At 40.5% G+C, this 105,886-nt stretch overlaps 3 protein-coding genes across 3 annotated transcripts; 1 reads left to right on the forward strand and 2 right to left on the reverse strand.

The window, feature by feature from the left end:
• Window positions 1-19,227: 19,227 nt before the first annotated feature.
• BMX (BMX non-receptor tyrosine kinase) lies at window positions 19,228-44,835 on the forward strand (the record flags this gene model as incomplete). The annotated part of the gene is made up of 18 exons (XM_084286352.1): window positions 19,228-19,365; window positions 20,391-20,495; window positions 22,653-22,734; window positions 24,448-24,567; window positions 26,382-26,443; window positions 30,879-31,057; window positions 33,113-33,175; window positions 34,218-34,277; window positions 34,855-34,909; window positions 36,098-36,180; window positions 36,638-36,765; window positions 37,176-37,250; window positions 38,016-38,187; window positions 39,098-39,314; window positions 40,884-40,948; window positions 41,995-42,113; window positions 43,601-43,758; window positions 44,761-44,835. 18 exons carry the CDS (start codon window positions 19,228-19,230, stop codon window positions 44,833-44,835), a joined length of 1,956 nt encoding a protein of 651 aa, XP_084142478.1.
• Window positions 44,836-50,244: 5,409 nt separating this feature from the next.
• Window positions 50,245-73,362, reverse strand: ACE2 (angiotensin converting enzyme 2; the record flags this gene model as incomplete). The annotated part of the gene is made up of 18 exons (XM_084297149.1): window positions 50,245-50,362; window positions 51,020-51,214; window positions 52,457-52,573; window positions 53,563-53,660; window positions 57,655-57,713; window positions 58,121-58,293; window positions 58,751-58,873; window positions 59,522-59,620; window positions 61,236-61,380; window positions 62,204-62,430; window positions 63,458-63,627; window positions 65,139-65,236; window positions 65,946-66,054; window positions 66,556-66,668; window positions 67,736-67,879; window positions 68,473-68,566; window positions 70,408-70,566; window positions 73,180-73,362. The coding sequence occupies 18 exons, from the start codon at window positions 73,360-73,362 to the stop codon at window positions 50,245-50,247; spliced, it is 2,424 nt and encodes an 807-aa protein (XP_084153275.1).
• Window positions 73,363-83,194: 9,832 nt separating this feature from the next.
• CLTRN (collectrin, amino acid transport regulator) lies at window positions 83,195-103,099 on the reverse strand (the record flags this gene model as incomplete). The annotated part of the gene is made up of 6 exons (XM_084293506.1): window positions 83,195-83,351; window positions 88,106-88,300; window positions 91,103-91,219; window positions 97,378-97,463; window positions 102,584-102,642; window positions 103,033-103,099. 6 exons carry the CDS (start codon window positions 103,097-103,099, stop codon window positions 83,195-83,197), a joined length of 681 nt encoding a protein of 226 aa, XP_084149632.1.
• Window positions 103,100-105,886: the final 2,787 nt, after the last annotated feature.

The raw sequence follows: 105,886 nt of genomic DNA on the forward strand, positions 1-105,886 counted from the left end.
CAGCCTAAGCAGTTATAAATTAGTAGTCAGCATTCCAGAAATCATGCTGCTTTATAAATATATAGCAGTTTTTGAAGATTGCCTACTGTATCTGTGTTGTTATATTTTCTGTTCCTGTCCCCCCCTTCCCCCCAAGGAAGCTTCCTAAAATCAGGATGTGACAAAAGTATTCAACTTTAACAGTTATTATGAAAGATTCAACTTCAACAGTTACCATGAAAGGGAGGCAGCAAACAGCAGCCTCCTTTCCTCTGCATGAAGGAGGCTTGATCTGTTGCATCAAAGTCCACTGCACCAGGCAGATAGGTGTTTTAGCCACCCCTTCCTGTCACACCTAGTTTCTTCACAGAATCACAGAATTTCTAGGTTGGAAGAGACCTCAAGATCATCGAGTCCAACCTCTGACCTAACGCTAACAATCCCCACTAAACCATATCCCTAAGCTCTACGTCTAAACGTCTTTTAAAGACTTCCAGGGATGGTGACTCCACCACTTCCCTGGGCAGCCTGTTCCAATGCCTAACAACCCTTTCGGTAAAGTACAACCCTTTTGGTAAAGTAACAACCCTTTTGGTAAAGAACAACCCTTTCGGTAAAGGGTTGTTCTTCTGTATTACCTATCTCTTGGGCCTCTACCCAGGCCATCTTCTTTGTCTATGCACCCACATTACCCTTATCTCCCCCCATCCAGGCCCATTATATCTACACATAACAGATTTTATTTATTTATTTATTTAAGAAAACAGGTTACACTTGTCTTTAAACGAGTAATTAAGATGGAAGTAATTTTGCTCCCTTTTGACTCCACTGAAAGTGATGGGAAACTGCAGCTGTAGAAGTTAGGGGCTCACCTCAGTATCGCAAGAATAAATTCAGAGCTACATGAATTTATGGAGCTATTTCGAAATATTCAAAAAAAAAAATCCAGAATGTCTGCACAAAATATCAGCACCTCAACAAAAATATCTATATTGATTTGCAGCCATGGATCTCCTTACATGCTACAGTGAGGCAGAATCTTATAAAGTTATGACTTTATTTCACCGTTTGCATAAAAAGATTGCTGAAAATCAAATTTTAAGGACAGCTAATCCATCTCCAGAATTATACCTGCATTAATATTCTAACTCAACTCATGTATGAAGTTAAAGTAAAACCAGCTCCCCTTTTCATCAAAGAGCTTCAAACTGAGTTATTTCTAACATTTATTCTAGATATATAAGAAGTTACTTCAATGTATAACTCAATTACAGGGGCTTTGCTAATATTTTTAGCTTTTTATAGTTAGATTTTTTGTGGTTTATGATGTTTGCACTGCACTATGCATCAAGTGAAATGAAATCTCTGTAGGGTATTTGTTATTTTACGTAGAATCTGGTGATTTTCATTTAATCCTTCCACTGTTTTCGGTACAACCCGGTTATTCACCTTAAACTTCTGGAGTTACATAGTAAGACCTAACAATATTTCAAAACAAAAATCTGTGATTATAATTTTCCAGTTAAAACTTTTAATACTAATGACTTCTGATAGGAATTATAATCCACAGTGTTGCATCTTTATTCCATGCCACCCTAGTAATCCAAATGCAGCATTTCCCCACTGATTTTCCACTTCTTCATTCAGTAAACTTCGGGTGCCTTGTCTGCTCCTCTCTGTAAAAAACTTGTTTCTCTTAAAATTTGTGGCACTATAATTTAATATATTCTTCCTTTGACGTTGGATGGCTTAATCATCAGTAGTTAACTAAAATCTACACTTCATTATTTCTTTTAAAGTACAATAAGAACTATTCTTTTAAAAAGGAAGTTTAAACAAATACTGCCATACTTAGTTTTATGCCTCTTAAACTTCAGAAGGAGAAAAAGTCAGCAGTGTTACATTGCTACAAAACTATGTTGTATCAAGCCCTGAGATCTACAAAATAAAAGTTGTATGCATAAATACATGCTGAGTGCTTTTGTACAGATTACATTTCACCCTTTAATTCTGTTTTCTTCTGAAAAGGTCCAAAACAGTAAAAACTGCCTTAGACTGTGTTACACCACCTCTATACAGCCTCTATACACCTCTATACATTCCTCTAAAATATCTAGCTTGGATTTTGCTAAACCTAACTATCAATCTACAGATAATGTGTATAAATTCAAGAGAAAGCAACCACCAGATATTTGAGCTATGGGAAGAGGTAATACAGTTACCCTTCTGGTTACCTCATCTGGCTAAGGTGAGTTTCAAAGAGCTGCCATTGACAGAGAGACCTCTCATCTAATTATGAAAACCACCAAAGTACAGAAAAGAGGAAAGTATCGTGCCAACTATATCTAGGTGACTCTGGATCTCTTGCTGAAATGAAATGCTGCTGAGATAAAGCGCAGGTGAAGTCAACCAACAGTTAGAAGCAAGCACTATCTCTAACTTATTATCCACAGCAGCATTGCTACTGGCTGTGCTCAGGTAATTTAAAATGCAATGTACAAATAGAACAATTTACAGATGTATTAATCATCACTTAATCGTGTTAATGAAGTATGTGTGAAGCATCTTCCATCTTTAAGACAAGTGCCATGTAAAGTTCGTCACATAGAGTCAATTCTTCATCCAGAAAAAGTACTTGCTCTTAATTTTACCATTAACTGCAGTGAATGAAAGTTTTACCTCAAAAGAGAGCTTACCACTCAAGAAATAGCTGAAGAAAGTTTTACATACAAAATTTGTTTCATAATAGCCAAATCTGACACAAATAAGATAACAGTCTCTCCAGCAACTTGGATACTGAGCGGTCTGCCCACATCAATATTTGTAGATTTAACTGGGTCATCATTTTCAGTCTAGGAGATTCTGCCAGACTGAAAAAGGGGGAGAAGAGGGAACAAAAAACACTTTAACAGTAACCGAAGAATGAAGAGCGTTTTTGCCAATGGAACATATTTGTTTGGGGCAATGTTAGGGAAAAAAAAAAAAAAAAAAAAAAAAAGCCTTAAGTCTTTTAATATAATTTGAAACCAGATTCTCCTCAGGGGAATGGAAAGAAAAAAAAAGCTGTTGTCCTGAGGATAAGGATGAAGGCACACTGGGACATTTCTAGCTAAAGGTCACTGCCCCCAGGCCCACCCTCCTATAGACACACATACTGCTACACTGAAACAGCACAGGGCTCAGGCTACTAATGAAATGAGACTACTTTGTTATATTTATTTTTACATAGGGGAATCCAGTAAATGTGTCTAACACTCATGCTCCTTTGAAATTATTTTCCTTGAAAGGTGGAGGCAAAGAGAAGGAACTGACAGGATTAGAGAGACTGCTCTGATGAACTAAAGTCAGCAAGCAAAGTTTGGAAGCAGGATGTCTCTACCGCTTGAAGACAGAAGAGGTGGACGTGCAGCTCAGCTAAAAATGACTTACTAGCATAAATGCTTTCAAACTAATAGTTTAACAAAGTTGATAATTCAAAATAATCAAAACTTTCACTGAAAAGAGTAAGTTAAATCAGCAGTTGAACCCGAGCAATGAAGTTGGCCAGCACCTGGCAGAATTGGCTTTCTATCAGTCCAGTGCCTCAATTCCCAGTTTGCCCACCCCTTTAATCCCTATGTTTCCTAAAGGAGAAAGAAAGACAGGCAGGCAGCAACTATCTACAAAGGTCTGTTTCAGTTCCCTCCAAAATCTTTCTATCTTTAAATCTTTAGTGGGTGTAGTTGCATTATTTGTTTTCTTTTGTGGCAGTCCTGGCACTTGAAGATCCCATCTCATTTCCATCTCCTCCTTTCTCAGTTCCTTATCCCTGACCATGCGTCCCAATTCCCTGTACGCATAATGAAAATGCTCATTCTTTTTAGCACATATCAATGACTTTATAGCACAGACCACAAACAATTATGCTAGCACAACTGAGAGGGTTGCAGGAATAGGAAAGAGCAGCCAGGAGAACGGAAAGGGCAAGAACTTCTTGTCTCCAAAGAAAACAAGCTGTGGAACAGCCTCCCAAGAGCTCAGCTGGCTTCAGCCAGGCTTCTGGCTATCCAGAACTACTCCCCAGGCCTTGGCCCAGCACATCTGCTCCCTCTCAGTATCTGTTGCTTTTGCCACAGTAATGAGAATTTCACAATATTAGCTGTTTTCTGGTAGCCATTCTGCTCTGGAATCAAGATAATATTAATTATATTAAAATGACAACAACAACAAAAAAAAAGGCACTTTTTATTTGAAAGATAAATATGCTAATGTGAACCCCGATGACTCAACACATCTAGAAGGAAAATAGTTGCATGAAATTAGTAATTTGCTAATGCCTTGATTTCATGACTTCCTGATCTTCCTCATGAGTGTAAGGCTCAACACCTGCAACAGAGCATTCCCATATGCATTTGACAAAGTAGGACACAGGGTTGGTTTCACAGAATCACAGAATTTCTAGGTTGGAAGAGACCTCAAGATCATCGAGTCCAACCTCTGACCTAACGCTAACAGTCCTCCACTAAACCATATCCCTAAGCTCTACATCTAAACGTCTTTTAAAGACTTCCAGGGATGGTGACTCCACCACTTCCCTGGGCAGCCCGTTCCAATGTCTAACAACCCTTTCGGTAAAGAAGTTCTTCCTAACATCCAACCTAAAGCTCCCCTGGCACAACTTTAGCCCATTCCCCCTCATACTGTCACCAGGCACCTGGGAGAACAGACCAACCCCCTCAGTTTGTCCATGTTTCCTACAAAATCAACTTCCCAATGCCTGTATAATATGAATGCAACTAAAATCAGAAGTTTTTTTCTCTATACATAAACACAAATGCCCACAATATAGCCAAAGATTACAAAATTCAGAGAGAAGCCATTGGCTTTATCCATGTCCAGATGGAACAAACAAACTGTGGAAGGAAGGAAGGAAGGAAGGAAGGAAGGAAGGAAGGAAGGAAGGAAGGAAGGAAGGAAGGAAGGAAGGAAGGAAGGAAGGAAGGAAGGAAGGAAGGAAGGAAGGAAGGAAGGAAGGAAGGAAGAAAGGAAGGAAGGAAGGAAGGAAGGAAGGAAGGAAGGAAGGAAGGAAGGAAGGAAGGAAGGAAGGAAGGAAGGAAGGAAGGAAGGAAGGAAGGAAGGAAGGGAGGGAGGAAGGGAGGGAGGGAGGGAGGGAGGGAGGGAGGGAGGGAGGGAGGGAGGGAGGGAGGGAGGGAGGGAGGGAGGGAGGGAGGGAGGGAGGTCCTAAATCATATTTTGAAGTTTAAGCTGTTTTGGTAGATAAACCACTAACCAACTGCCTCATCCAAGAAGAAAGCATTGAGTGACCTTGATAATTTACTCCTTTACCTCAGCTTTCTTCCTGTAAAAGAGAGACATGCAGAAAAAGGTATGCAGAAAGGCATGCAGAAGAAGGAAATGGTGTTTATCTCCACAACAATCATGAACTTCATCCAGTTGTTTTGGCCAGACTTGTTTCTGTTTTCTGAGAGTTTGAGTTGTCCTGTAGTTAACCAGGAGCTAGTTATGTGGTAATTGGAGGATAAATAAACACAAAAATGTGTTTATCAGTCTCTTTCTAGCTGTGCATACACTGTTCTTAACTAGTAGTAAGCTACACCAGTATTCAGGGCTCTAGCTAGTATTGCATAGCCATGTGCTCTGGACACATTTCAGCCTCAGCACAGCTGGCTTCAGTTCTTCCAAGACAGAGCTATGCCTCTACTGTGAAAACACATAAAAGGTTTGGGCACATCATTGTTTCAGGAGGTAGGAAGCTGACAACCAGTTTGGCATCCTTCAGTAGTTCATATTCAAGACCTTGACCTAGATTTTGAATGTAAATAATTTTTGCTTTTAAGCTGCCATGTAAACAGACGTGTTGCCTACAGAACTAAGATCTTTTACAAAGATCTAAACTAGCATTCAGATCTTCGGTGATGGGATAGGTATAGGAGAGGTATCCAGTTTCTGGCCTTGCATTCTGCACCTTCTTGGGGTTCCCTTGCTTGAATTAAAAGCCTGATACATTGAGAAAATCCCCATTTGAAACAACCATTTCCTGAAAAATATAAAACCTTTCAGATTCTGGAAATTATTATCAAAGTCCTTGGTAGCTACAAACAAGGCTATTGCCTCCCTTCAGTGTTCCCACGAGGCATTGGCATCAGAAATTATTTAGATACACCTAGAATGAAGGCTTCTGTCTCCAAAGACTCTTGATTTCAACTCCAAAGTGGAAAAAAAAAATCCTTTTAAGTGAAATCTCTAAGTTTCAGATACAAAGGTATCAAGGAGCTACAATTTTTGTTCTGTAAGAAATGCAATTTGAAAACTTACTAATAAGCTAGTCTTGTGAAGAGACCACAAAAGTCCAATACAGTTTCTGCTAGTTAAAAATAAACCCAAGCAACCCTTTCCAGAATTTTTCTTGCTCTTATCTCTGAATCTTGACATTTAACATTTAACCTCACTGCAGCCCTTCTCATAAAGTAGACCTATTGGATAACAAAAGCTCTCTCATGTACAAAGAATGCAAGGCCTGAAACATTCATGGTTGGCCCCTCGCTCAGTATATCTACTCACAGTTTCACTGTTCTGTGTCCTCCAGGTTCAGATTTACAGCACACAATATGCCATAAAGGTCCTGATTATCTTAAGCACTAACTCTGTGCATTGAAGCATTTTGATTGGAACATCTGCAGCACGGAATATTCCAGGAGTCCTTTCAGAGGATGATTTTACAAATGCAAACAAAATTTTGGTTAGACAAAGCCATTATGTAACACAGTCTCAGTTCACAAACACAATTCAAGTTCAGCTAGAGGGATGTTGCACTTTCTTTTAAACCTCATCAACAACAATGCGCAGCACACTGTAATTTTAATTTGCATGAGATTCAGCACATTTTTTTGGTCTCAGATTTATATGGGTTTGTAACTAACAAGCCTCATTTGGAGTTTGAGCCTAGTGGCAGAATTGCTTCCTACATCAGCTGCACAGGCCACAAAAATTGAACCCCATATAATATACAAACACATAGTGAGGATCTGGGTGTGAGGCAGACTCATGAAACCATCAACACCAACAAATGTCTACAAATAAACAAGAAGACAGAAGTAAATCTTGTTCTTTTAAAACACTTATAAACCTCTGCTAAATATTTGGCACCATGATAGAGAAAGAACATTGACATAGTCCAGAGAAGTAAACAAGAATGATAAAATTTGATTGCTAACATGCACAGAAAGTCTGGAAAAACATGAATACAGTGAAATGAAATCTAAGCTTTTAAACTCTTGAAATGGTGTTTCATAAAGGAGTAGAGCAGAATCACCCAAGTAACAAGACAGTACATTTTATAGAGCAATGACAGAGTTCCTTAAATAGTATAAAACTGACTGTAGTTTTAGGAGAAAGAGCTGTTAGCCTGCCTCTGTCATTATACAATGTTTAGCATTTAAGGACTTCCAACACAACTCTGAGTTCCTTGGACATTTTTACTTAGAAAAAGTCAATGTTCCATCATTTATTGCAAATTATTATACAGATAATAATTGCGGTTATTATACAGATAAGACCAATATCCCAACCTCTCTAAGTTCAAATGCAAAGATCCTGTTCAGTAAACAGGGAGAACATCCAGGCTTGTCAACTAATTTGTTATTTTACACATTTTAAAGATCTAAAAACATAGGTAAGTGAAAGGACAGACGACAATTTTAGTTCTTCTTCTAGAAAGTGTGACTGCTTTGCACATGCATTTACATCTTTACACAAGGGTGAAAGGATAGACACTTATACCACAGGAAAAGTTTGTGTATCTACAGTAAGTGTGTTTTCTGTGTATTGCATCACATTTCTGAGTATGTATGCTATTTCCCCTCCTATTTTTATGTCCTCATGCTGGGAGTTATTTGATGGCACCATTTTTATATGAAAGGGAATTAGTCTGAAAATAACTGTATGTTATTCTGCACAACTGGGTGCTGGTGTCAGAGTGCTCACGTTATCAGACTGAGGACAAACATACATCCTGAAATTCCAACACTCCTGGGTCAAAGAGCTCCATAGCTCAGCATATGCTTGCGAGTGACCTGACAGACCCCAATTGCCTGATGAAGCTCTGCTGAAATGTTCTGTCTGTCTCTTTCTGGCCTTCTTTTCTGGCTGCTGCACCACCTCCACGGCTGTAGATTTCCACCAATACATTTGACCGACCACATTTTGAAACCCTACCTTGTCTGCCTACTTCAGAAAGTGCTCAACACTGAGAGGAAAGGGAGTAGTGTGTTTTGTTGTTTTGTTTTGTTTTGTTTTTTTCAAAGTGAAAGCATGAGTGCCACCTAAGGAAGAGATTAAGATGACTGAGGGCAACTTAACACTGTGCAGTGGATTATGGCACAAAGATCCCCAAACTACCCTGCAACAAATGAGATACAGAACAAGCAGCAACTTAATTACACCAGCACTGCTCCATGAACTATTTAATCTTGCCGAGAAGCACCCTACAAATATTGGTTTCCAAGACTCAAGATCCCTGGTTTTGTGGCTAAATTGAAATAAAAGCTCATTTGTTCTAATCCAAAGATGAAAAAATAACATTCAAAAGAAAACAACCTGTTTAAGCATCCATTGTGGGCATTTTTATAACATTCAAGACTAAACTTGTAAATGCAGAGAAACAGCCCCAAAATCCCTCTTCTGTCTTCCACAGCACAATCTTAGCACACTTGCAGAGAATGCAAGTTTTTTCTTCTTCTTTTTTTTTTCTTCTTTTTTCTTTTTTTTTTTTTTCTTTCTTCTTTTCTTTTTTTCTTCTCTGCTTCACTGTAAGCCAAAGTTTGATCTAAAGGTTTTGTGTCCTGCTCTAAGCAAGGGTGGAGACCCACTACATCTGTCCTTTTCTACTCGTTCCAATACCCCAAAATATGTAGATAACTACTGACTGCAGAGAAAGAGATTGACACTGTGATGGTGATTAAGGAGTTCTTTGGGGAAGTTTTGGTTTCATCTCTTAATCCAGTAAATATTTCAGAGTTTCAAAGACTAGAGCAAACCACCCTGAATCCCCTGCAGCCCACAGCAAAATAAATTCCCTTGGAAACAAAGGGCTATGGTTCAAATTCCTCTCCCAAATCTGGCAAAAAATACTGCTTGAGGAAAGGTGTTTTTTCTCCTTCTCCACTTCATAATGGACACTCACCTCTCTGCTGTAAGGGAAGGCTTCTGGGACTAGATCTAAGTCCTGCGAATATTGCTTCTGAGTCTATTTTAAACAAGTTTTATCAAATTCACCCACTATCACCAAGCAGTTAAATGCCCCATTCTGTCAGTTCAGTTTGTCCCTGCAAACATTTATAAAAATGTATTTCTAATACACCATATTAAGCATCTTCAAACTATTCAGTTTGGATCTACATGCTTGTTGTGTAATTAGGAGAGAAATGGCATTTCAGTGCTAAGTTAAAATTTCTAAACTGACAGTAATCACAAAGCTGTCAGGTACAGGGAGCCATCAGCTTATAAAAACTGTTTATATTGCATAGCCTCTCATTTCCTTGTGCTCCTCTCTAAGATTAAGGTAATGCACACGTACGAGGAAAACCTTTCAGCTGCACATTCACTTGTGCCAGATATACCTGAGCATAATACATTACAATTACTCACTTTCTCATCCGTATATGTTTACCAATGCAAATATTACCTAACCAGAAGCCTTTTGCAACAACAGAAATAGTATATTTTATATCTCTTTTGATATATTCAAGGCTTGTGTCAGAGTACAGTATCACCAACAGCAAAATAAATCAACAGTGGAATGAGACAGAGCCTAATCACCGCTAACAACCACTTCTGTTCACACAAAAGTGGTCACAAGCACAGTGCAGCCTGCTCCTGACACTGTGTTCCCCAAGGACTCAGATGCTCACCAGGAATGGTATACAGGCTAAAATGGTAAACAGCTAAACATGGCCTTGCTGCTGACTGGCAATGCATCTTCTGGGGGCTGAACTCTAATATCTTAGCTGTGTTGGAAGGCCCACGTCTGCCATTCATCCAATAAGTTTGTATATGAACTTGAGGTCATGAGACTGCCTACCTGCAAAGCACCTATAAAATGCTCCTTTGCAGGCCAATGTTTTTTTTCAGACAGAAAGGGACAGCCAGGGGAGACCATCATTAATCTACGAGAATTACTTTACTCCAGGAAAACATATTGGAGCAGGTTAGTGTTACCTGGTTTGGAAACTACACCTTTAATACAAAAGCAAACACAAAATAAACTTTGTTATTATTATTACTTACTATGTTGAAGACCTCTGCCTGAAGTAGCAGTGGTTCTTATTAAACCCTTTTTCCTAAATCGTCATGAATTTATCCCAGGAAGAAACACATTTTACTGCATTTTTTTCTTTTTTTTTCCACTGTTGAACCATGCCATCTACTGGCTATCCGGACAAAGACAGACTGATGAGAGCTCAAAACACAGGCTTCTTCAGAAGTTGAAAAGGACATCCAGAGATTATTCCATCCACTGTCCTGAGGGAAAGGATGGCCTCTGATTAGGTAACCCAAAGCCCTAAGTATGTCAGATCGAGTATCAATTATTTCCAGCAAAACAGATTCCATTATTTCAATATTTAACTGTTTTCTCAGTGAAGCATTTTTCCCTTCTATTCAGACAGAACTCCCCAGGGTGATTTGTCTGCTGCCTTTTGCCCTCTTATTGTGCGTGCCTGTGAAGTGTGCCTCCATCTGCTCTAGAAATACCTTGTAAGTATTTGAAGAATGTGACTAGTTCCCACCAAGCCTTTTCTTCCCTAGGCTCCACAAACCCAGCGCCTCAGTCTTTGTACATCGAGTTCTTCCACACTCTAACCATCCTGGTGGTCCTCTTCCAGTTCTCAATGTCTCTCACTGCCAGGGTCTGCTGCTGGTTCATGTTCATCACTGCCCACCAGGACCTCCAGGGAGCTCCTGGTCATGGAGCTGCTTCCCAGCCAGTCCACCCCCAGGCTGTTCTGCTGCCTGGGCTTGTTCTATCCCACACATAGCACTTCATGTCTGTCTGTGTTGAACATAATGCAATTCTTGTTGGCCCTGAGGTATGCTGACATCTCACTGTGTGGTGATTCTTCCTTCTTACTTATTTACTTTCCTCTTGTTTGGCTTCATACACCACTTTGCTGAGGGTACATTCAATCTTTTCACCTGGACTGTTACCTTAATATAAAAAATATACTATCAGACTCTGTATTAGCCCTAGTGGAATTCTACATGTGACCAGCTCTATAAGTTCAACTTTGAGCCCTTTGCACTCTATTGAACCCTCTTCCTACCAAATTTGTTGTCCATCTGCCCTGTCCATATCTTACCAGATCATCAGCAAGGCTGTTGGGAAGCACTATGTCAAACACCTTGCTATGCATCAAGTTTTGGCACCCAAAGGTCTCCCTGCCTCCACCCAAAGGGCCCCCCCCACCACAAACAGCCCCTTGCTTCCATTAAAACTCTACCACAGGAGGCAGTAAGGTTAGTTATTCACATGTAGGCAAATAGTTTCTGTGAGGACATGTGACATTTTTTTACAGTGTCTGCTGACTGGTCTACAGCTTCCTGGTTCTTTCTTTTTATAGACACAGATAATACTTGTCTTTTTCCTGTTGTCTGGGACCTTCCTCTGATCTCTGTGACCTCTCAAAGCTGATAGAGTAGCTTTGCAATGACAGAGCAGGTTCTCTTAGCACCCTCATCCCAGAAATCCGACAGACTTAAAAAATGTGTCTCTTATTTGTACAAATAGTCCCTACTTGACTTGATATTATTCTTGGTAGTGCACAGTTTCATTCTTTGATTTTGGTGCAGAACCAGTGCTGGTGGCTACACATGTATATGGGCCTATCATAAACACCTTATTTAAGAACTATGTAGAACAAACAATGCCAAGCTATTTGCTTAAGTCTTCAGCTACTGAAATAAAGCATACATGTGAAAATAATCACTTCTGACTGAAGATAAAACTAGCTTTCAAGCTTGTGGTAAAAAAAAAAGTGAGGAAGAGGTGAACCACCACCATTGCCTAAAAAAGACTTACAAAATACCTTTTTTTAAATCTCACAGTCATTTGGAACCTGACTGACACTTTTTGATTGCTTGGCAAAAATAAACTATAATCTGTATTATTTTATACTTGATACGTATATTACAAATGTATAAAATTTACATTTTTAGTGTTATTTGTCTAGGTAAGTGATCACTGCTAAGCCTCAGCTATCTACAAACATGTTGCTGGGCTAACAAACTATCCTCTTTACATATACTAACTCCATGCGTACTTACAGAGCAAGCTCACCTAAACAATAAAGTAGCGTTCATACTAATCTACTAGAGGACTTTCTTTAAGGGACACAATGCTAGTAAAGGTTCTGTAAACCACGTCTTGCCCTCAGCTACAGCTTTATGCCAATCGTGCTCTGAAATCTGCAAAGCACCAGTGCACACACTGGTGTGTGTGACCAGTGCACAAGGTTTATGAGAACTCTGCACTTATTCCTGCGAGATGTACTGTTTGCATAATATTAGCAACAATCAAAACCAGACACAGAATACTCCAGTTTGAAAGGGACCTTCAGGGGGTCCTACTCAAAGTATAGTTCAAGTATGACATCTGCATCATCATATGAACAATTAAAAACACTATTTGTCGTCCTATGGAACAATATTAGGTAAAGAAGATGTACCCTTGATGATCAGGAATTACTGAAGCAAACTGGTCACACAAGAGTCCATGGGTCCTGATGGGCTGCACCCATGAGTGCTGAGGGAGCTACCTGATGTCATTTGAGAGGCTACTCTCAAAAAATTGATCAGTGATGGTGACTGGGAGAAGTGCCCAACAACTGAAGGAAAGCAAATGTCACTCCTATCTTCAAGAGGGACAGGAAGAAGGACCCAGGGAACTACAGGCCAAAAAACATTGCCTTGAGTACTCTGCAGTACTGGATCCAGTGCAAGAGAGACATGGACATACTGGAGAGTCCAGCAAAGGGCTGTGAAAATGATGAAGGGTCTGTAGCAGCTTTCCTATGAAAAGAGGAGGAGAGAGCTGGGACTGTTCAACCTGGAGAAGAGGATTCTCAGGGGGGATCTCATCTATGTCTATAGACACCTGAAGAGAGGGTGCAGAATGAAGGCAGGCTGTCCTGGTTTCAGCTGGGATAGAGTTAATTTTCTTCCTAGTAACCGGTATGGTGCTGTGTTTTGGATTTAGGATGAGAATAATGCTGATAACACACTGACATTTTATTTGTTTCAGAGAAGCACTTATACAGAGCCAAGGACTTTTCAGCTCCTCACACTGCCCTGCCAGTGAGGAGGCTGAGGCTGCCCCAGGAGCTGGGGAGGACACAGCCAGGACAGCTGGCCCAAATATCATGCTGAACAATAAAACTGGGGGGAAGTTGGCCAGGGGGGGCAGCAGCTCCCGAGGGTCTGGCTGTGCATCAGTCAGCGGGTGCTGAGCAGTTGCATTGTGCATCACTTGTTTTGTATATTCCTTTATCATAATTATTACCATTATTTTCCATTCCTTTTATGTCCTACTAAGCTGTCTTTTTCTCAGCCCATGAGTTATACCTTTCTTTTTTTTTTTCCTGATTTTCTCCCTCATCCCACTGGTGGTGAGAGGGATGGAGCAAATGGCTGTGTGGTGCTTAGCTGCCTGCCAGGTGAAACCACAACACAGGCTCCTTTCAGTGCTGCCCAGTGCCAGGACAAGAGACAGTGGGCACAAACAGGCCCACAGAAGGTTCCCTCTAAGCACCAGGCAGCACTTCTGTGCTGTGTAGGTGAGGAGCCCTGGCACAGGCTGCCCAGAGAGCTGTGGGGTCTCCTCATGGGAGATCTCCAAAAGCCACCTGGAGATGGGCCTGGGCAGCCTGCGCTGGGTGTCCCTGCTTGGGCAGGGCTTGGAGCAGGTGAGCCCAGAGGGCCCTGCCAGCCTCAGCCACTATGTGAATCTGTGAATATATTATATTTAATACAAGTCACCTGTTAGGTTATAAACAGATAACTAATACTAAATAAATGAAATGCATATGTTTAAATATACATCTGTGATAATATTATAAGGGACTTGAGTCTTGACTAATATCCCTTTTAATAATGGACAATTGTGACATACCTCCCCAAAAGTAGCTTTGTTTGTATATCCTGCATACAAATTGTTCTGATCCTCAGTAATTTTCAACTACGCAGCAAAAGTATTCAGGGAACAAGAGGTCTCCTGGTTAGGGCAGATATGTTTGCTATACGTAGTGAAATTAGACTGCTGCATAACATACAAAAAGTAAATATAATATTGGAAATATTTTACATGTCCTGTAACGTGAGGAAAAATACACAAGACCAAACAGTTCACTTTCACTGAAAAGTGAATGATACATGAAGGATAATAAAACTACCATATTAAATTAAATTTTAAAATTAAAAGACAAGAAAGCTTAAGACTCGGGGCTATTTTCCATATGCACTTCAGTTGTCTCCTTCACCAGTTTTCATTACATCAGGATAAGGAAACAGCTCCATCCCTTACCCTAAATATGATTTACTAAAATGAGTGCCTAGAGGATGCATCTTAAATATCTATATTTAAATAGCATCATGTGTTAATTGAATTCTGTTCTGTTTTTATGTTTACATTCTTATCTTAATAAAACTAAATTGCTTGTCTCACTATAGACAGCTTTTTATTCACTGTTTGTGTTAGACTCACCTTAATCATAAGTTGTCAACACCAAGGTAGTGTTTTTCAACCAGTTTAATTAACTAGAATGTATTTCAAGTGTGGTGGATTAGAAAAAGTTCAGTTTATCGAAATATGCAAATATAAGAACTTGATGTTTCCCTAGCAAAGCTGACACAATTCATAACTAACTAGAGATGATTGTTTTTGTATGTCTTCCCAACTCTTTAAAGTTTTAGAATTAGTAGTTTTAGTCCTTTACGTCTACTTTATTTGGAAGAAGGGAATAAATTTTGTATTATTCCAAGCCCTTGGTTGTTTACTTGCTCACTTTGAATGAACAGCTTACTTAGCTGAAGTAGTTAACTTGAAATGAAGGAAAGGACTCCCTCTGAACCTGCAGGATGGAACACCTGCAAAAGGTCCAGTATTTCTATGAAGTGGAGTCATGCTTTTCCACTTTTTGTGTAGTAAACCTGCAAAGCCTGCTGCCCCGTGGTGGGGATGAGGAGTGGCTGCACAAGAAGAGCTCATCATGTGCAGACACCAGGTTCCTTAGTGACCCAGCACTCCGTGCAGTGGCTGTTCGTGTTCACAGAATCACAGACTCACAGCAAGGCTGAGGCTGGCAAGGCCCTCTGGGATCACCTGCTCCAAGCCCTGCCCAAGCAGGGACACCCAGAGCAGGCTGCATGTCCAGGAGGCTTTTGGAGATCTCCCATGAGGAGACCCCCACAGCGTCTCTGGGCAGCCTGTGCCAGTTTTCTGTCCTATTCTGTCAGAGAAGATTGGAAACCAGAACCTGGGAAAAACACAGAATTACTTGACTATTAAGCTTTCAAGTAAGTCTGCTTACTTCATCCAGGGAAAAGGACACATTTCTACTTGGCTGGGAGTCAGGAACTCCACTTTGCCGTCATTTCTGAGCCAGGAACCACACTTCCAACATGCCTGTTTCCCCAGCCAACGTAGCTTAGCCATTTTTTTCTTCGAACTTGTCCTGTCACAATTGCTATTCCTTTGCCTCTTAGTTTTCCAGCTGTTCACTCGTCTCTTCTGAAGTTAAAGAATACCAAGAAAAAGCAGCAGCAATGGATGAGCCTGAGTACTCTGTGGCTTGCATACTGCATTAAAGCCTACCATTAGAAAATGCTTGTCAGTGACCACCACTTCCAAAACACTTCACCAGGAAAGGAAACAGAAAAAAAAATGCTAGAGAACATCACTCCAGTATATCCTGGCCCCTTTTGCTTGATCGTTGCTGAGTCCAGTTCTTATAACATCTTATAATGTCTCAGGACAGCAGTCTTCTTTCTGAGAGAGTGTTGCTTCTAAGATTAAAAATACGTTGGTGAAACAAACCTGTTATGTTTGTCACCATGTAAAGCACAGAAAAGGCAAGTGCCCTCATGTGCAAATGCAACTATCTTGAACTTAAACCACAAATTTCATCATGAAAAAAAAACAACAAAAACACACACACACAAGGATCCCCAAATCCATCTCTTCAAACCACAGAGAACAAAACTTTACATCTAATTCCATACAGCTTTTTTATCTTCTTCCACAGTGAAATCAGATTTCACAGTTGGAGGATATGAGCTCCATCCACCAAAGCAGGAGGATGCCACACCTTGCAGCTCTCCAGGTAAGCAGACGTTTGTACACAGCACTGACCCCTCTGGGCACTTTCTGCACTGAAGCATCCTCCTTCAGCATGACAGGGTGGTTAGTGCAAGCGAGTTCTAACTCAGCACAAAAGAGTCTGTTAACAGAGGAGGGGCAGCCTGGAAAGGGAAAAGGCAGCACAACATAAACAAATTTTATTTCTCCAGCCATACTCTTGTTTAAAAAAAAAAAATATTGAATGTTTAATTTGGCATAATTTTAGCTATTGCAATTTGTCTTTGGTGAACATAAAGAAGAGCATTGTGCAGTGAATCTGGGCAAGAAGTTGTATAGCTGCCAAGACTTTCTGTTTAGAGCTTGAAATTGTTTTCTATTTCAAATTATAATGAGAAATCAGAATCTGGAAATATATATATATATATTATTATTGTTGTTATTATTATTATTATTATTTAAAAAGAGCCAATGCACTCCAATAAGGAAATGCCTTCCATATACTGCAATGTAAGGCTGAATACACACTGTTATTGTTTAGACAAACCAAGGGATATAATAACTTTATAGGCTTTTTCAGGTCTTACAAGTGTTTTGTTCAACATATACCTTTAAACTTTAATTGCATTCTTAGAACTATGTCATGGACTTGCTACAGGTCCACAGACAGCAAAGTGGAATTCATGGTATTGGATTACTAGGTGATCCATTGACTACGGGGACATATACAGAGCTACTGAATTCTTACATTTAACAGGTTGTTATTTTCAGGTAATTACTACAGAAATAAGGGTGCTTTTTCCCATATCAAGAAAACAAAAATACAACTATTGTAAATATTTTTGTTTAATCAATCTCTGTTTACTATTTATTTATTATATTTTATATATTTAATACATTATTTTTAACACTGCTTACAAATAAGTATAGCAAGGTACAGTTTACTGAACATAAACTTATAATATTTAAACCAAATTACATATGAGAAATCCTTTTGCTTCTTTTCATTTCTTGGTGTGCAGATATGGGACAGCTTTTTCAAAACCAGAGGTAGTTTTGTGTTTCATAGTAATATAGGTACTTAGGGTTTTTTTCTAAGCCACAGCAAGTCACTCCATGTGGCTACAGTTACCCTGTATAGTTTCAGGTGATAATCTTGGGGCTTTCAGTGGTCATAGTGTTAGAGCCAACCTGGGTTGGACTTGCCTTACATAAGCAATGTTATCAGTCCTCGTCGTTCAGGAAATTGTTCAGATTAATTCAAGCAGCAGTTACCTAAAAAATGTTGTAAAGACCACACAACAGCAATTCCAGAAAAAATAATCTGCAAATAGAGCTTTAAAAGAAAGTAGCTGAAATTGCATTTCACTGTTTTGTGGCCTCCAATATCCTGTGGCTCCCTGTGACTTCCATGAACTTCTGTGGGTCAGACTTGAATATCAGATATTTCCCAGCATAAGGAAACACGACCAACGTTTCCCAGCATAAGGAAAGATGACCAACATAGTGTTACAAAAAGCAGGAGTTATTACTACTCCACAATAGGAATTACAAGATTTTTAAGTCAAACCTAATATTTTCATTGCAAAGAGCTTGTCTAAGCTATGTTGAACTAATTTCTAACTTTGAACTATTTAGTCATTCAGTCAGGATAAGTGCCTACACTTTAACACTGACAAAATCCCTAAAGTGGGGTGGATGCTTTCCCTCTCCCCTGCATCAGAGCAGACATTTCTATCAGATCTTTTCAATAGAAAGATTTCAGCCCCAACTCCTCCTTTATCTACCCCAGCTCATATCTCCTTCCGATGTCACACGTCATGGCAAGATTGTCATTAAACTGACCTACCAGTAGCGCTAACATGCCCATCCAAAAGGGAGTTGATGAAGGTATTTTTAGTCCTCCTCCCCACAGGGGGGTAGCCAGATATACAGAGCAATGTCTAGTGAAGCTCCCCTTTTCCTCCTCAGAACACTCCTGCTAGATATATGTTGCATTCTGGGCTCAGTTAGGATTCAGTGGAAATATGTGGGTGTGATGAATATCATGCAAATATTCTCTTTCTGCTGATCTCTCTGTGGTGAACAGGAACATAGCAAAGTGCGTAGCTTAGCAGAACACTTTCCTTTTGAGCTCCAGAACACAGAGGGCAAAGGACATTCTCTCTTTACATCTGGGTAAGATAAGCTGAATCCATACTAAACTTGTAGAAATATTGTGGACCTCATTCTTCTTAGCATCTGCTACTGTATGATTATCAGGGCTAAGAGAAAAATACATTGATATATGTATTTATATGTGGTGCAAGAACATTTTTACTTTTTGATCTTCTATACATGCCATTGTTCCATAAATGTGTATTTGTTTCAGTTGAAAGAAAAATGGGAAATTTCCAGTTCAGGGAACACACTTGTTAACACTAGGTCTGTTTTTCTAGTCTGTAAATAGAGTTTTCTATTTTGCTGTTGTTGTTGTTCTCTTTGTTGCTGTAATGATTTCCATATTATGCTGCAGATGTGATACATTTGTGCATAAAGTAGACTGTGCTCTTTGCCAGAAAGTGTGCATGGCTTTAAAAGAAGAGATACTCCGACAGTAAAGTCACAGAGGTGTCTTGTTTAGAACTACAGTAGATCTGTATCTTAATTTTTCTGTAATGTGATCTTTTTCCCTGAATAAGTTAATCAACCTTATTTGCTCATGCAATATTAAATGCACACTTTGTAACCATGTATTTCATAAAATTAAAAGAAAAAAAATAAAAAAAAAAAGCCATGAAATTTCAAAACATACAGAAGACAATGACTCAATATATTCGTGATTACAGTTTTTATAGTTGGTGTTGTTATGTTTGTTCACAATAATAATAAAAGTTATTGTGGTATTCTTTTAGGGAAACAAAATGGAGAATAAAACAATTCTAGAAGAACTTCTTCTGAAGAAGTCACAACAGAAGAAAAAAATATCACCAGTTAATTATAAGAAAAGATTGTTTGTTCTGACAAAAGCAAGCCTTTCATATTATGAATATGACAAAGAGGTAAAAACTCATTTTCTAAAGTTAACTGTTCTGAGATATTCTGGTACCACCTCATTCTTCTGGTTTTCTTCTGTGAAACTTGATTAGATGCTATGAATTAGAACAACAGGTGTACTTTGTTTTGAGTAGATAAAAAAATTACGGAGTATCAAATTTTATTTTCATTTTGGGAAAGCACTTAGCCACAGGCTTAATAGTGTATCTGTTCACAACATCTCTTACAGTTATGCTTGCCATTGAGCATCTGTTTTTGTCCTTCCAAAGACAACAAAACTTAAGCAAGTAATTAACAGTGGCATATGTTTACACATTGTCTTGAATAGGGATGTTTTCCTTGTTCAGGCCTCCCTCTGAACTGACGTAAATAACTGGCTTCAGAAATTACTTGTATGAGGCATAATTAGTTCACAATCTTATTCTTCAACTGCACAAAGCAGATGGTTAAGCCATCATTTTCTAAAGACTGACTGTGCGTCACACAAGGGTAGCTTTTCACTCAGAAGATCTCCTATTGGGAATGCAAATATAGGTCCCAGGCAACTTATTTCAAAGTTTTTGCTCCTTTGGACCCCTCCTGTGAGTTACATTCCATTAGGACCCTGCGTGGAAACTCAGTGTGAACAAGCTCCACCTCAATATGAATGCTGCAGCTGGGCTTCTGTTTTGCACTTAAGGTGTTGTTGTTTTTTCCCCTCTTAATTCCTCCTTCTTCTTTTCCTCCTCTCCCCGCCTACAGCTGCATCAGATGTTTTCTCAGATATAGGGCTGTGTCCTGTAGCTCTTGCAACTGACTTAAAAAGACATTTGATGGATAAATTGGATGTGGATAGGGCACTGGGGAGGGTTGTTGTTTTTTAATACCTTTCTTTTAAACTTTAACAAACACAAAGCAATGGCTTATAAAGCTTGAAACATGAAATTGTGCAGAATAGTCAAACTGGAATAGTCCATACTGTGTTAAAAATAGATTTCAATCTGCTGTGGTTTTTTTTTGTTGTTGTTTGTTTGTTTGTTTTATCTCTTAGAAAAGAGGAAGAAAAAAGGGGTCTATTGAGATTGAGAAAATCCGATGTGTTGAGACAGTGAATCTTGAGGAATTAACACCCGTTGCAAGACAATATCCTTTTCAGGTTAGTCACAAAATCAGGTTAATGCACATTTCATCAGTCATTCTAGAGTTACACTGATCATTCCTGTCTCAAGTGCTGATACCTGCTATTGCTAAGTGTTACAGATATTTGCAAAAAGTAGAAAATCAGTCCCTGTAACTGATGCTGTGACTTTGCTAAAATGTTTTTACCTGACTGGGATAAAATTTGGGTCAAGTCTTGATTCCTTTATGTTTAAATTTCTATCAGATATTTGCTTTAATAGGGTCTGAAATATATAGATTAGTATGCTTATGTGATTGTCACTTTTTAAACGCAGAATTAAACACTTAAAAATTCTTGTTTAAATTCTCAGTATTTCTTTCCACTTTTTTTCTTTTTTTTTTTCTTTTTTTTTTTTTTTCCTCAATACCAAGTTCAGAATTTGACCCCAGATTGCCCGATTACCATTCAAATGTGCCACAGTCAGGGAAACCAAAGCTATGCATACAGCTGCACAATGCACAACACATGTTCAGGAATTAAATGGGATGAGAGAAACATAACTTCAAATTTTCTGCCTTTCATCTTTTTCAGTTTCCCAGCTCAGGTTCCTCCCTGAGCCTCCATCAATCCCAATTCTATGAGTAGTGGGGCATGCAGGTCATAGATCCCCCTTGGAATGCCACCTCCAAACAGCACGGGCTGCTCAAGGAAGTGACTAACAGCTGCTGAACAGCGTGTTAATCCATGACCCTGTAATAATTGCCATGGCCGAGGGCAACCTTATGTTTAGTATTTCACCACCAGACTAATCCTAGGTGTCATTCCTGTCTTCCTTTCCCTTCTCCCTCCCCAGCTTTGTGGCATTGAATGGCATGTTTATGTTAAATAGTTGTGTTTATCTCAGGAGTTCATAACTCAGTTAAGCGGAAAAAAAGAATGTTTGCTGCAGTGCCATGAAGGGGGACTGTATTCTGGGAAACAGTACCTCTAAAAAGGGCTTTAGGATAATGATAGCTGATTCCCATCAATTCCAGTGTGATGCTATGGCCAAAGTTGCTAATGGCATCCTTGGACTTGGAAGCAGGCACACATTCAGTAAAATCAGGAAGGCTGTGTTTGTTTTGACACTACTGTGATCAGCAGGAGAATATTGTCTCTAGTTCTGGTGGCTATAATTCAAGAAAGATGTTGTAAACTGAAGAGAGGTCAGAGGAGAGACTTGAGAGTACCTAATAGATTGGATAACATGCCTTAAAGAGAAAAGCTCTCAGAGCTCCATCATTTGACTAAATAAAGAGATGAGAAGCAGATTGATCAGTCACGTATGCATACCAGTGGGAGTACACATTTAATAACAAGGGCTCTTCAGTGTAACAAACAAGGCAATAAAGTGATACTTGAAATTCATTGCAGATGACTGAAAAGCAATGTACACAAGGGAAACGAAACCCTGACTTAACACACACACACAGTCAGCCCAGTATTAAGCATGATCCAAAAAGCAAAGCAGATGTTAGTAATTATTAGGTAGGCATCAAATGAAGCTTGCAGAAGATTGGTTGAAAACAAGAAAAAGAAGCTTGTTCACAATGTTTAATTTAGCTAAGCTGTAGGACTACTGACTGCAGGATGTTGTAGATATTAGTTTCTTGCTTTAAAAGGCAGCTGAACTAATTTGCAGAAAAATATCTATCCAAGGTGATGAGGTAAGAATGCATCACCTTTGGATCAGGATTCCCTGGTCACAGTACAGCTCCCCTGAGCTTACACTCTGCCTCAATATTTGTTACTGAACATTGTTGTAGAAGTGTTGTGGCCTGCATAACAACAGCAAAAAGCTGGAAGATGCATCTAGAAAAAAATGGAATGGAAAGAATGAGTTTACGTGTGGTCTATAAGGTCTTTTGTACCCAGAAGACAATTATATCTAGAAATATTCTATGCTGTCCTTTGTTTCTGCAACTGTTCTTTCAGACACAAACCACTGTGGTTAAGGTACTATATGCAAGGTTTGTTATAGACATCTTATATAACATGGCAGTGCTTACAGGTGACCTTGGCAAAACATTACTAAATTATAGGAGTTTGATGTCAGTAGGTCTGCAAAGCCTACTTTTTTCTAATTCCCAAGCTTTGGTATGAAACTTTTAGGCAGCACACTCTCACCATGCTGTCTTTCTCAACCTCTTTCAGATTGTGTACAAAGGTGGCCTACTTTATGTCTATGCAGATAATGAAGAGAGACGGAAGCAGTGGCTTGCAGCTTTGCATAAAGGTAACACTAGACCTTTATCTTTCAGTGTATTCAAATAACTTGAGGGGGGATAGGAAAATGCTCCTGCTCCCTCATTTTGTGCCATTCTTTGTCACTTGCTTTTAGTCTCACTCATACTTCATCTCTGACTCGTTGAAATGAATTTGAAAATGTAAAGGATGAAAAATGCGGTGAAAAATAAACCAAAATAAAACTTATTTTTCATGAGCATTTTCTAATCTTTGTCATATGTTCAGCCTTTACCAATGCAAGTTAATAGAGAACAATAATTTATGGTTCATCTAGTGTAACACTTACCTTCAAAAAGCTACTTTGGTAACCGATACTGATAGCTTTTGTCCCTATTTCCCCCTCTCTCTCTCTCCCCACCCCCACCCCTACCCGCCCCCCCCCCCCCCCTTTTTTTTTTCCAATGAACTTTCTGTTTTTTTTTCTATGAAGCAAATTCATAGATATGTAAATATTGAATTTTAGGCAGAAAATTTATTCTTCAGTGGAGGAAAAAAAAAATCGCATTGAATAGGGCAACTCTCACACATGCTGATCATTGTGGAAACAGTAGACAATCTATAGTTGGCTGTGAATAAATATCCTCTGCAATTTTACTTCTAAACCTGTGTATGAGATACCTCTCTGTTTGTGACTGTTCTCACATACAGAGTAAGAGTATGTCAATTACTTTAGCAGAGTTATGGAGAATGTTGACCAGGAGCAGAATAGGAAAGATTAACTGCATTGGATCTTTTAGAAAGAAAGATATTGTTATGAAATCATTAAGGAAAGATTTGGTGTACTGCAAAATGACATTCGTGAATAAAAAGATTGCATTAATGATATAGTTTGTAATGGTAATCAGGTAAACAATAGCGCAAATATTCTAGCTGCCTACAAGCCTCTTAAAAAGTGTATAAAAGTACTGGTCGCCAAGGGGTACACTGATCCTTTTGGCAGTCTCTTGCATGTTCAGGAGTCTTGGGCTTATAATGGGTCATCCCAGAAGGTCTGAAATCCTGTTCTGAAGTAGTCAGCTTTTAAAGTCTCACACTATGCATCCTACATTTCTTTTAGGTACTTTGTGAATCCAAAAGTGCTATTATGGTTTGCAGAACTAATATATCACTAGCACAGTAATAGTACTGGGACCACTCAAAGCAGTGCTTTGAGTACAAAATGTGTCTGTGATAGTGTTCCTCTTTGCTATGCTTAAATAACAAATTTATTTTAGTAGACAAACATTAGTTTGGATTTGCCATATGAGGTATTAGGTATCTGTTCTGGTATTGAGTATGAATTATTACCGTTTTCTTGAAATATATATTTGTAGGAAAATATTCAGCATATTTTGATATATAAAAATATTTTCTCTCAATTAGTTTCACTATTGCTTGTGAAATCTTTATAACATACATGATTTTAAATCATAACTGTTAGATTCCACTTTGTTTCTTGATTGATAGGTCTGTACCATGTCATTCTTGACACACAGTTTTCTTTCTCAAAGAAAGAGGTAACTGTTGGGTATGGAATTCAGACTTAGTTTGTATAGAGAAATAAAATATAGACAAAATGTTACCAAGATATTTGTCTAGATCTAGGAGTCAATAAACTATCTGGGGTTCCGCAGTTTATTGCAGCGACTATATTAATCATAAGGAACATTCCAGTTATGCAGTCTTTCATGTTCTTTTCTTTTTTCATATTTTTTTTCCCTAGAAATTAAAGACAATAACGATTTACTAAGCAAGTATCATAGAAGATTCTTCACCAATGGGAGGTTTCTCTGTTGCAACCAGACTTGTAAAGCGGCCCCTGGATGTACAGTTTGGGAGAAATGTAATATCTTCTTTCACTTCTATTTGCTTAATCTCAGTGATGCTTTTCACAATATTACCAAATCCACATGGACGTTTAATCCACATGGACAGTGTAATAAATATACAACCTGATCTACTAATACCTTTCTATGTATGTGCTAAGCTCCTTCTAACATCATAGCTCCTATACATTGTACCTTATAATATAGTTGAGGAGAATAATACCCCAAAATGATACCTGTTGAGTTTGAGCTAAAAGGACAGTGACATTTTTGAAATATTTTTCTCTTTAGAGAAATATTAAGAATATGAAGAAATACGAATATAGAAAAAATACGCTTAAGAACTCTAGCTAAATTGTGGCATTGTGCTCTAAGACCTTTTTAGTGATGAGGTCCCAATAGTTGGACAGGTAGGAACAAGAGAAGTTCAGCACAAGAGTGTGTATGAATGAGTGTAAAATAATCCAGCTTCATAACTGAACAAAAGTAAAACTATTATATTAATACACAATTATGTACATATATGATGAATATTTTTCTAAACAATGTGATTTAATTTGCAACATATATATTTTTTTCTTTTAACATGCTTTTCATATGCATTTTTGTTGAACTTAGTTGTATTTCTTATTTTTCAATCTATAAAGACTGAGAGAGGAAAATCTGTAAAATGGTACTCTCAGTTTTCACGTTTTCAGAAGGGAATTCCCTTATGTCTGTGTACACGCTTAAGAAATCCCACATTAAGGAAAGGGAATAGCAGATTAAGAGTATCTGGGTTTCTGCCTTTTAAAGCTTGATTATCAAGAAGTGTAGAGCACTGACAGAGATGTTAATTTCAATCATGATTGAAATTTGCTCTTGAGCATTTACTGTCACAGTCAAAAATCTAAGACCCCAAATTCAAAGACAAAATATGAAAAGTAGGTGTGAGTAGTTGGGAGCCTGATTTATATCTGTGACACTTATAACAATGAAGCATTTGCTTTTGATAACTGAAATTAATGACCTAGGCTTATCTGCTATTAATACAGGTTTCATGATTATAGAACACTGAATAATATAGAGAGTTGTCGACTGTTTTGTAACAGTAATTTGAATAGCTTCATATAGCTTCACAACATAAGCCATTAAGTCTGTAAAACCCCTGGCCATCTGCAAGGGCAAGGAAATACCTCATTGTCAGCCATGGATGACTTAGCTAAAAGAAGAACTGCAAAGAGAAATTTGGTATTTTGAATGCTTCATTTCTGCCTGATATAATAATGCATACATGCAAGATATTGTGCTTTGTCTACTCTACATTTGCTCCTAAATAAGTTCCTGAGGTGGCTAGTGGAGATACGTGGAGCACAGGGACACAGCCTGCATAGGGAAGACTCCAGACAGCCTCAGTCTTGTAGCCACTGGGTAATTGAAAACAGTATTTCTTAACTGACACTCCATAGAGCATAAGTGTCCATAAAACTATTAAAAAAAATAGAATAAAAATAAGTTCTCAGTCTCCCTTAGTGTGCAATCAAATAATCTAAAACAATCAGGAAAACTAAAGAGAAAAATACAACCTCAAATTTCCCTGAACTTTTATTTTGGCATAGATGAAAGCAGTGATTGATGGACTTTTAAAATATATTGATATGGTGCTTGAATTAAGAGAAGGTTGGGAAATACAGAGATAAACAGGTCTATACCACAGTGAGGTAAAATGTCAGCTGTCACAAATATTTGTTTGCTATGCTGTCACTGCCACTGTATAGAACTGCAAGTGAGAAAGCCTCAAGAAACACATCCTTACTTAATTCATGGTATGTTTTTAATCCCTCTCTTCCAGATGTGACTCTGTGTTGCACAACCTGGTCCGTGAAACCACTGCCTCCAGTTCCTCAAACACTGGTAGGTCAAAATTTCAAGTATCATCCTACAAAGAAAGACCCAGCATCCAGGTGATGGGAAGTGCTGTAGGGTGGGAGAGAGAATTGCAAACAGCATCTCACTGGAGCTGGTCTCAGCCTCTCACATGCAGTCAGACTACAGCATCCTTCTGTCCAGCAGCATGGTGAAGGGAAGGACATAGCTCCATCTTCAGTGTGCTGTAAATGGCAAACTGGGAAAGTCTCAGCCACTTTCAGTTCACTTAACAGGCTGGTGACAGTAGAAGCTACAGTCCTTGCAGTGACATCTTTTACTTTACAGACATTTCCAGGGAATGACATCAAAACGAGCTCTAGTGTGTAGGAGGTCCCCATTCCTAGAGATGCCCAAAACTCCCCTCTACCACAGTCACCAGAGAAAATGGTGCTTGCAGTACTTGGAGAAGACATAGCAACTGAAGACACAAACAAATATGCCACTGTTTGGGTGAGAAGTGGTGGATGGACTACACTTTTCTCACTCAAATCCCAAGTTATGCTGGTCTGAGGTTGGGTCAGGAGTACAGATGCCTCACTAGGAATGTCTGTTTAGCCCGCCTCTACAGAGACAACCTCTAAGTTAATGAATTTGGAAGAGCTTCTGAGCACTCCTGCCTTTATCTTGACTTTATATCAGACAGAAACCCAGGAATGTGTTATCCCACCAGCACCTTCAGGGCCTTTCTCTCCATCTGAGAAAGCTAGGCATACAGACCCAAAGGGCAAACAGGACAATAGAACACCAAAAAAAAAAAAAAAAAAAAAAAACAAACAAAAAAACACCTGCTTGCAGCAGTTTATCAAGGTGCTTGATGAAAAAGGGCTTTGAATCATGGAATTTTTAAAACTGTTTCCTGCCTTATTTTCATTTGTCTTCTATATCTTTAGGATACACTTTGGGTCCATTTCCTTGCTTTTCTTTGTTAATCAGAAAGTAATTTTAAAAAAGAATGGAATTCTGATGTATGCAATTGACACAGACAACCAGGGCTTTAAGAAACACATAAGAGTATCAAGACACAGAAGATAAAAACACAAGCTGTAAAATTAAGCTCTATAATAATAATAAAAATAATAACAACAACAACAACAACAACAAAGCCTTGAAAATATACTTTATCAAAGAAGCTTTTGACTTTTTTTTTCTAATAATGAGATCTGAAAACAATGGCATTGTGAACATGCAGCCATGTAACTTGTTTTGAATACTGTGGTCTGCTTTGCCTGGCTTCCATCAAAAGATGTTTTGTTTATCTGGAGAGAACATCAGCCATGCAAATCTCTTGCTGAACAGACTGGCTTCAGCTAGGCCTTTACGATTTATTTTCATTGTCTGCTCAATTTCAGAGATGATATTTTGAAAAGAAAATTTAAAAAGCAGGATCGTGACAATATTTAGATTGATTCTTCCAAAACAATTTCAGTAAATGCAGATAAAATAACTACCAGATCTGGTTACAACTTGACTTAATTTTCCCAAAATGTATCATATAGATCAGATTAAGAAGCTGACTTCTCATGGCAAGGAACAGTCTATATTTAGTTCCAGAGCTACTTCTATAAGTTTTTAGCACATTTTTGCTTTGCTGTCTCATCAACACAATTTAGTCATTCAAGGTCCCACTTGAACTTCCAGCCTTCCTTCCATCTACATCCCAGTTCATGTCCCTCACCTTTCCAACCCCTGCAAGTCTTGCTCCCTTGCTCTCACCTCAGTTGACCAGAGGCACTACTGTGTTTCCTTACATCTTTCACCTTTGATGTGTCTATCCCTTTCATCAGTTCAACATTGTACCACTAGTCTCCCACAGAGGAGCTGGTTCCTGAAGAGTGATGCCATTACAGAGAATAAAGGTCACAAACATGCCTTCATGGAGAGCACTGGGCACTTCCCCTGTGCTTTGATAACAGCAGGAGCTTCCTGTCTTAGAAATACTTTCATCTCTGTTCGCGCCTGGCAGCCACTCTCAGTGTAATGGCAAATGCTTCATGTAGGTCAGATAGAAATTCACTGAGTGCACACATGTATCTTCTCATGCTAATGCATTGGACAAGGTTTATGGAAGCTTAAATGATGCTGCACATGCCTCCAGTTGCACAGTGGCAGCACAGTTTTGCAGACAGTAGCCATACCTCTGTACCTGTCACACTTGAATCTCAGACTGTTACCTACAGCTTTCTCTAGATAGTGGTGGTGAAGTCCTCAATATGGAAATAACAATAATATCACAGACAGCATAAAGGAAATAAGAGAGTCCATTCAGTTACTACTAGAATGTTACATGCCCTGGGTCTTTCAGCCAGTTCTGGAAATGGAAAGCTGTATATAAGGACACAAACCAAGACATTAATCTGTACCAGGTTCCAGATGAAGTCCATCCAGAACATTGCAACAGACAAGTACACATCCAGCAGCAAAAAACAAAAGGATGCAAATCTGATGTGCTCATCTTTGGCTGGCTCTGTCCCCTGGCTGGTTGGACAAAACAAAGCTCCTTGCTGTGATCATAACTCTGCCACTTACTCTAGCCAATGCCCTGCTCTTTCTTGTGCTCACACAGCAAGATGAAATCTCCATCAAAGCATGACACCCTGATCATTCCATAAGCAAAACAGAGGAAGTGAAGAAATAAAAAATTTAATTTCTAAAGGTTACCAAGTCCAAATCTCAGAGTTGCACATGAGTTTATAAGTACTTTTACTTGCTCTAAGCATCAGCTTGCTCTAACATCGTTCCTTTTTTTTATGGGGAAAACAAACAAACAAACAAGCAAACAAACAGTTAAATCTCTGTATTTTAAACTTATCCATCTTTCTGACAGCTGCAGGCAATTCTAGTTCTGTCATTTTCCACAAAACCTACAAGAAGTCTAAGATTTGAGTCCTGCCTAACACAGGCCCTCAAGCTATAATCTTTGTTCCACTGAAATCAGATATGACAAACAGGAGCCAGCTTTCCTGGGTTCAAGTAGTAGCACTTGATGAGTAACATATCTAAGTCTAGGCAAATGAGGAGGGTTCTTCTGTTAGTGATTCCTCTTTAAAAAAAAAAAAAAAAAAAAAAAAAAAAAAGGATCATCTCCACAGGAACTTAGTGAGATGAGACTGAGGCTCGTTGTGTTTACAGGAAGAGATACTGTGTGTCTTCTTGCTTAGTGGACTCAGTCATGCATTCACTTGGCTCTTTGGTTTCTTCTTGCTTAAATAAAGAAATGTCAGTAAAGAGGAGACAAGCAAATATACAATGCCATGGTTTTTTTGGACTTAACTTCAAAGAATCACAGCCTGCTTCAAGACATTTGGCATTCTTCCCTAGTATTGTATTACAGAGCTTTTCAATTCTAAAATAATAATATAAAATAAATAGTTGGCATCTGGAGTCCCTTCTAACTCTTTGTTATTTTTCCCTATCCTTTTCTGTCAGTGTTCTGCATGTAGTTTTTCCTGCTCTTAAAGAGTTTTGATATCTGGATTTTCTCATTTATGACATTTCTCTGATCTCTAAATGCATTTCTGTACCTAAATTTTAGATGCCCCTTTGCCTATGGCTTTTTGATTGACATAACCTAACTTTAATGACAGACTTCAAATCCAAGTTATTTGTGTAGACCTCCTGATGATAGAGACTTCTGTAGGAAAACATATTTCACCTGAAGACCCAGGTCAAAGATGAATGAGTCCCAAAGTTACATACATACACTTGTTTAGTTTGCATAGGGAAAGTTAGCCACCAAGAACTGGAGTTCCTTATGTTGAATGTGCTTAGCAGAGAAACATCCAAGCTAGTCAATAATGACAATAAGAAAAGGCAACAATTTATAATTCATATAGCTTTTTGTATTCATTGAGTGGTAGTAACAATTGACTAATGCTTGTTGTGCTTCATGCTAAGATTACTATTGATCAACAGACATTAAAAAAAAAAAAAAAAAAAGTTGTTTTATAATACTATGATGGGATTTTCTGATTCAACAGGACATCATTTCACCTCGTTATAGGTAAACACAATTTAGTCACATGGTTCCTAGCACATGAACTGCAACTGTTCAATAAACATTATCAGCTTCAGGTAGGTGGTAAGTTTTTGGTAGAGTCCAGTCTATTATGTCATCATGTTAATTAGAGCTTTGTTAATTACAGCTGTGTCAGCTTCCACTTAATGTAATACTTCTGGTGACATGATAGAACTTGGCTATTTTCTCACCTGTCTCACAAATGTGGACAACAGTTTCTAAAATGTTCTTCTACACGAATGAAGGACAAGGTGCTCGCCTGTGCTGACATTATTAGCTTTGATTAATTTGCTTAATATCATTGTACATGTTGAAGATAGAAGTAATAGCATACACGCTGTGTGGTATTTCTTACTGTACCCTGTGATGCATCTGCTTGTCATTGTATTTCCTCTGTCTTCAAAGTTGAGACGCAGAAGCCTGCCTCAGGTACTATCACCAAGTAAGTCAGACCTGAATATGGCTGTGGCCCAATGCAACTACGAACCCTTAGGAGATTCAGCTATCCGGCTTGTCAAATGCAATAAATATCATGTATTGCAAGAGGAAGATTTTGCCTGGTGGAAAGTGAGAGATTTGGAAGGGTAAGTATGCACTGCAGAATACTTCTTTTTCATGATCGTGATATTCCACATACCTTATCTTCATTGGCAACACTTCAGGCAGTCCTGGTACCTTACAGGATCTTTAAAATTAGCCTTAGGTTTTAACTATGTTAGTAGCTATTAAACCTTTTTGGAGAAGCCTCATTTTCTCATGTGCAACTCCACTTTCATTAACATCCGTGGCTGCCAGACTGGGTGCAATTCACAGTAATCACTGCCTGTACACCAGCTAAAATAGTAGCCTTACTATACTGGCAGTAATTCTGATATGTGCCTGAAGAAGGGCTTGTGCACTCTGAAGCTGTCCATTTTAGTTTCAGTGAATAAAAGATAAAATCTCTGCTCACAACCTTTGCCTCTTGAGTATGCAGAAATCAACCTTAGACCAACACCGTCACTATTGTAATAGCAGTCAGAACACAGGAGACCAGTGGGAACTGCTGCAGCAGGAATAATTTCTCACTTCAGTCTCTCACCAGCTTTAGGAATACTTTCCCAAAGAGATAGAGCACCCCCATCCTGCAGAGGACAGAAGCATTAAATTATTCCCTTTGTGGTTCACAAGTGGAGGAATCCCCTTCAACTACTTAAAATAAGACATTTTTCATTAATATCCAGCTGGTATAGAAAAGAGAACCTCTTCCCAAGTCAATAAATAAGAAACAGCTTTCAGAGTACACTGGAGACAAAGGCAGTACAAAAAACAGAGGCTGCCTGGAAGAGATATGATTCCTTGTCTGTCTCATGATAGATACTAGCTGGGTTTGACTTTATGTACATGATAGAAATGTGGAAGAGAAGAATTTTTGAGCTAGGGGATTTCCAATCTGGTTTGGAAGAAAATGAAATGACTTGATCCACTCATAATTCATTGATTAAGTTTACATCTGCAAGTAAGCAAACAAATAAATCAACATTAAATTAAAATCACAGGACTGGCGTACTGCTCTGGGTGAAGAAAGCAGCACACAACTCTGGCAACTCTAAGGCAATAATAACTGAGTAATCTGAGACATGCTTTTAAAGGCCATCACTGGAATGGTGATGATGATGGCTATGTAAAAGTGTACAATACAGGCAGCTTTGCTTATGAAGGCTGAACAAAGTGTTCTGAGATGAGTGAAAGAGCAGAAAGAAATCAAGAGAAAGGAGGACATTTAAAGTTATAGACGTATATTTATAGACATACATTTTTCTTTGGCTTGAGAAACTGAGACTTTTGCAGTATTGATTCTGCAAGGACAAACCCTGTCCGTTTATATCATAACAAAACCTTAGAGTTCTGCTTGGAAATACTGACAATCTTGGTGTTTCAGATGTAGTAGAAACAAACAGATGGCAGTTACCTGTTTCAGATTCCATACCCTCTCAGATTTCTTCTTGTTCTATTGAGATCCGTGGTGGAGAAACCCTTCTCTTCTGTCTCCATCCATATTCAAATGTATGTTAATTCCCCTTATTTATTTTTCTGATGGGTGCAGCATACAGTCCACCTTCTTACCACTCTGTGGATGACTACAGGTCCCCATAACTTAGTTCAACATGTCATGCTGCCTGCTGCTTTAAGTGGTAGCTCAGCTGTCCATATTCCCTTAGCTTAGCTTCTCAATTGCATTTGACATTGTGTGGGGAAGAGTTCTAAGCCTACCTATTGACTGGCTGTGTTTGACCTTGGATACTCTGATGGCACCCATTAGTCACTGGCATCTTTCATCACAGCAACCAAGATGGCATGTAATGATATTGTTGAACAGTTGCTTCAATCTTCCATATGATGAAGCCAATCACTGAGGAAGAAGCCTTTTCAGTGACTAGCAAAAAGAATAACTCATTGAAATGTAGCCTCCTAAAGCAAAATTACCTCTGCATTTTCCTCCATATCATGTAAAAAGCATAAATGTTTTAACCATGAGCATTTCTGTTAGTGGCATTCTAGAAAGCGACTGTCTGATTAATCCCTTTTCCTATTTTAAGTGACCAATTTTAAGAAGCAATCATGTATGATAGCTGAACTGTGAACTGTTTATTTTGCAGGAATGAAGGTTTTGTACCGAGCACTTACCTGAGAAAGTTATCCCTGAATGATGATGAGCCAAGGTGAATCAATATGCAGCCATCCACTGCTTAAATGTTCTCCTCACCACTCTAGAAAAGATCAGGCAACATTTTTGGAATATTTTTCTTCTTAAGTAACTTTCTGAGTACTAACCATAACATTTACTTCAAGGTGTAGAATCAAGTACAATTTGTCTTCTTGACTCATAATGCAAAAAACATCAGTTGAAAATCCTGGTTTCATTTAAATCAGGAGGGTTTGGCCACTGTCTTCAATGTGCTGGGATTTCAGTCTTTGTAGTCTTATTTCAGCATTAAAATGTCACCCTTGCTAGCACTCTCATGCATCTCATGCAATAAGTGAGCATTCCAGTACAGGGTAAAGTGAGTCTTAGTCTGTCAAAGTGATATATCAGATCTGACTTTTTAGTAAGATTATATGACATTGTAAGTACTAAGTATATGCCAAAGTGTTTGAATGAAAATCTTAGAGAAGCTTAGAAGATTTTCTCATAGTAAACCATACTGGATAAGATTCAAAGGTTTCCTACTTTTAAAACAAACAAACAACAACAACAACAAAATGCAATCACTATAATAGTAACATGTAAAAATCCAGAATTAATTAGAATCACTATTATTTTTGCACAAAAGATTATTTTAGAGGTATCTTTTTCTGTCACATGAACTCTATCTATTGTCTGTCATAGAATATTTATTTGGGAAGTATATCACTGTACAGGTTTGGAAATCTTCCATGTAAATTTTGAAACGGTAGATGCAATCTCTTCATGAGGTCGGTGAAGGCATATATAGTCTCATTGCCTGCTACAACATGCACAGAGCAGATTTGTCTTTCCAATACATTGCATAGTGGAGAGGAAAGGCCATGTAAGTGTTTGCCAAGTCAGGAAAAAAAAAAAAAAAAAAAAAAAAGAATTAAATATGTCTCAACATTTTAAATGTTCACTATAGGCCATGGTGTAATAGCAGCAATTGCTCAAAAAATATATAGTATGACCTGAGGAAAGCAATTTCCATAACTAGTTTTTCACAATTTCAGTATATTATTTTGTCTTTTTAGGGAAAACTCAAGTGTCAATGAGCACACATCATCAGAAGAGCAGAGTATTGCACAGCACGAGTGAGTATGTAGGATATGTCTTTGTGAGTACTGAAATATTCTTTGGGCCACTCCACTTTATTCCACAGACATTCCACTTTATGCAACTTCCTAGAACAATGGAATTCTATACATTGATGTTATATTAATGGTAATAACTATATATATTGTCAGCAGCTTAGAGATCATCATCAGCATCACTACCAAAAGGCTTCCAAAAGAAGGAATGTATTTGGTTTTGAAAAAAAAAAAAAAAAAAAAAAAAAAAAAAAAAAGCTTTTGACATTTAGACAAATCAGTCTCCTACACTATTAAGGTGTCAGGAGTTATTCTCCAACCCTGTAAAAAGTTACTGTAAAAAGTTGAAGTCACAGAGTAGTCCCTGATATTTCAGAATGAAGAGACACGTCAGAAGCACATGGAAACTAGTGGTTTCCTTCTTATCATGGCCCAAAATCACAAATGCATAACAAGTCTAATTTCTGGCTTTTCAAAGCAGTTTTGAAAATATTTACAATGTATGGCATTTTTCATGAATCTGTTGTGCCTTGTCTAGAAATCAGCCTATCAATAACAAACCCCATATTTCTCCTTGCAGTTGGTATGCTGATGGTATCTCCCGTGCCCAGTCTGAGCAGCTGCTCCGTCAGAAGGTCCTGCATATCTTTTATTGCTTGTATATGAATAACTGTGTAAATGTTTGTGTGCCAGTTGTCTTTGCTATACTGTGTAGCTAGAGGATGCTGATGCTCTTCAAATAGCTGTCGTATTGCACAGTGCTGGAAACTCTTGTGCTAATTTGGTACCGATAAACAGATCTCTAAAAATGTCCAGATGTGTTGATGGCTGTTACACAGACAAACAAATGATACACTTCAAAAATAGGCCTGGAGCAAAGCCATAACATGTACATTTCCCCCCATGGCTCTGCGTATTGGTTTTAGCTCTAAGCCTCTGTTTGCTCCAGTGTGGCTCTTCCTGCAGGTCAGTCTAGACGAGTTTTTTGTGTTAGTTTTATAACATGTGGATATGAAGTAAAACGTCACCCAGAAAAGCAGGGAAACTTGAGCAAAACAGTGCTATGCCTGCAGATTGAGAGCAAAGACTAGAACTGCGGGGTGGCTCAGGTGTACCAGCCATCACAAAAGACAACTGCAGAAGGATTTATCTGTGCACCTTTCTGCAGGAGATCTAGCCTCAGCTGTGCTTTCGGCTTAGGTGTCCAGTGTAAACGAGTTATTGTCTTTTCCCTTGGCAGCTGGCTGCTTTCTCACAGCTTCAATAATTGGCACTCAGCCACTAACTACTTTGAGAAAACCCAACTCTTTGTGAGCCTTGTCTCAATGTCCTTTCCCTTAGGCCTGTGCCATGGGTTCAGGAATGAAATTCAAGTGTGGCAAATCAGAAAAGGGTCTATGTCTCAGTCTGAACTTCACAGCAATGAAGCTTGGCCTCTATATGAAGTTCTGGATGTCTTCTTTCACCCATGTACTAGCCATATCTAGCACATCAGAGGTGTAGCTGCTAAATCTCCCCTGCAATAAATCTGTATCTATGTACCACACAAAAATGGCACACTACTTGCTTCATGTCTGGACTGAGGCACAACTCACCTAGTTTTAAACATCTACAGTGGGATACCACAGCCAGTTACCTAGATACCCTTTTTAGTGAAGAGAAATGAGTATTTCTAAGACATAATTTATCTTGTCCTAATTTACTACTTAAAGGATGTCGTATGAGTCACGTCTCCTTCTCTCCTTTGATAGAAATCTAAAGTTCACTGGGGTGAATCCCAACTTCAGTGTTTCTTGTATTATTATTATTATTTTAATAATTAGGGAAAAGAAGGTGCTTTTTTGGTGCGGAAATCTTCTAGCCAGGCAGGAACATTTACTGTGTCTGTATTCAGCAAGTTTCAAGAGTGAGTATCCAAAGAATGTATATCATTTCTGTGAGCATGCTATGGACATGCTGCTTGGTGTGACTGGTCATGAACAAAATCTCTGCAGCAATGAAGGGAAGGGAAGGGAAGGGAAGGGAAGGGAAGGGAAGGGAAGGGAAGGGAAGGGAAGGGAAGGGAAGGGAAGGGAAGGGAAGGGAAGGGAAGGGAAGGGAAGGGAAGGGAAGGGAAGGGAAGGGAAGGGAAGGGAAGGGAAGGGAAGGGAAGGGAAGGGAAGGGAAGGGAAGGGAAGGGAAGGGAAGGGAAGGGAAGGGAAGGGAAGGGAAGGGAAGGGAAGGGAAGGGAAGGGAAGGGAAGGGAAGGGAAGGGAAGGGAAGGGAAGGGTGTTGCAGTTCATTCAGCAACTAAGTATTCGTCCATGGTCTGGAAGGCACTTTGTAACACTCAAACATACACAGCACTTTGTTGTGTTTTCCAGAAGTAAAAAAGGAACAGTCAAACATTACCATGTGCACAAAACCCCTCAGAACAAGTATTACCTCGCTGAAAATTACTGTTTTGAATCAATTCCCAAACTTATACACTATCACCAGCACAACTCAGCAGGTAATCCCGTGTGTTTTTTCTACTTGATTGGTTTTGGCTTAGGCTTCTGGGCTTCTCAGAGTTATCATGAATCACTTTCGATACTGAATCTTCTAAATATCAAAACATCTTTTGGGGGAATTTAGGTGGAACTTGATCTACCATGTTCACAATCAAAATAGTTGCTTTGCTTTTCTGTAGAGTGCTTTTGGGTATTGTACTACCTTTTCTTGCAATACCTCTGCTGGAATAGCACTTAAGCACAGAAAACACTCAGTCTTGTGAAGTGATGCATCTGCTAAACGTTGTCCTCTGTCATTACCTGGATGGTTGTAATATGGTGTGTGCGTGTGTCTGTTAATTCCCCTGTATTTTCTTTGATTCAGAGAAGTCATTTATGTATTGTCAACTTTAAGAGGTTTTCTTTGTAGGTATCGTGACAAGGCTACGGCATGCAGTATCTATGCAAGTAAATAAAGTCCCAGACACAGCTTCACTGGGAAATGGTAGGAAGATAACTTTCATTTTTGAATCTGGTGTCAGTCTTGGCCACCAAGAAATGAATAACCAGAAAATTGTGACCCTTACTGTGTTCAGGCTTGTAAGAGGTTGCAGAATCCTTGAGCTCATTGTTTGGTGTCCCTTTCAGTTTGTCCATGCAGACAATGCAGAGCCTCCTACCCTGTGAGAATTTGGGAAAGATGATCTTTCAGTCATCCAGCCCCTTCCATAGCTTCCTGTTGTCCAGAACAGCATTGAGACTCTATGGTTCTATGAAATAGGGTATCCCTTCCTTCATGTGTGTCTTGTTTATGTCCAGGACTAGGTGAATGCAAAGGTATTTTATGTCAACTTTTATGTTATGCCTTTTTAAGGGACCCTAAGTCAAATTTTGTATCAACCGTGAAAGGCTTTGTGTGCTTTCTTCCCCAGCACATCTGAGTCAATGCCATTTCTTCCCTCTGCCACATTGCCTGGCACAGTAATACTTGTTTTCTAATCACCTACATAAATATATATCGTCATTTGATACTTAAAACTTCCTCAAATCTGTTTATAAGGCAAAAATCCAGGTAGTAGCGAACAACACTTTCAGGAATTGTAGTGTCCTTCTATAACTCAAACACAAAGCTTAGATGAGAAAAAGGTATGTTGCCTCAGTGCAGGTTGTTCTGCAACCCTTCAGAGAAAACAAAGCCATTGCATGTGGTAGATGCCATGCCCTCATTTGCCCATTTTTTTGCTAAAGGGAATTTCTTTTGTCCCACTAGGAATATGGGAGCTGAAGCGAGAAGAAATTGTCCTGTTGAGAGAGCTAGGAAGTGGTCAGTTTGGAGAGGTGCATCTGGGAAAGTGGAAGGGACAATATGATGTGGCTGTAAAGATGGTTAAAGAGGGAGCAATGTCAGAAGATGAATTCACAGAAGAAGCTCAGACCATGATGTAAGCTGTGGCAGTGCTTAATTATTTGGAAGCAATGATCTCTCCATTCATTAATCAGTAATACATAGCAGACACAGGAAAAAATATTTTCTTCTTAAAAATATCATTAAATAGGGTTGGGTACATTAGGCACAGGCTAAATATGTAGCCATGTAATATTACCAAAAGAACAACACAGAGATTGATAGGGTCATCTACAAAAAAGTTTTCAATTAACATCTCTTCTACAAGTTAGAGGTTCCACATACATCACTTAAAACTATGCTTCATTAGCATTTTTACTGAAATGGTTAGAAAGATGTTCCTGCCATCTTGCAGGTAGGAATGAGATGAATAACAGGAAAATGCCATCAATATGAACATGTGACTTGCAGCTTTAGTCTGACTCCAAAGAGGCAATCATGTTAGAATGTCCAATGAAATTCCATGAAATGATAACCGAGGCACATGAATTCAAGAATATTTCTGTTATATTTTAAATGTATGTACTACATTTCAGGCAGTCAACTAGCTGATACAATCAGAATTCCAAGTCTGAAAATTTTGCAGCTTGATTTTAGTAGAAAATTTTAAGGTAAAAGACCCACCATACCTGCTCATTTCTATTTTCTTCCACTAATAAGGCTGCACATTTGCACTGCTTAATCTTATTTCAGATTTCGACTATGAAGTTGTCATTTCATCAATACTGAGTCTTTTTTTGGTTACCATCAATACTGAGTCTCCCAGTAATGAGCAGAAGCCGTCTCAGTACTTCTTAAAAAGGAATAATTTACAGCCTGTGATAGGATTGTATCCAGTCTCACGAATGTCTCAGAGTATGCTACATTAATATTTGAAGGACAAAACTTACAGAAATGAAAAATTGTAGCTATTTATTCTTTAACTATTTTATTTTTATTTGTTTCAGGAAACTTAATCATCCCAAACTTGTTAGACTGTATGGTGTATGCTCAAAACTGTATCCCATCTATATAGTGATGGAATATATGTCAAACGGCAGTTTGCTTAGCTACTTGCATAGTCATGGGAAGGAGCTGCAACCCCTTCAGCTTCTGGAAATATGTTATGACGTTTGTGATGCTATGGCATTTCTGGAGAGCTGTCAGTTCATACACAGAGACTTGGTAAGCTATCGCACAGGAGAACTGGAACAGGATAGGCAGAGGCAGTTCTGCCTTTAGGTTCAGCCACAGCTGCTCTGGCTCTGTAGGCCTTCACCCAAAAAAGCATCATAGTCTGCAGGTTAGAGACACACAGCTGGTGTACAAATCTGGCCTAGGGGCACTAAAGGCCCATGTAAACAAGCTGACTTGCTCTGTTTCAGAGCTGAGCTGGCAAGTCTACAGCGCTGCATACCGTGCTGCCCACATTTATGGGTGCTGGCCTCAGGGGTTTATGCACCACTTGGCAGCAGAGATATCCAATTATAATATTAATAAAGCAAAGAGGTCTGTCCAGTGATAATTTAGTCCTCCAGGAGAAAGAGGTGTAGCATTAAAGATGTGGGTCACATGTTAATGAGTTAAGGATTTGTTTAATTGGAAACTTTTTCTCTTATAAAATAAGTGTGACCACTACTAGGATAAATGGGAATTTACTCTGGTGCATTGCAAGCAGGAACAGAACCTGAAAGTCTGCAGTTGCCCTCTCCCTTAAATACATTTCTCTGCCACTGCCTTCAGTCAATTTTTTCAAGTTGCTGCAAAACTTAGCTGTCAAGAATGGTAGTATAAGTCTTTGGAGAAATAAGTGGTTATTTTATGGGCCTGTTAAAAGTGAGCCTTCCCAAATTTCTGGTATATTGTGCTTCAGAGTCAATAGCAATGTTTTACATTTTAATCCAGACAAAAATACGTTGGAATATTTGTGACAATATTTGTTATAGTCTTGCTTAACTTTCCAGTAGGGATGCCATCTCCTCAGGTAGCATTTTAAATGCTGCATTGCTGATGTTTTCAAAGATTTGTGTCTATTTGTAAACCAAGTTGTTAAATCTATAGCTTACTAGTTTTCACACCTGATTCAGAAATCAGGAATGTCAGACAGCTTAGGTAGCAGAACTCAAGTTATAAATACAAAATCAGATTCTGAAAACTGGCTTTACACCATGGGAAAACAGGAATAAATTTTGAGCTTGATTTCAGGTTGAGGACTGTAGATTCAAACTACATCACAAAAATTAATGAGCATGCAGGCAGAGAATACAGCCTCAGATAAGTGTTCTCTAGTGATCATTTGTAGAACTAGGTTCATGCTGAACTTTTCATAAAACAGACTGTTTATATCATCTTTTATTGTTCCACTCTGTTTATAATGCAATGTGAATAATCAAATCAATGTTTTCCTTCCTGCTTTTAATGCCTTGGTACATTCTGAGACTACACAAAAAGACCCTGGAGGATGATGCAATTCTAAAGACAGGGTTTAGTTTCTAGCTCTGTTGCTGTCTTTCCAAGCAAATGTGGGTTTCTCATCCCCCAATATCATTATTACAGCTGAGATAATGATAAGAGCTACTTACCACTATCTTACAGTTCCCAACTTCATTGTTTCAATCAAAGAATATAATTATTTCTTGAAATGCTAGTGGACAGAAATGATGATACATCATAAATGATAGCAAACTACCAAGATGTTATTTGCTCCTCTTTGGTCTTCTTCTACTCATCTATTTTCTCACCTTTCTACTAAAGGCTGCTAGAAACTGTTTGGTTGACAGCAATCTTACGGTGAAAGTATCTGACTTCGGGATGACAAGGTAAGTAAAAGAATTGGGATCTTTGTGAAGCTATGATGTTAGGGTAGCTATAATTTACTGGCATTGTTTAGCTAGCTCCTGGCTATTGGCAAGGTTAAGCCACAACGTGTTACAGCTCTTTGTGTCTTCTATCCATTAATGACCATAAACCATCATGAGGTTAGAATAAAGATAGTTTGCTGTCTCAAAAAGTTATTGCTTAAAGCCCAGATGTAGCTGAGTGATTTCACAACTAATGCTTGTTAAGGAAATCTCATAGCTTGCTTTGTGTAGAGGATATGCAACTAATTTGGGGGCTAAACATCTCCATCAGTGGCCTCAGTGGAGAGAAGTGGGAGAGGATGAGCATCCTGGAGTACACGTTCTCTGAGGATAGCTGAGGGAGCATGGGCTGCTTAGTCTGGTGAAGAGGGGGAGGCTAAGAGGAAACCTGAAAGCTGCTTATGGCTACTTACAGTTATAAAACTGATGGTGCCAAATTTGTCTCAGCAGTGCCAGGTAATATAACCATGAACACTGGTCACATAACACAGCTCAGGAAGTTCAGGTTTGGACAACAAGAAGCTTTTCACAAGGAGGTAGTGCAACAGGCAACTTAGTTTAACTTTGTTAGTTGGGGACACTGTGGAATTGCCATTTCTGGAGGCTTTTAAGACTTGGCTACATAGAGCCATAGCTGACCTGATTTGGTGTTGGGAATAATCACATTTGAGCAGGGGAATGGACAAGATGGCCTGACCACATTCATCTTTGATTCTGCATTATTTATCTAATAAGTTGATAACAAGGACCTGGTCTATCAATTATAGATACCAGGTATCCTTTGGAAATTTGGAATTCTGTCCAGGCTGTTCCTAGGAACCCTCTGATATGCAAGGAAGAAAGAGTAAGCAGTATTTTACTGCAACTGAGAAGCCTGGTCTCGCGGAAGGTGTCTCTGCCTATGGCAGGGGGTTGGAATTAGATGGTCTTTTCCAACCCGAACCATTCTGTGACTCTATGATTCTGTAACTCAGTCACAACCAAGTTTGTTTCTTGCACTGTAGGTATGTTCTGGATGATCTGTATGTAAGCTCATTAGGAACCAAGTTTCCAGTGAAGTGGTCAGCACCAGAAGTTTTTAATTACACCAAATTTAGCAGCAAGTCAGATGTATGGGCCTTCGGTAAGTATGGAATTTAACATATAAATATGTATGCATATATGCAATCATGTTTGGCTTTCCTTAGCATACCACATGAAAATACTAGACATTTGCACACTGAAAGAACGTAAAAAGAAGTTACAGCTTGTTTATTAATTATATGCATCAAAGCCTGTACTCTGGATTTTTAGCCCGACTGTTTTTCTTATAGTCACATAGAAACCTTGTCCACTCCCCAGTTGCTTTGTATGTGTTTAATAGGATGCAACAAAGGGAACTGTTGGCAGTGGAGATCAAACAGTATCTTTGGCTGTAGACCATAAATCTGCGCTGCCCAACTCAAAAGAGTTTTTCTATTAGTCACAGAGGTCAGAACAGACACTTTGCATGAGCCAGCTGTGGCAGAGAAACTGTGCTAATGGAGACTCTGCAAAGAATAAGATGCATTTGCAGACCACCTTCTACCCATGAATTTAAAACATTTGAACTTCTACTTCAGTGGTTCTCAAGCTATTATTTTAAAATCCCTGGAGCCTGTTCAGTGTTTCTAAAAGTCTTCAAAAGGTAGCAAAGAAAGGGCAGCCTCTTCTGAATAGACTTAAATTCCACTTACAGGGGTTTGCTCCTGCAGTAAGAAAATTTTAGCAGCTGTCAAATTGGTGAAAGATTGGCAACCCACTCTTCTTGACATTGAACAATGGTGAATAAAGCAGATGAAAGTGTTTCCAAATGCAGTGTTTCTCCTTATCTTTAACTTCAGCTAGTCTCCCAATATTGTTAATGACCTTTACAAGCTTTTTTATAACATATACATTTCAATCAGAAGTTGGATTTTCTGGTGATAAATTTTCTTTTTGTTCTGATTGATGAAATCCTGACTCCAGGCACTATTGTCATTAACTTCAATACCAGCATTAACTTCAATGGGAAACACTATTTTTCCTTAGAAGGTGTTTTCTCATTTTACCACTATCCATTGATGCAGTGGAAGCAAAGCCTGAATCCATCGGTTCTTGTTTAGTTGTTTTAAACTCATGTGTCTTTGAAGGGCTAAAGAACTGAACATTTGGCATTCATATCCCAAAAGTAGATGTCTGAGAACAAATAATATTGGCTACTTAATGCTTTCATCAGGGAAAGCTGGAATTCAGATACAATTTTATTCTGATCTCACTGTGACACTACAATGCTTAAGTCGTCAAGCTGGAGAGAAGTTGAAAATCCAATAAATTTCTCAGTGGAAAAAAAAATCTTTACCGTCAGTCTTAATAATAAATATTGTGAATAAAATAAAAATTTTACTTTTTTTTTTTTTACTTTACTGTTTGTATCACATGTTTAGTTACAACAAAATAGTTCTAACAAAGCTGGCTGTTTTTATGAATTAATTTATGAATTAATTAATATGAATAAGTGAAGTAGGTTACACATTCCATGTGCATCTTGTTCTGGGAAAGGATTCCCTTGCCTTTCATTTCTTGTCTTCCATTGCTGTGAATATTTCGCAGGTATCTTAATGTGGGAGGTGTTCACTTTGGGAAAGCAGCCCTACGAGCTGTATGATAACATGCAAGTGATTGAGAAAGTTTCTCAGGGATACAGACTTTATAGACCACAACTGGTTTCAGACATCACCTACCAGATAATGTACAACTGCTGGCATGAGGTATGTATAACTGCATATATTAACTGCAGAAAAAAAGATTAGTAGGAGTTACTGCGATTCACGGATGAATTAATGTTCAAAATGGTAAATTCTCTTATAAAAGCCTTGCTTTGTATGTAGTACATTGCATATAACAGTCTAATTCAGGACTTTGTTAACAATAAGAGGAGAAAGCACAAGAAATAGGACATAAAAGAAGATTCTCCTCAGAACCACAAATTTGAGTAAATAACATTAAAATATGCTTGATTGTCAACATAATATGCAGGGTGAGTTTATTTTCACCTAATTTTACTGTTCTAAAATTTGAGTCCTGATCCAAGGTAATTGTCTAAATCCTTTCCATGATTACAGGACCATTACTGCTATACCTCCCTATGGTCATTTGTCCTTTCTATCTTAGCCATTATAGAATTAACTTATCTCTATTCATATACATGTGCCTTAAATAATTTAGACAGATCTCTACATTTTTAGATCACTAAAGCTGTGCAACCCCACTGGGGTTATTTTTATGGGAAGGTTGTGTTATCCCATCTGTGATTCTTCTATGAGTTGTGAATCAAATGCTGAACACGCTCATATTATTTTTAAAGATTTGTGTCTGCTGTGCCAAGAATTAATCCTGATTTATTTTTCCTCCTCAACTAAATTTTAGTCTGTTCTCTATGAACCATGACTTGTTTATCACCAGCAAAAAAGGACCATTTGGCATATTGTTGGTGATACCACGAAATGACAGTGATGATAGTTTTTTAAATATAACTGACAGAAAAAAAAAAGAAAAAAAAACTTACTGTAGGACATGTTAATGCAAAGGAAGAATATTAACTACCACAATATAAGGAAAATATACAAAGTAACTTTAATTTTCTTTACCCTTTAAACATCATTGTCTCTCTGTTTTCTTCATGCTAAAGTCAAGGAAAAAAAAATGCAGACTGCAGTTCCTGAATGATTTCAAAAGTAAATAACTGTATCTATCATCTTTGCTTCATTCAGCTACCAGAAAAACGTCCTGCCTTTTTTCAGCTTCTATCATTTTTTGAGGCACTGAGAGAAGACAGCAGGGCTTGAAAAAGAAGATTCATAGACTGATGACTGTGCATACTGGTTTCATATCACCTGTCTTCTGTGAGAGAATTAAATATGAACTCTTCCTGACATTAACCATCTCTATTATTCTGTATATTAGTCTTTTTCTGACTTAATCAGGGAGCTGACCAAGAAGTGTATGGAGAAAGCTTTTATGATATGCTGCAGGTGATAGAATCTGGGAGGATGCTGTGGAAGAATATAATTCATTCTGTTAGCATTGTCTCAAAGGACTTCGCAGACACTGAGGCATACAGCAACTGTGTATACACCTTCCTTGCTTCCAAGCTGTCATTGTTTGGCCTTACTGGAAATGTAAATAGGGAAATTCATGCTTGTTAGGTTTTCTGATTATCATAACTCATCTGAATGTATTTTTTTCTTTGCAATCCCTTGAAGCTGATGCCTGAGGTCAAATTTAGAACTGCTGCAAGTAACAGTAACATAAGAAGTTATAGCCTCGCTTTCAATTACTTAGAAATTTCTATTATATCAGTTTGTTTACTAGTAGTATTGATTTTAATTTTGGCCTTCAGGGTATGTGTTTGATTTGGAATTTATTCTAAACTATGTATCTAAGATATCTGCAGCTTAGCTACATATGAGGAGTTTTTTTGGAGTGTTATTGCTTTCTGCTGCACTTAGAAAATGGAAAAAAAAAAGTTTTTGCAGAATTTTGTAGCCATTACAATAGTAGGTGGTAAATTATGCTGATCTCTATAAAACCTGAGAAGCCAAAATTTTAGAAGAACTGAAAATGTTATTAATATAATTGCTTAGCCAGATATTTTACTAGTGATGAGATGAAATTTGGTTCCTAATGTTAACACTGAGTTCTTAAATAAGAACTCCCAACTTTCAATTGCTCATAGCACTATGCTAATTAACACTAACTTCATTCTGTCTAGAGATACCAAATACGTCTGAAGTTACTTAACCATAACAGACTAGTCTAAACTTAGACACTGACATTTGTAAAATGCTGATCTAATGTATATGAAAAGAAGGGGTTATAAAATAAAGCAATTTCTGGAAGAAAAAAATAATAATAATAAAATAAAATATATATACATATATATCATCTCCTCTCTCCTTAGAGTTGAGCTAAGTCTTTGTGAGTCCCCTCTAGGAGCCGAAGTGATTGCTGCCTACCAGCTGCCCTGGTGGAGCTGTCCCAGCCTTAATGGGGACACCTCTGCAGCTCAAGTCTGAGCTGGGGCCAGCACCTGTCCAGAGGTGCTGAGCCTAAACTGAGCCTAAGGAGTAAGAAATGCAGGGTGCAGACATGTGAGGAGAGGGGAGAAAGAAATGAAGACCCGGGGCCAATCTGGGGCTCTGGTGCCTGTGCTTCTTGTTGTTGCCCAGTCCCTCCACTGGAAGCTCCCTTGCAGAGCACATGCCTGTCTACAATGGGAGCAGTGTGTCTTTCTGGGGAAATAGCATCTGGGACCATGAAAATAATTACGTGTGTGACTACACACAGCTTGGGGGGAGGGGGAGGGCATGGAAGGCTTGTATGGTCTGAGAGAGAGGCTGGGCATGGAATGACGTTGCCTGTGCCTCAAGGAAGAGGTGCAGACCCATTTAAAGGACAGCATATGAGTGAAGGGTGGGCCCCAAGGACAGGCAGGGTGAGGAAATGACATTGGGGCTGATGTATGGGGATGTTTTTTTAATATAAACGTCGTCTTTTTATTTCTGTCCTTCCAACATCCTGCTATATTTTTTAGTGGTTTTATATATTAACAATTCTGAATTGTGGTCTTTTGATTTATAGCACAGCTTTTAAGATTAATTGCTTTGAAATGAAAGCTTTGTCTTAATGGAAACGTTAATCTTAACAACAGATCCGAAGATGGCTGGTGTGTCTAATTACATTATTTAATTTTTTTCAGATTTGTCATTCCCCATTTCTGTTGCTGCACTCTAAGTGAGAAAACTACATATAGTTGAATTATTTATCTTAAAGTTCAGCTAAAGTACTAAGGTTTAGGGATATTATGGCAATGAGATATGTAGTATAGACAAATCAAAGAAAAAAAAAAATGTTTCCATTCCTTTACATTCCTGTGTAGTTTGCAGCTAACCAGTATCATTTGTCTACCATTTTGAATGGTCTTTAGTTGGTTCTTGTCTCTTAGATCAGTAGAGACCTACAAGGGACAGAATCGTGGAAATGTTGGCTGAAGGGACCTCTAGAGGTCATCCACCGAACTTCACACACAGACCGCGACTTTCCCAAGGACTGTGCCTGCATATCTTTATCTATCTGAACCCTGAACGCTTTCCAGGAAGGCGATCCCACAGGCTTTCATAGTGTGGGATAGGCAACCTGTCCCAGCGCTGTAGCGTTATACATATACACCCTGACTCTACAGAGGACTGAGCAAACAAGTAGCTGTAGGCAGTTACGAGGTTTCTCTGTAGCTTCTTCTTTGCCTTACTCAGCAAGGCCTGACACCTCAGCCTCTCTTCATCGGACATGTACTGTAGGCCCTTTATCCGTGGGAGCTCTCTATAAAAGCTCTCTGGTTTCTCCACATCCCTCTTGAACCAGGAGCCACCAAAAAGTTATTGCAGAGTTGTCTCACTGGTGGAAAACAGAGCGTCCTGGTTTCAGTTAGGACAAAGCTAATTTTCTTCCTAGTAGCTGGTGGAATGCTGTGTTTTGGCTTAGGATGAGAAGAGTGCTGATAACACCCCGATGTTTTAATTGTTGAAGAGCAGTGCTTACACCAAGCCAAGGATGTCTCAGCTTCTCACTCTGTCCTGCCAGTGGGCAGGCTGGGGGTGCAGCAGGAGCTGGGAGGGGACAGACCCAGGACAGGTAACCCGAACTGGCCAAAGGGGTATTCCATCCCATCTGGTGTCATGCTAAACAATATATAGGAGTGGTTAGCTGGGATGGGGGGGCCGAACTGCTCGGGGTTAGGCTGGGCGTCAGTCAGCAGGTGGTGAGCAATTGCATTGTGCATCACTTGTTTGTACACATTATTAGTAGTAGTACTATTATCATCATTGTTGTTGTTATTATTATTATTGTTATTATCATTTTTCCTGTCTTAATAAACTGTCTTATCTCAACCCACGGGCTTTACTTTCCCGTTTCTCTCCCCCATCCCAGAGAGGGAGGAGGGAGGGTGAGCAAACGGCTGTGTGGTGTTTAGCTGCCGGCTGGGTTAAACCACTACACGGAGGAAAATAACGACTTCCCTTGACAAGCTGGTCATGCTCCTCCTAATGAGTTCCAGTCTGCGATTTCCTTCATTCACAGCAGCCATGCGCTGTTGGCTCATGTTCAACCTGGTGTCGTTCACAGCTCTCGGATCCTTTTTTGGTAGGGCTGCTACTCAGTCACTCAGTTCCCAGCCTGCATCAATACATAGGGTTATTCCACAACAAGTGCAGAACTTTGCACTTCCACTTCTTCATTTTTATGAGCTTTCTGCTGGCCCAGTCACCGAGTGTATTCATATCCCTCTAGACAGAAGCTCTGCCACTTGTCGTCGTATCAACACACCTACTCCTTCTGCTGCCACTGCTCCAAGGGTGGCTGGATACAAGGCAGTTTACCTTAGAGCATCTAAAGTGGTACTAGCCATCTATCCCCAGGTTTCTAAACTCCACCCAGGTTTCCACTGAAAGTGCATAGCAGAGGAGGGAAGAATGGGTAGACTTTTTTTTTCAGGATCTCACCACATAACAGAAAAAGAGTCTGTATATAGGTTCTCAGAATTTTATGGTGTCATTTAATGTTGTACCTAGCTTTTCCACAATTTGGAGCTTTTATATTTAATGCTAATAACATTTATTTTATGTATGATTGCAGAGAGGTGCTGAGATAGCCTGTTTGCAATCTGCTGGTATTTAAAGTCACCACATTGTTTTGTGAAGTACATGCTACATGTCTAAGATTCTGAATAAAATATATCAGCTGATGAAAGTGAAGTCTAGAGACAGATACAGGACAACAGTACTGGGTACAAAGATATCAAAAGGAGAATCTAGGGCAACTGACAAGGTCATGATACACCACTTGATAAAATATTACAGGGGATTCATCTTATCAAGCTTTAAGCATACAGAAAACAGGGATTTTCCAAGTTCCCTATATAGTTAATAATGGCAAGGAGAAGATGTCCTATTTTATTGTTTTTTGTTATACATTTTGAGAGCTCTGAGCCTTGTAACAGTGGAAACTGCTGAAATGTAGAAACTCTTCCATGAAATGAAGTTCTTATCTTCTGCACAGCTCCTGGCCTGGTTTCTGTTACTTTCATACATGTTTACATACATGAATGCATGCCTGCAAATGCACACACACACAGGTTTAAGAAAATAAACTCCCAAAACTATGAAATAAAATTATGTCAGAAATGGACCTGCAAACTGCAATTTATACACCCATGCATATGCAGTGTAAATTCTTCTTGTGAGCTTAAGACCATATCTGTGAGATAATTATTTGTAATAACAATTACACAATGGTATGAATAATAGTATATTATAGAATATAATAAATATAGCATGCTTACTATAGTAAGTAATATTATTTAGGTAATAGTGCAATTTGTATTTGTAATATGCAGTATTTGCAACAGTGGAGGCAATGGCTGAAGTATTGATCATTTAGTATTAATGAAATGTATTTCATGTTCAGATGACAACATAACATGGATTTTTTATTTTTATTTTTTGTTTGTTTGTTTTTGAGGGGTCACATGCTAATTGTTCTCTACAATACATCCAACAACCAGTTAGAAAAATAACTTAACTTACAGCTTTCTAAGTTCCAGTGCGTGTTAGTTTTCATTCTGTAACCATTTTATAATGATACAGATTTCCTGTAGGTGCAAAAATTGCATTTATTTCATATCAAATTGAGTACTTCATCACAAACATTCTTGTGGTGGACAGTTGTTTTTTCTCATTGTCTATCAGATAGACTTTTGAGTTCTCCATCTGGAAAGATCAGGATGTTTCTTATGGGCATCACAAGAATATGAATTATTCTTGTCTGCCTTGTTCTGTATACAGCTCTATACTTCCAAGAGTTTATATCTCTTTAGAGAGGAAACAAAGACAAATTGGATGCAGCACACCTATGAAAAGCAGCAGAGACAGTGTGTAATATGATGCACACAATTTGTAGAAAAGCCACAGGACATACACATCTTGCATTTTTGCATATTTTTTTAGTTACCACATATATGGCAGAATTAGTTACTGTTGTCTAGGAACCAGTACATTCAGGGTGTACCAGAAGTCATGGTGTCTGATGACATCCATAGCATTTTGGTCCTTGCTAGGCATCACTGCTACAAGTGAAGAAAAAAGACACCAACCAAACTAACCAAATGAAAAACAGAAACCCTTATTGTGCCATGTCATCTAAAATGATGTTTGTGTCTCTTCAGATAGTTCAAATCCCTTGTTGCTTTTTCCATCATCATCATAAGGGTTCACTTCACAGTTTGATTCTGCTTCTCTCTCTCTTCCTTTCGCCTTCCTGTAATAGAAATTATTTTTATATTACAAGCCCCTGCTCTGTTCAAGTCCTTCTGGATCCTCAGAATAAGCAATTGCAAATAATATTGTTCTCAACTGGGAAAATTCGTGCCAGAAGGAATTTTTCACTGGCTTTAAAGGGAACAGCAGCAAGCCCACTACATTCTCAGAAATCCCATTATCGGAGAGACTTACAAGAACAACCCAACCATATTGGTGAAAATGCAATAATATTTAAGAGAAATGGCATTCCTGGACAACCCCCAACAAGACCACTGAAGACTGCAAGTGCTGATGAGTGCAGGCAAATTCTGCTGCTGAAGAAGGCAGCACGCAACACACAGGCTGCTCCACCAGCCCTGCTGCAGGGCTGGCAGAAGCCTGGCCGTGCCACAGCTCTTTGCAGCCACAGCACATCCAGCTGCCTTGGCTAAACTGCTGATGAAAATGAACATTCACTACACTGCCAAAGCTGCCATGCACTGAAAGGCAGGGAGCTGAACCGTTAGCCACTACTGTTGAAGGGAGGGAGATGATAAGTAGTAATTCCCTGATATGCTTCAGTTAGATTTGGTGGCCAATCTGTAAGCACCCTGATGAGTCAACCATTGGGACTTCTCCCACTAGTCATGATTACTGTGTCAAAAATATTACTTACTTTTTCCGATCTCTCTGTCCACTGATGATCAAGACAATAACTCCAATGACAACCAGGCTAATGACCACTCCAAATATAATTAACCAGATGGTGACTGGTGGTTCATAAGGTGCGGCCAGGGTTGGAACGATGCCCACAAACTCCAGCGTGTTATCATCCAGCCTGAAAGCCTCATTGATTCGTCCTCGAGACATGCTGCCATCAGGAGGAAATTAGAAGTTTCACATGTTTATTGGAAAGAAAGAAACATTTCTCAGTTGCTTTATAACTCTCCAGTAGGCCAAGTTCCCACTGAACTGTTCAGTTGAACAGGCTGCACAGGAGGTACTGCTAAACTTATATTCCTTCTTCCTTCAGTCACAGGGTGGCAGGTAACAAACATGATAACTTAAGCCCTTAACATGTTGCAGCTTAAATAACATGTTCAGACACTGACTAAGCTCTTAAACCCAGTCTTAAAAGCTTATCAAAATGCGGCAAGCAGCCTTATGATCTCATTCTCTATTTGTGCTTTGCCTCTTATTCTCTTTATCCATAATTTTCTTGGTTATATGACAAAAAACTTCAGCTTTGCCTTATTCTCTTTCCCTCCTACAGCCTTCCACTACCTTGATTTGTGCTCTTTACTGCCCTGAAAATACTTTCCCTGTTGTCTTTTCTGTGTCTTGTTTTCCCTGAACCTCTGCTTCTGTCAGTTTGATCTGGACAACAATTTTCATAGTCATACCTCTCCCTTGGTTCACTGCTTTCTCTAACTGCTTTTTCAGCCCCATCTTGTGTTGCTGCTACTTTTAGATTTGTGCCGTCTTCTTTTCCCAGTGTACATTATCCGTGACCATCTGCAGACTTGCAGTTTTACTTACCATTTTTACAGTAATAACTGACAGTGGTTTCATACTGTGCTATAAAAGAGCTGTTCATTGACCCATAAGTGGGAATTAGCTCCTGCTCTGACTCCTTTTCTCTACAGTCAAATACAACTGGCTTTCTTTCTAATGCATCATTCTGCAGTTGTCACTAACAATAATTCTCACACTGAATTTTCTCTAATGAGAGAAAGAAAACACATGTGCTCTTGTGCATGTACACACCATTACCGTGCCTCATATTTCAGAATATAGAATAGTTCCCGTTAAAGTTGAAGCAATGATATTTCCTGGCAAAGTATGATGCAATTAGGTGTGTTATGACAGTTTTACAAGCCCCCTGAAGCATTTTACATTGGCTGCTGTCCAAGACACCATCAGATAGATGGACTGTTTTCTTTCTATCATAACCGTTTCTCTCCTAGTATTTCCATTTTAACTGCAGAACTGACTTTCTTATTACCCTTCCTGTTTTAGCACGCTTAACCTCTGTTTTTCCTTTCATCCTTTCATATACTGTTTTGGTTTTTTTTTGTTAATTTGTTTTTTTTCCCAGAAAGCAAAATCTCACCTGATGGCACTTTCCACGTCAGCTTTGGGCACAATATTGCTGACATTACCTGGCATGCTGACAGTAATGTAGAAGGAGACCCTTTGCGTCTCTTCCCAAACATGCACGTCTGTAGCCCTGATCAAGAAACAGAAGAGAAAGTTTTTGTGGTTGTTGAGATGACATTAGCTTTAAATTCAAGTAAGAGAACGGTTGCATTGAATAGGTAATGCTAGTTTTTGCCAAGTGAAAGCTTCCTAGTGACCTCAACTTGGAAGTTAAACTTATCCTGTTAGAAATTCTTTTTGCAAGTGCTAAGGAATAACCTCAGATGGAGAAAGTCGATTCTATACCTGGGACAATCCTAATTTTCCAAAGCACATAATCAGCACACAGAACAAAGACTGCTCAGGCCCTCTAAGGTGTGTTTAGGGCAGGTCTCATGAGGGAAGTGATACATGAAATACCAAGTGGGAAAAAAAAATCCTTCTTATGCTCTGCAGAGAACAGGTCCTAGACATTACATGACTGATGTTCTATGAAGTAATATCAAATAGTTAAAATAGATAGCTTCTCAATTTTTTCCAAGAGACCTTAAAAAACTGTGTTTCTTCTTACCAAAATCAATCTCAAATGATAGATTCTGTTTGTAAGTAAATCCAGAGAAGATTAGTAAGTCTATATGGAATCTAAGTGCATTATTATGAACAAGTTTATCTTTCTTGGGCTCAAAACCTCTTGGATATTCAGTATCATACATGTATACAATTGGAAATTTTTATTTCTAACCAATGTGTCTTCTCTGATATTTTCACGGGGCAAAAAAATTCTCTGCTATTTTCACTGGGCAAAAATTCTCAAGGCTCACTTTCATCACCGATGGGCAGTGGGAGACAAAGCCTCTGCAGCCACTGAAGTTACCTATCTTAGCACACAACTCCTGAACTTCATGCTTCTTGGGGAAGAGAAAGAACTGCATGCAATGAAGCTGGCACCTCGCTTTTTACAACCAGCTGATGTTTAACATTGTTATCACCACAGAAATCACAATTAATTCCACCAACCCATACCACTAGTGAGCCAGAATCAATACAGGCATAGCCAACATAGTTAGGCAAGCCACTCACTTGAAGTCGATGAGTTGCTGCTTTTGTGCAAAGTATTTCCTCATGGCATAGGCGATGGATGACTTGAACAAGAAGAGCTCACTTTTATCCCACTCATACTGCAAAAACAGCACAAGAGAGATTCATCAGAGGTGACAGTTGTATGGCAAGTTAGCTGACACTAAGAAATCATTCTAAAAAGACATAGTAATTGTAATTCTTGGCATGCATTTCTGCTTTATTTATTTGCACCTTGATAGCACTTTGGGAACCTACTCAAACATTTTATCCCTGTTAATCTGAGCATTCTGCAGAAGAACAACCAAGCAGGCATCCCTATTGCCAAACAACTCTTCGTGCTATCCCTCTGCAATCATGTGGGGCTGCTGAAGATGTTGCAGTCCTGCCTTGCAGGAAGCAAAGGCAGCAGAATCAACATGTGCTCTGTCCCAGTTACTGTAATTCATAGTCTGTGCTTTAGAGAGAGGATAATAAAGTGACCATAATGATGACAGCACTTCATGATTCAGATCAGCAGGTTAAGCTAGTAGTAGCACCTGCCAGGGCCAAAAGGGCTGAGCTGGTGATGCTGATGCTTGTGGTACAGAAATACAGCCGGAGTGGGAGTTTCAAAAGCCCATGCTAGTTCCTGTGCCCACAGAGATGAAAAGCTCTTTGCATCAGCATTTCTACTGTTCTTCTTCCCTTAAGAACAAACAGGCAATATAAAAAATTCCTTGCCTGTGTGCAGGCTCCTCCCAGCCCGCCTTATGAGTCCAAAGTTATCCTGGGGCACAGAAGTCAAAACCAGCTTCTCTGGAGCAGGAACCGGGAGCTTCACAGAGGGCAAAAACCTCCTCAAGAGCTGACAACGCACCCCAGCCTGTTGTGCAATGCCATGTGTGCACAAAGGGAAAATTCCTTTCAGAACTATTCAGTATTGAAGTATCTAACCCCTGAAGGCTTGGATTTGATTGCACTGCAGGAATGCCTATAAATGCTGTCAGTAGTAGTTTTACACCATTCCTGACTTTCTCAAGCGTCATTTGGGAAGGTGCGGTAGAAGACAGCTCTGTTGTAACAGGACGTTATAAAATCTAGCTGCATTCTTCCACTCTGTCCTCCTGTCACCACTGGCAAAAAAATAAAGACAAACACACTGGAGAAGGGAACAGCAGGAGCCCACACAGACACTGGTCCGTGCTGCATCATGCCCCAAGAAAGGCACTGGTGACCCAGGAAGAGCAGCCCCTGTTTCCCCCCCATGCCAGGCTGGTTTCTCCTGCCAGCAAGGGCAGGGGCTGTTGTCTGCCCCTGCCCTGGCAAGGCAATGGTGTTCTGCTCACCAGGAGCTCACCAAGAGCCAGGCAAAGCCCTGCCCTGGAGTGCTTCCCACTCTTTATCTCAGGCAGCTGGCAGCATTCACCATCACAGCTTGCAGGCTGTTGGGGAGGGGAGGGGAAGGAGGGTTCCTCTTATTTTTGTTTAGCCCAATATCTTTAGGCTCCATAGGGATTTTTGATTTATTTATTTTTTTTTAACCAGGAGCTAATTGAGCTTGATTCCTCTACTGCTGCTTTCTGTACTTAGCACCTTTGCTTTTTAAACATTTTTTTTTTCTGTAGCATTTTGTCTTTTATGTCTAATGTACTTTAATTGCCAGTGTGCCTCTCAAGTGCCTTTATAAATAACATTACTGGCTGCGTGGAGGGAAGCACCTGGCTGGCTTCTGGTCTGTGTGTGAGCAATGACTGCCTGCACGCTGTCCCTAGGCACCTCAGAGATCTAGCCTGGTGCCTGCTGCTCGCCACAGGGGCTGCTTGGCTTTCAGAGTGAAATGAATGTCCCGTGTTCCCTGCAAGACCCCCACGTGTAGCTTGAAAGTCAGTGCCTCTAATTCAAAAAGGCTTTTCCGTGATAAAATACACGTAAATGCCTGCAGGATGACTGCTTTCCATTTCCAAACACCACCTTTGTGCCCGCCTTTTACAACTCGACCACAGGAGTGACAGTCACCCAGTGGGGAATTCTGAATTGATGTTTGAAGGAGGGTTTATTTTCAAATGGTGGTCAGGGGATTCCCATTCAAGGGACTTTTAACAGTTTCCCTTGATAGGGCGCTTGCTTAATGCCCCAGCTGGAACAAAGCTGTGGGTGTTTCAGCCTCAGCAGCTACACTGGTGATGCTGTGGCTGCAGCTTTAATCTCATCAGCCTGAGAACAGTTAGCAGGGTAATTTCAGCCGAACACACACTGGCATAGCTGGCACGGGCCCATCTGTGAGCCTGGGTGCTTAATTTGCTATCACTTTGTGCTATTGAAACTTCCCTGCTGGTAGCATCCAGGGTAGGTAGCTGAGAGCTACAATATTGCCTGTACTGCCCCCAGTGCCCCCATCCCCCAGTAACACTCTCCATCCCCCTGCAGAAGAGCAGGGGATTCCTCCTTTTGCATTCTAGCCGATGCTAAGGAGCAGAAATGCAAATAGATTTGCTGGTGTACTGAGAATGCCTTCTGCTGTCCTAATGGAGCAATGCACCTCCAAATCCATCTTAAACACTTGCTCCGCATTCCCGGCTTCTGTGTGCCGTGAGCTGCATAAAGCAGCCGAAACATATTGCTCTGTGCAGTGACAGTCCTTGTGTGTGCCACTGCCTGCTTCTCTGCATGCTAGTGCCCAGAGACACGTCCCCAGGAGCCCCACGGGAGTGAAAATTGGGGCAAAGTATAAAGCTGCCGAATGGAGAAGGTTTCTTGCAAGTTGGTGACGTGGACTGGTTGTGAGAGGAAAATGCACGACTTGCTCTTCAGAGCATAGGAACCTACTGTCCATACAATAATTCAAATTAAGTAATCTGTATGAGATTGTTTTACAGCTGCTCAATTGCACAACAAAAGGCTGTGATGGCAAAAGGCAAGCATAAAAATGGTATTAAGCTAAACATTAACCATAATGACTAATAAATGTGTTGTAATAGGGAGCCTTTTCATGCTGCTGATATGAGTTTTGAATTGTATCTAACTCGACTCAGCGGTCTAGGAAGCAATAAAATTCCAGTGGGGCCTGCATGTGAGACAGTGATAGAAGCAAGAGCATCAATTCATATGAAAAATGAGCCCAAGGTACTGCGTCCTTGCTAGTCCAATAGGCTCCGGCGTGCATGTCTAAATGGCCTGCCTGATGACATGCTCCTTCTCGGAAAATTACTAACGCTCTGCAAGGTGAAAACAGAGATTAACAGGTGCAAAGTGTCTGCCCTGAAACCTTCTAGGACGCCTCCATGAGACTGGCATGAAGAGACAGAGTGAGAATAAGGAGCAAATTTTTAGCCAGGTGTCTGGGTTAAACAAATGGGCCAAGCCAATGCTCTGCTTAAAATCTTGAAGAGTCCTCTTTTGCTTTGATGAGTTTTGTCAGTTGCTGTAATACATTTTATTGGGCCAGCTGGTGTAATCAGGGAGAGCAGACACTCTTGGGAAGGAAAGCCCTTCTCCTTCCCTGAAACACAACAGCTGCACTGCCCTTCTCAGTCTTTATAATAAAGCTTGTGACTGCACAGGGGCAGCAGAATACCTCAGGGCTACAGCAAACAGGCAAACAAGGATCTACAAAAGGGCAGTAACAGGAGAGCTGCAGCGTGAAACCATTTGAGAATACAGGGTGGGATTTAACCCCTCTGTTTTAGCTTCATATTTAAACGTGAAGTAGCTACTCTGATAACTTCTGACTGCAGTCATGATGATGGAAATTAGGAAAAAATGTCGGTAGAGGCTTTTGTCTTTTACTTAGCCACAGCAGCATAGCAGGGCAAAATATTGCAGTTTTTAGGTACACAGGTCCTCCTATGCTAGCCCTCCAGGTAAAAAAATGATTGGTAACTCCATGGTATAACTTAGCTCATCTAGCTCAGCTGTCTTTTTTACCATGGGTGAGACCACTCCCAGGAGAGGTCCCACTGCTGACTGTAGAGGCAGTCTTGACCACAAACTCAGATGAGACATCTATGGGATAACCCTCCATCTCAGCTGATGCCACTTGTCAGATATTTCCTGAGTGACCAGCACAGCATTCCTGTTGCCCACGCGACACACAGAGCATCCCAGTGCAAGCACACTTACCGGCTGGCCTGCTGCTTTCAGGCTGATGCGTACTTTGATGGCATTTTCAGAATCTGATTGAAAAAGAAACAAGACCTGGGTCAGAGCTGCAGTGACGTAAAGGAAGTCACTGGGAAATGCTGGGACAGCTACAGTATTCTTGCAGGTTCACCTGCTTTCCCTGGCCAGCTTGGTGGGATTTATCTTGTTTCCCTTCAGCCATCTCTACCGCCAACATCTGCATCTGAGCTGTAAGCCACCCAAGCCTTGTTTTGTTTAGATAGAAAGAAGGAGCACGTCTAGAGGACAGTCCTCCGGCCTTCTTTAGACATCTCCCAAAGGAAACATGTCTTTCCCTCCACGGAGAATAGGCAGCTCAGAAGCAGGAATTGGTGTTTGATGAGGTGAATCTCACTACCAGAGACAGGCACAGCACTGTACATGTAAGAGTTAATAGAATCAATGCGCAATCAATACATACATGGAGTCCAGTCTGTATTCCAGCCAATGTATCTGACAGAATTGTTTTTTTGCAGCCAGTTAAATAAAGGTTCGAAGTAATGGAGTAGAGGTGTTGCATTCATGTACTTCTCTCCTGTTAAGCTTTCCAGTGCTTGAGTCCAGGGCTTAGATCTGCCTAATTCAAGCAATCCTCTGTGTATGTGGAAGGAGAGACAATGCATGTTATTGACATGTTCCGTCTAGGCATCCAGCAAAACAATCTGCAATCAATATCAAAGTTTTCTGTTTTTTTTTTTTTTTGTTTGTTTTGGTTTGGTTTGGTTTGGTTTGTGTTTTTTTTTTGTTTGTTTGGTTGGTTGGTTGGTTTTTTGTGTTTTTTTTTTTTTATTATTTTTTTGGCTTCTGAATCCACTCCTCACTCCCATCATTCTTATTAACAAAAATAAATTATTTTTCATTAACAGGAGATTAAATCTTTGAGGTTTGCTTCCTCAGCTGATATAAATTTAGCCAAATTGTCAAGATGAACTGACAAGATAAATGCTAAATTTTCAAGCTAAGTTCATTCTTGGTGTAACCTCAATGATTCTGGAATGATTCTGCTTTGCTATGCTCTGACTTGCTACTTATGAGAAATTGTCCTTGTTACCTCAGACTCTCACCAGCTGCTGTGGAATTGGTGATGTCGCACTTGTGAAGAGGGCCGGTGTGGTTGGCCGCTTTGCAAAGTGCCTCATGGAACTGGAACTGGTAAATGGTCCGGGTGTAATACCTAAAGAAAAGGCAGGGAGAAGGAAAGCACACATTTTGTTAGTTGTCTGTCAAGAAAATCCCAAGTCCTTGGACTTTGGGAGGCTCCGCAGCATCAGCTCTCTTTCCTGCTTGGAATAAGCACTGCAGCAATGGGAGGCCAGCCGGTATTTATAGCCTGTGCTAACTCTGACTTAACAAAGTGCCAAAATCAAAGGCAGCAGAAATGCCCCAAATCTGTTTGCTGCCACATCGCTCAAGGTTTTTCCTTTCCCGGGTCTCTGCTCCAGCTGAGCCTCTAGGGTGAGGTGGCTGGGACACGGAGGGACCAGAGATAGTTTCTTCAGGGCTGCATGTGCACGGCCCAGGTGACAGTGGCACAAGGCATGCCTCCCCATGAGGCAGGCACATCATATCGACGTGATCCCACCAGTCTGATAGCAGCACAAAGCTGCTCCGCTTGGCAACACACCCAGCCATTCAGAGACTGCTACAGAGGAACTCCTGATGTCCACTGAAAACCCCCCACTGAAATCAGTTGCCTTCAATCAGGATGTAAAACAAAATAAGATGGTGTCATAAAAATCTCCAGTATGTTTTAGGTAATCAGAGCTTGTTCTGCACCCAAAACGTAAGTCATGAATTAAACATTGAGCAAGGCTGGAGTTACCTTATGAATGAATAATCATTGGCCACGTGGAACAGTGCAGCAGGGTCGCAGTATGTCTCATCATGAGGGACTGGTTCAACAACACCAACTATGTCTCTCCTGCAGATGGAGGAAAAGGAAAACCACGGGATTTTCATTAATAGTTAATAAGAAAGAAAGAAAGAGAAAGAAAAAAAAAAAAAAAAAAGATTCTTTTCCTCTGTATTGTCAGATACCTATGGGTAGCTCTCTCCCTTCCAAACACGAGAGGTATATACAGCTCTCCATAACCCCAAAAGAATACTGCTCCACAGCTGGAGACCACAAAGAAACTGCTTTGAAACTGATGGTACAAAGAAAGGATTTGCAGGTGTGCAGGGAGTAGTTGGTGGTATGAAATATCTTAGATGTGCTTCACATACACCTCATGCCCTGCGATACCCCAAGTTTTGTGCTGGGTAAGTGCATGCAGAGACTGGGTGGCCCAAAAGGTGAACGACCTGCTGTGTCCCACTGGGATGGAGGTGAGTTTTTTTTTCTTTTTTTTTTTTTTTTCCTCCCCTGAGAGCATGCTTCCTGATCAGTACTACAGAAACAAGCCCATACCCTAATTTCTGAGAATGCTAATAAACTTACACAGAAATATTTTATCTGCAAACCCGGATGACAAGGTCTTGTTTCAGCACAAAGCTTTGCAGTGTCATTACAACAGATGTGATAAGCTTCCCTGAACAATTTGTCACTCTCCATTCCTCTGACATCTCTGCTACTTTTGAATAAATCGAAGCTGACTGATTTTTTATGGTGGGTCAGGAGGCTTGCTGACATCAAGTTTTGTTACAGATTTTGTTTGTTGATGAAGGCTCACTGCTTGTGTTCCTGTTAGAGTGTAGACTCAATTTCAGTGTGGGGATTGCCTGGTTTCTTTGCATTTTTCTGCCCCCATGTAACCACCCTGGGAAATGATGGACTCCAGCCTGAATCAAGCCTCTTTTTAATCTTGAACTCCAGGGAGGTGAAATGGATTGGCTGGTGGGGATAATCTTTGAGGCACCTCTGGCTGCTTCTTACCAAGGGAAGTGTATTTTTTTGATTGAGAAAAGTGGTAGTTAGCAGAAATATCAATACATAGGAGAGGAAAGCAGTCTGGAGATTTTTGAACAGCTTACATCCAAACCCACTGTTAAGTGGGAAGGAAAAGCTACAGAGAAAAGCATGCAGAGATGTTGGTTTGGACTGATATCTCTATGCCTCTCAGGTTGGCATGTGTGATGAACCTCACCTTCCTCTTGTCCTTGGGGAGGTGGGGAGCAAACAGGAGCATGTGGCCAGTGAGATTCAGGGAAGAGAGATGTACTTAAGCTAAGTGATGTCCTGAGGTATGTATCATGGGGAACAGCAGTGCTGATCCTGGGATCTGGAACATCCCATGTAAAGGCCACAGGCTGTCTTTATCAGAGAAGCTGACATTAGAAACGAGGAGAAAGTCTGCTGAAAGATAGGGAAGCTACCTGAAGCTGAACACAGTGTTAATGGGGATAGACTGCTTGTGAGACCTTGACCACATTTTCACCACATTGGGTGTTTCTACATGGCACTCTGCTGGGCTTCGTAGAAACATCCTGAGAAACAGATCTTGCACAGGGGGGCACAGGCATCTCAGTTATGTTGAATAACTATGAAGGAATGGTTTTGCAGAGTCAATTGCAGAAAAATACTCATTTCTCAAACTTACTTCATCTCCCACCACTGCTTCATCCATTCCTGCTTTGTAATCTCGCCCCTAAAAACCATCCACCTCCACTTCTCCAGCATGTAAGTAAAAGGCATTGTTCCAACAATCGTTAGTGCTTGTTTGAGCAGAAAGTTGATTTCAGTTTCTGAAGAGAGAAGTAGTTAAGGTAACGGTTATGTTAGCAGTTAGTATCCAATTAAGCAACTAAAGTTGCTTCCTATTACAGCTAATGCTTACAGATGTCTGAGTTAGAGGCTTTACTAAGAAAAAAGTGGAAGGAAGGATACTAATGAAAAAAAAATTACACGAGGAAAGATCACTTAAATAATGTATACCATTTTGTATCTATTTCTCCACCACCACCACCTCTTAAATAATTTAACACCTTGGTATTTACATGCCATTCTCCGATGGGGAATTTTAAGTTGAAGATTTTAGTACACCTCCATCCTTATAATGCAATGCTCCAAGAAGGCAAACAAACTGCATTGCAATGAGGGCTTACCTCACCTATGTTGTCCATTCAATATGCACATAAAAGAGGGATGTAAATCTCAAGGCTTCAGTTTCATTTTAACTGCTAAGTGCATACCTCTGAAAGAAAGGTATGGCTTTATGTAATCAAGAATTTTTTCAAGAAAATAGTCTTCAAGAAATTGAAAAGACTATTGCAGTCTCATCTAGGTGAGCTATGAAGATTTTGCAATGAGCTATTCAGTAATGAAGAGCTAGCTATTTGTTTCTAAATTATGTAGCTGCATTATAAAGTCGTGTTCCTCGCTTCGTGATGCAATTTGGGGAGAAAAATAGGATTGCTGATAAGTTTCTGGGGCAGAATTTGCAGAAGCCTCTGAGTTGCTCACTCATCTTGCAGACAAAATACTCTGCTACAAGAAAAAAAAAAAAAAAAAAAAAGAAGGCCTGTGAGTGTTCTCAGTTAAATATATAGTATTTATGTATTTATTTACCTTCATCCTCTTGGAAAGTTGGCTCTAGGAGGTCGAGAGATTTCAGGTGCTGTGGTGTAGCTGCAGAAAGTGACATAATTTCACCTACTGCTTCATGGAAGCCCTCGTTGGCCCCGTCCCGCAGCAGGAAGGGCTGCACAGAGTATGCCATGTCGTACTCGATGTGGCCCATCTCATGGTGCGCCGTCAGGAAGTCATCCATGGTCACTTTGGTGCACATCTTGATCCTGCATGCCAGGGCAAAGCATTTGTGGTTAGAGATATGGTTGCTGGGCCACTGCTGTGGGGCAAAGCAGCCTCCAGAGCCAGCGAGCACCCCACGCCTTGAACAATCCTAGTATGTCATGAGGTTATCGTGCAAGGGTGAGGCCTGGAGGGGAACTCAGCAAAACACTTCCATCCATCCACCTAGTGCACCAGGAGTATGGGAAAATGTCTGCTTTGTAAGAAGCAGGTGCTCCCTAAAACTTGGCAATAAGTTTGCTGTGCGTGTTGGAGTGAGCATCCGTCGTCAAATTTAAGCAGATGGCAGTGTTAAAAAAACTGTGTCGGTCACTCCTGCTTTCATCCTCATGTGGGTACCATTTAATAAAGGAAATTATTTCTTCCAAATGCGATTTCCTTTCTCCTTCCCGAGAGTGCTGAGGATGGAGGCTGGCAGCTTTTATTACAGCTCTGTTGGGGACCAGCCTCTTTCACCAGGGAGCTGCAAGAGGGGATGGATTTTGCCCCAGGACACTTCACTGTGTGGGAACTTGCAGTCTCTCTCCTTACCGGAATATGAAATAAACTGATGTTTTTCATGAAACTCTGGAAGTCTGCCTACCAGTTCTGACACATCAACTAAAGGTAGCAGGTGGTGTCTCAGGAGGTTTTCATTTGCTGCCCAGGGACCTGTGCCATTGCTGCGGAATGTGTAGGTGACCAGAAATGCCAATGATACCAACAAGCACCTGCATTTGTGTTTATTCTTTAAGCCCTGGAGCAGTCATTATTTTTCTAATTCAAGTAGATAATAGTCACTTCCCTGCTTAAATTTGACAGTAGTCCTTAGATCTTCACAGGAAAAGCTACACAGTAAGTCTTACAATCCTGCAGGCTCCCTGCTCCCTTGTTTTCCTTTCCTCTCTTATCAGACAGAATAAAAATAATGAATAAGGAACAATTAAATCTTAAAACAGCATGGTGCACCTTCAGTGAAAATATGAATGCTCTAGGAGATGGTATGAGAAAGGTTTATAATAGCTGCAGTACCTGTAGTCATTTTTGCCCATATCCCATGCTGTAGGATGGCAGACAACCTTCCTGTTGTCAGTCGGCTCTGTGAGCATGGAGTTTTTCCAGAAGCCCTCAGTCATGTTGTAGAGGCCAATGGAGCTGAAGAAGGCCTCAGCAGCTTTGAATATTTTCACTGCATCCCAGTTCTGAAAAAAACAATAACACCATTGACCATTTCTTCTGCATGGAGCCCGTTCCCAACAGTCAACTTAAAACAGAGCAGCTGAATTCACGCTGGTCTATCAGAGATTTCAGGTCAGCACCTGGCTTACTGAAAGTCAGGAGACAGTGTCCATCATTGGCACTTTCGTAAATGCTGCTGGGAATTGGACTTAAGTGTTTTCCCCACAAACATATAGGCTTCTGCACTCACGAGAGTCAGCAGATAGCACCTGACTCAGACCAGAGAAGCCTTTAGTAAAAGATAAGGTGGTGGAGATAAAAAAGGTCAGAAACACGACAGATCTGGGATCCATTTCTTCAGCCACTTCAGTCGGGAACAATTGTTTGGGGGAGTGGAGCTGCGCTTGTAGCAAATGTGTGTGAGAGGGGGTCTTGGCTGGAACCATAAAACCTGGCAAATGTATCTATGGGAGTTGTCTATCAGATTGTAACTGCACATTAATGTCCAGAATATTTCCAAATGCCACTCGGCAGTTTTATTACTCTAAATAGCAGGAGGTCTGCATTGGCTGGGCTGGGTCTTTGCAGAGATTTACGTGGCAGATAGCTACTTTGGACAACAGTCCTAAATTAGGCGTGAACAAGAACGAGTCCAGCCTTCATCCCTGAGTTTCTGTAAGCAATGCTTCTTTTCCTCATGGTGGTGCTTTGGTATAAGTAATTTAAGACTACGGGGGGGTCAGTTCTGTAAAATATGAGTGAGATTCATACACACTAATGCAAGCTGCTTATGAATCAAATGTAGCTATTCCTTCTCTTGCCAGTATAGCATTTAAATGGAGCACTGCCTCTGTGAGGAGGGTAGAATTCAGGTAAATAATCGCAGTTCAAAAACTTTCATTTAATACCTTATTTTTCTATAAAAGGAGCATGATTTAGGCAAGCATACAGAGAGTTTTCTTCATCCACATTGTCAGTCTGGCAAAGGTGTCATGGTTGCTAACACTGTAGATCTCAAATACAGACCTTACGGTGCTATGCAGTTATCAAAAGATAACAGGCAGAATTGCAGTTTCCTAGCTGTACCCAAATAAACAAGAATGGCAAAAAAAAAAAAGAAAAAAAAAAAAAAAGAACTGCAACATACAAACTATTTGATTATTGTAATGGCTGGCAAAGTTCATATTTGATAACAGCCAGTTCCATGAGTCCTGAAATATTTATATCAACAAAATATATCTCTTAATGGACAGGTGTCTCCGAGGAATAAAGACTCGGAGCCAAGATTAAGCCAGTCAAAGAGGGTGGGGAAGAAAGAGAGGAGAACAACGAAGGGAAAGAAGAAGTACAGTGGAAAATGAATGAACATATTAAGGTGAAGAGCAAAAAAGGATGCAGAAAGCAATTCTTTGCTGGCTGCATGGCTACCTTTGGACAGCTATAGTTTTATAGACACTGGCTGACATGTGCAATTTTTATGCTATCTAAATTCATTACATAATGCATATTGCGTAAAGAATTTATCATGTCTTACCTTTTGAACCATTGCATCAGTTACATCAATGTTTGGTTTGGCTGGATAGGGAACAGTCAAGGGATACAGATTTGTCCAAAATCTACCCCACATATCACCTTCAGAAGAGAAAGAAACATAGAAATACTTTAAATGGTTGACTATGTATTGTTTAAATTGTTAAAGACAGTTCTATAAATTGTGTGATATCATAAGAAGGGACTCCTATATGCCTACACAGGTCAGATCCAGATGTGGAGAGAAGCAGTTCTGGGAAGCCATGAATAAGTTAAAGTCAGATCCTTTTATTTCCCAAAACTAGCTGTACAGTATAGTTTCAGGACTGATCACCTTCCAAAGGTCTGCTTAAAACTGAATGCCCATATTGTTAGCCCATGAGATTGCTGCCTGTTGTGCTCATGCACATTAAATTACAGCAGCTTGATGCTGCACACTTTGAAGGCAAAGTCATGAAATACCACCACTAACGGCAAGATTTGAAAGGGAAAGAATATAAATCCCTCCAAAATCTAATTTCAGAGGAAGACAAGTGCCACCAAGGGGAGAAAAATGTCGCTGTGCTATGCTGGAGTTTTGAGCTGGGTGCCCATGGCTCCAGCAGGCAGGATGCTTGCCTTCCCCACCTGCCTCTGCTGCTAAGCACCTCTGCCATCTCTGCCAGGGACTTCTTGTTTCTCCTCTCCCCTTCTCTTATTTGTACCCTGTTTGTTAATATTAAACAGGCAGATTACTCTGTTCCCATGTGCCTTGAAGGTGGTCGTCCTGTGTACAAGGCCAGGCTCACGCGACACGGCCGCGTTGTCGTACCCAGCAAATGAGCGGGGAGGCATCCTGTGGAGCTGATGAACTGGGAGCCGTAGGCCTGCTCCAGACGGTGCCTCACGTAGGCATGTAGCTGCTGGTACAGCGGTTTTATCTGGAGGCAGAGAAAGAGAAGGAAGCACATTAATTTCTCTTGTCTCCACCCCACTCGTCCCTCCTGAGCAGAGAGCCTCGAAGGTGTCTCTGACAAAATTCTTCCCTCATGAACCTGAAGCCTTTGGCATGGAGCAGCAAAAGGGACCAAGCTGCACCGTCCCTATGTGGTGTGTTTGTTTGGGGACGGTGGAAATGGGTGCCAGGCCCTAGTAGAGGCTGGCTGCAAAGTTTTTGCAACAAAAGGATCATGGGGAGAAGGACACTCCAGAAATTCATACAAGGCTATGTGCTCTCTGCACCTTTCTTTTGAGCTTGTCCTGGCATTGCTGCAGAGGTAAAAATTGTCACCTATGACCCCCAACAGCTGCTAACCTCATGTGCACTGAGATTGGGCCATCTACAGCAGGTCTAGTCTTCTTCCTTCACAACATCAAAACATGAGCCTACCCTCACAAAACACAATCCGCTGTACTTGGTAAAGGCATTTTTCTGCCCCTACCTGCTCAAATGTCTTCTCCACATCTTGAACAAGCTGGTCACGGCTGTATTTATACTCTTCTGGGTAATCTGCTTCATAATTTGCCCTCCAGTAATCTCCATAGTCAGCATAACCTGTAAAGCAGGGAGGTGTTACCCCATGACAAAGCACATGGTGTGGCTCAGCCAGCAAGAGCAGTGCAGCTCCCTGCTGACCCTGTGCAGGGCCACAGACTTTCCCCAAAACCAAAGCCAACACCAGGACTGAAATTCAGCTTCCAGTGGCACTACATCTTCCAGTCCGCTGAGCTCCATCGAGCCTGGAGACAAAATGGTTCATAGCTGAGGTCTTTTCCCTAGTGATTTAGAGGAAGGTGATGCCTGTGCTTGATTAAAATTTTCAATCTTTTTTTTCTTTTTTTTTTTTTTTTTTTTTCCCTGTCCAACTCTTTGGAGTATAATGTCTCATGGCTGATCTCTAGCTCTAGATTGGTAGTTTTCAAGAAACAAGGTTTATAGGAAAGTAGGTGATCCAGCAGCAGTTTTACCAAGAGGCAGATAATGTAACTGCTTCAGCAGCTATTTTAGAAGTCCTGCAAAGAAAAATAATAGCAGCCTGCCATTGCTCCTTGAAAAGACAATACCCTGTGATTTGTGGAGAGATCTCTGACTGAAAGCATATTTCCCTTAGTGCAAAATCCTTTTAAAGCACCTGGCTGTGTCTGCTGCCCCAGACCTGCACAACCTGATCATTCCAATTGGGGCAGAAGTAACACTGCTTGTGGCTGGTGCAGGAAGGCCGAGAGGAAAGAAGAAACCTCACCAGGGACATACAGCAGCACTCAAAAGCTTTTTAAACTGAGTGTGTTTGCCCTCAAGTCACAAACAGTGCAGTTCTGGGAAAGGCAGTCTGTGTCTAGTGAAGGGCACTGATACATTATGGCATTTGGGAAAGTGCCACTAAAGATACCCCATTTTTGTTCCAGGCTAGTGACATAATTCTGATCTGGTCCTTGGCACCTGTCTGCACTACCTTTTATTTGGCGTCATGCACACTCAGAGCAAAATACATACAAAATGTTGATCATCAACGTGCAAAACAGTCTGGGCTGTGAATTCTGGGAAAAGTGTGCAAGACTGAGGTATACTTCTTAATTTCTGGAAGCCAGAAAAAAAAAAAAAAAAAACAATAGGCAACTTACCATTAAGCTTTGCAGCCTCATTTTTAAGTTCAACATACTCTTCATATAATGGTCTCATCATCCTGCCAACATCAGCTCTCCAGCCTTCCCATGCCCACAGTCTTTCATGGTAATCTATGCTGTTGGCCATAATAGAATCCAGACCTGTCAGAACAACAAATATATATATAAGTACTAGGCCTTGAAAAAGCAGAATCTCTTTATTTTCTTTTACAGCAGGCAAATGAGCCAAAGCCAAAGAAATTTCATGAGCTAAGAAGATAACACTTTGTGTTTGATATACTAAAAAATCCCATTCTTTTATTGCACCCTTTTTTGATTTAAGATTTCCCCCTTCTTATCTTTAAGAGACACAGAGCAGATCATGAGTCACTCAAATTAACCATGCTCTCTCCCTGCATCAGCTTCCCTTGCCTTGACCGTGTTCTTGAGACTGGCCTCAGTGCAATGTCGAACCCAGCAAGACTTGGATGCCAGGGGGGAAAATTATAGACTTTCTACGGTGTGGGCAAGCCCCGGGTGACAGGCAGGCTGCCACATAAACTGAGCAGCCCTCTCCTGCTGCGGGCCTGCTGCAGGTCCCTGGACTCCAAGGTACAGTGAAATTAAGACTAAGCTTTAGATAGCAGGATATATCTATGGGAACTACAGCCTGTTTTCTCACAGTCATGGGTTTCCTTCCTCTTTTTGAACCTGTGATATGAAGGGCACCATATGGGCAGCTGTTAATACCATACCTGGCTCCAGCACCATGCAGTCGAATGGTGCGGTGGTTTTGCAGACAGTCCCAGTGCTGTAGATGGTACTCATTGTATTTAGCACGGTGTTCAGCTACAAATTAGATGTGAGATAGCCCATTAGAAACACGCTATGTGCACAATAATAGCCAGTTATGGTAATTCCTCAAAAGCTCAATTTGATGCCTCACCCACCAGCTTAACATTTAAGCTTATGTCTAAGCTCAGCAGAGATTAATGAAAGAATTTGCCCGAATGCATTACTGAACCAGGACCTAGCTGGAAAAGACAGATAATCTCTCGAATATATGATGTAATCTACAGGTCCTTAATATCCAGTCAGCAGATCTCTGCATTCGATGAACATGAACTGTCAATATACAGCAGCAATAAAGCAATAAAGTTTATCAGCACGCTCCCATGAATGTGGACCCACCTAAAGCCTCCCAGTAGCTCGTGTTTTAGAGCAAGAGCAAGAAGGGCCCCATCTGCAGAGGCTGTCAGGCTGACTGCTGCTTGCCAGCATGACATTATATCACACCAATGCTTAACCTCCACCGCAGAGAAGCTACTGCTCGTGTCTTGGGTCACCTGAAGGCCAAGTGCATCTGAAATCACCCAGCTCAGAAGCTATGCTACACGGCTGTATCTTTGTATCTTTTTTTTTTATGTTTTCAAGTTTTCATACCTCAAGAAAAGCACGCAGCACTTTTAGCTTTTCCTTTAGGACTAGGCTTTTCCGCATTTAAAGCTTTAAACCAGAACCACTTAAAGCTGTCAGTGGGAGGGGTTGTTGATGACTAGCTCTAACTTTATCTCTGTCAGCTTTAAAATGAGTGGGGACCCTGGGAAATTTTTGTGTCAGTGAAAAATATTTAAATATTTCTGTGGAATCCCATCAGACTGGAAAAAGTCACTTTTCAAGTGAAAATCAATCATTTCAGCCCCAAAGGCCATTTATCTAGGAACCTGCAAATGTCTAAATGTGGACAATACTGAAGAAAATACCTCCTCAACAGCGATAGCATTACCATCAGTGCACTGCTGTGCTCAAAAATAAATACATATTTGTATGATCCTCCAGCATTCCCAGCAAGGCAATCTGTCTTTCCAGAGAGACATCTCATTTAGACCAAACAGGATGTCCAGCCAGCCTGCTGCATTTTGTGTGAGGTGGTTAACATTGCTGATCCTAGCTGAAAAATCGCAGGATCCTTCCATAATCAGGACTGAAGGATCCCCTATCTGGGCAGTATGTTTCAATTTGAACTCCAGCAATAAGAAACTAATTCAACGCTCAAGCGCTGGGCTATAGATCCCTTTTGAGTCTTCACAGATGCTCAGCCCAACTCCTCATATGCTCATTATCCATACACATGAGTTTTATGTGAACTTTACAGTGGAAATGTCAAACCTCATTCTGAATCTTGCTTAATGCTGGCCTTCAGCAGCTTGCTGTGGAAAGGGGCCATTGACCTTCACCACTTTCAAGCATCCCAGGGCACCTGCTGCATAGAAGCATCCCCTCTCCTTCACAGTCTGACAATGCAGCGTGTGCAGGGAAAGAAAGGTTGCCTCTGCCTCCACCTGTCTGGCTCGCTGAACATCCTTTCACCCATCTCCTGCTTATTGCCCTTGCTCTGGACTTGGCCATGCACTTGACACAGGTCCTCCTTTCCCTGTATGACTAACCTGGTCATTTGTGCAAGGGCAACCCTGAGGCGGGTGCGAGTTTGCAACTTATGGCACGGATTACACGGAGAGGTGATGACCTGAGAGGGAAGCAGTTTCCTGAGCCAGACGCCCCTCATATTGCTGAGGTCACCTAGCACAGGTACGTGCTCCTGTAAAAAGCATGATCCTCAGCCAAGCAGGGTGGTGACAGCACCATGCCCTTGCTCACCTGGCACAAATAAGCTGTGCTCAGCAACTTACCCTGCTGTATTTTTCTGGTGACAGCACGGAGGATCCCTTGTCCTGGAGAGACTGGATCTGGAGCCTGAGGAGAGGATCCTGAATGTCGGATAGTGGGAAGTTGCTGGCATTCTTGGAGGCCTCCTCGTAAAATGTAGACCACTTGGCACCCGCCTCGTTCTGCAAGAGGGTCACACAAGCCCTGGGTTACTTCCCTGAAAGAGGGCAGCAGCCTGATGTACTCAACAAGCAAAAGTATTTCTTCTGGGGAAGAGCTTCATTTGCGGAGTCCACATGTGGACTGTAGGTTTAGCACTTGCACTGTGCAGCTGGAGAACTTTCTGACTTCACTTTCCAAATAAACATTTTTCTTTGGTGATTGCAAAAAGCAGGACTGTCTCCTCACAACATATTTGTTATAATTGATCCAGCATCATCTAGCTGTGTTCCCTGATAGTTTAAATCACCATAAATTCTTCTTTTAGTGCTTCCTTTGGCTCACCTGGGCCTAACAAAGCACAGGTACAAGCCAGGGCCCAGGAGGGCTGTGACCCTGATGTCATTCCTCATTTCTGCTTCAGTAGCAGTAATAAGCAGCAGCCAAGATATTGATATCAAGTCTTCTCATGCAAATATCACTTTCTCCTGAAGTTTTAATTAATAAAAGATTATACATGGGCATGGAAGACTCTAAACAGGTGCCTAGATCAGGCATGCAAAACTTGAGAACATGAAAGCTACATGAAATTACTTTTTTCACTGTTGCAATTACATACATGTGAAACTCCCAAATTTCAGTGCATGAAGCAACACCATAAGAACATCGTTTGAACTTGAGACCATCTTTAAAAGGTCCATCTTATTCTTTTCATCTTTCTTTGTATATGTTTGTACATAGATTAGCACATCATCACCTGTCCAAAATGGCAAAAAGAGTAGTGCTAATTCACCTGGGCCCTTGGGATAATGTTATTAATTGTGCACATGACGATTTTTTGGGCTGTGAAGAGGGCACCTGCAATGCCTGTCCCACCCTGCTAAGACATCAGGATGCAACAAATGCACGGTGAGGCCAACCCTTTTTCCAGGGCTGTGCCCACGTTGTCCAGCACTGTGCAGGATGGACCAAGCTTCAGGCTCTGCTGGACAGAGACAGCAACAGGCATAACATGCCCATTCAGACCCCAGAATGCTTTCCAAACACTCATCCTTTTCAGGAGCAAAGCAAACAGATCCGCCCATTGCTCAGCAGCTTGCAAAACTCACTGGGCAAGAGCTTAATAAGCACCCAGAGGAAGAGCAGCACTGTGCAAATCTACATTTGAATTGCTTGTCCTGACCAGGGAAGAAGAGGAGCTCTAGGAGCAGTGGGGCAGGAGAGGGGGCTCTTTAGTTACAAAAGCTGGGGGAAAACAGTTTGCTGTCTGTTTTTTCCCTAATTAGAGAGACTGGTTGATAAGTCAGAGGAATAGTTATGAGGTTTGTGGCCCAATTTACAAGGAAAATGGATGGGAAGGAGCCAAAAGGGACAGTAGTCATTAACTCTGCTCCTCCAGCAGAAAGGGAGGAGGGGAAGCAGTGGGTTTATTACCAGCGCTACAAAAGAGATCAAGCAAGAGAAAACGTCCTCTCTGAGCACTGGACTAATTGGTTCTTATTGCTGGTATCTCCTCACGTATTATATTATCGTCTCATTAATGCTGAAAGTGCTGTATGGGGCTTTCATTTTACGTGTTTGGAAACATTATAGTTTAAGTACCTGGTGCATTGGAAAACATTCCAGATTGACAATGATTAGTCATTAGGATTTCTTCCAGCAACCAGTCTCCTTGCTTTAATTAAGAAATACTATAATTAAACCATGTTTTAATTAAGCTATAAGACAAAGTGGAAGACTTGTACTGTTACACAAAAGTAGATGTAGGATGTTCAGCTTCATTTTTATGCTCTGAATTGTTTTTCTCTAAAACTTGACTTAACTTTAAAATGCAAGTAGCTACAAAACTCAAGGTGGTTTTTGTTTTTGTTTTTTTTTTCTTCTTCATTTTAAAGGTTCCAAGGTTATGAGATGCCAGGCTGCAGCACGGCTGTATTAGCAGGCAGTCAGATCATGGCTGAGTGCTCTGAACAAACACAGTACTTGCCAAGAGACCCAGTTGACTGGGACAGCAAGATATTGGTGTTGGAAAGCAGGGCAAACTGTGCTGCAAGGTGCTTCAAGTAAAAATGTTCTATTCCTTACTTCAGATAGATATTTACTTCCAAAGCAATGTTCTAGACCACCATGGTGCAAACTCCAGCGGTGGCTTTTCTAAATCTGTAATCTCACTTCATTTTTTTCCAGTTTAATACCCGCAGTCAGTCTACTAACAGCCAGGGCTATGAGATGAATGTGGTCAGTAGGTCTTCCCCTCTATAAAGAATGGGATCCCCTATACAAGACAGGGATAAGCTCAGGACATCAGTGAATATAGAGGCAGGTGCCCCTCTCCATCCAGCTGATTTTGGGTCCAAATGTTCCTCCTTCACCTTTTCCCCCAACTTACTGGGGTGACTCAGGGTCATAGTTGAGGGCAAGTCCAGCCTCTGGCCATGTCAATGCAGTGTGAGGACAGCCCTGTCACCAGCCCTAGGCTTCAGATGTTGCTAATGGCCCAGGCACCTCCAGTGAGTTAAAGCAAGCTCCCAAAGCAGCACACAAATTTCTGTCAACCATGGTGGAACCAAAACAAACTGGAAAGTAACTATCAGATTCCTAAAACACTATTAAAACCCATAGAATAGAGCACTTACCATCTTTGTGGCGGTCTCCTCAGTAATGTTGGTGTTGTAGTCCCATGAGGCAAGGGAGTTTTCATAGCTGATGTCTTCTGCCCTCACATTGAACTCTGCCAGAAACATTTTGGCTTGATTTGTGACATCCTGTGGGATCACAACAGCGCTCAGACCACAGAGAAGCAAGACGTGAGCCAACATGTTCGTGTCCAGGCTGAGAACCTCCCAATGAAGTAGTTTTCCTCAGATGAGCTTCTCTACCTTCTTCTCATCAGCATTTATGCATGGCTAATGTGAACTAAAGAGGCTGAATCCAATTTTCCAGGCCTTTTATAGGTTTTATCCATTGAGGAGAGAAAGGAAAAAGTTTTTTATAAAAAGTCAAATAAACAGAAGTCAATGATTAACTTTGGAAAAACATAATTACTCCTACCATTTTATGGCCTTCTTATAAAAGGCTTTTACTTTTGGTTAATGTTTCCCAAATGCGCTGTCAATGATACAGCTGGTCACTTTATCTATAGCCTGCCAGTGTCTTTGGTAGCTCAGAATCTGTGAATCCTTTAACAGGTTGGTGATAAGCTGTAAAAATATTTAGAAACTTCACTGAAACCCCAAGCCATGACCTTATTTCCCAGGCAGAAAGAAAATCCACTTAGCCCAACATAGGGTATGTGGTTAGATGTTCAGGACCATGTTTTAAAAGTCTTTGCAAAGCCTGGGTAATTTGGAGACTCTTCCTCATTTTCAAAATGACTGGGGCATATAAAACTAGATTTTAAAGGTGTTTATGAACTATCAAAAAGGAGCAAGAGAAACAGTGGAATCACAGCAGCTTGTGCAGTGACCTAACTTTAACTATAAATCAATTTGATTTAAGTACTAAGATAACTAAGACTACTAAGATGATTTCAGTTAAATATCTAAATACGTTTGCTAATCCAGTTAGGGACTGAGTTCTTACTGCAAATCAATGAGAAAATCAATGCGTGAATTAGCTCTGGAAATGCAGCTTGGGTTGAGTGTTATTGATCAGACAATACCTTAGTACTTTTTAAATTAGCCTATTTCTGCTTCAGGATCACTTGGACTGGGAGATGTGACTGTGCAGAAACATCCATGGGGTTGATTTCCAGTTCCTAGAGGAGCTGCTCAGAAATCTTTACGAGCCTGCCTACACAGGGGCAGCAGCAATCAGCCCCTCCATTGCCAAATCATGAGAGAGAAGCTGCAGCCCTCTTGTTTGTGAAGGGCAGAGCACAGCATGGCCTCAGCAGGGCCACCACCAACAAGCAGCAGCTTGAAGGCCTCGAGAAGGCCTTGAGAAGACACCTCACCCAGGTGTTTGCTGGGAAGCAGCACTCATTACTCCTGTACTCTCCTTCCAGGATGTTAGCTTAACCTGCTCTCACAGGCCTACGCAAAGAGGAACTCATAGCCTCTCTTGGGACGTGATCCTACATTCATGCAACCCTTCCTCAGAGGTCACATTCTCTAAATGGCATGTTATTCTCGCTGATGCCGTCCAGACTCTCCACAATTTGTGCTTCTTCAAAGATGATGTCTAAAACTGATCATAACTGACACTTTATCAATTATCAGTAACACAGTCACTGTATCTGACACACTGAGGTCCCTTCTGGTAGCACTGCTGCTTGTCCAGCCCTTCCCTTTTTGCCTCTGTACATCTGGCTCTAGGGTGGCACTAATTAGAGCATTTTGAATTTCTCTGGGCTGAAGTCCATCACACTGATTTCAGGCAATTTTTCCATTTTTTTTATGATGATTTGGAATTGTAATCCTTCAAAGGACTCACAGCTTGGCAATGACCATAAACCTATTACCAGGTTTTCTATTCCTATATCCAGATCATTCAGGATACAGCAGGGCCCAGGAGAACTATCACTTTAAACAGCCCCTTTTCTTGATTGAGAATTATGGAGCCTGGTTTTTAAATAATTATGTGCATTTTGCAATTCTCCTCTGGTTCATCTTTCTTTCATTTGCCTATGAGATTGGTCATGTGGTGAAATGTTGATAGATATTTTTTTTTGTTGTTGCCATTTTGGCTGCAGCTTCTCCCTTATCCACAAACCCTGTTGTCTGTCAAAGCAGAGAATTATATCTATTACCTTGATATGATTTCTTCTTTTCCAGCAGAGAACAGGGACTATGATGATTATTTGCTTTAACCCTTTAATTTTCTCTTCTGTTCTGGTAAGGTAACCTTGCAATCACTGAGTCTGGTACCTTTTGGCATACTAAAAGCAGGCTGACTGATTGAAAATTCCTGTTTTACATGCAGGTACTATATATATATATATTATTTTTCCCTGTTACAGTGCTCTAGCATCATCCATGGGGCATCCTTGCTAGGCCTTATTTCCCTGTCATGGTGCCCGAGTAACCCATGCTCCTCACTCTGTCCTATGCCTGCTACCTGCCCATGTACTGCCCCAAAATCCTAACAGGTTCCTGCATGACCAAGGGATTTCCTGGTAGTGGGATACTTGGTAGGTACCTCAGGGGGGTTGAAGGGCATAATCTCATTTTGTATAGGGAGTGCACCTGCGCCTGTATTTAAGTGTCTGCACATGTTGCAGTGAGCCACCGCTGAAATATGGAGAGTCACATTAAAATGCAGTGTGAAATTTCTGTCTTACTTCTAGATATGTTTTAATGTATGCTAGATATGTTTTAATGTATGCTGGGTCCTGAGCTGGGATTGATTTGTGTATCCTGCCCATCTTGGGATGAGCTGGGAGCATGCCTTGGGGTGGGCCTTCAGGCTGCTCTGGAAAGCTGGCAAGAGCACCCAGACCATTTGTACCACAGTGAAAAGGAAACAGCAAAATGAGAAAATGAAGTACCTGGAACCTTTTCAGGACATCCAAACCTCTATCAGAGGCTGTGAGGCAGCAGCCACTGGACTTCAGTGATACAAGGAAACCAACTGGGAGTTAAGTTCTGGTCTCAACCAAAGATGCTGTTATATGTGATTGTGGCTAGTCTGCTGGGCTCACTCTGAGACTATGACAGTTTGCTACCATTATGGTGCAAAGGGTGAGGATAACCTGACATGATAGCATAGGCTCATTCGCCAGTTTGCCAGTTCTCCCCTCTGCCACTGGGGTCTGCAGCATGAGCCATGTCTCCCAGCTCCTCCAAGTCCCCTTGGTCTTTGTTGTCTGACATCTGCTTGAATAGCTGCCTGCTGCTACATGTATACTCAGCTGCACCATGACTGTTAGAGCTGTTTCTGCCTCACCACTCATGTCACTGGCTGAGCTGTACTGTGAAACTAGGGCTGGAAGAACAGAAATGCATTTAGGGCATGCCTCAATAAGAAAGCACTGAGTTGCATATTGGGCACCACACCCTTAAAATAACATCAAATACCATTATCAGGCCATTTTTTCCAGGCAGGAGTGCAGCTTAAGCTCTCTCGTATACTTCGTCTTCTGCCTTTCTGCCCAGTGCATAAGAGATGGACACAAGCAGTACTCAGAGACTGATTTTCAGAGAGGAGCTCAGAGGGGCTGTGGCTGCATGGCACTGGGTGCCTGGCCTTGAGCATCCCCTGGGAAGATGAGCAGCCATGGGAAAAGCTGTCCCACTGCCCATGCAGGGCTGCAGCTGCCCTGCTTCTCTGCTGTTTGCCGAAGAGCAGTTCACGTCAGTTAAATACCTGGCAAATCCTTGCTCTGAGGAGTAAGGTAGCTTTGTAGAGGCAGAGATGGTCCGGATGCAGCAGCGTTGCTCAAAGAGGGGCTACACTGCCTCAGCGTCTCCTGCACATTGCTCAGGGGCAATCCCACAGCCTATCCCTCATCTTCATGTTCCAACTTGGGGGCTGGGCTAATAGCCCTTTTAATCCCCAGAGCAGCCTGTTTCCCACATGAGTAACCCTTCTGCATGCATGGCATCAGACAGCTCTCAGACAAAAGACCCTGTGGCCCAGCCAGGGGCAGGGCACTGCATAGCTGCATCCTGGTGACTGCCTGAGGCTACGCCTTGATAACTGACTGTAGCCCTGCAGCCTCCTGTCCCAGGACAGGCTGTTTCACTACCTGGAGTGCAGACCTAAAGAAAAATTGTTGCTTCTGGCCCGCTCCTTCCTGCTCCATGGGAGGCATGGGCTGACGGCTGTTCGAAGCGTGCCAAGGAGGCAAGCACCTGGTGGGCAGGTGCACAGCCTGCATCTGAAAACATCAGGAGCTGTGGAAAGATGCTGGCAGCTGCCTGAAGCATCAAGAAACTGAAGTGTTTTTACAATATTTAGGACAAAGCATTGAAGCTGAGTGGCTTTCAAGAAGGCAGAGAAGATCTTACAACTATGCAGGTTGAATCAGGATGTTATGAAGTGTCCTGCTTTGTGCTTGGGAAGGCCAGTCAGATTGAGACCACAGGTTAAGGAGACAGAGGGGAAGAAACCATGAAGGATCCCAGTATGCTGTAATCTTTACACCTTGCCCATTACAGAAAGCCACCTTGCCGTAACAATGAAGGGGAAGTGTTGATCCTGTGATATGCAGCTTTCCCTCTAGGCAACCAGTGTTTCTCATTCCCTGCTCACCAAGGAGTGAGTGGTCCCACTTCATTTTAAAATGCCCATGTGTCCACACATCAGCATCTGCATTGTTGTTTAAATACATTGGTCCAAAGTCTAAAAATCCCATTGGTCCACAGCTGATAAAGGCTACATATGGTAATCAGTAGTAATTAAAATCTAAGTGATAGGAGAGCAGCAGAAGCTGATGGAGGGATAATACTAGAACAGAAAGGAGCTTGTGCCATTTCTCCGAAATTAAATGTTTTCTTTTTAACCATTGCTGAAGCTATTAAGATGCACTGACAGCTTCACATTATCATCTCTACAGGAAAGGGAAACAGCAGAAAGAAAGAAGACTGGCTAACAAATTCAAACTTTTCTGTATTATCTCAAGGCAAATCTGTTTACTACTAAAGCTGCTGACTTTGCTAAGAACAAGGTTGAACCCATGTTGTAAATATGTAAGTCCTCCACACCATTTTATCTTGGTCAGAACAAACATCAATCCAGCCACAGAATATCAAGCTATAAATGCAAATGCATTATGGTAAGTGCATCCACGGTGCTTAATGTAATCACAAAACTGAACATACCGACAAATTTCTGCTGGCAAGTGCGTGCCACTGATCACTGTCAATGTACTTTAGCTTTATATAATTTGAAATCTGCCAAGTTTAGTCATTCAAACTAGACATATCTAACAGTGCAAGTTTTCATTAGCAACTGTCCGATAGCTTAGGAGGCTGCAGTGTCATTCTATTGCATACATCTCTTCTTGCATGCCACATTAAAAGGAAACAAACCATGAGAGGCCAAAAGAAACTGCTCATAGAAAACCAAGCTCAGATTGATCATTGCTAATGGATTGCAGAAAGTTGGTCAATTTTCTATAAAAACCTGGCACATTTAAAACAGCTAATTTCATAAGTCACAGGTTACTGCATTGGTGAAATGACCAAATGTCTGAGGGCATCTGATATGTGTTTTTAATAGTATCTAGAAAAATAGGCACCCACTTTTTATTGGGAGCTATTTTAGATCTTTGTTTCATTTCTGCCCCATTTCCTTTTCACTTTTTCTTTTCCTTTCCTTTCCTTTCCTTTCCTTTCCTTTCCTTTCCTTTCCTTTCCTTTCCTTTCCTTTCCTTTCCTTTCCTTTCCTTTCCTTTCCTTTCCTTTCCTTTCCTTTCCTTTCCTTTCCTTTCCTTTCCTTTCCTTTCCTCTCCTCTCCTCTCCTCTCCTCTCCTCTCCTCTCCTCTCCTCTCCTCTCCTCTCCTCTCCTCTCCTCTCCTCTCCTCTCCTCTCCTCTCCTCTCCTCTCCTCTCCTCTCCTCTCCTCTCCTCTCCTTTCTTTTAGCCTTGCCTTGCCTTGCCTTGCCTCGCCTTGCCTTTCTTCACTTTTCCTTGTCTTCACTTTCCTTTTCCCAAATGTCAGGGGTTAAACATGAAAAACTCTTCCTGTCAAGATGTGATAATCTTGCTTGGTCAAAACGGACACACGGGTTGTCAAAACAGAAGCTCTTGTGCTAAATGCAGTGATTTGCATTCATTTTGGAAATATTTTATTCCAACAGCGATGAAGGAACACAATCCGAGTCTTGCCCTGAGGCTCACTCTGCCCCCATAACCCTTCTCTTTCATGAACAGTGTCAGAAAGTGAACTAGCTTCAGTTGTCTCCCCTCAAAATACAGAACAAATGAGGCCCTTTGTGAAGGCATAGTCAAGAAGGTGTTCTTCATGGAGGCCAGCGTGACAGAAGCAAATATCTGTACCTGGAAGAGTAACTAGGAGCATACAGTCTGCAAGAGGAACATGAGGGAACCCCTCCAGGATCTTCAACACAGCAGAGCCTCGGGGGAATCCATGTTTGAGTATCAGATTGCAAGGTGGGATAATAGGGAAACATTTAGAGGAGAGTGCAGCAGACAAGCCACACCTCCAAGGACTTTGTGGAGGATGAGAAGCAAATGCTGAGGTGGCAGGACAGGCTTCAACCTGTTTTTGTCCAATGCAGAGTGAGTGTCAGCTTGTGGACAGAGTTGGATTTCCTTAAAGCAAGTGGCAGTATGGGTCTGGTAAGGTATTTAGCATCTGCCCATGGTTTGTCATCTTCCCTGAATAACTGGGTAGATGAAAAAGGACTACTAATTTCATTCACACAACCAGTCTGTGGTCGATGCAATGCTCAAGGTTCTGCACAGGAAACAGATGTGTCTAAATCAACCCAGTCCCTAGTCTATGAGCAGCATTTTAGAGTTCCTGATGTCTCCAGTGCTCCAAGCATGTAGCTAATGAATGGCAGTGCAAACAAGTTACACGTGCATGGGTTGTGTTTATTCTAACCCACACATCAATACTGTCTCATAAGTAAACTGAACAGAGCTGCAACGTCCTTCCTAAAATGTCGACTCACTGGGGATATGGAGCTAATGATAAACACTGCAGATCTTCAAACAGAACTTCTCTGCCCTTACTGCTTTATTTAACTGAATTTTCTTTTTCCTCTCCCTCTCTTCTCAAATGCAGCTCTTGAAAATAAAACAATCCTGTCTGGGGCACACCATGTCCCTTTGAGGAAATTCATTGGCTGAGCACAAATGTAACTGAAAGCAGACTGACTCACTGCTTTTAGGAAGTATTTTACCATGTATTCTATGTTGCTTGTTTCTCACTTTTCTGTTTATTATCAGGTCTTTCGATGGCAGGTGGTTTAGGGAAAAAAGCAAAACTTAAAAACAGTGAAAGTTACATAAAACCTCTGGGCCAGATCCTCAATGGATATAAATTGTCTTTGTACCATTTGCAGGCTCAGGAGAACAGGCTTTACCAAATCAAAGTGCTCTTTGTTTTCTAATAGGTTTCTGCTGCACAGGGAGACCAGAAAGGAGATTTGTTTCTTCTGTAGCACTGTGCCCTTGATTAACCTCATTTGCAGGAGCTATTTCAGTTAAAAAGTTAATACCAACACTGACTTCTAAGTATTGCTGTGTGATACCTGTCTGTTCATGTATCATTTACTTCTCTCAAGCCATTTTCTGTCAGCACAGAGGCAAGCAAGATGTATGCTGTAGCTGAATTTCATATCATCATTAGCAGAAAATTACACCAAACTGCTATAAAGTAATTACAGTGCTAGGAGGTGAGCCAGCAGGAAGTCAGTGATTAAATGTGTACCACCAGAGTCAGCCTACACCACTTGGTGTTTTGTTCAGAGGCTTTCAATCTGTTTTCCAATTGCTGGCTAGTGCCACAGGCTGAATCAAACCTTCAGTCGGGCCCTTCTTCATACCAAGTGAATTTTGTTCCAGTCCCATATAGCACAGCACAGGATAACAGTAATTTTTAAACGGTAGCTTGGGGTTCCTCTTGCACCACTAAGCTCTTCTTACTGAAATCTTTCAGAGGCTCTTCCAGAGGTGCTGCAGTTACAGCCATCCATTGTGGTCAGGCTGCAGCATAGCTATTTGTCATACAAAGAATGTGAAAAGCGCGAAGGTTTAGAAATGATGTGATCTGAATTACCTACATAAAACTCTGCCTGAGTGAAAGACCTTGGAGCAATGACTGAGGAAGCAATAATAATACCGTACTCTGTATCTTCCCTCCAAATGATCTCAAACACCGGTAAGCTTAACCTTTGGCATTCCTGTGAGAAATGTATCTCCATGTTGTTGACGGTAATTTGAAGCACCGAGATGTTACCATTAATAACTGAGGAGTGAGTGGCACACCCTCTGGGGCACAGAGAAGTCACGGTCCTCATCCAGAGGGGCCCTCCATCAGGACGCAAAAGACATCAATCAGAAAGGAGACCAGGTGAGACACTTGATCTGTGGGCTCCATAGTTTTATTTCACATTTTGCCCTCCTCTCCCCCTCCCTCTCTCAGCTTTGAGTTCCACCCTCTCAGCCTCCTCCCTTCTTCTCACAGTTTCCCTGATCTCTCCATTCCTCCCGTTCTGCTCACCCCATTCCCAAGAGCCAGAGCAAGGTCAAATGGAAAAACAAAGATGATACAGCCAAAATGCTGAAGAATTTGAACTGTGGGAGATGAAAAACCTTCTCACCCTTCAGGACACTGGAGGGTACTTTATGAGGAGCTTTTACCCAATTTTACCCTGTTCCTATGGGTGAAGGAGCTCCAGATGCACAGAATAACCTGAATAAATAAGTGGGCTTTCTAATATTGCCTTCAAACTTTACACTGAAAATTAGATGGTCAGATCCTACCTATAGTAGCGTGAGTAGCTGTTTGGTGACTGCAGATACAGTATTTTACTTAACACACTTCCATTCTGTGTGCAGTTATCCACACAGACAACTCTCCTTCACTCAGGCCTAATACTTCTGAAATCAGTAAGAATTTTATTACCGGTTTCAATGGGAACAGGCTTAGGGCACAGATAGCCTATTCTGAGTGCATGACTGATGTCAAAGTAATCCATCAATGCAATTTAATGGCTGGTATTTGGTGCCCTCAGCTTCCAGACCCATAGGAAACCCAGGTCCGAATGCTCTCTGCTGACACAGCCTACATGTTCTTATCTGGGTAGGATGCAAGAAGACCAGTAGCCAGTGCTACAAGTGCTGGACGTTTTCAAAAGCTACCCAGATACCACATTAAGTGTTCAGCTGACCCTGGGTTCACTATGTGCCTGGGAAATTTGCTCTTCTTTTATTATTAAAAAGCATAAAGAATTTTCAAAGAACTGCAACATGCCCTCATAAATTTAATGAGAGACGGGCCACTAACCACAGGCTACAACTTTGGAAAATCTCCCCTTTCTTCCAACTTTTAAGTTCAACAAATTTTAAACTCTTGCAACTTTTAATTTCCAGGTCATGTAATCTGTTACTTTGTAAAGTGAAAAACCTGTTTAGTACCACCAGATCTTTGCTAGTCCTAATGCTATAGTTGACCCCATCACTTCCTAATCTGCTCTTATGGAGGCTGTGAAAGCTTACTTTTTTCTCCCCAGTAAACTAAAACCTTCACGCACTGATCACTATTCAATCCAAAAGCATACTGTGGATGAGCAAACAGAAGTCAGCTTACGGAGAAACTTTTGCATATGGCTTAAAAGAAAGCCCAGCAAGGATTGACAATGATAGATGATCTCCCCTGTGACATCCTAGAATAATGTAGTTTCACATTTACATTAGGGAAAAACAACCAACAGACACACTTAAATAATCATTAAAAATTAAACACTTGACATAACGCAGATTTCAACCCTGTTCTGCCACACATCTTTTAGAAATCATTAATGGATATCATTTGAGGTCTTCTCATTTGCTTCGCTCATGAACAAAAGCTTTGTAATGGAGGTTCCTGTGTATCTGTTATCAGCAAAAGGTTCTCTCGAGGGAAATTAAGTGAAAGGACATTTTTCTTGTCTTCATATTTGACATTCAGGAGTAGTGACGAGATAAGGTAGGCACGGGAGTCTTTCAAAAGAGCGCCAGATAGCGATGGCAGCATTTCATAAGGACGTGAACCGTTCATCATCTGCTGAAAAGACTCCATTACTGTGGCCTGCTTTTAAATCCAATGTTTCACAAGGAATCCCATTTTCTATTGTTATTGTTACTTCGCCTTTCTCTTCTAAGTTTTCTCTCTCTGTTGACTCTTTATTCTTTCTAAAAACAAGGAAGAGAAAATTGTCTTATTCTATTGACCTGCAGCACTCCACCAAACTCTCACAGACAGAAAACAGCACATTTAGTTAGAAGGTTGTTGTAGGTTACATACTGAAAGGCATCGTCTGGCGCAGAGGCTCCCCAGCATCATTTGCTCTTACATCAACTTTAGCTGTATTAGCTCACAACCACCTTTACGTGCAAAAGCAGGCAGCTACCTGCACAGCCTCTTTGCTGCTGTAAATACACCACGGAAGGGGGGAGGCCTTCCCTTCCTGGGACTGGAAACTTTGGTTTAGTGGTTCAAGGTCAGGACTGGGAATCAGAAAACCTAGGGTAAACATGTTGTAAATATGTTATATGTATCACTTGGGCTACTGGTTCTGTGAAATGACTGGAGGTTGCAGAAGTAAAACCCGGTGCAAGAGAAAAATGGAAATAAAAACCAACTCTGAATCTGTTTTTTTGCCTGAAGTCAGGAAGGACTGCACTACACACCTAGTCTGGCCCTGTTGTACGTCATAGATTTCAACCAATGATGTGGATAAATTAAAATATACTGTAAGAAACAAATCAACTTCTGACTAAAGCCTCCACTGGTGGAGACTTGAGTGTCTTCAGATTCCTTGACAATCTTCTCCAGAAGTTAGGCACTCTTCCAACCTAGTATCTTTTTGTACTTTTGTTTTCTAGACTAAGCAATTTCATAGGTTTCACTTTCCTGGCTACAGTTCTCATGACAACCATATTAAAATAGTTAAATAAAATTATCTTAAAAAAAAAAAAAAAAGATGTAATAGAGAAGTATCAGTCAACATGTCATAGTGTTCCTTCAATTACAGATTTATTCTGACCTTGAGATCCACTAGTTCATAGTTGAAAAACCTGCTGTACTTTACAGCCTGCAGCATCAGCGGTTTCAGAGGATAAGAAACTCAAAGGTCAGCTCCACCGCTTCTTCCTATCCCACAATACATACTGTAACAATCTGACTCAGGACAATCATAGCAGCCTGACTCAGTATAATATCAAATAATAGTGATATTAAGAATAATAAAATGTTATTGGCCTTTGGGAGATTGTTGGCATTACAGGCTTGCTAAAAATAACTGTGGGGATAGTACTGGAAGCCTCTGACCTCTGACTGACTTATCAGCTCTTACAGGGATGAGAGTTCTTTGATTCAAAAAGTGTGGGCACAAACACAAAGAAAGATGGTTACTAAGGTGTGCATTCAAAAGAAAAGGGAGGAATAGAATAGGAGTGTAACTTGTTGCCATAGGAATTCAGAGAAGCTAAGAATTTCTTAGTCCAAGGAGGGACTCAGCAAGTCAAGAGAAGATAAAACATCGTGGGTTACTCAGAACATGAAGACCAAATCCATCTCAGGAAGGCCACCAGCTGCAAAATAGGTGCTGGGTGAGTAACAGAGGGAAGCATTTGTGTGCTCACTCTGTCCTTACTCTTCCCAAGACAAATGTTTTTGGTCTTTGCTGAAGATGGGATTTTGGAAGCAGGGCTGTCCATCAGGCTAACACATCATACACAGTAAAGAACAGAACAGAACAGAAAAAAGAAGGGAAGGGAAGGGAAGGGAAGGGAAGGGAAGGGAAGGGAAGGAAGGGAAGGGAAGGGAAGGGAAGGGAAGGGAAGGGAAGGGAAGGGAAGGGAAGGGAAGGGAAGGAAGGGAAGGAAGGGAAGGGGAAGGGAAGGGAAGGGAAGGGAAGGGAAGGGAAGGGAAGGGAAGGGAAGGGAAGGGAAGGGAAGGGAAGGGAAGGGAAGGGAAGGGAAGGGAAGGGAAGGGAAGGGAAGGGAAGGAAGGGAAGGGAAGGGAAGGGAAGGGAAGGGAAGGAAGGGAAGGGAAGGAAGGGAAGGGAAGGGAAGGGAAGGGAAGGGGAGGGAAGGAAGGGAGGGGAGGGGAGGGGAGGGGAGGGGAGAGGAGAGGAGAGGAGAGGAGAGGAGAGGAGAGGAGAGGAGAGGAGAGGAGAGGAGAGGAGAGGAGAGGAGAGGAGAGAGAGGAGAGGAGAGGAGAGGAGAGGAGAGGAGAGGAGAGGAGAGGAGAGGAGAGGAGAGGAGAGGAGAGGAGAGGAGAGGAGAGGAGAGGAGAGGAGAGGAGAGGAGAGGAGAGGAGAGGAGAGGAGAGGAGAGGAGAGGAGAGGAGAGGAGAGGAGAGGAGAGGAGAGGAGAGGAGAGGAGAGGAGAGGAGAGGAGAGGAGAGGAGAGGAGAGGAGAGGAGAGGAGAGGAGAGGAGAGGAGAGGAGAGGAGAGGAAAAAGAGCAGAATAGTCAGCTCGAAGAGACCTACAAAGACCATCAAGTCCCAACTGCCTGACCACTTTTGGGCTGACCCAAAGTAGGGTCCTTCCCTGGGTAGGCACCAAATCTGTTAGTAGAGAGGGAGGTGTCATACTGCTGTGATGACAGGAGAACAAACATAAAGTTGGGAGATAATGTGTCTGATCCAGTTCACTGTAAAGTCAGTAGCTACAGACACATGGTGCTCTGCTAATGACTGCAAACTACAGGCAGCTGTGGCCTGGATTTTTACATGTTGGCAGTGATGCACAGTGAAAACCTAATTAAGAAAATCTTCCAGTTCAAGAAGTGACACGTGAGTCTAACTCATTAAGGAAGCTCCATTAGAGGCCAATCATGTGCTTCCTTGATACCCTGTGTGTGAGCAGGCTGAAGCACTCCCTTTTGTGCTTATTTGAATTAAGGTACTTTAAAGGCCAGTAAAGACAAAATGCCAGGTTTATGAGAAGTCAACACTGTCCTTGGGGCCAGATTTCCAACACAGCTTACTAGGCAACATAGCTGTGTTGCCTAGTAAGCTGTGTCACTGTGTCAGCTCTGGTCAGGTTTCCAGGAAAACTCATTACTGGCTGTTCTGAAGTCTTTTCACGACTTATCACATACTTCAGTGCCTGAAGAAGAGATGAGCACTTTTGAAATTCACTTCTCTAATGTCTGGCTCTTCTATCAAGAAGCCAATAGCTCAGACCATCCATTTTACCTCTCCAGTCTTTCCAACAGTAGACAGAAAAAATATACATTTGTTTTACCCTCTCATTCCTTCAGCTCTGCCTGCAGATGCCATTGAGTTGAAAGGAGGGTTATAATTCAACCATAGATAACTCTGCTCTCAGGAAAGTCTATGCGTAAAGACAAGGTAGGGGAACAGAGGAGAGAGTGAAAAGGTGCCTAATAGAACTGTTCATGCTCAGCTGAGCTTTTCTGTAAACAGGATGGGAAAATGTTGTCTTTCAGTCTGATATAAAGTAAAAAGGATTATTTTAGCTAGAAAAATCATGGCTATTTAGCATAATTTATTTATGTTACACTCATCTGAAATGTTTAGTGACCCCTCTTTGGAGCTAGGTGTTATATAGACTCACAGAGCCATGATACTACAAAGATACACTGAGGGTAAATATGGGCTTCAGGAACCAACAGTGCTCCAGTTTTACAGATGAGGTTGCCTAGGTTCAGGGGATAAAATAACCCGAAGGTTATGGAAGGTTGTGACAAGGTTTAAACTATACATGATCTCAAGTGCCTGCCCTAACTCTTTCACCAGCAGCATATCTCATCTACTGTTTGTTGAATTTTGCTTTTGGTAACAGAAAGGGGGGTCACAAATTCATGCAAATTTTCTGAATGCAAAATATAACTGAAGGGATTCAGGCTACCCATCTCTCTATTAAAACCACTTATCCCTCACAAAAAGTCCTGTTCTTCTGAGGTCTTTTAACATTGCTTTTTGAGGTGATGAGGAGGCAGAAAGGAAAAATCTCTGCAACATACTGCTTTTCACATGTGAATCCGTTGTCCTGATATATCTAGGGATATATGATTTTCTTGCTGATGTCAGAACTTTGCATTACCCTAACCTTCAAGGCAGCCTAAGTCATGGTAGAAGTTCAACTATTTCTTACTTCCATGGCAGGATCTCAGCTCAGATGAGAAATTTCCATTCCTCATGCCCATCTCTGAACCAACAGTGACGGTGGGATCAAAACCTCCACAAATCTCTGACCCACTTCTACCTGCTCACACTAGGACAGCATGAATAACCTTCTCTGTTTCACCACTGCTGCCACAGGGCAGAAAATGAGTGACAAAGGGAGCACCTCTCTCTCTTACCCTGCCAACAAACAGCAGACACCTAGGCTGGTGAGATCTGGTCATGAACCTGTGAAGGGCTAGGTTGCTCAGACTCATCAGGATGTGAACAGAAGGTGAGATGAGGCACCATCTCATTGGGCAGGCCTTCTTCAGCCATACCTTAACCATTACTGTGTCCTCTACTTAGGCTTCTCAAATTGCAGCAGCACTTTTTCTAGCCTTGTCAGTTTGTGACACTGTGGCCTTGGAGGGGGCACAGTCACTGGCAGGCTTCTGTCCCTTGGTAGCTATTTGGCTACTCTGTGAGAAGAGATTCACCTACAGCACGCTAAATCTTGAGAAAAATGACAACAAAAGTCTGTGTAAAGCTATTGTCTTTACTTAGATGACCTCCAGGATCAGGTTGTTATCCTCCCTGTTTCCAGTACCCCAGCATTACTAAGGCATTTAGTTCACAGTTAAAAAAAATTTAAACCCTACCCTCAGAAAAGGATACAAAGGCTACCTTTACCTATGGATGGAGCAAGGACACAGCTACAATTTCTCTGAGGCAGACTTGAAAAGCACAACCAACCCAGCTAACTTAATTTGCCCGTATGTAGTTAGAAGAAAAGCTAAGCTGCTTACTTCTTGCGCTGCTGAATCCCTGCAACAACGAGGAAAACAATTCCGGCCACAATGAGACAAAGAACAACACCAAATACAATAAGCCAGACAGGTGTGGAGGGCTCAACAGGAGGTGCCAATGTGGACGGTATCTTCAGGAACTGCAGCGTTTTGTCACTCAGTAGGAAGGCATTGTTGATTCTGTTCCGGTTCATCCTTCACAAAAACAAAAAGCATCACAGCTCTTTAAAAAGGTATTTTATAAATAATAAAAAAAAAAAAAAGATAGAAGAAAAAAATATTTTCACGTGTGTGCTGCAAGTCTGTCGGGGTTGAATTTGACCCAGCATGATGTTGGTAGGATTACACAGACCTTCACTTTAGCATAGATCCTGTCAGTAATCCATAGATACCCACACACTTATGGGATTTTGAATACCAGACTTCCTTATTCATTTATCTGAAATATTGGAAAATACAGATGAGACTTGAAGTACAGTATTATTAGTTGTTTGTGGTTTGGACCACATGCTGAAGACAGCAATCTAAAATGGTGGCTCTGTTGTCTTGTTTATGAGACATTCAAGGATAGTGTGGGACTGGTGGAGCCACTCTGCAATGCTCAGAGGATTTCCTTATCAGTGCCCCTTGGTTCCACAAACTGAACTGTCCTGCCTGTTATAGGCATGTACATCTACTCTTGCTGCTGTAGATTTTCTTAGATCCATGAGGCACTGGTTATTATTTGATCCAGAACAATCCATCCCCATTGCCAATATACCTTTCTTCCCTGTAGGATGTAGTATATGGATTTGCACTTTGCAGATGTTTTCTTTTATGAGAAACAGTAAGTCTGAGAAATACACTTTTTCAAATGAGTAGTACAACTGCTACCCTTGAATGGATATCTTCACTCATATTCATTACTTTTGAGCATTTGCAGTAATTTCTGGATCTGAATCTAAGTGGTCTCAAAAGGATTTAGCAGTATTTTTCATTAGCTTTTGCAAGACATTTGAAAATTTTGACAAAATTTATTACACATATTGGTGTTCGGAGATTTTTGATTGCAGTTGTATGATTCACATCATCTCTTTCTTGTATACAATTAAATTAATTTACCATAAAACAAGTATTTCTTAAGAAATATTTCCCATAAGATATATGGTAAACAAAGGTAAAATTTTTAAAATTACTCTTCTTGGAAATCATCACGTTGACTATCTCTTAAGCAGGAAATTCTTACCCTTAACGGAAAGCTAGCATTCCCGGAGAGGACTGAAAGCCATGGCATATTGTAAGACTCATTATATGGTAAGCCGCCTGTGATTTAAAGAGATTTTCACCCTTATTGATATAAATGGTTCTTTGTGAGCAGCTGAAGTAAGCGTTGTTCACCCTTCTCTAATGGCTGGAGTTACAGACTTCTGTGATGAAAGATGTGCAGGTAACTACAGGTGCTTATTGTGTTTGTATAGGCAGAAATATATCCATGTATATTTATGCAAGATCTTGGGAACCATACAGAGCTTTGAGAAGGTTTGCCTTCCTCTTTGTTCTTAGTTTCTGGAAAACCTCCTACAATAAAATCCTGGCCCTCGTTAGCATTCGTACATGATGCTGTACTATACAAAGAATTAGAATAATAGTTTAGTATGGAAGCCTGCAGTCAGAAGCAATTGAATTTTCAAATATGTAGCTTTATAGAACACTTTAATTCTTGTTTCTGTGTTAGGTAGGAATTACAACTTTTTAAAAATAGCATATTCTTTTTTTGGGTGAGACACAACAGTTAAAAAAACAAACATGCTATAGTAGTATCCAATTTCTCCTTCCAAGGGGGCATATAAAAGACTTAAGTAAATCAGCTTATGCTACTGAATGATTCAAAGAATAACAGAAATGGAAAAGGAAAAAAAAATAAATCTGCATTCCAGCACTCTTAGAGAGCTCCAGTGAATAAATAATTTGCTTCCTCTACTAATGCTATGAAACTATTGTTTGGTGCCTCTGCAGGAAACAGTTTAATCTACTCATAAGCTTAAAAGTTAATCTTTCCAAAAGAACGCATGCTCATTCATCAGGAATTAGGCATTACACCTCCACAGAGATAATGTGAATTTTCAAGACAAAGTACAGAATGTCTAAAAACAAAGAGGTCTGTTTTCCACTCAGTGCTTGAGAAAGATATGTGAGTTATGCTGCCTGTGGGAGTCATCCCCATAAACCCCTTTTGTAGCTTTGATAGACCATTGAAGTCAGGTTTTTCGCTCTTCAACTCCACACTCTTGCTTTTATTGGCTACGGAATGTGATATTGAGTAGAAAGTGAACTGATTTGTACCACACGGTACTTTGTACAAGTAATGCTCAACTACTGTAGCAACTAGCATTCCAAAAAGAGCTGGAATGAGAATAATAGGAGTACAAGGTTATTTAAACCAAGCTGGGACACAGCCAACTGTTCTCATGAATAGCTCACATGAGCTCTTCTCATGTGAACATTGACTTCTACAGGAAGCCTGAAAAATTGTACTTGATGAGAACCTAAAGGGAGCCCGTGGTTACTAGTCCTGGTGCATGCAGATGGTCATATAACATGCAATGAGCATGAAATGATATAACCTCCCCCCCAAAAAAAAGGCTGGAATCCTGTCACCTGAGGAAGAAGGCTTTCTCACTGGGAAATGTAGCAGCCGGATGCCAGCAGTGCTTCTGCCGTGCACAGGATACCAAATTACAGCTTGGGCTCTGGGAAGGGGTCTAGCTTTCATCCAAAGCCCCAGCATTAAGAGAGGCTCCTTCCACAGTTATAATCCCAAGGTTCACATGCTTTGAATTCTGTGTGCCTGTTAAAAATCCTGCTAATCTTACATGCCTGAAAGAGTACTGACCCTTTGGTGTTTTAACTACTTCAATTAGTTTGTCCTTAAAGAGGCAGAGTGCTTATTGATGGCCCCAGGAGAGAAAGCATCCTCAGTCAGCAAGAAAGGAGAGGCTGCAGAAGCAGTGACTGTACCTGATGGCTGCCTCTACCTCGCTTCCTGGAACAGTTGTTGTATTTTTGGTAGAATCCGTGACCACAAACCAAAATGACACCCGATCCGTCACATTGCAGAGCAGCACATTGGAAATTCTACAGATGGTTAAAAAAAATATAATAATAATAAATTAAAGAAGCACGGGAGTAATTATTGAAATATTTCAGATTTTCCTAAAATACTGCTTTCACCTAAGGGGGAATAATCTTCTAAAAAATGTAATGGTTAATGCCCAAGGAAGAAACACCACCCACGGCATTTCCCATTTCCCAATCTGATTGAAAATATGTAAGCTTATTGAGACCAAAGTTGAGCCTACAAGTGAATTTCTGAATCTACTACAAACTTGTCTGAACTTGGACATACATTTAGTGTAACAACCCAGAAAAATAAATTTTTGTATCTTAATCATCTGGGCTTTGAAAAACAAAAAAAGCAAAGCCATATAATAAGATAAACACATTGATGAAATAAGAATTTTATTTTTGACAACCAATGCTACAGGAGCCAGATGTGGTGATTCCCCATACAATCTTCAAGTGTGTGCAGTCCTTCTACAGGGTACACTTTCAGGAGGGAGAAGAGGAGGTCAACACAGAAGGAAGAGCAAAAAAAATGGTGTCTTTAACATCTTTCTGCACTGTCAAGCACAGAGTGGAGGCAAAAGACTGAAAATAAACATCATACTGGCACTGATCTATGCCCTCTAGGATGTGCTATGGCATATTTACTTCACCTGTTTCAAAGGAAGATTGCTTGGTTTTATGTGAAGTTAACAGTGGAAGGCCATAGGCATGAAGCTTCTCATTGCATACTATGTAAAAAGTGGGTGAGATGTCTTTAAAATGCTTTTTTTCAAAATCTTATAAACTTGTATTCTACCACTGATACTAGTAAGTGTATTAAATGAACTATAATTAGAAATACCTTGCAGAATGATATCACCATGAGTGTTAAAAATAAAGAATTAAAGGCTAATACATGTATAACAAAGTGACTGAGAATAGATGGTGCCTTCATGTTCTTCGGTCTGTTCCTATTTTTTATTCATATAGCTGAGAAACCAGCCAAACACACGTGTGATATACAGAAATTGCTGTAAATGTAGCATTTATTACAGCATGGCAAGGAATATGATATGTATCATAAAAGGACATCCAAAAACTTGAAAGACAGAGAGCTAGAGAGAGAAAAATAGAAAACAACAACAAAACATTCTGTACCATTAATAAATAACCCTTTGGCTCAGGATTCAGATTTCCTGGTCATGCCCAAGCAGTGAGCAGATATTCCAAAAGCCCACGAGCAAGAGTTAGGACTATTTCTATTGCCAGGGAGCAGCCCAGCCTTGGTTCACCTTTGCATAAGGTCTGCCTGGCCACAAGCATAACAAAGCTGCCCTGTCCCTGTTTTGTTGGACCCCACTTGGGACAACTGGACTTCAACTACTATCTGCTGTTACAGAGGAGACCCTGCTGTGAGCCAGCAAAGAAGAATGCAGCTCCTCTCTTAATTAACTACGTTGATGCCCATTATTGTCACTGGATTCAAGGTTTGGACTGTCCATCATCAAAATGCAAATTTTAACATTTCCTTTCCAGTTTCTGCAATTTCCCAGGGTGACAAATCTCCCACTGGAAGCAATGACCTGCCACAGAGCTCTGTTTTGTAGTGCCATCTTCTGGCTAATTACAAACTTAATTAAATGACTGCTAAGAAGACTTCAGCAATGGTCTGAGGAGCAGAAAGCACAAAGTAGGAAAGAACGTAAGGTAACAAATGCTGCCCTTAGGTGCATAGTCTCCAGCCAGAAGAAGGAAAAAAAAGGGGGAAAAAAATAGAAAAAAAAAGAAAAAAAATGAGATAGCTGTTAAGGCAGGACAGGCATTGGCTTGTTCACAACAGTTCACTTTGGATATTTTGTAGAAATACTTCTTACTAAAAGCTTTTTTGGGTGGTAGGTGCTTTTTTTTTGTTCAGGTGCCCGAGTGTTTGGGTAGGGCAGCCTTTAATTTTACAGAGAAGGTATATGTTCCACAGAGACATGCAATAAAATGGAAAGCAATGATTTTGCAGAACTGAAATACCCACTTTTACCTCTCAGGAACAATGTCAATTTTGCAAATACAGAGAATTTTCTTGGATAAAAGAGGAAAGCCATCCTCTGGGATTTTAAAAGATGTTCACATCAGTTTGCTGGCAACAGTCAGAAGATGAAAGTAGATTTATTCCACTCAAAATAAAAGCAAAGCACAAAATTTACAGGAGGGGAAGAAAAAGTGTCTACTTTTGGCTGGTGGATGACAAACTCTTGCTGACTTCACAGAATATCTAAAAATGTTTCTGTGGAGGAAGTTTTCCATCAGGAGAATTTATAACAGTAGGACCTAAATCTTCACGCTGCTGCAGTTCGTAAAGAAGGAATTTCCGTGGTGCACTCAGAAACTGGTCTGGGTAGAAAATCTGAGTTCATAGTGCTCTACAAATATTCTCAAAATGTGGTGAGTGAGCAAAGCTCATTCCTCCAACAGAAAGACACATTTGGTGGGTAAAGACTGGCAGAACACCCTGGCGTTCTCTACAGCCTCAGAGACTCAAAGGGACTCTTCATCCCGGGGGCTTCCCTACATTGCCAAGGCTCTCAGCACAAGTTAGTGCAGTCAGACATTGTTGGGGGCAGTTTCTCCATCTCTGGATGGAACAGCAGTGAATCAGTTGGGCAGCAAGACTCATGCTAAGTTATGGAAATTTTGCCTCCTTAATGCCCCCTGTTGTGTCTAAAATCCTCTCCTGATTATCAGCATCTAAAATCCAGCTTCACTGCTGCTTTTCATCAGCAGAATCTGCATGATGCAAATCCTTTTGGGCTCCAAAAAGAATAACACTGTTCACGAGAAGGTCAAAGAGGATTGCATAAACACCAAAATGGACTAGTTCAACAAGCACCAGTGTGACCAATGTGACTTGCAGCAGGTATGCCCCCTTTCTTTTTTTTTCTTCCAGTGCTGTTTGCACATAGGTTTGATTTGCAGCATGCTGAAGTGTTCGAATCTCCTTATGGAGATTTAGAGGATTATTTAGGGATAAGAAGATCCATCAGGGACTCTGTGGGTTCTGGGTGCCCATGGTGGCTGTAAACTAGTGGGAGAAGCATGGGCCCTGAGTCCCAAGTGTCTATCTCTGGCTATCTCTACAAGTTTATTTTGTTGTTCTAAGTGGTCAGAATATTTATTTATTTATTTATTTTAGTATCAAAAATGCCTGTCCTAGGAGGATAGATAATGTTGATGAACTTTTTCTGGTTATTCCGATAGGAAAACTGCACCTTCCTTACATAGAAACTGGGGGAAGATGTACCAAAAGTAGATCCTTTCATTTGAACATAGGTAAATGTAATCACGTTCTTTCTACTCTAAAGATTAATCAGCGTCAGGCCCAAAAGAAATGCGTATTATTTCAAATGAGTGACAGATTAGGGAAACCAGGATTGCTAACACAGGCTGCGGACAATCATCTTCTAAAACTGGCATATCAAAGGTTTGCTTATGTAATTCATGAATGTATATATTGAGAATTAATCAAAAAGCTATACAGAGAGCAAGACATAAACTACATGTATTTCTCCACTGAACATTAAACCTCTGTTTTATCTGTATTAATAATTACCGAGTAATTTGATGGATTGTGTTTTTTTCCTGTTTCACACAACCTTGACAATTTGTCAAGCCTTTCAAACATTAAACACAGCTCCATGACTTATTAAATTTTAGTTTAGAAATTAACTTTAGAGAAACTGAGATACAATGTGCCATCCTGTCCACTCTGAGTGGGATCACTTGGTGGTTACACAAGGGCAGCACCAGCACCAGCTGCTCTTTCCAGCAGCACATTCAAATGCTTGCCATCACAGGCTGGCTTTAATCCAGCTTCAGAGCCTAACAAAAGATTACTTTGAATCTCAGAAATGATGGGCAGGCTGCAACAATGGTTATGCTGATCCACCAGAAAATCATATGGGGCCTGATCCAGCTTGCTGAAGTTAATGACGTTCAGTCTCATGTGGGAGTCAGTTGTGGCTGCTGCTGCAGTGTCGTGGCTTAGAAATTAATGGGATGTTAAAGGGGAAGTTTGTCACATTCTGGTTACGTCCCCATGCATAAATTATACTCTGTCAGAAACAGTGTTTGGTTGTAAAACAGCAGTGGATTTTTCATAAATTTTTCTTTTGTCAAAAATGTTTAACTGACTAGATGCAAAATTTGGGTAAATTTAGATGCTACCAGAATGCAGTCATTTGCAACTTGTTTCTTCTTTTATCACAGAATAATTTATCATCTTTTACATCTCATGATGAAAATCTGCTGGCATTTACCTGTAAATGTGCCCACAGTGTAATGCAATTTATTTGCCACAAGTTTTCTCAGAAGATTAAAAATTCTACCTCACCTGCAAAGTAGCAGAAAAAACTGCCTTGTGACAAAAGGTATAAGATTTCACTCAGTCTGAAACTCAGTGAGACTCTTTGGGATCGAGGTTGGGTACAGCCTGGCACTTACCTAACTTGTAACTATGTGGGGTCCTTGCCTCTGCCCCAGCAAGTTATACTCACGAGGAAGTCCTATACTGTCTTAGAAACAGGAAAAGATGTCCACACCTAGCTGTTTGCAAATATTGTACTGACTTCTCCTCTGACAAACTTAGTAGCAGGAAATTGTTGACATGTGCAAGCCCACCTCCAAACTGGAGTAACTGCCATTATCATATTTGCCCATAGGAGAAACTGTCTTGGTAGGAAATTGAGCTAAGTGAGCACAAATGCTGTGGTTTTCCAGAGTACATAAATACAGCTTCCATTAAATTTTTATCTCCTTTCATACTGGCTTTAATTTTTCCCATTCCTATACCAAACTTTCTAATATTAGTTGAGTCTGCAGACAGCCATGGTACTTGAAGAGAATAAAGCTCACTGGTGTCTGACACAGGCTTTTTGCCATGTGAAAGCACCATGGATTTGAAGGAAGAGAATAATAATTTAAAAAGGGGACCTGGGACTAAAATAAATATACGGAAGCAAATCCTTATGGGTCAGAGACTGAATTAAAATTCTCCTTCTTTGAAAACCTGAGAAAAAGCCCTGCATAATCACCTTTAATTAGCTTGAATCTTAAATTCATTTTTTATAAGTGTCATTTTCATTGCGTGCAGTGGGAACATACTTGACTGTTTTTGTTAAGCTCGGTGTAATGGCTCCTTTGATGAAATAAGGCACCTTCTGAGGAACACGAATAAAACAATAAGGAACCAAGCAATCCTGTGACGTAGAGGGGGAGCGCATCTTCTATTTACAAGAAAGTGCATCAGCCACAATAGTCATCATATGACTAAAGATAACTAATGTCTTTGCAAATGTGCACTATGCTTCCTCTGATGCAATGATGGCCTAAAGCAGGTTTTTTTTTGGAAAGTAAATTGAAAACCTCATCCTCATTAGCGTACCAGAGCAATAAATCTTTCCTTTAAGATTGAAAAACAATGAAAAAAAAAAAAGGCCTATAGAAATACACTCACAAGGTTTCTTGTTTAAGGAAGGGAAGAACATACTGAAGTTACAGCCTGCTAAATGGTCTGTCTGATCTGGCATCTAATTTCATAAGTAGCAATGATCAGAAGCCTGAGAAGAATATTCAATGCCTTAGGGTAGATTTAATCCCAAAACCAATTAATGGCTGATTTATGTCTGAACAGCCACATCTGAAACTTCTTGATGCTAGGTAATTCAGCAGCTGTAATATTAGGGAGAGAGCACCAGCACAGCAATCCACCTTCCAGTTCTCTGGCTCAGCTCATCTTCAGCTGAAGCTACACGCTGAGTAAATGTGCACCAAAGCTGCTTATTCAAGGATCCACACTGCATTTCTTGACCTTGCCGACGGGCCCCTTCACCTCTTCCCAGTACGGCCTCCAGAAGGCATCATGTCTTACTGCCAGATTCTGCTAGAGAAAATTGGCACAGCCCCACTGAGAGCGACGGCTGTGCCACTTCACATCAGTGGGGACACTGCTCCAAAGGCTGCATGCTGCTTAAGACAGAGAGAGTGACATTTAACATGTATCTGGGTGTCAAAAGAATACACTGGAACAGTCTGCTTTTGGAGGCTGTATATAATGATTTCTACACCTCAGTACAGCAGAGAATGGCTCACTAGGTGCAGCACGGTTAATAGGTATAAGGCAAATCAGAGTAGATGCTTACTGAGTTGTAGTCTTGCTGGAATATCTTCTCATAGTAAAAGCCACCATTGCTTTGAAGAGGTACTCTTCGTTTGTATCCCAGGCATACTGTAAAGGAAGATGGAAAATCATCAGGTTCAGCTTCAGTGCTTGAGGTACAGTGGGGAAAAAGAGTCACTGAACTTGGAATGCTATACTGATCAAGAAAATGAATAAATTCACTGGTTGTGCTATGAAAATAAATTCCTGTCTCTTATTTACTGTGCAAAGATGACTTCTAATGGCTACTGTGAAATGCAATACAGAGTGAAATGAACTTTTCCAAAAACTGACTGAATGGAATGTTTCTGGAAACTGGCCAAACTGGAAATGTAAAGCAGCTCATATAAAAGACCAGGCATATTACCCGAATTCTCCCAACACAGCTGTACCAATTGCCTTGACTCTTTTGTTGTTGGATCAACCACGTTAAGGAGGTTTACATTCACTCTTAAAGACCAGGTGGTTCTGCCAGAAAATAAAAAAGCTAATGTTGAAGGGCGTCTGTGGGAGCTGGATGCCAGGACACCAGGAAAAAAAAAAAAAAAAAAAAGAGAGATTGTGGCCTTATTGCTGCACGCTGTTCTTACAACATGAAGATAGGCTCACCTAGAACCCTTAGATAGACTCAGCTACAAGGAAAAATACTACCTCACATTTGAGATAAAAGAAAGAAAACAGTATCTTTACTATTTCAATAAAAAGTAAAAATGGGCTCCAAAAACTTTTCTCTGTTGTCTTGATGAAAAATCATACTTCCATAATTTCAGGTTTCTGAGAAAGCTTCCCTAGGTTCCCCTGGGCTTTCATTCCCACATGCAATTCTAATGACCAGCAAGAACTGCACCTATTACATTTTTATAACAAAAGACGTGACTGAGGCATACTGATTGAATTTCCCCTTTCAGCAGATTATAAAGATTAATAGTTTCTTGGAATGATATTAGTGGAGGTTAGAGGCAGCTTTCATCAGTCAGTCAGAACACAAATCTAATCTTTAACTTTCAGCATTAAAAAAAAAAATCCTCCCTGTAATCATCCAAAACAGAAAACCAGTGGAGTGGATACTTAACCCTGCTGACAACCTGGACCTACTTTTTCATGGGCCCTTATAACACACTCAAAACCCATCAATACACATCAAAAATCAGTAGACAAAATACCACTGAAAATGCCAAATCTTAATCCTGTTTTTTAAATTCTGATTTTGGATGCATGCAGCTGCAACCTCTCTGTAAAAAGGAGGAATTCACCTTCCAGACACCATCCCTCATTTTGCTCTGACATACTGTGGACTGGGAGCCTGCATAGGGAAGGAGGCAGACAGATAAAGGGCAAAAAGTCATACTGATCATATTTATCACCCCTAAATGAATGACGAGTGGTGAAATGGGCTGAGATACGGTTGGCCAGGGACAACAGAGCTGAGCAACAGACAGCTTGAGCAGCATTAAAAGTCAGATGCAGCGCTGAGAATCAGGTTTCTGACTCACCGCTCCTGCTTCGTGAATGAAGGGAGGTGTAAACACACTGTGATAATGCATGCCAATCGGGGAACTTAAAGTGAAAACAAAACAGGAACTGTTTGCATAAAAATATTTAAAAGCCCGTATTTTGAGCCCACTGCACTGATGGAAATGTAACAGTAATGTCAGCAATAGTATTAAAGGAAGAAGAGACAATGTAGTAGAGGAAGGAATATAGATGAGAGCCGTAAAACTATTTACCATAATTTTAAAGACATCTGTATTTAAACCACACAGCACAATTTGCAGCAGTAAAAAGGCAAATCATCCTCTTTTTCGTGTGTGGCACTATTGACTGAATCCCTGCGTGCCATCTGTAGTCCTTGAGAGCAGGTCCAAAAGGACGGAATAAGATCATTTGTTATCCAGTGGATTAAACCAGCTGTAGAGATAATTCCCTCAGATGGATAATGGATAATGATGAAACTCAATTTCATGCTTACATGGACACAAATGCAATACCTGTAGTACATACTATATGTACTTGACATGTTTATGTTTAGTGCACTACATGTATATATGCAAAATGCATTGTTATGAATGAAGCACTTGGTTTTCATGATGAAAAAATAATACTAAGGATGAAGCATAGAGCTTCTTTAAGACAAAGTAACAAAAAGGGTACCAGCTCAAAGAGTAAGCACTATAAAACAGACAGAATAAACTGCGAGAAATGGGAGAGGAGACCGGCAGAGAAAACCAAGTGGCACTCAGGGGTCTGCTCTAGTGAGGAGAGGGAGCTGCAGGATGCCTTCTGGGCAGAAAGCTGAGAATCCCTAGGAAAACAGGGATGAGACAGGAGGAAGAGGAGATGGAGATGGCTGTGGGCTCCATGTTAACAAGACCCTCTGAACATGACTGCTTGCAGGAATATGTGTGGTGAGAAGGCAACATAATTAGGAGGATGAGGGTGGCAAGAATGCCTTTAAGGTAATAAACAGTACAGACACAGCTGACTCTCAAAGCCAGTCTGCCAGTCTATTGCTTGCTGTGAAAGAAGAGGTTGTTGAGCCAATGGGAAAAGAAAAAGAAAAAAAAAAAAAAAAGATGATGAGTGGTGTAGATTGTAAAATGCTATAGTAGTTCTCTCAGAAAAATAAAATGTATGTTAGTAGAACAAAATTATAATCTTATAAACTTGCCCCTGGGCAACCTGATCCATATGCAGTGGTGATTTGGCCTTGAGCAGCAGAGGACTAGGGACAGCTGAAGGTCTCTTCCTGTGGACATCACACCTGCTCACTCTGGTTGACTCTGGCCCTTTTGAGCTAACTCTCTATAGCTTTTCTAACTCCGTGACTAGGAAGCAACCAGTGACTCCAGAAGGCACTCATAAAGTTAACACTGTAATCAGAGAGACTCTGTCCGTAAATCACCTTCCTTCTGTTTAGGTTTCCTCCCACTAGCTAGCTAACAGTGTCTCTGCCTCTGACATTATTTTCAAGTAACATGAAAACAGCTAGATACTTGCTATATCTTAGCTGCTATTTCTATGCCACCATGATAACAACATCAGTACACTAAAACAGTATTCTCTGCCTAAAAGTGCAGCCTACCTTGTGAACAGATTAAAAAATGCTGTCTGTCCTTATTAGTATCACTCAAAGTATGCACTAAATCACATGGAAAACTATACTAACCTATTTCCTATACTCCTGAATGTATGTAGGAGTTATCCTTCCAATCCTACAGCAACATGACCATGGATGGTATCACAGTCTTCTGCAACCACCTAGCTTGAAGTGACTTGAAAGTGAATGAAACAGAATTAAATAGCAAAGCAGCATACCAAGATATTCCAAACTGATTGTGTACTATAGTGATACTATGACAGTATTAACCTTTTCTTTGCTAAAATTAAAAACAAAAATCAATAAAAAAGCAAAGTTTAACAAATTATTAAGCCAAAATGAATTTCAGTTTGACAGTAGTTTCAGTTTTCAGTTTCAGTCATTTGCAGAGAAGACTACCATGGCTATGAAAAGGAAATATTAGTTGTGCAGTTAACAGATTGTTCATTATCTGTGGATTATTTTGTATGGCATATTGTTCTAAAATGCTGGTTTAGATTGTACCATTCTTTGGTCTTAAATACACTTTACTGTATGAAATAAACTACTATCTATTTACCAAAAAAAAAAAAAAAAAAAAAGGCTCCTCACTTTTTTTTTTTTCTTTCTTGTAATATAAAAATATAAAATGTAATATAAAAACTTTAAGATGGCTTGTATTATACCTTTTTGGGGATGAAAAATAGAAAAATTACAAATGATCAGACAAATCACCCTTATTTTACTATAATTTCAGAACTAAAAAACACTGAAAAAGAGCACTGCTGGGAGCTGCAGTTTTTATTCTTTGTTTTGAGCCTAATGTTTTGAACCAAGATTAAATCAAAATATTTGTAGTTATTATCACGAGGTATTTCAATAAGGATTTTGCCATATTTTCAGCAATAAGATTGCAGTATTTCACTAATTTTTAAAACAATCTAGGTTTGCACAACTGTTTAATTAGTCTCTCACCCAAGAGGATTGACTTCAATACCAATTTCCACAGACAAATACTTTAGCATTTATCTTGAACATTTCTTCTAAATGTATCTGGCTTATGAAGTTCCCAGTGGAACTGGTCCCTGCTACTGTTAAAGTTACCTAATAGTCCAGGGTAGTTTCAGAATGGCTTCTAAGGTCACAGGGAGATTCTCATACCTCCAGTCTCTTCTAGCACGTAATTTATGGTGCTTTGTTTCCCAGGGCTTCTAACAATCAGACATCTTCCAGTGGAGATGACTGTCCAAGACATTTGATATCTAATTTTATTGAGAGCCCTGTAGCACTGCAGATTTTCTGTAAGCATTCAAAACTGAAAATGAATATTGCCTTCGGCCATATCTCATAGTTTTTTAGATCAGGAAGGACCATTTGGTCATCTAATTTCCCAAACTCTTGCATATTACAGACCATTATTGCTCACACCAGCACTCGTACATTAAGTCCAAGGACTTGAATTAAGCCAAAGCATTTCAGTCCTCATGAGACTAACATGTGCACCACAGACAGGGAAGAAAGGGCACTATCCAAAGCCTACATTAGTAGAGAACTGATGAGATATGCATGAATGATCTCTACAGATCATGCTTGTCTGAGAGTCTGACATAAAATCCCATTTCATAAAGATCTAACAATCGTTTCCTGCTTATCATCCCTGACATGCTTGACTTTACAATTAGCACTCTCAAGAAGATATGTTTTTCCCAAAATACAGACTTAGATTTATGCAGCATCTCTCATGCATGAAGTGCAACATCTCTACTGTTTGGCTTTTTTTTTTCAAGAAAAAGAGAAAGAAAAAAAAAGAAAATAGAAAACAAAACAACAACAACAACAAAAGAATAGAAACACAGAAAAAGAAAAAAAGGAATAGAAAAAGGAAAAAATACATTGACAGAAAATCATCTTTATGAAAAGTGAAGCTTTACACTTCACTTACAGGATGTCATTTTAAGGAGTGGGCTAGCCAAATGCCATGATGTGAACAAGTTATTACAATTAACACTTCAGAACAAATTGCTTGAGCTGCCTTCAGAAATTTTACAGTGTGTATTAGTTTTTTTTTGGCAGATGTTTAGTTAGGAAGAATATGTGAAGATACTTTACTTACTGCATTATCTCCCAAAGCTGTTTTGATACTAAGGCGTACTTTGAAAGCATTCTGTGCATCTGACACAAAGAGAAGAAAGGCAAACATATATTGATAGTCACCAAGATAGGATTTTAAATCATCTACTTCTCTAATTATTTTACAGATCACAGTTTCTAAATTTGCCCTAACGGATTACCTGGTTAGGAGAACCAGAAGCTACTAGCATGAATAAATGCATCAGCCCTATAGATTTTCAGTCAGGTTTACCATGACCTCCTTAAAATATGTAAGATCAACTTCCGTACTTAATTTGAAAACTCAGCAAGGAAGTGAATGCTCAGTTACCATATTCAAACTGGATGCAACCAGCTAAAATAAAAAACATAAGAAGCTGACAGCTCTGTAGGCATAAGCTCATAGCTAAATTTCCCCGAGGAAGAGTGGGAAGCAGCAGCTCCAAAACTTACCTGGCTTGCAGAGCTCAGCATGAGCAATGGTAACTACAGAGAAAGTAAGCAGCAAAACCCGTAACATCCTTTCAGTGTGGAAAAGTTGAGGCAAAAAGAAGTAAGTCTCTGGTGTAAAGCACTCTTAAACTTTCTGTGACCCAGGATTAAAGCATCAGCAGCACAAGTGAGCAACCAAGTAAAAGGTTTAATAATTAACCCCCATTATTTTAGCTAAAACGGGCACTAGAAACAACTGTCTTCTGTTAGTTATTTACTACCTTTATCTGTAGTAAAAGGGAAAAAAAAATAAAGCTGTTATAAGGTTTTCATTTTCCTTCTCCCTTTTTAGAATAATGCAAAGCATTGCACAATGTGTTTTTTCGTTTTTTGTGTGTGTGTGTGGTTTTTTTTAATTTATTTTTTCCCCGCATGTGATTTTAGACACATATACACAGGATGTCTGGGATAATTAATGCCAGGCCAGACTGCAACTCCGGTGGCCGGATGCTGTGCTGTTACCCACAGGGTGTTCACCTGCACCGATGCTGTGCCAACAAAATCAGCTTCTGAGACATTACTCTGAGCTAAGAAAAGTTATAAAGGTAGAGAAGTACTTTCTTGCTGTTGGAGTGTCACTACAGTAGAAACTGGAATGAGAGAACCTGCAATAGAAGGACTTGATGGGGAAGCATGTACACATACTGAATAAAGATGTATTCTAGTTTTGTTTGCATAAGGCGCTGTGTATACACACATGCACACATGAATGGAAATATGTTAATGATGTACTCTATGCCCTTAGCCAAACATTTTCAAAGACAAAGAAATAAATGTAGAGGAGAAAGATTTCAGCAACTGAAATGTCTCACCGAGAGGTGAACAGTCTTTGCAATTGAGGCAGCAAGACAGGATTATTTTATTGCAGTCCGCTGCTGTATTCCCCCTGCAGCCATTCTGATTAATGGTTAGTTCCTAAATTGAAGATTTCTTCAAAATTACTTTCAGTCGGCCCTTTAGCACTAGAAGTGTGTCTTGAGACTGCAGACCCAAAGACCTTCACAAGAATGGCTACCACTGAGAATATTTTATGTAACAGTGGGATTGAATTTATGGAGGACAGTAATCAGTATTTACTACATAAGGATGCTTGGAGTTTCAGGTAATTGAGAATTTACTGATTCACTAATTTAATCTTGTTTTTAGAAGCCACTGTTAAAGGAATTGATACCCCATCTTTAAAAGTCATTAAATCAAGCTGATTCCTGGCTGTCTGTTTACTCTCTCTAGACAACCGGTTCCGAGTACAAACCTATTGGATTTGTTATCTGCTTAAATGTTCAATCTATCCCTACCAAAACGAAAAAATGACCTATTCGTTCCTAATGATGGCTCAAATTAACACACTGTGGCTATATGCATCAAAAGGAGACCACTAAAAATATACAGATGCATGAAAAACTACCATTTTTCTGTAGAATGTGTAATTTTAAAAAATCTAAAAAGACTCTAAGCCTTGTTAGCCTCATGCTAAATTCATGTGCGTTGCTTCAAATAACGAGCGCTTGAACTCTGCTCCCTCTGTGGAGGACATACTGCAGTACCGGGGAAGATGGTGGAAAAACAAAGCATTGTTTTCACACACGCAAATGGAGCCAATTGCCACTGTGATGTGTTGTGATCTCTCCCTGCTGTTGGCCACTGGAAATCAGTTCTTGCCTTAGAAACACACGGAGCCAGTGTCAAAGTACATTGCAGGCACACAGTGCCCTGCGGGAATGGCCTCGGAGGGTAAGGCTGGGTTCCCTGATCACAGCTGCTGACTTCCAGCCAGGATGGCTGATTTTACTGATTTGTCACACTGGCAAGCAGCAATACCGGTGATTTTCCTGGTGGTGAGGGGAGGAGGCCAGGAGAAGGAGTGGTGTGATAAATGCTCCAGCTCATAGCTCATGGAGAATGACCTGGATGCGTGCCAGATGCACCCAGCTGATGTCCCACGCGCTTATTCAGCTGTGCATACACTTATTCAGCTGTGTATACACTGCACATAAACAACTGATTGCTGCACATCTATAAATCTTTTTCCAAAGCTGGCATGATTTTCATTTATTTTTTAATGTATCTACTTGTTTTATTTTTATTAAACCAGGCAGGTGGACACGCCTAGACTGGGTATTAGCAGAAAACTAACTCCTCTTCAAACCCACCACATTTTTTAACACTGTCATAAAAAAACACTGTAACTTCTCAGGTTACAAATGCCAGTATAATGTAGGAAGACACATATTTTGCCACTTTGCATCCCGCTAATAAAACTACTTGTATGGGTTACTTTCTGCCCAGCCTCTTTTCTCCCATTTTGGCCAGATAATTTAGCACTGTAAAAGCACATCTGCATTTGTTTGCTACTGATTAATCAGCCAGACATCAGTTTGCTTGAACAAACAACAATCTGCATGCAAACAGAGCATGCTTTTAATTCAGTATTTTGATGTACTTGATCATTTAATAGTTCCTCTTTTGTATTAAGTTTGTTTTTCCTAACTATGGCTGAACTACAAGTGAGAGCCACGCAGAATCCCAGGTGTAATCTGCAGCTTGAAAATAAAATTGAACTAGTGAAAAGAACTAGTTCCCTTCTTGCACTAAGTGAATTTGTCTGTCTGGATGAAAATCAGTATCATTTTTGTCCGCCCTTGTGACCTCCAGAAGTTCATGCATTATCTGTATGTGTGTACTTAACAGTATACCATAATTCGGACTTCTAAACAAATGAAGAAAGGACTGAAATTTCTATGAGGCACATGACTTGGTAAAACAAAACCCTTCCATCCTCTCAATGTGATTAGCAAGGTACTTTTCTGCTTCTTTC

Source organism: Netta rufina, assembly GCF_964035555.1.
Source record: "Netta rufina genome assembly, chromosome: 1".
Taxonomy (NCBI): Eukaryota; Metazoa; Chordata; class Aves; order Anseriformes; family Anatidae; genus Netta; species Netta rufina.